Source organism: Neoarius graeffei, chromosome 28 (genome assembly GCF_027579695.1).
Source record: "Neoarius graeffei isolate fNeoGra1 chromosome 28, fNeoGra1.pri, whole genome shotgun sequence".
NCBI lineage: Eukaryota > Metazoa > Chordata > Actinopteri > Siluriformes > Ariidae > Neoarius > Neoarius graeffei.
In genome coordinates, this window is record NC_083596.1 from 17,693,885 (window position 1) to 17,838,063 (window position 144,179).

General features: G+C 42.0%; 3 protein-coding genes across 3 annotated transcripts; 2 read left to right on the forward strand and 1 right to left on the reverse strand.

Moving 5' to 3' along the window:
- The first annotated feature begins 2,170 nt into the window (after positions 1 to 2,170).
- On the forward strand, positions 2,171 to 80,645 carry gusb (glucuronidase, beta). The gene is made up of 12 exons (XM_060913456.1): positions 2,171 to 2,443; positions 26,093 to 26,278; positions 29,260 to 29,441; positions 29,550 to 29,692; positions 31,033 to 31,220; positions 48,056 to 48,199; positions 50,751 to 50,929; positions 51,016 to 51,162; positions 60,661 to 60,745; positions 66,301 to 66,477; positions 76,744 to 76,879; positions 79,177 to 80,645. Exons 1-12 carry the CDS (start codon positions 2,246 to 2,248, stop codon positions 79,323 to 79,325), a joined length of 1,914 nt encoding a protein of 637 aa, XP_060769439.1. The 5' UTR covers positions 2,171 to 2,245; the 3' UTR covers positions 79,326 to 80,645.
- Positions 19,405 to 25,266, forward strand: LOC132875577 (zinc finger protein 862-like). The gene is made up of 7 exons (XM_060912458.1): positions 19,405 to 21,968; positions 22,505 to 22,802; positions 22,930 to 23,050; positions 23,165 to 23,366; positions 23,489 to 23,658; positions 23,786 to 23,994; positions 24,118 to 25,266. The coding sequence occupies exons 1-7, from the start codon at positions 21,652 to 21,654 to the stop codon at positions 25,099 to 25,101; spliced, it is 2,301 nt and encodes a 766-aa protein (XP_060768441.1). The 5' UTR covers positions 19,405 to 21,651; the 3' UTR covers positions 25,102 to 25,266.
- A 16,020-nt stretch (positions 80,646 to 96,665) lies between the features above and the next one.
- On the reverse strand, positions 96,666 to 138,682 carry vkorc1l1 (vitamin K epoxide reductase complex, subunit 1-like 1). Its single transcript, XM_060912942.1, has 3 exons — positions 138,391 to 138,682; positions 106,184 to 106,293; positions 96,666 to 96,972 (listed from the first exon to the last, which is right to left on the reverse strand). The coding sequence occupies exons 1-3, from the start codon at positions 138,579 to 138,581 to the stop codon at positions 96,752 to 96,754; spliced, it is 522 nt and encodes a 173-aa protein (XP_060768925.1). The 5' UTR covers positions 138,582 to 138,682; the 3' UTR covers positions 96,666 to 96,751.
- Between the last annotated feature and the right edge of the window lie 5,497 nt (positions 138,683 to 144,179).

Below are 144,179 nucleotides of genomic sequence, written 5' to 3' on the forward strand. Positions count from 1 at the left end.
TTGGTGGCTCTAAATTGACCATGAATGTGAATGGTTGTTTGTTTCTGTGTGTCATCCCTAAATATATATATATATATATATATATATATATATATATATATATATATATATATATATATATATATATGAGAATAGCCTCGTTCCACCAATTCAGGATGATAACACCCCCCAACAGCTATCAAGGCAGCAATCCGCCATCAAAGCTGCAGTGCTCATGAGAGCTGGACTGGCCTCCGACTCCTGGGTGGAGCAGAGATGGTGGGAGGAATGGAGCCGCTCACGCACCACCTTGCACTCTTTCACTGATTTCCCCTCTGCAAAGCCCTGCAGTTACCATCTCACCTGCCCGCCTCCGCACTGGATGGGGCAGGACCCAGTCCTTCCTCAAGACGATTGGAGCTAGTGAGGACGATGCCTGCCAGTGCGGTCGCACGCAAACAATCCCCCACATCCTTCAGGAGTGCCCAGTTTTCAAGCCACCCCATGGACCTGACGATCTCATCAAACTGGATGTGGACACAGTCAGCTGGCTGGAGAATGCTGACATCTCAGTGTAATTCCCGAGGAAATTACACAAACGAACGAATGATCCCTGCGATGATCTGGCGACTTGTCCAGGGTGTACTACACCTCTCGCCCATAGTCAGCTGGGATTGGCTCTGCACAGGATAAGCAGCTACAGATAATGGATGGAGATATTACGTCGTAATTATGAGAAGCCTTCTCATTATAAAATATCATAATTATGACATAGAGGGCAAGTTCTTTCAGGGGGTCAAAGTCGCACACTGGCCACCTTGTATCAAGGAGGAGCAACAATCATTCTGTTATCACACCGGTCCACTGTGGAGGCACTCGTAACCCCTAAAATCACTCTACTCTGGACTGGCACTTGTTGGTGATACTCCCAATTGACATGTTTTATCTCTAAAGGAAGAGTTAGAAAGTTTTATAATAATGAAATATATATATATATATATATATATATATATATATATATATATATATATATATATAAAATTTACCAGCTGGGAGGTCCGTATCGTGAAATACTGTGACAGAGGTCTTGAAAATACTGACTGAGGCTCTGGTAAATAATATATTTAGTTTTTTCTTTACCATATTCTAACAGAAAATGAGAGCGCCTGAAAGGGAAACCATATTCAGAACAAACCTGCTACAAGCTCGGTTTCGACAGAACTTCACAAAGACATTGAGGTCGTAGGTCGTCTTTTTTGTTGTATTTTCTGCCCTTTGCTCCTCAATAAATTGCTGGATTTGCTCGGCGTTAGCAACAGTTACAGGTTTTCAGCTTTCTCCTGAAATGTTTTCTTTTATTTCATCTTCATCAGGGTAGTAAAATTCGCTTTCACTGTGAACACTGTCGTTATTGCTATCCATGCTGTAAAATTAATGCTATTATACTGAAAAATGCGAAAATAAATGTTGACAAAAAATTGCTACTATGTTTGTTGTTGCGGCACGGTGGTGTAGTGGTTAGCGCTGTCGCCTCACAGCAAGAAGGTCCTGGGTTCGAGCCCCGGGGCCGGCGAGGGCCTTTCTGTGTGGAGTTTGCATGTTCTCCCCGTGTCCGCGTGGGTTTCCTCCGGGTGCTCCGGTTTCCCCCACAGTCCAAAGACATGCAGGTTAGGTTAACTGGTGACTCTAAATTGACCGTAGGTGTGAATGTGAGTGTGAATGGTTGTCTGTGTCTATGTGTCAGCCCTGTGATGACCTGGTGACTTGTCCAGGGTGTACCCCGCCTTTCGCCCGTAGTCAGCTGGGATAGGCTCCAGCTTGCCTGCGACCCTGTAGAAGGATAAAGCGGCTAGAGATAATGAGATGAGATGGGAAGTTTGATAACATCTCATAACAATGAAGTGACAATGTCATAACATATCTAATAATAATGAGATACAACGTGATAATTATGAGACAGGTTCTTATTATTATGACATACTATGTGACTTCGGTGGGGGTTTGTTTGTTTTTCAAGTGGCGGAAACAGGCTTTCATAGTAATTATTTACAAATGTAATAAATAAACTTGACCAAATCGGCTCTGAAAATGGAAAGTTGGCCCTCCTCAAGATGGCGGCGCTTGTTGCCGTTAGACAGTCTCGAGCACAGAATCCGTCACGTGAAGCGCGAGTCACGTGAAGCGTAGCGGAAGTGAAGAGGAAAGCGCGGACGGAGCGCGGCGCCGCTCGGAGCTTCTGCAGCACTGCAGGCGCGCAGCTGGCGGAATGGCGCTGGGGAATATTGTGAGTCTTGTTGCCTTGTGGATGTTTTGTGAGTCGGTGGACGGCGGGACGCTTTTCCCTCAGGAGTCTGTGTCCCGGGAGGTGAAGGAGCTGAACGGGCTGTGGACCTTCAGAGCCGATTTCTCTCCAAACAGGAACCAGGGATTCGAGCAGTTCTGGTTTAAACGGCCGTTAGCAGAGGTACACAACACTGACACACACACACACACACACACACAACACTGACACACACACACACACACAACACTGACACACACACACACAACACTGACACACACAACATACACTCACACACACACAACATACACACAGACACAATACTGACACACAACATACACACAACACTGACACACACACAACATACACTCATACACACACAACATGCACACACAACACTGACACACACAACATACACTCACACACACACAACATACACACACACACACAACACTGACACACACAACATACACACACACAACACTGACACACACAACATACACACACACACAACACTGACACACACACACACACACACACACAACACTGACACACACACACACACACACACACACACACACAACACTGACACACACACACACACACACAACACTGACACACACACACACACACACAACACTGACACACACACACAACACTGACACACACACACACACAACACTGACACACACACACACACACACAACACTGACACACACACACACACAACACTGACACACACAACACTGACACGTGAGTTTACTCAACCAGAAGAGCCAGTGCAGAGGAGTGGGCGACTAGGCTATATGACAAAATATTATATCGCGATACTTCATGATATCACGATATGTGTTAGTGAAGTGCGGTAAAATTATAAATAATAATCAAGAAGCCTTTATTTATCACATACACTCAAGCACAAACTTAAGCACAGTGAAATGTTTCCTCTGTATTTAACCCATTAACCATTAACGGCCGTACAAATAAAGTTATATGGATTCTTAAAAAAAAAAATTCAATATTTATTTAGAGCTATAATCAATTCCCACGATGAAAAAAGAGCGCATAACATTTACACTTTGTGTTTTGTCAAACATTGGAGCTTTGTATTCATTCTGAAAAAGTAACTGGGATATATCATTGTTAATTATCATTCAGATTTTAGGTAAATTATTTTAATTTGCATTTTATAAGGATTTTAATTGCCAAATTGTCTAGAATGCTAAACCACAGCAATTCATCCAATCCCGTGGGGTTTTCTCGGGGTCCGGGCACCTTACAATTTTCCCCCCATGGTGGCACGAAGGAATCAGTCCCGAGATTAATTATTGTGGGTAATTATTATGGGTTTAACTCATAAAGCGCGCTCTTCCCGTGACAGCTCATTCACTTCACGAGGATAACCTTCCCGTAAACAAATTACGAGGATAACCAGAAAATCTTCCCGTAAACCAATTACGAGAATAACCAAACAAAAATCTTCCCGTAAACCAATTATGAGGATAACCAAACAAAATCTTATAAATAGATAACTGGGTTTTTCTGATACTACCAACCAGGCAGAAGTCCCGCCCAACTAATCAAAGAGACCCAGGGCTCGAAATTAACTTTTTCTCTTTGTGTCCCCCAGTGGTCCCGAATTCTGTGTTGTATTGTCCCGAATGGAAGCAATAGTGTCCCCATTTTTTTCCTCTCTGAAATAACCAGTGGTTAATATTATCATATGAAGTTACTATTATATTTGTAACTATGCGATTTTGAACCCTTTATATCATTTTTACAATAAGTCACAAGACACAAGCGACACATGTCCTATACATCATCTACTTCAAAATTACAGTTATTGCATTTTCAGTTTATTAAACTTTGGCGATCTCACTGTATGAATAGATACCCGTTTATTTAAAGGGGCCAACTAGCTCATTCAGAAAATGTTTCAACTCCCTACATCTGCAGTACACTTTAGCTGAAAATAAGACCCCTTTTATGTTCATTTCATCTACTTATACCTTGAATATCTGTTGGCACTTATAAGGCCAACTTATAATTTTCACCATTACCGTTATCCATTTTTATAAACTTTCCGTTATCCATTTTTATGAACTTTCCGTTATCCATTTTAATGAACTTTAGCGGCCGGGTGCAAATGTTAGCAACATCAGCATAGTGGCAGGTCCGAGCCTAGTTGTGCTGCTGACTGACTAAACTTTCTGAACTAGAAAGACACCAAGAAAACTCACTTATTCTGTTGAACGGTATCTTCCGTCAATATCATCCACATCATTCCTGTTGTATTTTATAACGTGTCTAACAGTGTTCATTAAGTTCATTCAGTTGCTAGCGTTGCCTGCAGACCAGGCGATGACACTTTGGATCCTGAAGGTCCCGGAGACGTTATGTCTGGGCTTTCAGTTTCTTCCCCGCGGTCGGTCCGCTTCAACCACTTCAGCATTTTTGTTCTGGCAAGAGTCGGCGCAGCGTGTGCGGTAGCAATTCCATTCCAAGTCCATATAATGCGGACACCGGCCGAAGATTCTAGAACAGAATGCGCTGCTCTGTAGCCTACGGATGCAGGTGCATCGAAAGTGTAGCTACTATGTATGTTTCGCTGTTAACGTTTTAAAATTAAAATTGACAAATTCGGTGAATGTCTACGTATGTTACGGCTTTGTAAATAATATTAATGTAGAACTTTTTTTCTAGATCTATTTTTTTCCATTGTCCCGGGATTGTCCCAGATATGATAACTTTGTGTCCCGATGACATTTTTTATGGTCCCCGGGACATCGGGACACCGTTAGTTTCGAGCGCTGAAGAGACCCCTTACCTGATTGGAAGTATCCCCGTACGGGCCACTAAATTGAAAGTGTTCCCCCAGCTGGAATGGTCAACTTCTCGAGACCAATGCCCTCGTGCCACCCACCTGCAGAATTCTGGGGTGAAAAAACACCGCGAAAAACAGACCAGAAAACCAGAGATTGGCTTCACCACTGTTTATTCACAGTTTTCTCGCCAAAGATGAAATTTTACAAACAACCTTTTATAACAAATTATAATCTCTCTAAACGGCCTATTGTGTCTGTCGAATATGTGTGTGTATGAAAAGGATGTGTGTAAAATGTGTGTGTGTGTGTGTGTGTGTGTGTGTGTTGTGTGTGTGTGGATATCTTGTGCTAAGTCAGCAAATCACATCTTAATTCCAATTCCTTAATTCCATTAATATGTATGTGTATAAGTGAAAATATATCCTGTATACATTTCAGATGTTCTAACAGATATCAACATTTACCTCATGTTCTGATAGAATGTTCCAAAACACGTCTCGAGCAATGTGTCTAGCTTAGACAGAAGGTCACACAGTAACTTACAAGTTACACAGAATTCAATGCCTTCTAGCTGGCATTCTAACTACAATATTAAGAATAAGTATTAAGAATTACTGCCTTCTTGGTCAAGAATAAATATTTACAATTATTTATCCTTACAAAGGAATAAAACCTTACAATATGTGTGTGAATGAAACCTTCAATCATAAGCAAAATAATATTCATATCAGCGATTCAGCAATTTCAGCATTTATGCATGTCAAAGCGTGCAAGATATTTTCACAACAATTTTAAACAAGACACCATGTTTATGTCTAGCAAAGAGGAAGGTCAGGTTAGTCTAAAATAATAAAGGATCTTAAAAGCTCTAAAATATTAAATCATAAAGTCTAACAATCCTAAATCACGTGCAGCTATAAAACTAACTTAAATCATGGCTTTAAATCTAACACCTACTTACTTGTGCAATACTATCTGGGTAATACTGGTAATAATACCTGTGCAATACTTACACATGCAATACCACCTTTGTAATACACTTATATTAACTATATATCTGCAAACCTGTTAATTTATGCAAATTTCTTAATTTTTTAATCTCTAAATTTGTAGTTTATTTCTTTATATATATATCTCAGCTGGATAGTACAGTGGTAATGCTCACTGACTACGATGCAGGAGATCGGGGTTCGAATCCCGGTCGGGGCAAAACATCATCCAGTAAGGGTTCTTAGGCAAAAACCCCTCATGATATATCAGCCTACCTCAGGAATGAGTGAAGACATAATTGATAGAGTCATACCGGCTCAGACGTCGCCCGGGTCAACAAGGTCTGCGTCAGTTGCTAGGGAACCTGATGAGAAATGGGCTACTGGAACAAGACATCGATGGACGAGGACAGAAAATACGGATTTGCTGGAATGCTACTATACAAGCAATCCCAAAGAGAGGGGATACATGCAGCGAATGTGGGACCATTGGATACTTCGAAACCCACAATCAAGGCTAACAAAGAAACAGCTATTAGCCCAGTGTTCCAACATCCGTAATCGAAATCTACTATCACAACTAGAGATTAATGAAATACAACAACGATGCTACGGCAAGGGGGAGCCAGGAAGACAGGTCAGCGGGGAGATGTCATCACCCCCACAACCAGAGATTGGGTACCAAGCCCCAACAGCTAACAGCCTCAACACAAGAGCTGCTGACCTGAGAAGGAAGATCATGACCCAACTGGAAACCTGGAGCCCCCGACGAATACCGAAGCTGAGTTGCCAAGTACCTTCAGAAGATCTACTAGTAGATGTGAATGCTGCTCTGAAGACAATCTCCACAAGAACCATCACTGAGACCAACAAGCTGATACACAGTACAGCAACAGTAATCATGGAGATGCTTGGACACAAGGTGGGCTCGGGACATAACAAACAGTATCCACCATGGAAGAGACAATTAGAGGCCAAGATAAAGGCAGCACGGAGAGAAGTTAGCCTGCTAGCTGAACTACAGAAAGGGAACATGGTGAATAAAGGGGCACCCAGGAAGTACAACTCACTCTCCATACCAGAGGCACTCGAAACTGCCAAACAGCGACTAACAGCTCTGGCCACCCGGTTGAAGAGATACACCAAGGAGGGAGAGGCCAGGAGAATAAACAAGCTGTTCTCCACTGAACCAGCCAAGGTGTACTCTCAGTGGCAGGGGAACAACAACCGGTCAGACCCACCAAGAGCTGAGGTGGAAAAATACTGGAAAGACATATGGGAAAGAAAGGCACTCCATGCTAACTGCACTCCATGAACGCCTAGCAGCACAGATGAACCAGCTGCTGAGGAATGGAACCCACCCAGAATGGCTAACCCAAGGCAGGACAGTCCTAATCATGAAGGACCCCCAGAAGGGACCCATCCCATCCAACTACCGGCCAATTACCTGTCTCTGCACAACATGGAAGGCCCTGTCAGGCATCATTGCGGCAAAAATGAGTAAGCATGTGGCACAATACATGAGCGAGGCACAGAAAGGAATTGGCAGTAACACCAGAGGAGCCAAGCACCAGCTACTGGTCGATAGAACAGTCGCCCGAGACTGTAAGAAGAGACAGACCAACCTGTGCACTGCCTGGATTGACTACAAGAAAGCCTACGACTCAATGCCACACACATGGATACTGGAATGTCTGGAACTGTATAAGATCAACAGGAACCTAAGGACCTTCATCCAGAACTCAATGGAAATGTGGAAGACAACCCTAGAGGCCAACTCAAAACCCATTGCCCAAGTCAACATCAAGTGCGGCATATACCAAGGAGATGCGCTATCACCACTGCTGTTCTGCATAGGCCTGAACCCCCTCAGTCAGATCATCACGAAGAGCGGCTACGGGTACCGATTCCGTAGTGGGGCAACAATCAGCCACCTGCTCTACATGGATGACATCAAGCTGTATGCCAGGAACGAGCGAGAAATAGACTCGCTGATCCACACCACCCGGATCTACAGCGATGACATAGGGATGTCATTCGGATTGGACAAGTGTGGCCGGATGGTCTCAAAGAGAGGCAAGATGATCCGGACTGAGGGGATTGACCTACCAGAGGGCAACATAGGTGATATCCAAGACAGCTACAAGTACCTTGGCATCCCACAGGCTAATGGAAACCATGAAGAGGCCACAAGGAAGTCAACCACAGCCAAATACCTCCAGAGAGTAAGGCAGGTCCTGAAAAGTCAGCTGAATGGTAAGAACAAGGTCCGAGCCATCAACATGTACGCACTACCAGTCATCAGATACCCCGCTGGTATCATAAACTGGCCAAAGGAGGAGATAGAAGCCACAGATATCAAGACTAGAAAGCTCCTCACCATGCATGGAGGGTTCCACCCCAAGTCCAGCACCCTGAGACTATACACTAAGCGGAAAGAGGGAGGCCGAGGGCTAGTGAGCGTCAAGACCACGGTCCAGGATGAAACATCGAAAATCCGAGAATACATCAGAAACATGGCCCCAAAGGATGAACTGCTAAGTGAATGTCTCAGGCAGCAGAACCCTGATGAGAGTGCAGAGGAGGAGGAGGAACAGACAACCTGGAGAGACAAACCCCTACATGGCATGTACCACCGCCAGATAGAGGAAGTGGCTGATATCAAGAAATCCTACCAGTGGCTGGATAATGCAGGACTGACAGACAGCACAGAGGCACTAATCATGGCAGCACAAGAACAGGCCATAAGCACAAGCGCCATAGAGGCCAGGATCTACCAGAGTAGATCAGACCCAAGATGCAGACTGTGCAAAGAAGCCCCTGAAACAGTCCAGCACATAGTAGTGGGGTGTAAGATGCTAGCTGGATCAGCGTACATGGAGAGGCACAACCAAGTGGCTGGGATAGTATACAGGAACATCTGCAACCAGTATGGAATAGAAGTACCCAAGTCCCAATGGGCCATACCACAGAAGGTGGCTGAGAACAACAGGGCCAAGGTTCTGTGGGACTTCAGCTTCCAGACTGACAAACAGATCCTGGCTAACCAACCGGACATAGTGGTGGTGGACAAAGAGCAGAAGAGGGTGGTGGTGATAGATGTGGCGATCCCAGCTGACGCCAACATCAAGAAGAAGGAACATGAGAAACTTGAGAAGTATCAAGGGTTGAAAGAGCAGCTGGAACGGATGTGGAAGGTCAAGGGTTGCGTGGTCCCCGTGGTAGTGGGGGCACTTGGGGCAGTAACCCCCAAACTGGGAGAGTGGCTCCAGCAAATCCCAGGAACAACATCTGAAGCCTCAGTCCAGAAGAGTGCAGTACTAGGAACATCGAAGATACTGCGCAGAACCCTCAAACTCCCAGGCCTCTGGTAGAGGACCCGAGCTTGAGGATGACATGGATACCACCCCCCCCGCCGGGGGTGAGAAGGAGATTTTTTTATATATATATATATATATATATACACACACACACACACACACACACACACACACAGTGGGGCAAAAAAGTATTTAGTCAGTGTACCAATTGTGCAAGTTCTCCCACTTAAAAAGATGAGAGAGTCCTGTAATTTTCATCATAGGTACACTTCAACAAGAATGAGAAAAGAAATCCAGAAAATCACATTGTCTGATTTTTAAAGAATTTATTTGCAAATTATGGTGGAAAATAAGTATGATAACAAAAGTTCATCTCAATACTTTGTTATATACCCTTTGTTGGCAATGACAGAGGTCAAACGTTTTCTGTAAGTCTTCACAAGGTTTTCACACACTGTTGCTGGTATTTTGGCCCATTCCTCCATGCAGATCTCCTCTAGAGCAGTGATGTTTTGGGGCTGTCGCTGGGCAACACGGACTTTCAACTCCCTCCAAAGATTTTCTATGGGGTTGAGATCTGGAGACTGGCTAGGCCACTCCAGGACCTTGAAATGCTTCTTACGAAACCACTCCTTCGTTGCCCGGGCGGTGTGTTTGGGATCATTGTCATGCTGAAAGACCCAGCCACGTTTCATCTTCAATGCCCTTGCTGATGGAAGGAGGTTTTCACTCAAAATCTCACGATACATGGCCCCATTCATTCTTTCCTTTACACGGATCAGTCGTCCTGGTCCCTTTGCAGAAAAACAGCCCCAAAGCATGATGTTTCCACCCCCATGCTTCACAGTAGGTATGGTGTTCTTTGGATGCAACTCAGCATTCTTTCTCCTCCAAACACGACAAGTTGAGTTTTTACCAAAAAGTTCTATTTTGGTTTCATCTGACCACATGACATTTTCCCAATCCTCTTCTGGATCATCCAGATGCTCTCTAGCAAACTTCAGACGGGCCTGGACATGTACTGGCTTAAGCAGGGGGACACGTCTGGCACTGCAGGATTTGAGTCCCTGGCGGCGTAGTGTGTTACTGATGTAGCCTTTGTTACTTTGGTCCCAGCTCTCTGCAGGTCATTCACTAGATCCCCCCGTGTGGTTCTGGGATTTTTGCTCACTGTTCTTGTGATGATTTTGACCCCACGGGGTGAGATCTTGCGTGGAGCCCCAGATCGAAGGAGATTATCAGTGGTCTTGTATGTCTTCCATTTTCTAATAATTGCTCCCACAGTTGATTTCTTCACACCAAGCTGCTTACCTATTGCAGATTCAGTCTTCCCAGCCTGGTGCAGGTCTACAATTTTGTTTCTGGTGTCCTTTGACAGCTCTTTGGTCTTGGCCATAGTGGAGTTTGGAGTGTGACTGTTTGAGGTTGTGGACAGGTGTCTTTTATACTGATAACGAGTTCAAACAGGTGCCATTAATACAGGTAACGAGTGGAGGACAGAGGAGCCTCTTAAAGAAGTAGTTCCAGGTCTGTGAGAGCCAGAAATCTTGCTTGTTTGTAGGTGACCAAATACTTATTTTACCGACGAATTTACCAATTAATTCATTAAAAATCCTACAATGTGATTTCCTGGATTCTTTCCCCCCATTCTGTCTCTCATAGTTGAAGTGTACCTATGATGAAAATTACAGGCCTCTCTCATCTTTTTAAGGTGGAGAACTTGCACAATTGGTGGCTGACTAAATACTTTTTTGCCCCACTGTGTGTGTGTGTGTGTGTGTGTGTATATATATATATATATATTTTTTTTTTTTTTTTTTTTTTTGTATACTTAATACTTTTGCACTATTCCTTCACTGCCTTATCTTTTTCTCTTTATATATTTTGCTGCTGTAACAATGTAAATTTCCCCTTGTGGGATAATAAAAGGCTATCTTATGGTAAAGGCCCCTGTCAGCCGTGAGATTCGAACCCAGAACCTTCTTGCTGTGAGGCGACAGTGCTAACCACTGCACCACCGAATAATATTAATATGAATAATAATAACTAGATTTGCATTTCCTCAAGGAAATACTAGTGCTTGCAAAGATGGATGGATGGATGGATGGATGGATGGACGGATAGTGATTATAGTGATAGATAGATAGATAGATAGATAGATAGATAGATAGATAGATAGATAGATAGATAGATAGATAGATAGAGGGAGAGGGGTTATACAGAGTTTAGACAGAAAGAAATTAAGAAAGAGGTGAGGATGCAGATATTAAGATAGACAGAAATAAAGTAGATCGATAAAGTGATAGATAGATACAGTGACTGAGAGAGAGAGTGAAAGAGAGCGGTTATACAGAGTTAAACCCAAGGGCGTTTCTAGCTATTGAAAACACCAGGTGCTGAATCAAGTTTTCTTGGGGCTTGTATTTTTTAAGGGAGATTGGCAAAGACAGGTTGGCGAGGTTATATCTAACTTTACAAGAAATATCATCACCCACACACATTCAAAGGTTATGACATCTTAATTACTGGTTTTTTTTTTGCACTGCTCTTTTTAAATTCGTCGTTCACTTCAGTTTCTGTCTCGTTATTATTAAGTTATTATCAACGTCCATAACGTCTCAGGAAACTGAGGCATGTGTCAAATATCTCATCTCATCTCATCTCATTATCTGTAGCCGCTTTATCCTGTTCTACAGGGTCGCAGGCAAGCTGGAGCCTATCCCAGCTGACTACGGGCGAAAGGCGGGGTACACCCTGGACAAGTCGCCAAGTCATCACAGGGCTGTGTCAAATATCACTAGTCAGGGATCCCAGACGTCCGCTATTTAGCGGAATTCCGCTATTTTTCTAGCCAAAGTGGTGGTGTTTTTTTTAATCTCTTGTATATCCGTAAAAAATATGTTTAAGTAAAATGACCAGCAGAATACGTTCTGATTTGGTTTGCTTGTTTAGCGATGTTTTTGTCAGCTTCATTTGTTCTTGTTGACATTCGGGAACACTCGGAAGTTAAATTGATGTAAATACCGCGAGACTGTACGCGATAGAACGAGAAAACAATATGGCTGCGCCCATTTGCTAGAAAATGTGTTTTAACTCCGTTCGTGCTTTTGTTTCTAATGCATTGAACTTAATTCAATATGCAGGGCTGTGAAATTTCCGCGGATTCTGTCGCGAAAAATATCATCTTCACAAAACGTCTATTATTGCAAAATGCATCATTGGGGAGGTCTAGTCGGTTTTAATCATAGCTTTTAATCGCCTTGCACGAGACCGGCGGCTCAGCCGGACTCGCGGAGTTTTATGCCAGCTGAGCGTGGAACACGTCTTGACGGCGACTCAGGAGCAGTGTTGCCGGATTGGGCGGTTTCAAGTGCATTTTGGTGGGTTTTGAACATATTTTGGGCTGCAAGCTCAGACATAGTTAAGATGCCATCAAAAAGGAAAGCTAAGGAGGTGTTTGAGAGAGATGCAAAGAGGGCTAGAAAAGAACACACAGACAGACTGAAGGAAAAGATGGAAAAGAACAAGTTTGCAAAACTGAAAGAGATGGTGTTAAAGAAAAGAAAATTAAAAGACTTTCATTAGATGCTGTTTGACAGACTATGAACATTTTGTAAATAGCTTTAATAGAGGAATGCAAATACTATAGAACTAATAACTAATAGCCTTACTGAAAGATGAATTGAAAGAAATAGCTGGGAGTGATGCAAAGAGGAATAGAAGGAGCCAGAAGTAAAAGAAAAGATGTAAATAATAGAAACATTAGGTTTTTTTTTAAACTTTTGCTCTGTAGACAAGAGACATTGTGACAGATTCTTGGAAAAAGCCAGGACATAATACAAGAATTAAGTGTAATTTGGAAGACAACAGGTATCTCTCACTTAAATATTGAGCATGATTTTTCACAGTCATTTTGAAAGGCCTATCAAAGTTTTCTTTTATTAACATTTCTTTAAATTGTTATTTACACATTTTTTTACTTTTATTTTGATTAAGAGATAAAATACATAGGCACTTATTAGATATTTCAAGGTATTTTACATGAATCTTTCATTTTAAAAGAGAAAACTGTTGATAGGTATTTTATATGGCAAAATGAAGACCAAGACTAGTCAAATATTTACTTGTTGAGATCAATTTTTTACTTGCAGGAAATGCTCAGAATGCACCATATAACACCTAAAATGGCTTGGTGTCCGGCTTTTGCTGGGGGGCTGTGCCCCCCCCCCCCCCCCCCCCCCCCAGACACCCCCCCCCCTTTTCCTCGGATTTCTTATTTACAATTTCACAGCCCTGAATATGTCATGGAAAAAAGATATCGTCCATAAAAGAGATATCGGAACAGTGTCCGGGTTAGAAGTATATTCTTCAAAGCTACATTTTCATCTAATTTTTATAAATAATTTTTTTTTGCCACTTATGTCATTGATTACAAAATATGGCATCAAATAGATACACATTATGGTTAAATTCTGTTGCTTTTCTATGTTAAATCTATGTAAAAAATGTGTTCTATAGCATCTTTACATGTTAAAATCTCAACAGCTTCAGGGGGCTTGCAGCGCCCTTGACCCCTGCTGATAGTTTCTTACATTCCTCTATTTTTTTCAATTACTGCTGGGATCCCTGACTAGTAAAATTAATCATCAGTTTAATAAAAATATATCATTTCTCACTCACATATCTCTCCTTTAGGACCACAAAGACAAAGTCTAAGCTATATTATCGTATTACAACATTCAAAATCCCAGGTGACATCCCAGCTCACAAGACTATGATCATAAATATGTCTTCCAAGTTTCTCTCAAAACACACACACACACACACACACACACACACACACACACGTATATATTTACACCATTTTCTCCAATGCATCCAGGCTCAGTGGACTACAGCAGCTCATTTGTGGTGTCTGGACAACACAAATTTATGTTGACATTAATATTGCATGGCTAAAAAAAAACAACAACTACTATTTTCTCCCTCTGTGACTAATATGCCAAAGGCTGGCTATGGTACAGTCGGCTGGCTGGTTCTGCGTCGGCTACACGTAGCATTAAAACATGAATAATTATATCAGGGAAACTATTGGTGTCCACATGAACACAAATTGTTGTTGACCTGTTAAATAAACTTATAATACACGGGGCCAAATTACTCAATTCTGATTGGTCAATCAAGGAGGGCTTTTTTCCTTAATACTGAAATGCTATTGGCTTGTTCGTTGCTTGGTTACAGTTACAAAAATTAGCAAATTTTGTCAACAAAATGGCTGACTCTGCTGACTCAGCAATGCCACGTTGACAAAGAAATGATAAACCAATTAAAAGCTGCAAGCGAAAATGAAAATACCAAAAAAAATAGAATTTTTGGCTTTCCATGTTTCAGAAATGGGCCTCGTGTCGTGTCGCTGTGTGATGATGAAAGACGCTTTAGAAACTGATTCCAACGTGCAAGATAGTCTTACGCCCTGATTGGTTCAGTTATAATACACAGGGCCAAATTACTCAATTCTGATTGGTCAATCAAGGAAGGCTTTTTTCCTTAACACGGGGCCGTATTTCTGAAATGCTATTGGCTAGTTTGTTGGAATTGGCAAAAAGCCAAACAAGTCCAAAAGCCTGACGAAACAAAAAGATATTCTGTGGAAATGCGGTCCTCGTGTCGTGTCAGAATTGAGTAATTTGGCCCTATGTATTATAAACAAGTAATCGTATGGTTCCTCGTAAAATTAAGGATCAATTTCACTCGTGATTTCGAAGTTTTTCAAAACTTCGAAATCACTCATGAAATGAATCCTTAATTTTACTCGGCCCCATACAATTACCTATACTTAGTCGGGGCAAATAGACCACTATTATAGATATTCATTAAACCACTTGAACTTTAGAGCTTGCCTGGCTCACTAATCATACAGACCCTACGCTGTAAATTCAACAGAACCAGGCTACACAAATCAAATCAAATCAAATTTATTTGTACAGCGCTTTTAACAATAAACATTGTCGCAAAGCAGCTTTACAGAATTTGAACGACTTAAAACATGAGCTAATTTTATCCCTAATCTATCCCCAATGAGCAAGCCTGTGGCGACGGTGGCAAGGAAAAACTCCCTCAGACGACATGAGGAAGAAACCTCGAGAGGAACCAGACTCAAAAGGGAACCCATCCTCATTTGGGCAACAACAGACAGCCTGACTATAATATTAACAGTTTTAACAGGTATAACCCTCAACTGTCCTCATGGGGCCGTCCTTCACAGGAGTGGGGCGATAAAACTCCGACCAGACACAGGGCACCAGGATGGATCAAGCAGGTCCGAGGGGCAGAAGAGGCCAGCATCTCAATCCCAGGACCAACATGTAACTCAGAGGGACAGATGGGGGGGGGGAAGAGAGAGAGCGAGAGAAAGAAAACACGTTGTTAGGTAGAGGGACAGATTGGGGTGGGGGGGAGGGAAAGAAAACACAGGTGGTTAGGTATGCCCAATGTCACCTAAATAAGTAGGAACAGTATACATATTGCACCGAGTACAAGCAGGGACTCCGGCAAAACTAACTATGACAGCGTAACTAAAAGGGGAGAGCCAGAAGGTAACACAGGCATGAGGGAGCCCCGGGACATAAAGCAGCCAGCCACTACACCGTCAACAAACTTGAGTGAGCAAGCGAGTGGGGACTGACAGCATCCATACATCCCAGTTTACCAAAACACTCTATGTCTGAGGACCAGAACAGGTTTTGTGCATCAGCATAAGTCGATGGGTTACACTGTTGATGAAGGCATTTAAGTTTTTTCCGCCCTCTGATTGGAACCAATTACTAATTGACCTGAAACTTAAGGAACTGGTCTCATTACACATATTTAATAGGGGCAGCATGGTGGTGTGGTGGTTAGCACGGTCGCCTCACAGCAAGAAGGTTCCGGGTTCGAACCCAGCGGCCGGCGAGGGCCTTTCTGTGTGGAGTTTGCATGTTCTCCCCGTGTCTGTGTGGGTTTCCTCCGGGTGCTCCGGTTTCCCCCACAGTCCAAAGACATGCAGTTAGGTTGACATGGGGCGGCCTTGGGCTGAGGTGGCCTTGGGCAAGGTACCCAACCCCTGACTGCTCCCCAGGCGCTCTGGTGTTGCTGCCCACTGCTCTGAGTGTGTGCGTGTGTTCACTGCTTCAGATGGGTTAAATGCAGAGGATGAATTTCACTGTGCTTGAAGTGTGCATGTGATGAATAAAATAATAAAGGTTTTTTTTTTTTAAAGGTTTTTTTTAAAGTGATTTTAAATGAGTTACAGACAGAATCATGCAGCTGTAGATGTTTTGCCTGACTTTTTGGTATACTGATTTTTACCTAACTTTTGTTGATTACTTTTAAACGACCTCTTCATTGCGTAACTTATTTTGTAAATTATTTAATGTTGTGTGTATGGATGTAGCCCTGTGATGACCTGGCGACTTGTCCAGGGTGTACCCCACCTCTCGCCCATAGTCAGCTGGGATAGGCTCCAGCTTGCCTGCAACCCTGTAGAACAGGATAAAGTGGCTAGCAGGGGCGATTTCTCAGAGACAACAAGGGAAGCCGAGCTTCCCCTAAAATTCTCTCCCCAAACTGCGGCGTCTACGACGTTGAATTCTCATTAAAACAATAACTTGCATAACATAATATATGCCCGAGATTGTATTTATGTTCATAACTATCCTGTAACTTATTTGAGTGATGTCTGACGAACTTGCAGTTCGCTACGAGAATCACCTTTGCTGCCAGGCTGTAACCTTTCTTATTTCAATGGGCTCTATGGACTGGCAGCAGTGTTGCCAGATTGGGCGGTTTTAAGTGCATTTTGGCGGGTTTTGAACATATTTTGGGATGGAAAACGTCAGCAGTATCTGGCAACACTGACTGGCAGCCGGGTATCCGTTGCAGTCTACGAGACGGCTCTGAACAGACAATTTCGGCTAGTTGTTATTGGTTAAAATCAACAAAATCGTCACTTCCAGGGAAGCCGGGCTTCTCTGGGACTAAACGAGACAGTGGGAGGGACAAGAAGCCGGGCTGATAAAGGATTATTGGAGATATTGTTTGAAAGACATGAGGAGGGCGGTACTTCGGCGAGGAACACGGAAGCATGATCAGTCAGTCCCTAGCGGATGTCGAGAAAGTGTAGTCGTGTGCCAAAGTGCTGTCCGAATTTCTTTTCATATAAACGTTTCTTCTCATTGATGTCTCTGTACATTACTCTGTAAATAAATGTAAATATTACTCGTTGTGCTCCGTTAACTTTCATCCATTCTATCAGTTTGATCATTCGTGAATTCACTCGTTTATTTCATTTGTAGTTCAATCTGGTTGTAGGCTAGCTTGAGCCTTATTGGGATCTGCAGTGCTAGCTGCTAACAGAAATTGGTAAAGTCTCTGGAAAGCACAACCAGCTAGTATGACAGGGTCACAGACCATTTTCTGGAAAAGGAGCGGAGGGCAGAATTTGTGTATAAATAGTGTTCATGTTCATGAATCTGAAGTGTGTGTATTGTTCAGTAATGTTAAGAGAATGGTGGGCTCTGTGTTATAGGTTATACCTGGGTATAATATTCAAGGTTGTGTGTGTTGCATAGCCTACCTGGTTATGAATTTCCAGACTGTGTTGCAGAAGATGTTCAAGGATGTGTTGCACAGCTGGGTGTTGTGTTAAAGACTCTGTGTTGCATATCAGGGTATGATGTTCAAGGTTCTTCATTGAATAGCCAGTGATTTTTGGATGTTTGATATTTTTGATTAAGGATATGAGGCACTAGCCTGGCAAGCCAGACTATAACATGAAATGTACAAGCAAAAATACTTTCTGCCACTAGGTAGGGTTCACTATGCTAATGGGGTACACCTTTCTATGCTTTGAGATCCAGCCTACAGGTTTTACGATGAATGCGTAAAATGGGCTTCCCCTGTTTTAAAAACCAGCAGCCGCCACTGGCGGCTAGAGATAATGGATGGATGGATGTGTATATTGGCTCTATGCTTTGTTAACTGTGCTGCTGCCTGTCTTGGCCAGGATGCTCTTGTAAAAGAGATTTTTCATCTCAGTTAGTCTTTCCTGGTTAAATAAAGGTTAAATAAATAAAAACACACCAACAGTCGATGACTTTTCATCTTGAAAAATCCAGGAATAGTGGATTGTTTTTGGTTGTTGTTTTTTTTTTTTTCCTGAAGTTGTTCTTCTGTTGGCGGTTACCAGCATTTTGAATGTGCACTGTGCAGCGCTCAGTTGCGTCTCCCATCACCGTTTCCCCCGTGTTCCCCCTCCGTCTTTGAACGCTTCAGGTCAAGTTCTGATCTGTTTCAGTCAGTCGTTTTCTATTAATTTCGTACTTTTTTTGAGGGCGAAAATACCCGGGGCTATAGCCCTGAGTGATAGAGCCTAACGACGCCACTGGTTTAAACAGAAAGAAATGAAGAAAGAGGTGGGGAAGCTGATGCAGTTATTAAGACAGACAGACAGAAATAAAGAAGTGGATGGATGGATGATGAGTAAGAGAGATGAAGAGGGAGAGAGCGCTGTAGAAACGGCAGCAGTGACAGTTGACTGCTGACGGTTATAGATTGTTAAAGCCACAAAGACTCCTCCATTCATTTCAGTGGGAAACTGTTACTAGTTTTTCTTTAATATTTTAAGTATAAAGTGTAGAAAAGTGAAGTAATGTAGCTTAAGTGTCACTTGCAAGACCCATGCAACAAAGTTCTACGTTAAGCGGTTCTTGAGAAATTATTCACAGAATATCATCTCATCTCATCTCATTATCTCTAGCCGCTTTATCCTGTTCTACAGGGTCGCAGGCAAGCTGGAGCCTATCCCAGCTGACTACGGGCGAAAGGCGGGGTACACCCTGGACAAGTCGCCAGGTCATCACAGGGCTGACACAGACAACCATTCACACTCACATTCACACCTACGGTCAATTTAGAGTCACCAGTTAACCTAACCTGCATGTCTTTGGACTGTGGGGGAAACCGGAGCACCCGGAGGAAACCCACGCGGACACGGGGAGAACATGCAAACTCCGCACAGAAAGGCCCTCGCCGGCCACGGGGCTCGAACCCAGGACCTTCTTGCTGCGAGGCGACAGCGCTAACCACTACACCACCGTGCCGCCCCCACAGAATATCAACGAGAAAAAAAAGAATAATAAGAAACCCAGGAAGAACAGTAGTGTTTTGCTTTGTAAGCATTGTAATAAATCTAGGGATGTAAGCTGAAGTCCAGTCTGAACGAAGAGCAATTTTTGGTCAAGGGCAAAAGTTGCGTTTGGAAATTTTTTGCATTTTATCAGCAGGAAAATAAAATCAGACTGTTAAAACTGAAATGTAGGTTCATCCTGCTTCAAGACGACAACAACCCAAACACAAGGTAATGTAAAGACACATGAGTTACATATCAATCCTGAGATCGAGATGCTGACCTCTTCTGCTCCTCGGACCTGCCTGATCCATCCTGATGCCCTACGTCTGGTCAGTCTCATCACATCGCTCCTGTAGAGGACGGCCCCATATGGACAGTTGAAAGTCATACTTGGAAGACGCTCTGGACTCTTACTGTACAGTAATGCTTTTATAGCTGAGGACTACGGTTGACTTGCTAACTTTAGGACTGCAGTTGTCATGAACAGTTTTGCACTCAAGTTTCTATCAATGAAGAGTTTATAACATCAACGAAACTGACTTCATGTTAAAACTGTTAATGTTATCACGTTGTCTGTTTTTAGACAACGAAGAGACAGGAGGCAAAGTTGGAGGTGGCAGAGTTGAGGATGTTAAGGTTGGACAGGATAAGGAACGAGCACATCAGAGGGACAGCACATGCTGAGAGCTTGGGAATTAAGCTAAGGGAGATGAGACTGAGATGGTACGGGCACATCCTGAGAAGAGATGTTGGAAGGAGAATGTTGAGGATGGAGCTGCCAGGCAAACGAAAACGAGGAAGGCCAAAGAGGAGATACATGGATGTGGTGAGAGAGGACATGAAAGTGGCAGGTGTGGTAGAGAAGGATGCGGAAGACCGGGAGCAACGGAGACAAAAGATCCGCTGTGGCGACCCCTAATCGGGAGCAGCCAAAAGAAGATGATGAAGATCACATTGTCTGTTATCACCCAAATGAGGATGGGTTCCCTTTTGAGTCTGGTTCCTCTCGAGGTTTCTTCCTCATGTCGTCTGAGGGAGTTTTTCCTTGCCACCGTTGCCACTCATGTTTAAAGTCATTTAAATTCTGTAAAGCTGCTTTGCGACATTATCGATTGTTAAAAGTGTCATAAACTTGAGTTAAAGAGAAAAAGTTTTGCCCTAAACTTCAGTCTCCAGTTAGATGAATGAGTAAGGATTGACAAATCTGGTAGAGTGAGAATAAAAATGTCAGGAAGATGTCGTCTTCTTTCAGCTGCTCCCGTTAGGGGTTCCCACAGCAGATCCACATATTTGATTTGAATTGTAGAAGGAAACCCACACAGACTTGAGGAGAACATGGAAACTCCACACAGAAAGGCCCCTGTCAGCCATGAGGTTCGAACCCGGAACCTTCTTGCTTTGAGGCAACAGTGTTAACCAGTGCACCACCGTGCCACCTGGCAGGAAAAATATGTGCTTAGTCTTGTTTTTGAGTCTTATTTTATTTTTCAGAGAGGGTATGAAACCTTTGCACTTAATTTCATCTCATCTCATTATCTCTAGCCGCTTTATCCTGTTCTACAGGGTCGCAGGCAAGCTGGAGCCTATCCCAGCTGACTACGGGCAAAAGGCAGGGTACACCCTGGACAAGTCGCCAGGTCATCACAGGGCTGACACATAGACACACAGGGTTTTTTCTAAATAAGGGAACAGGGGCGCTGCGCCCTCATACTCCCGGCTTGCGCCCTCTTACCGGAATGCCGATTTAACCTAAGTCACACTTGGGCTGTGCACTTACATGCTGCCATACAACATACAATATTTCTCAAAATGATCTTTTCTCCGTGAAAATATCCCAGTACCACCACTTGACAATGTGTCTGTTCCCCAAATGTGTTTTAATTACTCCAAAAATATTCCGATCCAAAAGTTTAACAGTGCAAAAACGATCCGAATCGGAGTTTCCCCGACCGAGTCGCCATGTTGTTTTCTGTTATCGCGAGATTTGATGTCTATGGGTAATATGTAAGGTCAGCTGACTTGTTTCTCGAGATTGAATGACCTTTCACCCACTAGCGCGGGCGCTTATGATTGCGAGTTATTTTGGTTTATGCTTGGGCATTTAAAGATGTCATCCCGCGGCACAAAACGGAAGAAAGCTAAAGAATGTCCGGGGCAGAAGAAGATGACTTCTTTTTTCGGTCACAAAGCAGATAAAGATGTTTCCAATAGCGAGGTCGCGACAATCGAGAGATCGGTCCATGCCGACAGGTCCGGGTCCACATTGAAGGACGCGTCAACCGAGCGCTTTGACGGCGGCGCAGAATCAGCGACGAATGAAGACCAGGTGTCTTGTTCGGATGAAAGCACCGAGTGTTCAATGGAGAAGCAAAATGAGAAAAGGGCCAAGTTCCTGGAAAAGTTCAAGTATGTATTTTTTAATACTTTTTTTTGCATGGTCTCAAACTTTAAAAGTTTATGTTAATTGAGTTAGATTCCAACTTTACAAAATATACTTTATTTATAACAGTTTTCTTTTAGAGAAAATAATTCTGGAATTATTTTTTTCATTCATTATGAACAACTAACTCTAAGTATAAGAAAACATCAGATTTCTCTAGTGAATGTTTATTTCTGTGCAACTTGAATGGATTTGAATTCTAAATATAAATTTCAATTTCAATCATAGTAGAGTAAGTCACAATTTGAATAATGAGGAATTAGTAGTTGTAGTTGTGTGTAATTTGAATTGAGTATTGTTTTTAGTTTGTGTCAAAGTGTTATTTAAATTTCCAATGTTGACAAAATAGACAAAGACCCCAGGTCTACAGTGAAGCTATGTCCATTTTTTGGTTTGTTTTCAACTTATACATTGTAACATAAACTGAGACTCCGAAGACCCGATATAATGGGGTCTACGATGAAGCTGATTTTTTTTTTCTTTTTACCAATATGAAACGAAGGCCCAAGAAAAAGAACTCAGGACATCTGGTTGGATACCAGGAGGCATGGGAGAAGGGATACCCCTGGCTTTATCCTGTCAACAATAAAACAGGGATGATGTGCCGCATTTGTAAGCGGCACAACCAGCGCCAACAAAATGGGGAATATATCTGGAGCAAGATTCCCTGCACCAGCTTGCGGGTTGACAAGGCGCGGAATCATGCAAAATCCAAACAACATCGAACGGCGCAGGCGACAGAAAACGCCCGCATTGCCGCAGAGATGAATGGAGGCATTGGCCAAGCCATGGCAAACACTGTAAGTAAAAAGTCTTCATGTCAGTGTTCAACAAATCTCAAAATATAATTTCTCTCCTTGCACATGTTTTCTTGGTTTAATTTGAGTTTATCTTGACATGGTTTCCCCTGCTAATCTTCCTGTCCAGGTTTCCTTGAATCAAGAAGCCGTGAAGGCGGCACTGAAGGTGGTCTATCACCTAGCAAAAAAGGAAATACCTCACCACACCAATTTCAAGGACTTGGTGAAGTTTGCGACCACCGAGTTAGGTAAGGAGTACCCTTACTTTGAGTAAATTAATTCTTCAAAAAAATTGTGCCTAAAAAACTTTGTTATAATTTCAACACTGCTAATTATGGCCTTTTTCATGACTTTCGTGACAGGTTGTGAGGTGTTCAACCGGCTGAATGTTGGTGGAAATGCCACATACACCAGCAGCAAAGTTGTAGATGAATTCTTGAGTGTCCTTGGCACTCAGTTGGAGGAGGACCAGCTGACCACCATCAGAGGCAGCCCATTCCTGGGACTGATGTGCGACGAAACGGTGGACATCTCGACAACCAATGAGCTGGTCCTATACTGCAGGTACATGTTGAATGTAAATTACTTATACATGTAATATGTGACAGTGTTACATACAGTAAAATGTCATGCAACATTCCATATTTGTTCTAGCTGATCACATGTAACAATATTATCTGTTGCAGGTGTATCAATGGTGATGGCAAGTTTCAAGCCAACTTTCTGAAGGTTGTGGCGTTAAAAGATGGAAAGGCCGACACTGTCAAAGCTGCCCTCAGTCACTACATGGAGGAAAATGATCTGTCCATCCAGAAGGTGGCTGGTTTTGGCTCAGATGGAGCAGCATGTATGATAGGTGAGTTTTAAATACATTTGTTATCTAAATGAAGTATATCTACAAAGACACAAAAATCAAAACCTAGCCCCTACTGGGTTACGTATCAGCTAATAAAAGCAAACAATTTATTTTATTCCCTCTACAGGAAATCGAAGTGGTGTTGCCACACAGCTTAAGGAGGACAATGCAAAGATAGTAAGTATCCACTGCATTGCACACAGACTGGCCCTTGCCGTCGGACAAGCTGGTAACAAGGTGAAATACATTGGCAACGTCTTCAAGCCGAACCTCATGAGCCTGTACCTCTACTACAACGGCAGTGCAGTTCGATCGGAAGGCCTGAAAGAGATACAGGTAAACCATATTCATTTTTACAAGAGCCATGTGTCCTGGAAACTGCAATAAAGTATTGTTTTACTGTTTCAAAGCAGTTGTAACTTGTCCATCATTACAACGTTTATTGAATTATTCTTACAGAACATCCTCCAGGACATGGAGTTGAAGTTGAACCAAGCAAAGGACGTGAGGTGGCTGTCCCATGATGCTGCGACAAAAGCCCTTTATAGATCACTGCGTAGCGTTCTGGTACATCTCCATCAGGAGACAGGTAAGGGGGTTGCTATGGCCAAAGCTCTCTGGAGCTGGCTACATGCGTACAAGACCATAGCAACCCTCTACCTGCTGTGTGATGTTCTTCCTCATCTGTCAGCCCTCAGCAAGTGTTTCCAGCAAAAAAAGCTTGACCTGACAGAAATCCACAAGGCAGTGGAGACAAAAAAGCAAGTGATGCAGCTGGCCAGGGATCAGCCACTTGAAGGTGGACGGCTGGCCGACCTGGATGTGGACCTGGGCCCAGGGGGACGGCTGGATGGTCTAGACATCCTAGTCTCTGACCGGCAGCGGGAGGAATTTGCACATGTTCGAAGTGCTTTCATCGACAATCTTGTAGAGAACCTGGAGGAGCGGTTCCCCCAAATGGAACTCCTGGCAGCATTTGGTGTGCTGGACCCTGGCTGCCTACCAGACTCCATGACTGGAGAGTACGGATGGGCGGAGATGGACAAGCTGTCCACCTTCTACTCAGATGGCCATTCCCCCATTGACAGGGAAGAACTTCGGGATGAATGGATTGCCTTCAGACAGCACCTGGGCAGTTACCGTCAGAAGTCACCAAAGGACATGTGCCAGGTGCTATCTGCCAACCCAACACTAGCCTGCCAATATCCAAACATAGCCTCCCTCTATGTCAGAATGGTGGTTATCCCTGTGCATACAGCTGACTGTGAGAGGGCCTTCTCCACTCTCAAAAGGGTAAAAACAAGGCTGAGGTCCACACTGACAAACACCAACCTTAACCATCTCCTCCGGATCAGGATTGAGGGGCCTGCCATCGACAGCTTTGACTTTGACAAGGCATTGATGCGTTGGGGCAGCCTAAGGAACAGGCGACTGTTGTTGTAACGGTCTTTGTTTTACTGGTAGCAGTGACAGTCTCTGTAATTGTTAATGTCATAGTGGTATAACCCTGGTTAGTGTGCGATTGCAAGTACTGTAACACATCATGCACAAGTATGCAAGTACAATCCAAGACTTAAGTAAATAAAAGTTTGGCCAATATTTTTAAATTTGTCATGTTTTCATTTACAGGATTGTGCACTTCTAACAGAACAGTTCCTCAATAGTTCAACTGTTGATGATAATGTCTTGTTTTCTTAAGTTTCAGGATGACCGCAAGTGCTAGAATTTCTCTCTAAGATAGCCTCAGAATGTCCCATTTAAGCTTCAATTTTTCAAAGGCTTCGCACTGCGGAAGGGGGGGACCCCCCCCCTCCGCGCACCCCCCCCCGGTTGCTTCGCTCCCTCGCATCCATGCGAATGTGTGCTCCCTCATACTACTTTTTTCTAGAAAAACCCCTGGACACAGACAACCATTCACACCTACGGTCAATTTAGAGTCACCAGTTAACCTAACCTGCATGTCTTTGGACTGTGGGGGAAACCGGAGCACCTGGAGGAAACCCACGCGGACACGGGGAGAACATGCAAACTCCACACAGAAAGGCCCTCGCCGGCCACGGGGCTCGAACCCGGACCTTCTTGCTGTGAGGCAACAGCTCTAACCACTACACCACTGGGCCGCCCTTTGCACTTAATCATAGTTATAAAATGGCAGTCTGATGGTGTAAGGAGTCGCATTGAACCATCACCACGAATGTACTGATTCGATACTGAGTTTTAGCACCAGTGTGCCTGGATCAATCCTGAAATTGACATGCCAGAACAGTTCTATGTTGCTTATATAAACCAATGAATGGTGTAAATTTAACGTAATGTTGAAAATATTGAAATATTTTGAAAATGTGTTAATTTCACGCAGCACAATGTTTAACTTGAGCACAGATTTTCACAAATCATTCTCACCATGTCTGTGTCTGTGCTTGTGTCATTCCAGTCCGGTCCTGTCATTGACATGCCCGTACCCTCCAGCTTCAACGATATAACTCAGGAGCCTACACTGAGAGATTTCATCGGCTGGGTGTGGTACGAGAAGAAGGCGTGGATCCCTCAGCGCTGGCTTCAGAGCAAGGACACAAGGATCGTGCTCCGAGTCGGAAGTGCTCACTACTATGCAGTCGTTGTAAGGGTTTTTTGAGCAGCTTTTTAAATCAATGTCTAGAAAATAAGCCTCTGTGACATGCCTGTTGTCACATTTGGCATTCATATAGCCATTTTTACTTGCAAGACGTGTAAATGTAGTCATTTCCAGAATTAATTGCACCCTCTGTTTAAAATAATAATAATAATAATAATAATAAGCATAGTTATTTGATTAAATTTTCTTCGATTTGGAAAGCATAGTGGTCAATGAACAGGGGATTTTACACGTGCGCAACCTCATACTTAATCCCCAGGGAAACACAAGATAGTATTTAGGGTTAAGTAAATTTTATTAGGGCTAAAAATTAGTTCGTATGTTTTAAAGTCTTGTTATGTTTCTGTAAAGCTGCTTTGCGACAGTGTCTATTATTCTATCCACATTTACTGGATATGAGCAATCATGTGCTCGGATTGGCTCTACTACTAGGCCCATGTTTACATTAGACCGTATCAGCGGATCATCAGATTAACGTTTTTAAAACGATTAGCGTGCACACAGCAACACCAATACACGATTTGCGTGCACACAGCAACACCAATACACGGATACGCTCGGCTCCGCAGGCATCCTGCGCTCCAAATCACTCCGCCCTGAACAGCGAGTGCCCTCTGGAGGGTGTGCACTCCAGCCCTGTGCAGCTCACAGAGCGCGCGAGTGAAGTGCACAACCAGTGATTCGGGACTGAGCCGCTGTGTGTGTGATCCCAGCGCATATCACTTACCACTTGCAAGTGGAAGGATGGCAAGCCTAAAGACAATCATAACTACACAATGGGCAGTATTTGCATCAGTATTTGCAGTATTTTCATACTTTTATACTCTTTAATGAAAGGTGATACAAGGCGGAAGTCCGCGCCGTTTTTCAGCAGTCGTGTCACATGACCAACGCCAGCGAATCAGGAAGGTGGATGTCACAGTGACGTTGTCCAATGACGACACCAGCTAGAGCTCAGCACAGCGTATCCGCGTATCTCAATGTTTACACAGCACCGGAGCTGACACGATCTGGATTGAATACGTGGACCCTGGTGGATTCCCGTTTCCTGGCGTTTCCCGTTTCCTGGCGTTTCCAGGCGGTTTAATGTAAACGGACAGTGCATCCGCGAAGAAAACGAGACAGATACGGTCTAATGTAAACTTGACCTAGGATATCAACTCTTAAGGCCTCTGCATGCTCTTGCGACAAGGCTTTCGCAGACAGCTTTTCGCAGACAGTTGTAATTTATCGTTGAGCAGGGAGTAATAGGCGTGCGCGATGTTATTCACCGCCACAACGCAAGGGGGCGCGAAGTCGCAAAATCGCTAGGAGTAGTTGGTGGGTGTGGTTAGTGGAGTGTTTATCCTCCGGTTACTTATAATGACTAGAACTGGAGTCGTATAGATGTACGTACTTCCTCACTTCCTCGATCAACCGCTCTTCGTGCTGCTCCATCTTCGCTTGTGTTTTTAAAAATGGCGGTCGTGAAAACAAACCAAACCGGGAAAGCTGGGAAGCGGAAGTGCGTGTACAGCGGATGTAGAGTGGACCAATCAGAGCCCTCTTGTCTGCGACGCTGTCTGCGAGGCTTCTGCGGTGGTCACAATTTTTGGGAGGTGCGCGCAGAGCGTCTGCGAAGGTGGGGGGGCTACGCAGACGCTATCTGCGACACCGTCTGCGAGGACTGCATTGTCAGCATAAATTGGCCTTTATACTGTTAACAGAGAAAAACAAAATGGCGGAGCGTGTTACTAAACCAACCGAGGATGAAATAAAAACTACTCGAAAACAAAACCCCAAAAAATACCAAAAAAAAGCAACAAAATATGGAATGAATATATTTGATGTTAAGAACGTATCTTTTTTTTTAAAAATTCAAGAATTATAGCATATTATAGCATTTTTCACAAATTGCTCCTGTCATTTCGCCGTTTTGTTTACATTCTAAGTGGAAATGATTTTGTCGGACGGTTTGTATAAAGTTTTTATTTATCGAAGTTGCAAAAAACAACAATAAAAATGCTCTGTTTCTCAAAATCCAGTGAACGTGGATAGAATAAAACAGTTATTCCACTCAATCTCATCATACATGGCTTATAGCCGACTCGGTGCTACACGCCTCGTCAGCTATCAGCTCATGTACGACTCGATTTCATGGAATAACTGTTAATTGCTAAAAACACAATGCAAGTAAACTGACTTGACTAGCCCATTGACGCCGGATGCTGCGTCGCTCAACATTGCCCCTAGCGCCGGTTGTTGCATAACGCAACATTGCCCCAAATGCTGGTTGCTGCATAACGCAGCATTGTTGATTTGTCATTATTTTCAAGACGCATGCCAGATTTGTTTTTTTTTTTATAAAAATGTGTTAGTGTTAATGCTGAATGAGCATGATCCAATAAAAGCAGATAATTTTATCTTTTAAATGCAACTTATTTCATGTCTTTATGTGCTTCAGAGGCTGAGATATTGAATTTTTCATAGCCGTTTTCAATTAATTATTTTTATTTCAGAAAACCCTCAGGCAGATGGGGACCTTTTCTAAAAACTGGCGTAGGCATTTGCAGGCGTTTCAGGCGTCAATGGGCTAGTCAAAGGAGTTCCTGGAGACTGGTTGGGAGAGATATTCTTTTGGGGTGCCAATACTTTTTCTTACATATCTTTTGTGAGAAAGTACCATAATTTAAAAAAAAAAAAAAAAAAATCAGTTGCTTGAGTGGAATATTCTTTGTGATGTTTATTTAATGCAATTGAATTATGGAATTGTAAATATTAGTTGTATAATCAAACAGCAGGTGTTTATTATAATGAAGCTGAAATGAATTTTCTGTGCCAAAAGTCGAAATCTTTCTGCAGCACATGCAAATCAGAAAACCAGTTCCTGTTTGTTTTTGGTGTACTAAAGAAACCTCTGATTCTAGAGGTTCCTCACATTTTAAATGCAATCAGTAACCGATGAGTAAACTCCTTTATGTTGCCAGTGGGTGAACGGGGTCCAGGTAACGGAACACGAGGGCGGCCATCTTCCCTTCGAAGCGAATATTGGTGACATGATCCAGATGGATGCAAGTATGCCATGTCGTATCACCATTGCTGTTAATAACACCCTGAACCTGCACACGCTTCCGCCAGGAACCATCCAGTACATGAACGATCCTACCAAGTAAGAGCTGGTTCAGATCCTTGAGCGCATGCAACGTCATTATTACTAGCGCACCAGATCTCTTGATTTCCCAGTGTGCTAAATATTTTCTCATTTTTCTCATGGCAGATATCCTGCAGGTTACTTCATTCAAAACACCAACTTTGATTTCTTTAACTATGCGGGAATCCATCGCTCTGTGATATTGTACACGACTCCGAAGGCGTACATCGATGACATCACTGTGACTACTTCCTTATCAGACAGGACTGGTTAGTGATGTTAGCAATTTCATCTTTTCTCTTGACTTTTTAAGGAAAGAATAATTATAACATTTTCATTTTTTTATATACTAGTGAGTGGCCTAGTGGTTAACGTGTGAGTTCTACTCACGGTCGGGTCGTACCAAAGGCCATCATACAAACGGTGCCGTCTGGCAAGGCACGCTGCAATAGAGATGTGAGTGGGGAGTCAAACTTTTGTGGTTACCAGAGAACTAGCCCCCCACTGTAACCCTAGCTATGTAATATAGGTGAGAGGCCGAGGGCTACGAAACGGAGATCGGCGCCGCCTTGGACATTGACATTTTTTTTATATTGCCCCAGCTCAGGTGTATCCTCCTGAGAACCAACCCATAGACTTGTGTCCTCTGTAGTTGACATTTGTTTTACGTGCACACCCTCTTACTCTTTCAAGCTATTCACTTGAATCCTGGTGTCTTGTAAAGAGTACACACTTGCAACACCGCCCTGAATTCGCGGGGATTGGTTGAATTCGCATTGAAGTTGCAAATCGCAACATCCTAGAGACTCTGGTTTTTTGCTTGGCCCAGACTCTGTCTCCTCACTCACTGTAGCTTTAGGTACTAAAAATCGATCCATTTTGTCTCTGGTAAAGGCTAGCTGAAGTTTGCTAAATGTCCACAATAGTAACTTATTCTGGTTTATTTTTCCTCACGTTGCGCCCCCCCGAAGAACTCTGGCGCCCCCCCCCCCCCCCCCCCGGGGGGGGGGGGGGGGGGGCACACTTTGAAAAGCCCTGAACTAATGTAAACAATTGGCTTCAACTCGCATAAATATGAATTGGAAATGTTTAGTTCACTTTAGCTTATGCAAACGCACAACTCTACTAAAAGATTGATAAACGAGGCTCAATGTCCCCAACATTGAAACCTGACAGCTTTAGAAACTCTAACAGGCCTTTACTTTTTAACAGTACTGTTTTGGGATTTTGCTGAGTTTACCTTCAACTGTCTGATTTTTTTTCAAAGTAATGAACTGTGTAGCCAGAAAAATCACCGCATTTTCTAAATGCGCTCCTGAAAATTACTCATTAACTAGGGGAATTAAATTTGATATTTTTGACATGTTAATCATTAAAGAAAAAGGCTTAAAAGTTCTAACTTGTTTTAGTGAAAATAAGTACTAAAATGCACTAGAATGCAGGGTTTTGCGTGTTATGTTATTAAAATATTTTCGGGGGACGTTGCGCCCCCCCCCATCTTAGTTTGACTTTCAAAAGTTCAGGGGTTTTTTTCTTTGCTCCACTTTCATCTCTAGATATGAAGTAAACTTAATATTGTTCACACAATGAGCAGATGTTTTTGTTGTAGGGTTTGTGAATTACAAGGTGATGCCAGAGGGCAGTGCCAAGCCCATTATAAAGGTCACTCTTATGGACAAAGATAGCCAATGTGTGGCCACTGCTGTTGGAACCCTTGGTGTTCTCAAAGTGCCTGAAGTCAACCTGTGGTGGCCTTATCTGATGCACCAGACCCCAGGATACCTGTACTCAATGGAGGTGAGGGGGGTGTTGATTACATATTTTTTTTTATTTTTTATTTTTTACATTTTTAGTCTGTAGATATCTGTGGAATCACACATGAGCTTATCTGCAATAAGACCAAACTAGACTTTCAGGACAATGCTGAATTAACTGGGGGGCCAAGCTGTGAACAAAGCTGTGTAGGGACCCATTGTGTGTCTGCGTTTTCGTATTATTCATCTTCTTCTGGCTAGAGTGTCTATGCTATGGCAACATATAGAACCATATGGTACAAAGATTTGACATTTGGCACACTATTTATTTGGGGATAGTCCCCTGATTCTTTTCACCAAGTTTCATGATGGCACCTCGAGTGCTTTAGTGTCACCAAAGAGTCAAAGTTGGAGGTGCATTTATGCATGTAACATGATTTTCAAAAATGTACCATTGGATTCCCTGGGCTCAAGTGGAGTTCAGTGCACCCCTTAATATCAATTTCTGCCGTTTAGGATTTTATCAAAAACGCTTAAGTTTTCACAGGTCACAGATTTGATCCAATCTTCACCAAATTGTCATTTGACAAAACTAAGAGGTGCTGCGATAAGCAGAAATGTGTTTTGGCTTATAACTGTTGCTGTTTACTTTAAAGCTAGACGGCCTTTCGAGTTCATAAAATCGGTCAAATTTAATTCTCACTGAAATTTGGTCATTGTGATATGTTTATTTCTGCAATATCTCAAAAAAAAAAAAACCTCAGGCCATTCTGTGGCTGGGAAGTTATTTAATTTGAGGGGATTCCTGAGCAAATAACGTGCATGAAATCGCTCGGTTCGCGCAGTCAAGCAGACAGAGGAAGTCCGTGTGCACATGCAGACACACTTACCTTCGTCTTCTTCTTTTGGGTTTTACGGCAGCTGGCATCCAGCATTACTGCCATCTACAGGTTTACCTTTGACCGTGCACTGACAGTTCCATCATTCTGTCGCTAAACAAGTAGCTGATCACACCGAGGTGCTCTCTGAGCGCCAATGTTTATTAGTTTGGTCCTGCGTTTCCTTTCCTACTTATGTAACATAACGTCTTTTCTTCTCGCTTTCCGTTACTGTAGTCGGTCTTTCACGTTTCATTCGCACACTCACATCCTCCATTTTCCTCTCCTGTTTCAAATTTGTATCCCACAATGCCTTGTGGCAGATTCTACCGTAACTGGATCCATTAACCACTTGCCCACAAAATAAGAAATTTTTCTTGTCCTTTTTTCAGTGAGGTAATATTTTCAAGATTGAAAATATGGTATTTGGTCTTCTAAAACAGCACGGCATTTAAAAATACACTGAGTATATCAATAAAAGATTTTTAAAGAATAAAGTTCTATTTCTTTGGCATATCTGACAGACATAACTCCCATTTTAAAAATCACTTTCATTATCCCTGTTGCTATCGTCAGTGAATTTCTGTCAGATGACCTGACGATAGACTCAGCCATTATGGATCTTTGGTAGTTATCGTGTGGAAGCAGGCTTTATCATTTTTAGGTGTCAACAAATAGAGTTGAAATAGATTAACAGCGAAAAAACTATTTCGTTCACGAGAGAAGCCCACAGTTATTTTTAAAAAATGCTATCGTCAGTCTGTCAGTCAAATGCACCTGACGATAGCAAAATTCAAGCCCTCACCACGCACATGTTGACTGACGCAAAGAGGAAATTCTACTGCGCGTGATTTTTGTGACAGCAGACATTTACTTCCGGGCAAGACTTGGAGTTCTGACAGCTAGATTTCATCAAATAAATCAAGGTAAGATTTTCAGTCAGCTATCCTGACGATAGAAATTTTTGACGATAGAAACATTGAGAATATATTTGTGCATTCATATTTACATTTTTCTGGAGGAAAACTATCGTAAGTTGAGATAAATCGGAGCCACTTGCGACCCTTTCAGCCGACAGGCCATTTCAATGTGTTATTTCCCCGTGAAAGTCACACAGTCGTGTCTATCGTCACTGTTCTGACAATTATTGTTGATATTTCAATTTTGAAAATAAATTTTATCTTTTTTATTTCAATTTTATTTTATTATTTGGTTCTAGTGATGAGGTATTTAATATTATTACTAAATTTGTCAGATTAATAATGTAAGAAACAGTTTTGTTGCTATTGTCATCTAGAGTGTCTGTCAGAATATGATGGTAGACGTTAGTTTGTCTGTCAGATTTTGATGATAGAAACTGATGTGTTTCTATTGTCATTTAGCATGTCTGTCATGTCAGGCTTTTATTAATTAGTTACCAGGACTACTGTCCTAAAATTTACTGTGAATATCCAAGACCCCAAATGCTACTAGAAAAACTTAATAGAATGATCAAAATAATCAATTCAGCAATTTAAGGAGGAGATGGGACTTAACTGGCCTCTGTTATGGTAGAATCTGCCTTGTGCGAACGGGGAAAGCCCACCATGTGATGCATGACGTAGTATCTTGAATTGGGGTCATGGTGAAGCAGGAAAAAATAGCGGAGAATTTAGGGCCACGTGGCTCTAAATTCATTAACTGTTCTATTTTAAAAAAAAAAAACTAATAAAATTGAAAGTCTGTGATTTTGAATTCAGTAGCTTTCAGTCCACTGAACAAAAATAATTGAGTGTCGGGAAAAATTCTTCTTATGACCTACACTTGAAAAATCTGAAAGGCAGTATAGCTTTAAGTAAGATAATTATTGTGTGTGTTCATACTCCTGCAAGTCCCAAGGCCAAAAACTGGCAAGTTGTCATGTCAGCCGCCATATTCAGGGATGAGAATTTTCCGCGGAATTCCGGGTTTTTTCCGCTGAAAATGTCATTTTTGTGAAACATGTAAATCCGTTGAGAAAATTTCGGGGGCGCGAGGCGAGGTTTGTGGTGGCACAAGCAGGCAGGACCACCCGCCAGCATCTTTCGGCAACGCTCATCGCAAAATTAGTTGCAGCTGTGATAACAGAAATCGTCATTGCTTTCTTCAATATTTATGCTGACAACTCACGACGATTTCCGGCAACGTTTTGGCGCTAGTTTCATCTCACTACAATTCACGGAGAAACAAGCTACACGTACACGGTTTTGATCATTTCTTAAGTTCTAGTTATTTTGGTTAGTTTTCAAAGTTACTTTGCCAATATGGCAAAAGTTTTGGACCGCAAAAGTGAGGATCGTGCCAGGGAAATCGATAAATCGAACGGGATAAAGAACTGTTTCCGATGGGCATGGCTCGATAGTAGTGTTACCGTGCAGATAGGGACACAAACTGTGACGACGTGCCTGACGGAACATATCCGAAAAGTGGACGTGCCGGGAAAGGTTCTGTGTAGGGGTGTGCAAAAATATCGATACGGCGATATATCACGATACTTTGTCTTCCGATTCAATATCGATACTCAAAATTTGAATTTCGATATTTTTTCAAATAATAAATCATGTTTCAGACGGGTTGTAAATCCAGTACGACTTCCGCACCTCCGCTCCGCGAGGTGTCGCTGTGCCGCTCCCTCACTGCAAGGCACTCTTCGTCTTCTCTTTTTCCCCGGCGGTTGCAGTGAGGAAAAAAAACAAGCAAGCATGGCTGTTAACGTAAACCTAGAGACGCCGCCGAACTTTAAGGCAGATGTTTGGAGGCACTTTGGATTCCAAAGGAAAGGAGAAAAAAACAGTGAGCTGGACAAAGAGTACGCACTTTGCAAAACCTGTTTCGCTCCAATTAGATATTCAGGTAACACAACAAACTTGCGAACTTACTTAGCACGACACCACCCCGACATATTAGCTCAGCCGGAGCCACCGAAACCCGACCCGAAGCAAACTACACTGGACAGCGCCAAAGTCCTCCCGTCTACTTCAGTGATGTGTGACTTACTGTAACTGTGAACTTAATTTTGTCATTTAAGGCCAAAGGCAAGAAGCTGCACTTATCTTGCATTTTCAATTTTAGTGTGTGTGAGACACTGCATTTTATTTTGAGTATTTACTCAAAGTTCGGAAGAAACATGATTCACTGAGGTTTCAGTTCAGTTTCAGTGTGTGGACACTGACCCACACTGCACTTTGTTTCATAATTGTGCTCAGGGAGACTAAGATGCCCACTGCACTTTTCAATGTGTTTCAGACAGTGTGTTGTTCCTGCAAAATAAGCACAAGTTAAATGTTCTCTGGTTCTCAAGTTTACAAAGAACAAATTGATATTAGTGTTAGCACTGAAATGCATGTGCAGTCTGCAGTGCAAGTTTTAAGTTTTCATAAAACTATTTGATTCTGCTTGTTAAGCAGCACTGATGTGTCCATGCTTACAGAAAAGTTGATAATACTAGCACAGAAATGGGAATTTTCTGTATGTTGTAGTGAAGCAACTCTTGGTTTTGCCAGCAGTGGAATAGAGACACATATATGTCTGGCAAGAGTGTGTAGTTATGTATGTGAAATGTAATTTTACAGTGGTCAATTAATTCTGATTTTCTTCAGTGACATAGATATCGTGATGTGGTTGAAATTTCTTGCAATATATCGATTATCGCAGAATCACTGTACCGTGATATTATTGTTATCGTGGGCAAAATATCGCCATAGTATCGTATCGTGAGGTATCTGGTGATACCCAGCCCTAGTTCTGTGTATTCTGTGCTCAGATATGATCAATTATGGAAACAGAGGAGCTAGAAACATCCAGGAGCACATCAAAACAAAAGAGCACAAAGGTACGTTTTACTTAAATTGTCAAAGATAGAGTCAGGAGGAATCTAATATATCGTTACGGTTACCGCCATTATCGCTCACGATATATATATAATGTCACGGAGTGAGCCGTGACGCTCGCGCACACACACACCTCTCACTCAAGCGCATAGGCAGCAATCTGCCGGCAACGTTCAAACATCTGGGCTGACCTGTCGCTGTGAGTTGCACTTCATTTCCATTACTGTTTTCTGTATGGGTATTACTGGTTTTCAAGCATTTCATACTCCACCGTTTGCCATAGTTTCTAACGAGAGCAGCATTTGTTACGAGTGCAGGGAAAGGCCTACCGGCATTCTAGTAACATTTGTTTGGCTCCACTCAGATGTAAAATGCATCACACATTTCTAAGCATTTTCATCTCCCATCTGTTAAGCATTGTCTATGGTCTAGGAAACACACGTACAAACCGGTTATTTCTAACGTCAAGTTTATTTAGTTCTAGCATTTTTATAACACAAAACAGTTTTTAGTAACTCATCATGCGAACTCCACATACTTCCTGTTTGTTGCGAGAAACCGAGGGACTGTACCATTGGCTTGTTATGGAGGGGTTTCACGGGTGTTTGGTAGAACGGACTATTTTAACGGGGGTGTTTTACTGGTGTTGGGGAAACATGTATTTTACTATGCACTGAAGGGTTTTTGGTTAAAAAAAAATATTTTTGGATGTTTGTATATTTTGTGTTTGTTTCTTTAAATTGTTATTTTGTATTTAGGATGTCATTATTTAGTTGACTGATTAATTTTGCAATTTGGGCTCAACTGTGGGAGGGGCTGCGGGTATGTAAGCTCTGCAGTAGCTCCAGAGCCTCAGTTGTGGTTGGAACATCTTGTTTGAAGGTACTGTGGTTTGGCTGACTAAGACTACGTTCAGACTGCACCCTGAAACGACCCATATCCGATTTTTTTTGCCCATGCGACCTGTATCCGATTTGTTATTGACAATCTGAACGACACAGATCCGATTTTTTCACATGCGACCCAGGCCGCTTGGATATGTGGTCCTAATTCCGATGCATATCCGTTATTTTCACATGCGACTGCAGTCTGACCGGACAGGTCGCATTCATGCGACCTACACGTCATCAACAAGAGACAAACGTCACTATTCTGCGTTGGCTAATCCCGCCTCTTTGGTGGAAAACAACAACATTTGTACAGTTTTCAGAATTTAAATAGACTTTTATAGAATTGATCAAGCTAATGGTGGATTTGGTAGGGACCTGGATGTTAAATCATCCTGTATTACAAGATTATAAGATTGTTCTGGAAATTTCCAGTAATTTGACACCTTCGGTCTCATTAGTCTGCTGCCCACATTAATCAGATTATTGTGCGAGTTCCGCCGCCGCCACAAAAACCACATCGCCAGGTCTCGCCTCATCTCCATGCTTTACTTGCAAACTTGAAGAGTGCGCTTTTTTTTTTTTAACGTATTACGTAGATGTGCTTATTACGTGTCAATTTGCGCATGCGGGACACTTTTGGGTCGTTTTCCGTTCATATTGGAGATCGCATACAAGTCTCATATAATTGGTAATGTGAACGGCCTAACAAAAAAATCGGATTTCACAACAAATCGGATATGGGTCGTTTCAGGTTGCAGTCTGAACGTAGTGTAAAAGTTTTGTTCAGGGTCTTTTTGATTTAGTCTTGCAAACTTGAAGCCTATTTATTTTTGTGTTTTCTTATTTTGTTTGTATAGTTTTCTTTTTGGCAATTTGAACCTTTGGTTGGCCCACTGTAAATATTTGCACTATTTTAAGAAAAGTTTTGAAAATAGAAAAAATAAAAAATATATTTTTGGAGGAAGAAGTTTTCCGGCTCTCTGTCTGCTCCACCGCTATCCATCCTTGCAAATATATATATAAAAAATCTCCTTCTCACCCCCGGCGGGGGGGTGGTATCCATGTCATCCTCAAGCTCGGGTCCTCTACCAGAGGCCTGGGAGTTTGAGGGTTCTGCGCAGTATCTTCGATGTTCCTAGGACTGCGCTCTTCTGGACTGAGGCTTCAGATGTTGTTCCTGGGATTTGCTGGAGCCACTCTCCCAGTTTGGGGGTTACTGCCCCAAGTGCCCCCACTACCACGGGGACCACGCAACCCTTGACCTTCCACATCCGTTCCAGCTGCTCTTTCAACCCTTGATACTTCTCAAGTTTCTCATGTTCCTTCTTCCTGATGTTGGCGTCAGCTGGGATCGCCACATCTATCACCACCACCCTCTTCTGCTCTTTGTCCACCACCACTATGTCCGGTTGGTTAGCCAGGATCTGTTTGTCAGTCTGGAAGCTGAAGTCCCACAGAATCTTGGCCCTGTTGTTCTCAGCCACCTTCTGTGGTATGGCCCATTGGGACTTGGGTATTTCTATTCCATACTGGTTGCAGATGTTCCTGTATACTATCCCAGCCACTTGGTTGTGCCTCTCCATGTACGCTGATCCAGCTAGCATCTTACACCCTGCTACTATGTGCTGGACTGTTTCAGGGGCTTCTTTACACAGTCTGCATCTTGGGTCTGATCTACTCTGGTAGATCCTGGCCTCTATGGCTCTTGTGCTTATGGCCTGTTCTTGTGCTGCCATGATTAGTGCCTCTGTGCTGTCTGTCAGTCCTGCATTATCCAGCCACTGGTAGGATTTCTTGATATCAGCCACTTCCTCTATCTGACGGTGGTACATGCCATGTAGGGGTTTGTCTCTCCAGGTTGTCTGTTCCTCCTCCTCCTCTGCACTCTCATCAGGGTTCTGCTGCCTGAGACATTCACTTAGCAGTTCATCCTTTGGGGCCATCTTTCTGATGTATTCTCGGATTTTCGATGTTTCATCCTGGACCGTGGTCTTGACGCTCACTAGCCCTCGGCCTCCCTCTTTCCGCTTAGTGTATAGTCTCAGGGTGCTGGACTTGGGGTGGAACCCTCCATGCATGGTGAGGAGCTTTCTAGTCTTGATATCTGTGGCTTCTATCTCCTCCTTTGGCCAGTTTATGATACCAGCGGGGTATCTGATGACTGGTAGTGCGTACATGTTGATGGCTCGGACCTTGTTTTTACCATTCAGCTGACTTTTCAGGACCTGCCTTACTCTCTGGAGGTATTTGGCTGTGGTTGACTTCCTTGTGGCCTCTTCATGGTTTCCATTAGCCTGTGGGATGCCAAGGTACTTGTAGCTGTCTTGGATATCACCTATGTTGCCCTCTGGTAGGTCAATCCCTTCAGTCCGGATCATCTTGCCTCTCTTTGAGACCATCCGGCCACACTTGTCCAATCCGAATGACATCCCTATGTCATCGCTGTAGATGCGGGTGGTGTGGATCAGCGAGTCTATTTCTCGCTCGTTCCTGGCATACAGCTTGATGTCATCCATGTAGAGCAGGTGGCTGATTGTTGCCCCACTACGGAATCGGTACCCGTAGCCGCTCTTCGTGATGATCTGACTGAGGGGGTTCAGGCCTATGCAGAACAGCAGTGGTGATAGCGCATCTCCTTGGTATATGCCACACTTGATGTTGACTTGGGCAATGGGTTTTGAGTTGGCCTCTAGGGTTGTCTTCCACATTTCCATTGAGTTCTGTATGAAGGTCCTTAGGTTCCTGTTGATCTTATACAGTTCCAGACATTCCAGTATCCATGTGTGTGGCATTGAGTCGTAGGCTTTCTTGTAGTCAATCCAGGCAGTGCACAGGTTGGTCTGTCTCTTCTTACAGTCTCGGGCGACTGTTCTATCGGCCAGTAGCTGGTGCTTGGCTCCTCTGGTGTTACTGCCAATTCCTTTCTGTGCCTCGCTCATGTATTGAGCCACATGCTTACTCATTTTTGCCGCAATGATGCCTGACAGGGCCTTCCATGTTGTGCAGAGACAGGTAATTGGCCGGTAGTTGGATGGGATGGGTCCCTTCTGGGGGTCCTTCATGATTAGGACTGTCCTGCCTTGGGTTAGCCATTCTGGGTGGGTTCCATCCCTCAGCAGCTGGTTCATCTGTGCTGCTAGGCGTTCATGGAGTGCAGTTAGCTTCTTCAGCCAGTACGTATGGATCATATCGGGGCCAGCTCTTCATCTTTGACACTCTTTCTTGGATGTCTGCCATTGAGATGGTTACTGGTTCTTGTTCTGGGAGGTTGCTGTGGTCAGCTCTTAGGTCCACTAACCATTGGGCATCGGTGTTGTGTGATGCCTTTCTTTCCCATATGTCTTTCCAGTATTTTTCCACCTCAGCTCTTGGTGGGTCTGACCGGTTGTTGTTCCCCTGCCATTGAGAGTACACCTTGGCTGGTTCAGTGGAGAACAGCTTGTTTATTCTCCTGGCCTCTCCTTCCTTGGTGTATCTCTTCAACCGGGTGGCCAGAGCTGTTAGTCGCTGTTTGGCAGTTTCGAGTGCCTCTGGTATGGAGAGTGAGTTGTACTTCCTGGGCGCCCCTTTATTCACCATGTTCCCTTTCTGTAGTTCAGCTAGCTGGCTAACTTCTCTCCTTGCTGCCTTTATCTTGGCCTCTAATCGTCTCTTCCATGGTGGATACTGTTTGTTATGTCCCGAGCCCACCTTGTGTCCAAGCATCTCCATGATTACTGTTGCTGTACTGTGTATCGGCTTGTTGGTCTCAGTGATGGTTCTTGTGGAGATTGTCTTCAGAGCAGCATTCACATCTACTAGTAGATCTTCTGAAGGTACTTGGCAACTCAGCTTCGGTATTCGTCGGGGGCTCCAGGTTTCCAGTTGGGTCACGATCTTCCTTCTCAGGTCAGCAGCTCTTGTGTTGAGGCTGTTAGCTGTTGGGGCTTGGTACCCAATCTCTGGTTGTGGGGATGATGACATCTCCCCGCTGACCTGTCTTCCTGGCTCCCCCTTGCCGTAGCATGTATTTCATTAATCTCTAGTTGTGATAGCAGATTTCGATTATGATTATGGATGTTGGAACACTGGGCTAATAGCTGTTTCTTTGTTAGCCTTGATTGTGGGTTTCGAAGTATCCAATGGTCCCACATTCGCTGCATGTATCCCCTCTCTCTGGGCTTGTATAGTAGCATTCCAGCAAATCCTCGTCCATCGATGTCTTGTTCCAGTAGCCCATTTCTCATCAGTTTGCCCTGGTTCCCTAGCAACTGACGCAGACCTTGTTGACCCGGGCGACGTCTGAGCCGGTATGACTCTATCAGTTATGTTTTCACTCATTCCTGAGGTAGGCTGATATATCATGAGGGGTTTTGCCTAAGGACCCTTACTGGATGATGTTTTGCCCCGACCGGGATCCGAACCCCGATTTCCTGCGTCGTAGTCAGTGAGCGTTACCACTGTACTATCCAGCTGATATATATATATATATTTAGTGGGAAAGGGGGATTGTGAATTGGGCAAATGCCCCCTAGACCAGCATTTCAGAGTTTTTTTTAAATGTCCCATTCTCATCCCTGTATATTGGATTATATCAAAAACCACTTAAAATGTGTCACAGATCACAAACTTTATCCAATCTTACCAAATTTACCACAGATGATTGTCGGATCAAGCCTCAGAAATGTTATTTGTTGGGATTTTTGAGTTCCGAAATAGTTCGCCCGTCACAGCCGATCGAAATTGGCAGGAAAGCCACCAAACAGGAAGTGAGGTCATATCTCAGCAACGTTTTGATGCATCAACACCAAGCTTGGTACATGGACTTGGGACCCCATTTTCAGGAACTCCAAAAACATTTCCTTCATTTGACCAGTAGTGGGTGCTACAAAAAAGCAACAAATCTGTTTGGGCTAATAACTATTGATGGGTTTGCCTTAAAAAAAATTAAATCTTGTCTATGCTGGTTTCTCAAGGCCGACACATGCCAGCTTTTCAAGTCAGTGTAATTGATCTGGCCACCATGCTGGATTTTATCGAACGGTTTAAAAAAAAAAATTCCGCTCCCCATCTCATTTCTCGGACGAATTAATGTAATCAAAATGAATGTTTTGCCCCGTTTTAGTTACTTATTTCAGTCACTGCCCTGTCACTTGGATAAAACATTCTTTAAATCTTTAAACAAAATGTTAACCTCTTTTATCTGGAAAAATTCCTTACCAAGAATAGCTTTTAAAACTTTAACAAAATCTAGAAAGATGGGGGGACTGGCATTACCAGATGTACTATTGGGCCGCCCAGACAAAGGGCCTGACTGGCTGGGTGCAAAGACGCAACAATGCACATTGGATAGACATAGAAGAAGAACTTTGTACTCCTATTTCTACAACTTTACTACCTTTCATTAACAATATAAATGCTCTACATCAAATAACAAAAACATATGTAGTTTATAACACTCTTCAGGCTTGGCAGGATATAAATAGGTTTTGTGGGAACTTTGGTAAGCTTTCCAGGCTTTCCCCTCTATCCTTAAACCCTGATCTGCCACCATCAATCGGTAGCTCCTTGTTTGCAAAGTGGAGAGAGAATGGGATACATCAGTTCCAACATCTGTTTGTCGGGGATACACTTAAATCCTTTGCAGAATTAATGTCAGAATATAAAATTCCAAAATAGGACTTTTATAAATACTTACAAATTCGCCATCTAATAGACGAAAAACGCTTGGCTATGGGACTGACAGATCTCGAGGAAATTTTGGTGAAAGCTACAACCCCGATTCCAAAAAAGTTGGGACAAAGTACAAATTGTAAATAAAAACGGAATGCAATAATTTACAAATCTCAAAAACTGATATTGTATTCACAATAGAACATAGACAACATATCAAATGTCGAAAGTGAGACATTTTGAAATTTCATGTCAAATATTGGCTCATTTGAAATTTCATGACAGCAACACATCTCAAAAAAGTTGGGACAGGGGCAATAAGATACTGGAAAAGTTAAAGGTACAAAAAAGGAACAGCTGGAGGACCAAATTGCAACTCATAAGGTCAATTGGCAATAGGCCATTAACATGACTGGGTATAAAAAGAGCATCTTGGAGTGGCAGCGGCTCTCAGAAGTAAAGATGGGAAGAGGATCACCAATCCCCCTAATTCTGCGCCGACAAATAGTGGAGCAATATCAGAAAGGAGTTCCACAGTGTAAAATTGCAAAGAGTTTGAACATATCGTCATCTACAGTGCATAATATCATCAAAAGATTCAGAGAATCTGGAAGAATCTCTGTGCGTAAGGGTCAAGGCCGGAAAACCATACTGGGTGCCCGTGATCTTCGGGCCCTTAGACGGCACTGCATCACATACAGGCATGCTTCTGTATTGGAAATCACAAAATGGGCTCAGGAATATTTCCAGAGAACATTATCTGTGAACACAATTCACCGTGCCATCCGCCGTTGCCAGCTAAAACTCTATAGTTCAAAGAAGAAGCCGTATCTAAACATGATCCAGAAGCGCAGACGTCTTCTCTGGGCCAAGGCTCATTTAAAATGGACTGTGGCAAAGTGGAAAACTGTTCTGTGGTCAGACGAATCAAAATTTGAAGTTCTTTATGGAAATCAGGGACACCGTGTCATTCGGACTAAAGAGGAGAAGGACGACCCAAGTTGTTATCAGCGCTCAGTTCAGAAGCCTGCATCTCTGATGGTATGGGGTTGCATTAGTGTGTGTGGCATGGGCAGCTTACACATCTGGAAAGACACCATCAATGCTGAAAGGTATATCCAGGTTCTAGAGCAACATATGCTCCCATCCAGACGACGTCTCTTTCAGGGAAGACCTTGCATTTTCCAACATGACAATGCCAAACCACATACTGCATCAATTCCAGCATCATGGCTGCATAGAAGAAGGGTCCGGGTACTGAACTGGCCAGCCTGCAGTCCAGATCTTTCACCCATAGAAAACATTTGGCGCATCATAAAACAGAAGATACAACAGAAAAAGACCTAAGACAGTTGAGCAACTAGAATCCTACATTAGACAAGAATGGGTTAACATTCCTATCCCTAAACTTGAGCAACTTGTCTCCTCAGTCCCCAGACGTTTACAGACTGTTGTAAAGAGAAAAGGGGATGTCTCACAGTGGTAAACATGGCCTTGTCCCAACTTTTTTGAGATGTGTTGTTGTCATGAAATTTAAAATCACCTAATTTTTATCTTTAAATGATACATTTTCTCAGTTTAAACATTTGATGTGTCATCTATGTTCTATTCTGAATAAAATATGGAATTTTGAAACTTCCACATCATTGCATTCCGTTTTTATTTACAATTTGTACTTTGTCCCAACTTTTTTGGAATCGGGGTTGTACAACATTAAAAGGAAAAATCTCTGTAATCTATAATGCTTTGTTGGACCACGTTAGCTCTTCCTCAACCCCTCTTAGGAACATGTGGCAGAAGGATTTGGGATGTGCCTTTGACGATGATCAGCAGGATACTATATGTCAGAATGTTTTTTCCTCACTGTCCTGTAATAAAATAATCGGACAAAATTATAAATTTATGCATAGGACGTATCTTACTCCACTCCGCCTAAGTAAAATGTTCCCTAACTCATCCACCAGATGCCATCATTGTAAAACATGTAAAGGGTCAATGCTTTTTGGGAGTGCAGGAAACTAAAATATTTCTGGAAGGCAGTACATGACCTAACTGTTAAGGTTGTGGAAACTCCGCTGGGCATTACACCAACACGGTACCTTTTCGGTACGGAATTGGACAAGACACTGGACACCACGCGCAAGAAGAGGATTACCATAATATCCTATATAGCAAAGAAATGCATCTTGCTCAACTGGAATCAACAGAGACCCCCATCATTTAATTTGTTTTAACAAACCTTAAATGAAACGTTAAGACTGGAACAACGTACATATGCCCTAAAGAATAAGGGGGATGCCTTTCGGAGGATTTGGGAACCGCTTATGGACCTCTGACACTACCATATTACATGTAATGGGTTTGACATGTTTACATAACATATACAGATGATGAACTGTGACCATGGACTGAGTCCATTTAATTTGCTGTATTTTGATGTTTGTTTGTTCTGTACTGTTTTCTTTCTCCTTTGCTCATTTTCTATGCATGTTTTAAAATGTTAAAAATAAATAAAAAGATAATTGAAAAAAAATTCCACAGGTGACAAATTTTGTTCAGTCTTCACCAATTTGGCATAGATGATCTTCAGACAACGCCTCACAAAATTTACCAGATGGATGTTTTATTTTCAAAAACCAATTGTCTGTTACAGCATAACGACCTTGCCAAACAGGAAGTGGGCTCATATCTCGGCCAATCTTTGGTCAGTTAACATGAAACTTAGTGTGAGTTGACAAAATGACATGAAGTGTCCAAGGCAACTATGCCCTGTGAGATTGCTTGGCCCCTCATTGCTGCTTGCGGCTATATTTTTCTGTGGGTTTGTCGTTAAGAAACTGGCTGTACCACATATTCTGAGCCAGGGCTTTGAACCAGAATTTTTTTCCTATTGGTTCGTTCCGAACAGAAACGGAATTTTAACGTTTCCGGTTTTGGGTTCCACCATTAAATAGACGTTCCCTAACCGGTTAGAACAAAAAAATTTCATTCCCGGAACGGTTAATTACGTTCCCTGTCAGCTGTTTAACAAATGGCTATAAAATTATGTCTCCGTCTCATCCAGCTTAAGCCAAATGTAGGCTAATTCTATTACAACCTTCATTAAATAAGACAAGAAATAATTCAAAACAATTATTATTTCAAATGTTGGCGATTTGGATTCTCAGTATGTCTTCCCATCTACACAAACAGAAAAAGTGCCAAAAATGAAAGATAATTCGTTTAGTGTGTTACCAAAGGCTAGTCAGGCCCTATGCATTGATAGGCTAACAGAGGTTAACGTCATTTAATATTCGCGAGCCTCTCATTAACGTGGACAAATATATTGATATCGTGTTTGAAGTTGACGTTTTTGAATAACGATAGACTGCAATATTTACCTCTTATTTAAGATGTGGAGACGTGATAGTAGTCCACCCTCCCGCTCTCTCCATTCAGTCAGCGAACGTCACACAGGAAGTGAACCCCAGCGGGTCATAGAAACTTGCGCAGGAGAAGAATGACTTTTTTATTTGTAGGCTACGGAAACTTTGAGGAACGAAATAAAAACCGGTATTAACCGGTTACCATTATTTTTAATAAGCGTTTCTGTTCCGGAGCATAAAAAATAATAAAGTTTCTGGTTTCGTTTCTGTTCCATGTGAAATAGAAAAAGTTCCCGGTTTTCGTTCCTTGAACCGGTTCAAAGCCCTGTTCTGAACCCATATTAGCATTTTAAAATATTTTATCTAGGTGCATTGTATGCATTTGGTAAAGATAAAGATGTAAAACTTTTTGAATTTTACTCTCTGATCGACAAATGCTGTTGTAAGTTATTGCAAAAGAATGAACTTGCGATTCCTACATATTAAGCTTATCACTCAAAGTTTCTCTAGACTGTTACAATCATGTTATTATGCGGGATAAAACCCACACCGGCATATGCCAATGGCTGGTGTTACTCATGCTTGTTGTATGAAATTAATAAATATGGAGAAATCCCAGAACAGCTATCGTGAGTAACTTTAGCTATCTAGCTAAAGAGCTTCTCAACTTGTCAACGATACAAATTCCACACCGAGGATAAATCAACGGACTATTATTCATTCACAGTCAAATAAATTACAAAGTAATAAATGTCTTCTCTGTTGAGCAAGAAAAAAAGTGAAAACTCCACCAGTTCTCGATCTCTTTCCCTCATACAGTATAATATGATATAGGGTGTTTATTCCAGGGCTTTGAACCGGTTCAAGGAACGAAAACGAAAACCGGGAACTTTTTCTATTTCACATGGAACAGAAACGAAACCAGAAACTTTATTATTTTTTATGTTCCGGAACAGAAACGCTTATTAAAAATAATGGTAACCGGTTAATACCGGTTTTTATTTCGTTCCTCAAAGTTTCCGTAGCCTACAAATAAAAAAGTCATTCTTCTCCTGCGCAAGTTTCTATGACCCGCTGGGGTTCACTTCCTGTGTGACGTTCGCTGACTGAATGGAGAGAGCGGGAGGGTGGACTACTATCACGTCTCCACATCTTAAATAAGAGGTAAATATTGCAGTCTATCGTTATTCAAAAACGTCAATTTCAAACACGATATCAATATATTTGTCCACGTTAATGAGAGGCTCGCGAACATTAAATGACGTTAACCTCTGTTAGCCTATCAATGCATAGGGCCTGACTAGCCTTTGGTAACACACTAAACGAATTATCTTTCATTTTTGGCAATTTTTCTGTTTGTGTAGATGGGAAGACATACTGAGAATCCAAATCGCCAACATTTGAAATAATTGTTTTGAATTATTTCTTGTCTTATTTAATGAAGGTTGTAATAGAATTAGCCTACATTTGGCTTAAGCTGGATGAGACAGAGACATAATTTTATAGCCATTTGTTAAACAGCTGACAGGGAACGTAATTAACCGTTCCGGGAACGAAATTTTTTTTGTTCTAACCGGTTCGGAACGTCTATTTAATGGTGGAACCCAAAACCGGAAACGTTAAAATTCCGTTTCTGTTCGGAACGAACCAATAGGAAGAAAATTCTGGTTCAAAGCCCTGGTTGTAAGTTATTGCAAAAGAATGAACTTGCGATTCCTACATATTAAGCTTATCACTCAAAGTTTCTCTAGACTGTTACAATCATGTTATTATGCAGGATAAAACCCACACCGGCGCATGCCAATGGCTGGTGTTACTCATGCTTGTTGTATGAAATGAATAAATATGGAGAAATCCCAGAACAGCTATCGTGAGTACTCTAGCTAAAGAGCTTCTCAACTTGTCAACAATACAAATTCCACACCGAGGATAAATCAACGGACTATTATTCATTCACAGTCAAATAAATTACAAAGTAATAAATGTCTTCTCTGTTGAGCAAGAAAAAAAGTGAAAACTCCACCAGTTCTCGATCTCTCTCCCTCATACAGTATAATATGATATAGGGTGTTTATTCTTGATGTTACTGAGTGGTGAGCGATGAGATCCTGAAAATTTGGGAAGTGTGCAGCAGATGGAGAAAGGTTTACGAAAGGCTGTCTTGGTGAACATGGTGATATTAATGTAGCAGACGCGGAGTCAGCATTTTTAGATGTTTGACATGGATTAACTGTGGTGCACGCAGGTTCAGCTGACAGCAGAGAGTGGTGATGTTGATTACTACACGCTGCCAGTGGGTATTCGCACCGTCACCGTCACCAGTACACAGTTCCTCATCAACAACAAGCCCTTCTACTTCCACGGAGTCAACAAACACGAGGACGCAGATGTGAGTACCACCAGAGGGCAGCAAAACTCCTGAAATACATTTTTGCTATAATCATTTGAACCAGTTCTCTGTTGCCCCTTTTCCACCAAAGCAGTTCCAGGGCTGGTTCGGGGCCAGTGCTTAGTTTGGAACCGGGTTTTCTGTTTCCACTGACAAAGAACTGGCTCTGGGGCCAGAAAAACCGGTTCCAGGCTAGCACCAACTCTCTGCTGGGCCAGAGGAAAGAACCGCTTACGTCGGGGGGGGTTGTTAAGACCAACAACAATAACAAGACCGCGAAAGATCGCCATTTTTAAGCGACGAGAAGCAGCAGCTGTACAAATGCGAAGTCATCCATTATTATTATTGTTGCCGCTGCTGCTTCTTCTGTGTTGTTTTTGCTTTGATATTCGCGCCAAGGTTTATGTAAACGTAGCGACGTAACTGACGTATACAGCGACGTAATGACGTGGCTCCGCTTAGCACTGCGAGCTATGGAAAAGCAAACTGGTTCTCAGCTGGCTCGCAAGTTGAATGAGTTGTGAACCAGCACTGGCTCCGAACCAGCCCTGGAACTGATTTGGTGGAAAAGGGGTATGTTTCCATTAAGGCAGTTCCAGGGCAGGTTCAGAGCCAGTGCCAAATATTAAACCAGTTCCTTGCATTTCGACAGCCAAAGAACTGGTTCTCAGCCAGGAAAACAGGTTCCAGAGTGGCACCAACTCTTTGCTGGTTGAAAACCAAGAACTGCTTACATTAGGGGCTAGGGGTGGGATTATCGTGACCAACAAGACCAGCTAAAACTTTGTGACGGTTGTTTTTTAAACAGCTAGTGTAGCGTCTGGTCTGTTTAATCCGAAGAAGAGAAAGACACTATGCAGTCTGCCACTGTTGTACTTGGTGCTAGCAGGGCTAGCAGAGCAGGCTAGTGGCACTAGTAGCAGGGCTAACAGCTGGAAAAGCAGGGACATATACCGGCAGTGACATAATGACATGGTTTTATAGTGGCCCATGGAAAAGCAAGCCAGTTCTTCGAAGGTTTGCAAGTTGACCCAGCTCCAAACCAGAACTAGCACCTGGTTCGCGTTGGTGGAAACGGAGTAACCATCATTTAATGTGTTTAAGTGATCAGTCAATTGGGTCTCGGATCATTTGAAATGGCATTTTATACCGATATGGGTGAGATGATTGCACCTCTTCCTCTGTGTGTATTATTTTTCAACCTTTTGAGGTTATACTGATTAGTTGTATCATTTTGGCGGTGGGTTTTTCAGGGTTAATTTGAACAGAATTACATTTTTTAAATGCTACATCAGTTAATATTGAATTGTCTTAAATTAGAAAAAAAAAACTGTGTGATATTAGGGTCCGGTCCCACAACACCAATAACTATAACTACAGCTATGACTATACTTCTGCCTGAATTTAGTTGCAGTCTGGAGCAGAAACACCACAACTATAATCCCGACTATAATATCGCTTGGTCCTGCCACTCAGGGAAATAAATGCATGCAAGTTAGGAATAGTCATGGAAGTTTTTTCCCCCAAGTAGCAGCACATTATTCCAGGTCGTACTGTACAGCTTGGACTTCAAAACAACCCATGCACACACTCCGGTGGTTGATAGGTCACTGATTACGGAAATATAATAAAAAAGGATACAAAATACGGAGTGGTTACGGATTTTAATACAGATGCATCATGGATGCTAATTTGCGGCTCGGTCCCGGACGTTTCAGTATATTACAGATTTCCTACAGATGATGCATCACGGATAAAAATTAAGAAGTCTAAAAGAATTAAATGTTTGGACTGCCAGAGTTCATAATGAAAATATCTTGCATGCATTTATATGTTTACTTTATTGATTTACTGTTGATATTTCACGGAAAAATCACATATCCGTGAATAAAAGATCCGTGCTTTGTATTATATTTTTAAATTTTCTGTGAATCCGTATTCCGTGACTTTGTGATGCAGCAAGGATGTACAAAGATGCCCGGGAAAAACAGCACGTGCTCAGGCAACGTCACATGTAAACAATTACCTGATTTAGTCAGATGTTTTATCGGATCAGGTCCAGGCCTGGAAAAATCGCTCCAGAAGCAATCTCACTGATACGGATAAACCCAGGTCTGGGCTATAGGTATCGTTATCAGTCTGGTATAAGCACCAACCACATAAACTACAGCGGACTGATTTGTTTATAGTTATCGTTATAGTTATTGGTATTGTGGGACCGGGCCTTAAGAGTTTTGGCGACCAGTATTGCAAAATGAATGCTTCAGCAATTTTTGAATCATATATGTGTAGCATGCGGTCTGCAGCGATTTTTCAAGCCCAGTATGCTTCCATGTTAATAGTCCCATGTCTTGAGTATCAAAGCTAAGATCAAATGTTACCGACTTGGACATGGACAGGACGACTCCTCGACTATGAGAATTATTGATCCTGATGTTGTTAAAGCGATGAGACACTATAGCCCTACTGCAGGCTTATCACTGTTACAGCTCCAAAAACTATTAGCTGCAGTCCTGATGCTATACTGCAAATGTTTCCTCTTGTACTGTAGATTCGAGGGAAGGGCTTTGACTGGCCTCTCATTGTGAAAGATTTCAACCTGATGAAGTGGATGGGCGCAAACTCGTTCCGCACTAGTCACTACCCGTACGCTGAAGAGATCCTGCAAATGGCCGACCGCCACGGTATCGTGGTTATCGACGAGTGCCCCGGAGTGGGCATCAAAGACATGTAAGATATAACAAGCTGTGTTAAGTATGGCACACCGACTGTGGTCCATAATGGCTTTATTAACTATTTATGCACTTCCTCTTCAGACGCAGCTTTGACAATACTTCACTAGCTCATCACCTCGTCGTCATGAAGGAGCTGGTGGGGCGGGATAAGAATCACCCCTCTGTGGTCATGTGGTCTGTAGCCAATGAGCCGGCCGCTGAGATGCCTCCAGCAGGCTTCTATTTCAAGTATGAATTCACAGTAATATGTCCACATTCATTATTGAATACAGGTGTAGTGTAATAACTCATTTTGTTTTATATACTTCTAATTAAGACCTATAGTATACACATACGGGTGTATATATTATGTTTTTTTGTTTTACATAAGCATTAACACTGGTGCATTTACACGACTGGAACAAAAAAAAAAATTAAGTACAAAAACCAAACATTTACATGCAATCAGATATGGAGCAGAATTCACAGGTAGCTCTATAAAGTGGCTGTGCAATTTTTATAATATGGAAAAGATCTCAAATAGGTGATAAATATTTTAAAAGTTCATAGTGCTTTTTAGAACAATTATTGCTAAATATTCCAGTTTCTTAATAATTCTTCACAGGACATTATTAGCCATTATTAGTTATAAAGGTTGTGTCGTTGTATATGTCATATTATTGTATCCGCATTCACTGGATATGAGCAATCACACACTCTGATTGGCGGCAGAGCGTGTCGCTGAACCAACCGAAGATGAAATAAAAACTCTACTCGAAGACAAAAGCCCAAAAAATACAAAAAAGCAACAGAATATGTAATGAAAGTATTTGACGGTAAGAACGTATGTTGGGTTTTTTTTTTCAAGAATTATTATTATTATTATAGCATTTTCCACAAATTTCTACTGTCATTTCGCCGGTTTGTTTACATTCTAAGCGGAAGTGATTTTGTCGGCCGTTTTGTATAAAGTTTTTATTTATCGAATTTGCAAAAAAATAAAAATGCTCCGTTTCTCAAAATCCAGTGAATGTGGAGAGAATAAAACAGTTATTCCACTCAATCTCGTCGTACATGGCTTATAGCCGACTCGGTGCTACGCGCCTCATCGGCTATCAGCTCATGTACGACTTGATTTCGTGGAACAACTGTTAAATATACATTTTTCTACAAATTATTAGACAGGCCTAGAAATTCATATATTTTTTCACCAGCCAGCCGGACTAGTTACCTTCCAAAGTAACTCGCCAAACAGAAAATCAGCTCGCCAAAATTTGTTGATGTATGAATTTTACTTCTGTCAAAAATAACGCAAAAGAGAGTAGTTACCATTGTTCATGACTAATGTGCATTTATTTCAAGACCCGAGTATTTTGATACTGTTGTTAAATACATAAATGAGAACAACACAGAGCACCATAATATAATATCAACAAATAATAATATATTGGAAAACTTGGTGTATGAGTATTGAAAAAAATATATATACTTACTATCATGACTATAGCACCCAAAATATGTCCAACATGCTTTCTGTATTTAACCATTTATGAGAGAGAAAGCATTAGGAGCTTCATATTGACTAGGAATCAACTTGAAAAAAATTTATTATTCCATAAAAATCGTATCGCAGCCAAGGCCTACCCTGCTCCCACGTTTGCTTATAAGTCCTTTGTCGTTTCTCCTTCTCGTACACTTTATCAGCGGCCTTTTTCTCCTCTTCAGACCGAGGTCACTTTGTCCCCGTCTCTGGCGGTTTCTGTACACCTTTCAGAAAATTCCACATCGCAACGTAGCTTTGGCAGATGTAGATGTAAACAACAAAAAAAACACACGTGTTTAAATGGCCGATAATGTGGCCACGTCTATTGAATTTGATAACGTGATTACTGCAATATTCAACGAGATGCATTATATGCATGCGCAGTAGTGAAAAAACCGACAGCCTGACTTGTACACGATATGATTCGGAATTCTTCTGTAGTTTCCGTCCTGCCGATAAACACATTGATGAACACAGACACGGCACGCGCTTAATATGTGGCGGCTTTAGTTGACGGTGTGTCTGAATCTTCGCTTCATATATATTTTTTATTTTCAACTAGCCAGCCGGGCTGGCTAGTGACAGGAATTACCCGCCAAATGACAAATTAAGTCACCTCGGGCGACCGGACCACCGCGAATTTTGAGCCGTGTTAGAGTTTATAAAAATTCCACAAGTAATCATTACTAGTGTACAAAGAACTATAAAGCATAGTAATAATGATATGTCCAGTTGCAGTCAGAAGTTTAAATGCACAGACATGAAGGTCATGGCAATATTGGGCTTTCAGTGATTTTTTTTTTTTTAACTGTTCTTTATCTGGGGCAGAATGATTATACAACATACATCTTAAATAGAAGAGGAAATTATTAATTATTAATCCGGTGGTCCTGAAAGATCCAAAATATTTTTAAACTTGCCAAGGCCTCTTAACTTCCTGTTAGTGATCATGATTGACTACAGCAGGTAGCTTCTCTGTGCCAACATAAAAAGGATTTGTTTGGCAGCGCTCATTGGACTGACCAACACACAGGGCCAAGAAGCTCAGTGCAGATCTGAGAAAGAGGAGATTCAAGATTGCAGATTCCAAGGTCATCAGTTCAAACAATTGTTCAGAAGTAGGGCTGGGTTCAAAAGATCGATTCACGATCTGATATCGATTCACGTTCAAAAAATACGAGATCGATTCAAAAATGTGTGGCTCGATCTCTTCCAGGTGGCTATAGGCACTATTTTCTCGACCGCGCAAGGACCGCTATAAAAAGCGGGTGCCGGCAAACGAAACCGAAACTTAAGAATGCGAGATGGCTGAAACTGCACAGCTAAAATTACCGCCTGGCCTGAAAGCTGATGTATGGCATTACTTTGGATTCAAACGTTACGAGGACAGAGACGAAGTCGACAGAACAAAAGCAGTGTGCAAACTGTGCCACATAGAGGTAAAATATAGTGGCAATACAACCAATCTCCGCAACCACTTATCCAGGCACCACGCCGACACAGTTTCAGCTAAACCTGCGGCGAATCAAACTGCACTGGAGAAGGCATTTGGTATTAAATTACATGCACAAACACACATGGGGCTGTTCCTGTCAATAGGGACAGTTTTTACTTTAAAGTGACAATCCAGCAATATCTAAGTAAATCGATATCGAATCGGATCGTGACCTTATGAATCGGAATCGAATCGATCCAGGAAATCTGGATCGATTCCCAGCCCTATTCAGAAGGACAAGTTATTGGGAGATGCAGGCACTTTGCCAAGCCACTTTGCTGGAAGACGACCCAAACTGTGTTCTTTGGGTGCACCTATGGCCTTGTCGACCTGGGAGTTTCCCGCTGGCTTTGGCTCTCAGGTGTCATCAGATCTCTCTCATGAGGTGGTGCCACGGTGCCCCCACTATATGGTGAATTTGCTCTGCTTCTGGTTTCTGTAATGTACCTTTTTGACAGGAGCAGGTTATCAGCCCTCAGCCCAACCCCCAAACCTAGAGGACCAGTGGGATCGCTCTTTGTCAGACCCCTACCCTTCGACCTTTCCGGCTTGGGTGGCCCTACCACGAGTACACAACTCCCGTCAGCATAGCTCACTGGAACCCACTCCATTGTGATAAGGTGGTGATCCCACAGAGTGGAAACTGTTACCCTCAACTGAGAGGAAATTGGTTCAGATGATCAGGAACAACCTAGGAACCATCAAGACACAAGCCTGCTATAAACTGGAAGCTGCTGGAACATCAGTGTTGCTGTCTACAGTCAAGCAAGTTTTACATTGCCATGGACTGAGAGATTGCCGTGTGTGAAAGACATGAAAATGTCTTTTAGAACATGTCTGAAAGACATGAGTGTTCTAAAATACACACTCAAGCTCAACTAAAATTTGCAGCTGATCACATGGACAAAGAAAAAAGCCTTCTGGAGGAAAGTTTTATATTACAAATATTGAGTTGTTTGGCCACAATGACCAGAAGTACAGAGGAACACTGTACCAACTGTTAAGCATGGTGGTGGTAGCATCATGTTCTGGGGCTGTTTTGCTGCCAGTGGAACAGGTGCAAGTGGATGGAATAATGAAGAAGGAGGACTACCACAGAATTCTTCAGCATGGCCTCAAACCATCAGAAAGTTGGACACAATTGGGTGTTCCAACAGGACAGTGAGCCCAAACACGCATCAAAGCTGGTTGTGGAATTTATGAAGCAAGCTAACATTTAAGCTTAAACCACAACCCTACTGAAAATATGTCCGGTCCGTGTCACACAAATGTAATTTAACCTTACCAAATCTGCCAAGAAGAGCGGTCAAATATTCAACCCTTGGTGATGGCAACCAAAAGCATCTGGTCAAGGTAAAACTTGCTAAAGGACATTTAAAGGAGAACTAACTGAAGTAATTTTTAAACTTGCTTTATTTCTTAATTAACGTGTTATTCAATTACATTTTCGGTTTTAGTAACCTTATATCGTGACTCGTATTGGCAACTAATTGCAATTAAATATTATACTTATCAGCCTATTTGGTTTTTAGCCATGTTGAATTTAGTTCGTTTGGTCCACGGCAGGCGTCGCTTATCCGCGCGATCTTCACGAGACTTGTGCGAGACTTCGAAACGTGAAGTGTCAGCCAGGTGTCAGCGCCGCCATTTTGAAAACTGTTTTCCAAACGAAATATTGCACAAAAACGAGTTTAAATGACGATTACTGCCTACTTTTTTTAAACTTTCCTGATTGCTATCAAAACAAGCAAAACTTCCAGCTTAATTACATCAGCATTCGAAAGAGGGCGCGCGTCTTTTGACAACCTCTGTGTCTGAAATTGCTCCCTACTCACTATCTAGGGCACTATATAGTGAGGACGCCATTTTGTAGTGCTGTCCGAAACCTTAGTGAGGATTATTTACACCCTATATAGTGCACTCAAAGTATCCCACAATGCATCACGAAAAGTAGTGTACAACGATGGTGACTAACCAAGCAATATATCCCATCATGCATTGCGGTCGCGCTGAAAGAAATCAAATTAAAAGTCTCAAATTGGATTTAATAAAAGGCAGCGGCATAGAAGAAAGGATTCAGCCTTGATTTAAAAGAACTGAAAGCTGCAGGTACTTTGCATTGATTAATGTGGGAAATGCGCTCAGTATAATATGGATTTATCACAAAAATACACGCATGTGTTTATTATTTTGAAAACCCACCAGCCGACTGATCTGGCCCGTTTTAATCATGCGACAGTAATGACGTAAATACCAGCGTGACGGAGTAATGTCCGAAAGCGTTTTTTTCATTTTACCAGTGAGCTCACTATATAGTCCTCTCATCTCATCTCATTATCTCTAGCCGCTTTATCCTGTTCTACAGGGTCGCAGGCAAGCTGGAGCCTATCCCAGCTGACTACGGGCGAAAGGCGGGGTACACCCTGGACAAGTCGCCAGGTCATCACAGGGCTGACACATAGACACAGACAACCATTCACACTCACATTCGCACCTACGGTCAATTTAGAGTCACCAGTTAACCTAACCTGCATGTCTTTGGACTGTGGGGGAAACCGGAGCACCCGGAGGAAACCCACGCGGACACGGGGAGAACATGCAAACTCCACACAGAAAGGCCCTCGCCGGCCACGGGGCTCGAACCTGGACCTTCTTGCTGAGGCGACAGCGCTAACCACTACACCACCATGCCGCCCCACTATATAGTCCTCTATATAGTAATTCTCTATATAGTGAGTAGGGAGTAGTGAACGAGTGAGCGATTTCGGACACAGGGTTGGTCACTTTGATTTCCCTGTATGTTTTACTTCCGTCCTACGATGTCTTGTACAGGTCTCAATGAATCTCGTTTACGGCCATTGCTTTGACATATGGACTGATATATTACATAGCGTAATTCAAACACTCATAACTTGCTACAGCAGTGACAAAATAGCAATCAAAAATGCATTCCGATATCTAATAAAATGAGATATATAGAATTTTGATAATAAAAAAATTTGCCTTCGGTTCTCCTTTAACCAAATATTAGGTGTGCGTCAGTAACAATACTGAAAACCTGAGTTTGGAGCAGCCTCCAAACATGGCCGCTCCGAACTATACTTCCCAAGCACCACGGCGCCCCTCGCCACCAGAATTCTAATCTCAACACTTGTCTCTAATTTACCAGCAATCACCTTCCCTGTATAAATTCAGCTCTCACATTTTGACTTTGCGAAGTATTGTTCTGTATTCCCATGCCTGACTTTACTGAGCCGTTTGACTATCTGCCTGACTTCCTGTTATTGAACTCTGTTTACGTTTATTTCTGACTTCGCTCTCTCGCCCGTTCTCTGATATTCTATTCGCCAATCGACTGACCCTTGCCTGTCCCTGACTACGTCTCCAGTTTCCTGATTTGGCTTTGTTTATGGTTTGCGACGCACCTGCTCTCCCCTGCGTTTGCATCCGTAAGTGCCTGCACCCTGGCAGTGTGATGTATGTATGACTTTGACCCTGTATTGATTTCAGAATCCAGAATAAATGAAAATTTGTGCACCAAATTCTTTTTTTTTTTTTATTAAAAATGTATGGTGTAGGGCGGCACGGTGGTGTAGTGGTTAGCGCTGTCGCCTCACAGCAAGAAGGTCCGGGTTCGAGCCCCGTCGCCGGCGAGGGCCTTTCTGTGCGGAGTTTGCATGTTCTCCCCGTGTCCACGTGGGTTTCCTCCGGGTGCTCCGGTTTCCCCCACAGTCCAAAGACATGCAGGTTAGGTTAACTGGTGACTCTAAATTGACCGTAGGTGTGAATGTGAGTGTGAATGGTTGTCTGTGTCTATGTGTCAGCCCTGTGATGACCTGGCGACTTGTCCAGGGTGTACCCCGCCTTTCGCCCGTAGTCAGCTGGGATAGGCTCCAGCTTGCCTGCGACCCTGTAGAAGGATAAAGCGGCTACAGATAATGAGATGAGATGAGATGAGATGTATGGTGTAGAATTCTTCTGCCACAGAGAAAGAACAGCACAAAAATCACTGAAAGCCCAACATCGCCATGACCTTCATGTCCGCGTATGTAAACTTCTAACCGCAACCGTACTGAGCTTTATAGAAAGTGTTAGCCATATTTGTTTATCATCTGCAGCTTCTCCGAGTCAGTTTTTCCAGTTTGTCATCTTTGTTGCCTTGAGGCTGTTGATTCACTGTGATTAATGTTTGAAATGAGCCGAATCAAAACTCTTTCCGAGGCCGAAGTATTCCCTATTTTTGTTGATATGAACCCTTACTCCTTATCATGGAAAACCTTGTCCTGGTTGAAGGGTTTTGGCTGGCGTTCATACACTTCCTGATTTAATTTCCACTGAATATCCGAAAGGCGTTTTTAATTCTTCTGTTGTGACGTGTACAAACTGCAGAGGGCAGTAGTGACTAAAACTAACTTACTGAGCTTATGAAAGAATATAGTGTCTGATTTTGTGAACAGCATTTCTGTAATATTTATTCTGGGGGTGTGTGTGTGTGCATAAATTCATCTTTACAATCACATGACTAAGGGACTTACACCTGCTTTTTGTAAAGCGTCTTGCTTTATGTGTGTGACTGCAAGGTATGTGTAGGCCTGGTTCAGGTTGAGTGACTACAGGAATGCATCCAGGTCAGAGATGCACACCCAACACCTCTTGTTCACACAAATAGGAGCTCAGATACCAGTGTAGTCATCCTACCTTTGAGTGTGACTTTAAACTGCTTTATAGCCAATTTAACAGCATGTTGATGTTTCCTTTCTTTCTCTTCCGAGACCGAATGAAATCGGAGAAGTTCTGCTGCATTCATTTGCACTAATATATTATTATTATACAACCCCGATTCCAAAAAAGTTGGGACAAAGTACAAATTGTAAATAAAAACGGAATGCAATAATTTACAAATCTCAAAAACTGATATTGTATTCACAATAGAACATAGACAACATATCAAATGTCAAAAGTGAGACATTTTGAAATTTCATGCCAAATATTGGCTCATTTGAAATTTCATGACAGCAGCACATCTCAAAAAAGTTGGGACAGGGGCAATAAGAGGCTGGAAAAGTTAAAGGTACAAAAAAGGAACAGCTGGAGGACCAAATTGCAACTCATTAGGTCAATTGGCAATAGGTCATGAACATGACTGGGTATAAAAAGAGCATCTTGGAGTGGCAGCGGCTCTCAGAAGTAAAGATGGGAAGAGGATCACCAATCCCCCTAATTCTGCGCCGACAAATAGTGGAGCAATATCAGAAAGGAGTTCGACAGTGTAAAATTGCAAAGAGTTTGAACAGATCATCATCTACAGTGCATAATATCATCAAAAGATTCAGAGAATCTGGAAGAATCTCTGTGCGTAAGGGTCAAGGCCGGAAAACCATACTGGGTGCCCGTGATCTTCGGGCCCTTAGACGGCACTGCATCACATACAGGCATGCTTCTGTATTGGAAATCACAAAATGGGCTCAGGAATATTTCCAGAGAACATTATCTGTGAACACAATTCACCGTGCCATCCGCCGTTGCCAGCTAAAACTCTATAGTTCAAAGAAGAAGCCGTATCTAAACATGATCCAGAAGCGCAGACGTCTTCTCTGGGCCAAGGCTCATTTAAAATGGACTGTGGCAAAGTGGAAAACTGTTCTGTGGTCAGACGAATCAAAATTTGAAGTTCTTTATGGAAATCAGGGACGCCGTGTCATTCGGACTAAAGAGGAGAAGGACGACCCAAGTTGTCATCAGCGCTCAGTTCAGAAGCCTGCATCTCTGATGGTATGGGGTTGCATTAGTGCGTGTGGCATGGGCAGCTTACACATCTGGAAAGACACCATCAATGCTGAAAGGTATATCCAGGTTCCAGAGCAACATATGCTCCCATCCAGACGACGTCTCTTTCAGGGAAGACCTTGCATTTTCCAACATGACCATGCCAAACCACATACTGCATCAATTCCAGCATCATGGCTGCGTAGAAGAAGGGTCCGGGTACTGAACTGGCCAGCCTGCAGTCCAGATCTTTCACCCATAGAAAACATTTGGCGCATCATAAAATGGAAGATACAACAAAAAAGACCTAAGACAGTTGAGCAACTAGAATCCTATATTAGACAAGAATGGGTTAACATTCCTATCCCTAAACTTGAGCAACTTGTCTCCTCAGTCCCCAGACGTTTACAGACTGTTGTAAAGAGAAAAGGGGATGTCTCACAGTGGGAAACATGGCCTTGTCCCAACTTTTTTGAGATGTGTTGTTGTCATGAAATTTAAAATCACCTAATTTTTCTCTTTAAATGATACATTTTCTCAGTTTAAACATTTGATATGTCATCTATGTTCTATTCTGAATAAAATATGGAATTTTGAAACTTCCACATCATTGCATTCCGTTTTTATTTACAATTTGTACTTTGTCCCAACTTTTTTGGAATCGGGGTTGTACTACTACTAATAATATTGGCTGGATTTCTTTTGTGGTATATCAGATATATTCCATTCAGCTAGCATGATACTGAACGATTTGAAGACGAGTTCACTGTCATGCTAGCTGAATGGAATATATCTGATATACCATGAAAAAAATCCAGCCAATATTATTTAAATCTAAAACTTCAGATTCAGTATGATGAGCTTATAAAACCAACTTTTAACCTGGCGTAATCTAAGTGTCTTGGGGTGATCTTGAGTTATTCTTTTCTCTCTCTCTCTCTAGACAATTGATAACGTACACCAAATCTTTGGATCCAACGCGACCGGTGACCTTCATCACGGACAGTAACTATGCCAGAGACCAAGGAGTGAGTCTATTTCATCACTCATAATTTCACATCAATTTAAACTTCTACCTTTTCATCCACAGTCATTTATAGGAATATATTCAGGATCTTAGCATTATAAGGTTCTGTCTGGGATTAGAATGAATGGGAGATAGAAACCGACTATAGTCATGCAAACCATGGATGTGCAGTTAGGTTTTTTTTTTAAAGATTTTTTTGGGGCTTTTTTTCACCTTTATTATTGGATAGGACAGTGTAGAGACAGGAAATGAGCGGGAGAGAGAGACGGGGAGGGATCGGGAAATGACCTCAGGCTGGAATCGAACCTGGGTCCCCGGATTTATGGTATGGCGCCTTATCTGCGTAAAACTTATATACTCACCATCTACTTTATTAGGAACACCATCCTAATACTGCGTACTTACTGCATATTTACTCTCAGAACAGCCTCAGTTCTTTACAACATGGATTCCACAAGATGGTGGTGAGATTCTGTCCCTAGCAGACTTGTAGTACTTGAGTCCGACTCGTGCCTTAATGTTAAGGACTCGTGACTCGACTTGGACTTGAGCACTGATGACTTGGACTCGGACTCGTGCATTAACTGCATTCGGACTCGTAAATTGGAGACGAGGACTTGGACTTTTTTTTCTTTATTTTTTGTAACATGCCATAATAATTTGGCATAAGATATTTATGTCTACATTAATTTTTGTACTAATTTCGTGCAAGAGTGTCACGCCTGCGCACCTTGGCGCATGCATCAGATAGACTCTCGGGCACGCTGTAAACGACTCGCACCTGCACAGGATTAAGGCGCAATCCATCCATTATCCGTAGCCACTTATCCTGTACAGGGTTGCGGGCAAACTGGCGCCTGTCCCAGCTGACTATGGGCGAGAGGCGGGGTACACCCTGGACAAGTCACCAGGTTATCGCACACGACCATTCACACTCACATTCACACCTACGGTCAATTTAGAGTCACCAGTTAACCTAACCTGCATGTCTTTGGACTGTGGGGGAAACCGGAGCACCTGGAGGAAACCCACGCGGAGATGGGGAGAACATGCAAACTCCGCACAGAAAGGCCCTCGCCAGCCACGGGACTCGAACCCGGACCTTCTTGCTGTGAGGCGACAGCGCTAACCACTACACCACCGTGCCGCCCTGAAGGCGCAATCAGCGCGCCTATATAAAACTGTGAAAACACGCTTACTTTGCGAAGTATTGAGTTGCGTTGCTGACAAATTACTGAGCCTTATTTCCTTGTTTGGTTTCCTGATTTCCTGTTTCTCATCTTTGATTCTGCCGAGTCTACGATAGCCTCGACCGTTTGCCCGTTTCACCGTTTTTACGATTTTGCCCTTGTTCATACGCCATGTTCAGGAACAAGCTAACGCTAATGGCGCTGAAAAAGCCACCATCAAATGGTGTGGTTGAAGTCTTGTTTTTGGACTCGACTCGGATCAATAGTGGATCAAAAGATGAGCAAATTGTGGTTATGAAAGGATGCGCATGGTCACCAGCAATGCCCAGATATTCTGTGGCATCCAAGTGATACTCGGTTGGTATTAAGGGGTCCAGTGTGTGCAGGAACATTCCACTCATTACACCACCACTGCCAGCCTGAACTGCTGACACAAGGCACGTTGGGTCCATGGTTTCATGTTTCTGACACCAACTTCTAACCCTAACATCTGCATGTCAGAGCAGAAATGGATTCGTCAGACCAGTCACTGTTTTCATCTTCAACTGTCTTATTTTCATCATCCTGTGCACACTGTAACCTCCAATTCCTGCTGACAAGCGATTGGTCTTTTGTTGTTGTAGGTTCAACATATGCGTTTCTGAGATGCTTTTCTGCTCAGCATGGCTGTAAAGAGTGCTTATTCAAGTTCCCATAGCCAGCCTGGCAGCTCAAACCAGTCAGACCATTGTCCTCTATCCTATTTTGTCAACAAGGCGTTTCTTCCCACAGAACTGCCGCTCACTGGATTTTTTTTTATTCCCCGCCACGAAGTGCGCAGGGGGATATAGGAATGGAGTCCATCCTTCCATCCGTCCATTTCAATCTGGACAAGTTTTCTCAGAAACTACATAAGCTACATCAATGAAACTTTGTGTGCTCATATTACTATTCATGATCTAAGTTGAGTTCGAAAATCATTTTTGAGAAATTATTATTTTCATAGTTATGGCCCTTGAATTTCATTATTGGACTTTGTACAAGTGGACTCAATCTGGACAAGTTTTCTCAGAAACTACATAAGCTACATCAATGAAACTTTGCGTGCTCATACTACTGAAAAAAGCTGGGTAGCGTTTTAGGAAGGTGTCCTAGCACTTACGACATCTTAAGTCAATATTAAAGCAATGGGCTTATAAGGGCATAAATGTTAAAAGGTCTTCATAAGATGCTCGTGGCGGGGAATAGTCATGACCATGTCTTGTTTTGTCCCACCCCCACCATTCTGTCTAAAATCTAGAGACCTGATGTGCATGAAAAATTCAGGAGAGCAGCAGCTTCTGAAATACTTGCTCAAAATCAGCCTCTCTGGCACACCAACAACTAAGTCGCAAAGTCCTTGAGATGACGTTATTTCCTCATTCTGACGATTGATGAATTATACCACTGTTACATGATCGGCTAATCGGATAATTACACGAATAAGCAGGTGTTCCTAGTAAAGTGGCCATCATGTGTGCTAAACATTATGGCTACAGAAAAAAACCCAGATGTATTATAATAATCTCATCTCATCTCATTATCTCTAGCCGCTTTATCCTGTTCTACAGGGTCGCAGGCAAGCTGGAGCCTATCCCAGCTGACTACGGGCGAAAGGCGGGGTACACCCTGGACAAGTCGCCAGGTCATCACAGGGCTATAATAATAATAATAATAAGTTAAATTATATTTTATATAGTGCCTTTCACAATCCCAAGGTCATCTGTGCTTTAATTCTGTTTGCTGATGATAAAAAAATGTGGCAGTCAGTTTCACTTCCTCATGTCAGAGTTTGAGTATGAAACTGCATCACATCTGTCAACACGCTCACAAGCAACATCAGGAATTCAGCCTGAAACTCTCGGACTCTCTGATAAGCACATTTCTACGGTTAGCGATTTTACAAGGAAATAAGGGACGCTGGCCTTGTTTGAGTTTGTATACATTGATATCTAATTACTTTTTTTTTTTATTCTGTGTATTTTCTAAAATTCGGAACTTATTAATGGCTCAGCTTTTTAAAATTGCTTTTCCTGAAGTGCTGATGGTCTTGCCTAGGTCTCCCAAACTTTATTTATATACAGTACTGTGCAAAAGTCTTAGGTGGACAAAGTACCCAACTTCATTACTTAAGTCAAAGTACAGATCCCACTGGTCAAATGTTACTCCGATACAAGTGAAAGTTGTCCAGTCAAATTTGTACTTAAGTTAAAGTACTGAATTACGGGGGCGTCGTGGCTCAGGTGGTTAAGGCGCCATACCATGAATGCGGGCGACCCGGGTTCGATTCCGGCCCGAGGTCATTTCCCGATCCCTTCCCGTCTCTCTCTCTCCCGCTCATTTCCTGTCTCTACACTGTCCTATCCAATAAAGGTGCAAAAAGCCCAAAAAAAATCTTAAAAAAAAAAAAAGTACTGAATTACTTGCTTTTAAAAATACTTAAGTGTTAAAAGTACATTTTCTGTCAACGCATCGTTGTATTATTGACACAACGCTTACAAAACCTAACGCCTCTGAAGCAACCAACTGGATTTACTGACTAACTTGTAGAACCTGTAGAATAAACACCTGGTAGAACGTTACAAAATTAAACACAACTGAAAAGAACTATTGTTATTTTCTTTTTTCTTTTCTTTTTTAAATTGTAACACTCCTCCCCACCCTGACAAAGCAGCATGGTAATGTTCTGGCAGTGTGTGCACACATGTATGTGTAATGTTAATCAGGAAGACAGTGGAATAGCTGTAAATGCAGCTTGCTCAGAAAATAAAACTGACAATCCAACCTGATTAAAACCCAGGTCCACACCTCGAGCTTAATAACTGCTCAACAACAACAATGCTTTAAGCAAGACAAAAAAAAAAGAAACAAAGACCATCATCTGACATCAAAACAAAAAATTTCCAGCAATTTGTTGTGACTGACTAGTACAATACTGTCCATCTCACAGGTCTCACGTGCGCGTATGTGCAAGTGTATGTATTCATGCACGTATGAATCTGCCTGTGGAATCATGGTGGTTTAACGTTAAGCTAGCTAGTCAGTAAAGCTCCACCTGACATGCTAGCAAAATCTTTTCAAACTCGAAATCGTATTGGATAGCTAACGCTACTAGAAAAGAAAGATTTCTACAGTTTGTTTATTTGGCAAGATTATGCAAAAACATTTCTGAAAACGTTTCAGATAAGTTAACGTTATTCATGTTTGCGATGATGGATAGATATATATTTACCTGCTTATCATATCTTCCATTTGTTTGATGCGTGACACAGTATGCTGTCGTGCAGAGTCCTACATCACGCAGCACCACCCTTGATTTCATCTCCTAATACATCCATGTATCTGGGTAATCCAGTATGGCTGCGCCCAGGGAAATGGCCCAATGGACTGATGTTACAACTTGTTTTTAAAGGAACAGTCCACCGTACTTCCATAATGAAATATGCTCTTATCTGAATTGAGACAAGCTGCTCCGTACCTCTCCGAGCTTTGCGCGACCTCCCAGTCAGTCAGACGCAGTCAGACGCGCTGTCACTCCTGTTAGCAATGTAGCTAGGCTCAGCATGGCCAATGGTATTTTTTGGGGCTGTAGTTAGATGCGACCAAACTCTTCCACGTTTTTCATGTTTACATAGGTTTATATGACCAGTGATATGAAACAAGTTCAGTTACACAAATTGAAACGTAGCGATTTTCTATGCTGTGGAAAGTCCGCACTATAATGACAGGCGTACTAACACCTTCTGCGCGCTTCGACAGCGCATTGATACGGAGCTCAGATATCAATGTGCTGTCGAAGCGCGCAGAAGGTGTTAGTACGCCTGTCATTATAGTGCGGACTTTCCACAGCATAGAAAATCGCTACGTTTCAATTTGTGTAACTGAACTTGTTTCATATCACTGGTCATATAAACCTATGTAAACAGGAAAAACGCGGAAGAGTTTGGTCGCATCTAACTACAGCCCCAAAAAATACCATTGGCCATGCTGAGCCTAGCTACATTGCTAACAGGAGTAACAGCGCGTCTGACTGACTGGGAGGTCGCGCAAAGCTCGGAGAGGTACGGAGCAGCTCGTCTCAATTCAGATAAGAGCATATTTCATTATGGAAGTACGGTGGACTGTTCCTTTAAGCTAAAGTTTGTTTAATTTTTTTGTCTAGAACATCTTGTATTAACGTATAATGACATTTCATCACCCCGTAATTTTAAAATTTCCTGGTTAATTCATTTTAGTATAATTGCGACTGGTAAAATCCACCCCTTACACTACACTACAAACAAACTGTGCAAGACTGAATAGTGACAGAGTTCAAGTATTTGTTTAAGCCTGTATTGTATTTCCTCAGGCTCCCTACGTAGATGTCATTTGTGTGAACAGCTACTTCTCCTGGTACCACGACCCTGGACATCTGGAGGTCATCTCCATCCAGCTGTACACGCAGTTTGATGACTGGTATGGAAAATACAAGAAACCGATCATACAGAGCGAATATGGGGCAGACGCTGTAGCAGGTCTACACAACGTAAGTAATGATCCTTTTGTGCACGATGAAAGCATGTATGTGTGGCAGCCTGGGAAAACCCTTCACACGGTGAAGCTTTGGTATTTACTACTACATGTAGTTCTGAATACTGTAGACGTTCCTGAAATAAAATGTTTGAAAATAAGTCATTTCGGAGTCTGGTTACTTCCAAAAACAAGACGGGTGGATTTAAAGATACCGTTCCAATGCTGGGCAGTTTGACAGCGGGGTCCGATTATAAACGGAATTGATTTAGGGTTATGTTTGTTTCTCAGTAGGGGTGTTCACACGGCAACTTCTACTCCGGTGTAGCACCAGGGCTGCCCCGGTAGAGTGTTCACACGGTACAAAGTTATACCGGTGTAGCCCCTGAAAGCTGCTTAAACCGGTGCAAATCTAACCCTGCTCGGGAGGTGGTTTAAGAAATTTACTCCGGAGTAAATGCTAGTTTGCGGGGCAGCACTGAAATAAAATGGGATGTCTGAACGCTACAGGGGTAGACTCGCTACGCGTGAGGAGAGTTGATTACATACGGGCATTGCATAATTTGCATCCTGGTATTTTGCGCTTCCAAAATGGCAAATATCAACAACAGAACATCTTCATCCACGTTGTTTTCCCGGCGCTTGGTGATGCCATGACAACCGTCCACATGGCCATGAACGACATGAAGTCGTCGATTTGTTGCCGAATGAATTGTAGAATGCGTTGTTTTCGTGCTGTCTTGTATTTGCGCAACCTTTCCTTTCTCTCTTTTACCCTTTTACGGTGTCTGATAGACCACAACTAGAGCCCTGCACTCCCGCAGGAGTCCCGCGGGACCCGCCGCAAAGCAGTGCGGCGTGGGACAAATTTTGAAAGCTCATTGCGGGCGGGAGGGGGAGTGCACAATGCGGGCGCGGTTGGAAAGGTGATAAGCTGCAGTCCCGCTAACTAAAAACGTATTTAAAATAAAATTTATAAATTATTAATTTATGTCTATCGTATATAATTTGTGCTGGATATTTTATTTGGCATTAGTAAAAACATTTTAAGATGCCTATGGTCTAATCTCGCGTACGTTTCCGATTCCTTTCCGCTCTTCCGTGTTTGAGATCTCCGATCATGGCAGAAGAGCAGAGCTCCTCTAGTGAAGCTCACAGTGCTTCAGAAGTAAGTGCTGCTTTAAAAAGAGGTACATTTACCGTTAAAAAGTCAAGAGTATTAGTCCTAAGTATTAAAAAGTATTAAAAAAAAAGTATTAAAAAGTATTAACTAGTATTAAAAAGGACTGTGTATCGCACAGATTGTTCAATTTAAAGCGAGAAATAGACAGTGTATAATCTGAGGAGCTGGTTGTGGTTGCGCAGCACTTCATATGAGAGGAGAATGAAATCGCGGTTGGAATCATAACGCCACAGACTCGGAAGCGGGAGTGCGAGTTCGCAAAGCAAGAGCTGTCAACCAAAGCGAGAGCTGTCAATCATGAGCGCATGCAGCGCTCAACTTGGAATGTGTCAGCAGAATGTCAGAGTCTAAACAATAAACTTATAATAAATGAAGGATCGGTCAGTGGAGAGCTCAGCTAAGCTCAGCATGTTTAATTGCCCAAGCCAATGACAAGAACTTTCGTGAGAAATAACGCGAACGCCTGCATCATGTGGGATTTGCGGGCGGGAGCGGGACAAAATATGGCAGGCGCGGGCGGGAGCGGGACTGAAAATCATAATTCTTTGTGGGAGCGGGCGGGAGCGGGACTGCACAATGCGGGAGCGGGCGGGAGCGGGACTGAAAATTCTGTCCCGCGCAGACCTCTAACCACAACGTAGAAAGTTTGTCTGGAGAAGTATAAACGATGGTTTTTCGATACATCAATCACAAACAAGGCGGGAAAAGGAAGTACATTTTCACGCATGCGCATATTTCATTTCCGCATTATTACTATCGTATAGCACGGTCGCAAAAACTGCCGTGTGAACGCAAGTGGGGCTGCACCGGTGCTAACACGCTTCGCTCTAGTAAGCAGGTTTGTGACGTGTGAACGCTCCACAAAATTTACACCGGTGTAAGATATATCGCAACAAAATACATCGGTGCAGCATCGATGCAAATATGTGCCGTGTGAACACCCCTAGTGATGAGTAGATAAAGAGCAAACTTTCAAGTGTGATACTGACTGTATGAGGAAATCACACTTCGGTAGCAAAGTTTTAGGCATGTTTATGTTGACTGACCTGTTATTAGTATTCCTATTCAAGATTCAATAGTTTATTGCCATGTCAACACAGTTGATAGGAATTTGTTTTGGCACATCCCCAACATCAAATACATATGAAAAAAAAAACAGAACACATACCTAAGGGCAGACAGCCATGGGTAAAACAGACAGACAGTGAACAGTAGTGGAGTACCCAGTAGTCATTGGACAGCAATAATGGCTAAAAATAAGTTGCATTTAAAGTTGCATGATAAAGTACATCTTAGAGTGTTCCAATGGGAAAGTGCATACCATGCATATAGAGTGCTACATATCATGGCAGTCAGAGAAGGTTCAGATGTCTGATGACTAGTGGATATGTGCTATCCCTAAACCGTGATGTTGAGGTTCTCAAACTTCTATATCTCCTTTCTGATGGGAGGAGATTAAAAAGATGGTGTGCTGGGTGGGAGGGGTCAACTATGATTTTTCTTGCCTTTCTAATTAACCGCGATGAAAAGAGGGAGGAAAGTGAGGGGAGGTTGGCACCTATGATTTTGGATGCTCTGCGTACAACCCTTTCCAGCCTTGTCTTGTTCCATGAGGTGGTGTTACCGAACCAGACAAGGATGGAGAATGTGAGAACACTTTCAATTGTAGCTCTGTAAAAATGAATCATATGAAAATGCCCGCTTTTGCGGGAAGATCATGAATAAAATCAGTTTCAGGCAGGGCTTTGAACCGGTTCAAGGAACGAAAACGAAAACCGGGAACTTTTTCTATTTCACATGGAACAGAAACGAAACCAGAAACTTTATTTTTTATGTTCCGGAACAGAAACGCTTATTAAAAATAATGGTAACCGGTTAATACCGGTTTTTATTTCGTTCCTCAAAGTTTCTGTAGCCTACAAATAAAAAAGCCATTCTTCTCCTGCGCAAGTTTCTACGACCCGCTGGGGTTCACTTCCTGTGTGACGTTCGCTGACTGAATGGAGAGAGCGGGAAGGTAGACTACTATCACGTCTCCATTACTGGGTGTCTGAGCAAAGAAGAGCCTGAACGATGCAACCTCCCTATTGGCTGTTTGTAAAAATGTATCAATTGTTGCCCTTCCCACGGGAATCATCGCGGGCTCGAGAGACGAGACCTGACAAGTTAGTTCGTTGGTAGCAGAACAAAATGTCTGGACACAAATCGGGTTTTCAGAAAAGGAAATAAAATAAACGGAGGGTTGAAAATACAAAAAAGGAGGCAGAAAATGCAAAACGAGTTTTAAGGTAGGACAAATGGTTACTTTTCTGAGGCAGCCCGCCGTGGCTGCCTGCAGGCTTATTTATTATAGCCCATTTAGTTAAAATAGTTGATATAAAATGTTTATAGTTATAGTTATGTGATGGTTGTCCTGATTTAGACTGGTGGTTTTTTTTGGGGGGGGGGTTGCACGATGTTGCACCCGGGTCCAGATTAGGGCAGAACCGGTCCTGGCTACGTTTCAGGTGTAGTTTGTTTTATGTATGTATGTATGTACTTGCATAGATGTGTACTTGGTCTTCCAATATGGCGCCTAACAAAATCTCGTGGCGCGGTGACGTCATGCGGTAGCCCTCTATAGGGCCTGACTAGCCTTTGGTAACACACTAAACGAATTCTCTTTCATTTTGGCACTTTTTCTGTTTGTGTAGATGGGAAGCCGTACTGAGAATCCAAATCGCCAACATTTGAAATAATAATTGTTTTGAATTATTTCTTGTCTTATTTAATGAAGGTTGTAATAGAATTAGCCTACATTTGGCTTAAGCTGGATGAGACAGAGACATAATTTTATAGCCATTTGTTAAACAGCTGACAGGGAACGTAATTAACCGTTCCGGGAACGAAATTTTTTTGTTCTAACCGGTTCGGGAACGTCTATTTAATGGTGGAACCCAAAACCGGAAACGTTAAAATTCCGTTTCTGTTCGGAACGAACCAATAGGAAAAAAATTCTGGTTCAAAGCCCTGGTTTCAGGTAATTCTGGTGAAATGTATGGTTTTTTTTTTTGTGGCTACTGCCTCATAGAGGCAAAGTGAGGCAGGAGCCACTGTGTCATCGTCTTGTAAGAATGAAAGGATAAGTGTAACAATAGCATACTGCATATGCGCATAAGCATTACAATCACCAGAACGGCAAATCGTGTTATCAAAGGTACACAAGAACAAGTGTCGAAGCCACTATGTCATCATGTTGTGGAGTGTAAGAATAGTGAAACTTTGTAACCAACCAGCACTTATCCTGATCAAGTTCGATTACCCGTTCTACTTCTTGATAAACTTCAGAACCAACCAGAAACAAAATAAGAGAAACCTCGTTATAACTTCGTAGTATCAGAAGATAATCGGCAGATAAAAAGAGAAACGAAATTCACCTCGTGGTTCGCCAAGGCTACCGATTCGATATCAAGCAAGTGGTGTTTATTTGAAGAAAATGTACCTTTTGATTATCACAGCTTTCGTTTGGTTCTTCTGAAAGGTCAAATGAAAGGTTTTGTAAGTTTTGGCAGATAAATTGAAAAGTCGATACCAGACTTCTGCTGTTCGCTTTAATTTTTTATTTTAGAGTCTTTACACTACACTTGTGAAATAAAATTTGCTCATTTGTACTAAATAATGCTCTAAGACAATTCATGAACAAGTGCTTTCTTACTATTTTGAAAATATAGTTCACAGCACTGTATTTTAAACAAAACGCAGTAAACAAAATACTACGAGCCCTGATGCTGCTCACAGCTTGGTGATACTTGCAAGAGATGAGGCGAATATAATTGATAACATGTACAGTGGTGCTTGAAAGTTTGTGAACCCTTTAGAATTTTCTATATTTCTGCATAAATATGACCTAAAACTTCATCAGATTTTCACACAAGTCCTAAAAGTAGATAAAGAGAACCCAGTTAAACACATGAGACAAAAATATTATACTTGGTCATTTATTTATTGAGGAAAATGATCCAATGTTGCATATCTGTGAGTGGCAAAAGTAAGTGAACCTTTGCTTTCAGTATCTGGTGTGACCCCCTTGTGCAGCAATAACTGCAACTAAACGTTTGCGGTAACTGTTGATCAGTCCTGCACACCAGCTTGGAGGAATTTTAGCCCATTCCTCCGTACAAAACAGCTTCAACTCGGGGATGTTGGTGGGTTTCCTCACATGAACTGCTCGCTTCAGGTCCTTCCACAACATTTCGATTGGATTAAGGTCAGGACTTTGACTTGGCCATTCCAAAACATTAACTTTATTCTTCTTTAACCATTCTTTGGTAGAACGACTTGTGTGCTTAGGGTTGTTGTCTTGCTGCATGACCCACCTTCTCTTGAGATTCAGTTCATGGACAGATGTCCTGACGTTTTCCTTTCGAATTCGCTGGTATAATTCAGAATTCATTGTTCCATCAATGATGGCAAGCCGTCCTGGCCCAGATGCAGCAAAACAAGTCCAAACCATGATACTACCACCACCATGTTTCACAGATGGGATAAGGTTCTTATGCTGGAATGTAGTGTTTTTCTTTCTCCAAACATAACGCTTCTCATTTAAACTAAAAAGTTCTATTTTGGTCTCATCCATCCACAAAACATTTTTCTAATAGCCTTCTGGCTTGTCCACGTGATCTTTGCTGCTTGTCTGCAGTTTGATAATGTTCTTTTTGGAGAGCAGTGGTTTTCTCCTTACAACCCTGCCATGCGCACCATTGTTGTTCAGTGTTCTCCTGATCGTGGACTCATGAACATTAGCCAATGTGAGAGAGGCCTTCAGTTGCTTAGAAGTTACCCTGGGGTCCTTTGTGACCTCGCCGACTATTACACACCTTGCTCTTGGAGTGATCTTTGTTGGTCGACCACTCCTGGGGAGGGTAACAATGGTCTTGAATTTCCTCCATTTGTACACAATCTGTCTGCCTGTGGATTGGTGGAGTCCAAACTCTTTAGAGATGGTTTTGTAACCTTTTCCAGCCTGATGAGCATCAACAACGCTTTTTCTGAGGTCCTCAGAAATCTCCTTTGTTCGTGCCATGATACACTTCCACAAACTTGTGTTGTGAAGATCAGACTTTGATAGATCCCTGTTCTTTAAATAAAACAGGGTGCCCACTCACACCTGATTGTCATCCCATTGATTGAAAAAACCTGAGTCTAATTTCACCTTCAAATTAACTGCTAATCCTAGAGGTTCACATACTTTTGCCACTCACAGATATGTAATATTGGATAATTTTCCTCAATAAATAAATTAGCAAGTATAATATTTTTGTCTCATTTGTTTAACTGGGTTCTCTTTATCTACTTTTAGGACTTGTGTGAAAATCTGATGATGTTTTAGGTCATATTTATGCAGAAATATACAACCCTGATTCCAAAAAAGTTGGGACAAAGTACAAATTGTAAATAAAAATGGAATGTAATGATGTGGAAGTTTCAAAATTCCATATTTTATTCAGAATAGAACATAGATGACATATCAAATGTTTAAACTGAGAAAATGTATCATTTAAAGAGAAAAATTAGGTGATTTTAAAATTTCATGACAACAACACATCTCAAAAAAGTTGGGACAAGGCCATGTTTACCACTGTGAGACATCCCCTTTTCTCTTTACAACAGTCTGTAAACGTCTGGGGACTGAGGAGACAAGTTGCTCAAGTTTAGGGATAGGAATGTTAACCCATTCTTGTCTAATATAGGATTCTAGTTGCTCAACTGTCTTAGGTCTTTTTTGTTGTATCTTCCGTTTTATGATGCGCCAAATGTTTTCTATGGGTGAAAGATCTGGACTGCAGGCTGGCCAGTTCAGTACCCGGACCCTTCTTCTACGCAGCCATGATGCTGTAATTGATGCAGTATGTGGTTTGGCATTGTCATGTTGGAAAATGCAAGGTCTTCCCTGAAAGAGACGTCGTCTGGATGGGAGCATATGTTGCTCTAGAACCTGGATATACCTTTCAGCATTGATGGTGTCTTTCCAGATGTGTAAGCTGCCCGTGCCACACGCACTAATGCAACCCCATACCATCAGAGATGCAGGCTTCTGAACTGAGCGCTGATAACAACTCGGGTCGTCCTTCTCCTCTTTAGTCCGAATGACACGGCGTCCCTGATTTCCATAAAGAACTTCACATTTTGATTCGTCTGACCACAGAACAGTTTTCCACTTTGCCACAGTCCATTTTAAATGAGCCTTGGCCCAGAGAAGACGTCTGCGCTTCTGGATCATGTTTAGATAACAGCTTCTTCTTTGAACTACAGAGTTTTAGCTGGCAACGGCGGATGGCACGGTGAACTGTGTTCACAGATAATGTTCTCTGGAAATATTCCTGAGCCCATTTTGTGATTTCCAATACAGAAGCATGCCTGTATGTGATGCAGTGCCGTCTAAGGGCCCGAAGATCACGGGCACCCAGTATGGTTTTCCGGCCTTGACCCTTACGCACAGAGATTCTTCCAGATTCTCTGAATCTTTTGATGATATTATGCACTGTAGATGATGATCTGTTCAAACTCTTTGCAATTTTACACTGTCAAACTCCTTTCTGATATTGCTCCACTATTTGTCGGCGCAGAATTAGGGGGATTGGTGATCCTCTTCCCATCTTTACTTCTGAGAGCCGCTGCCACTCCAAGATGCTCTTTTTATACCCAGTCATGTTAATGACCTATTGCCAATTGACCTAATGAGTTGCAATTTGGTCCTCCAGCTGTTCCTTTTTTTGTACCTTTAACTTTTCCAGCCTCTTATTGCCCCTGTCCCAACTTTTTTGAGATGTGTTGCTGTCATGAAATTTCAAATGAGCCAATATTTGGCATGAAATTTCAAAATGTCTCACTTTTGACATTTGATATGTTGTCTATGTTCTATTGTGAATACAATATCAGTTTTTGAGATTTGTAAATTATTGCATTCCGTTTTATTTACAATTTGTACTTTGTCCCAACTTTTTTGGAATTGGGGTTGTACAATAACAATACACTGCTTTCCCATTTTCTATCTGTGGTGGGGTTTTGTGTGTGTGTGTGTTTTCACAGCACACTGCAAACAATTGAAAAATGAATTTGAGGAGCAAATTACTTAATACTAGTGAAATTATCTTGCTGCATGGACAAATATTTTTACTTGATAAGACATCTTAGAACAAGTTGGTTGCAATCTCGAACTAGATTTAAAGATCTCAGAATTGGTGTCTTGTATTCTTCTAATAGGAAATGCGAGGTCGTTTCAACTATTTTCAAGATATTTTCACTTGCTAAGACATCATTTTTTGCAGTGCATTAGAGCTGTGTTACTTCTGCATAAGGTGAAGTCACACGCACACATTCCTGCTATTGTACAATTACAGTAAGGAAAACTAAGATTATGCAGCCTGATAATCAGAGGGATCTTTTATTTCCCCCCATCGTTTCAAATCGCCATCAATTTGTATCGTGATTTATCGTCAGACGATATATCATTACATGCCTAGTGACGGTGTGTATTATTAAAATGCAACTAAAAATGTAATTACATTTTTAATGTGTATATCTGTGTGTTTGTAGTCAAACAAGACTTATGATTCTGTGGGACATTTTGTATTAAAATTGTTCTTGTAGATCTGTACTAACCTTAACGTCTGTTTTAATATCTGTGTGTGAAATTAGGACCATGTTATGATACTATTATTATAATAAACATAAAGTGAAAACTTTAGGTTTATTACCATTACCACTCAAATTACCATTCCACATACTCTACAGCTCAAGACCTGTATTGCACCATTTTAAAGGAGAACTGAAGTCATTTTTAAACTTGCTTTATTTCTTAATTAACGTGTTAATTACATTTTCAGTTTTAGTAACCTTATATTGTGACTTGTATTGGCAACTAATTGCAATTAAATATTATACTTATCGGCCTGTTCGGTTTTTAGCCATGTTGAATTTAGTTTGTTTGGTCCACGGCAGGCGTCGCTTATCCGCGCGATCTTCACGAGACTTGTGCGAGACTTTGAAACGTGAAGTGTCAGCCGGGTGCCATTGCCGCCATTTTGAAAACTGTTTTCCAAACGAAATATTGTACAAAAACGAGTTTAAATGACGATTACTGCCTACTTTTTTCAAACTTTCCTGATTGCTATCAAAACAAACAAAACTTCCGGCTTGATTACATCAGCATTCGAAAGAGGGCGCGCGTCTTTTGACAACCCCGGTGTCCGAAATCGCTCCCTACTCACTATCTAGGGCACTATATAGTGAGGACGCCATTTTGTAGTGCTGTCCCAAACCTTAGTGAGGATTATTTACACCCTATATAGTGCGCTCAAAGTATCCCGTAATGCATCACGAAAAGTAGTGTACCTGTACAACTGATGGTGACTAACCAAAGCAATATATCCCATCAAGCATTGCGGTCGCGCTGAAAGAAATCAAATTAAAAGTCTCAAATTTGATTTAATAAAAGGCAGCGGCAAAGAAGAAAGTATTCAGCCTTGATTTAAAAGAACTGAAAGCTGCAGGTACTTTATATTGATTAATGTGGGAAATGCGCTCAGTATAATATGGATTTATCACAAAAATACATGCATGTATTTATTATTTTGAAAACCTACCAGCCGACTGATCTGGCACGTTTTAATTGTGCGACAGTAATGACATAAATACCAGCGCAACGGAGTAGTGTCCGAAAGCGTTTTTTCATTTTACCAATGAGCTCACTGTATAGTCCTCTACATAGTAATTCTCTATATAGGGAGTAGTGAACGAGTGAGCAATTTCGGACACGGGGAACGTTGGCAGATGTCGGTCGCTTTGATTTCCGCTGTACGTTTTACTTCCGTCCTACGATGTCTCGCACAGGTCTCAATGAATCTCGTTTACAGCCATTGCTTTGACATATGGACTGATATATTACAGAGCATATTTCAAACACTCGTAACTTGCTACAGCAGTGACAAAATAGCGATCGAAAATGCATTCCGATATTTAATAAAATGAGATATAGAATTTTGATAATAAAAAAATTGCCTTCAGTTCTCCTTTAAATAGCAGTTTATACACTTCTACCTTTTTTTTTCCACCATCCAGGATCCCCCGTTAATGTTTACTGAGGAGTACCAGAAAACAGTCCTGCAGAGCTACCACAAAGTGTTTGATCAGAAGAGGAAGGAGTTTGTTGTGGGAGAGCTCATCTGGAACTTTGCTGACTTCTTGACAGCTCAGGGTAAAAACATATGCATCCATGTTCCCCATTCGTTAGCAAGAACTGATTAGTGATTATTACTCTGTGCTGCTCAAAAGCTTTAAAGTGCATATTCTGGACCAATTTCGTGTTGTTGTTTTTTTTTTAATATGAAAGTATATCCCTTTACACACTCATCCAGAAGGGTAATTTTGCACAAGGCCATCTGTCTACAGCAGAAAAAAATAAAATAACAAAACGTGTCTGGAAAAATCCCAAGGGAGTCTGGAGCCAGATTCGTGACGTTACCTGCGGAAGCGCCAGCAGGCTGCGCGAGCTTGCACGGTTTCAGTGCACAGCCTGTGTAGACCAAGCGCTCCCATTTCTCCCTCATTGTCCGGTCTTTTGGGAAACGATGAGTACTAATCCCATCAAGATTGGTGTTGCTACACCCTCCTACGATACATCTGTTAACCATTTTAATAATTACGTGATAACGTTGAAGAAATTTGCAGAAAACCACCAGGTCGTTTTCTCATAAACAAACCAGCGCTGACGTAGGATTCAGAGGGAGGCGTCCCGCACGCGACGTCACGAAAATCACTGTTTCCCGGGAAATCCAAATGCCGAGTTTTTTCAGAGGCGGACCAATTCGCCTCAAATGGCTTGATTTCAACTGAATTTTTCTGGTATTGCGCAAGGTACGAAAATTGCAGAGAATGCAGAATGTTACAGATATTTGACCAAAGTTTAATATAAAATAGGAGAATTACACTGATCTTGCTCCTGATTTACCCGTGATATGCACATTAACTCAATTTGGTTAAAACTACTCGGGGACGCTCTGTTTGCTACAGTACACAGACTGTTTCTTATTATTCTATCCACATTCACTGGATATGAGCAATCGCGTGCCCTGATTGGCTACTCTACTACTAGAATATCAGCTCATATACCGTGAGTAGAGAAAAGCAAAATGGCAGCGCGTTTTGCTGAAAGAACCGAGAACGAAATAAAAACTACTTGAAAATAAAACCCAAAAAGGCAACAAAGTATGGAATGATAGTATTTGATGGTAAGAATGTGTCTTTTGTTTTTTTCTCAAGAATTATTATTATTGCATTTTTCACAAATTGCTCCAGTCATTTCGCCGGTTTGTTTCATCTTTAAGCATTAAAATTTGCACGGAAAACATTTCAAATTGGTTTAACTTGGAAATGCAAGTTCATCTGCTGCCTTGAAAATGCAAGTCAACTCAATTTGACGATTATCTTTGTTTCAACTCCGAAAAAGTCTCAGTTAGTCAAGACAACTAATTAATTCAAGTCTAACCTTTGAAAACTTGCACAGATTAGTTCAAATTAAAAACACTTTTCAGAGCTCATTGAGTTAAAGAGAAAAAGTAAGTGGACATAACTAAACAAGGCTGAAATGTTTGACAGTGTGTTCATTTTTTTTTTTTTTAGAGCGGTTCAAAAGCTCAAAGAAGATTGAAAATTACAGAACTGAAATGTCCAAGGAAAAATTAAATAAACGTCTAAAGCCGTTCTACTTAGACTTAGACAAAACTTTATTTATCCCCGAAGGGCAATTAGAAGGGCGAAGAGCGGTACATTAAAAGAGCAAGAAAATAAAATCACAAAAAGAATAAAATCACAAAAATGGGTGGGGGAAAAAAGCGTATTATGTACAATATACAATGGCAGGCCTGTTGCCAGTAACAAAGTAAAAGAAAAAAAAAATAAATTAAAAAAGGCAGCAGATAAAATATGACAAATAAATAAAATGACGCGTGGATAAAATTAAAATGACAATATGACTATACCTCGACACGACAGCAAGACGGCACTTTCTACAAAAAAACAACACTAAAGTCAATCTGTGCCACCATCGATAGGTTTTTAAGAAGTCCGCCTAAGCGGAAATGATTTTGTCGGATGTTTTGTATAAAGTTTTTATTTATCGAATTTGCAAAAAATAAAAATGCTCCGTTTCTCAAAATCCAGTGAATGTGGAGAGAATAAAACAGTTATTCCACTCAATCTTGTCGTACACGGCTTATAGCCGACTCGGTGCTACGCGCCTCATTGGCTATCAGCTCATGTACGATGAGATTGAGTGGGATAACTTTTTTTTTTTAATAAATTTTTTTTTCCCTCATTTGGAGCACTTGGCAGACACCAATAGTGAAATTGTGTTACAACCGTAGCGTTGACAAATTACTGTGTTATAACTGGAATAAACAGGAATCAGTACAACAGCATGTCCCTGTGGTGGTGGGGTTTTTTTGTTTTGTTTTTTTAAATTCCTTAGATAATCCCCTTTCTCTCTCTCTCCAGGCATCACTCGTGTCGTGGGCAACAAGAAGGGCATGTTCACTCGACAGCGGCAACCCAAAGCAGGAGCTTTCCTTCTGAAAGAGCGCTACTGGAGGATCGCCAATGAGACAGGTGTCCTGGCCATGTGGGCCAGATACCCCTGCCTGTGAAACCTCCACCCAGGCTGCCATGTTACATCTGTGTGTGTGTGTGTGTGTTAATGTGAGAGAGAGAAAGACAGACTACAAATATGAGCTGTGAAAACGACTCGAAATATTTTACGACTGCGAATGTTTCTCTGGCTGTGTAATTCAGGGAGGATTGAAATTTTTCTTGTCATTTTTAAGACTTCTAAACAGCAACTTGATCTTATTGAGCACAAATCAGCACGAATGTCCAAATGCTGGAGGTGTGTGAGATTCAGAACACGACTACCACACAAATAGACTACGTTCAGACTGCACCCTGAAACGACCCATATCCGATTTTTTTGCCCATATGCGACCTGTATCCGATTTATTGACAATCTGAACGACACAGATCCGATTTTTTTCACATGCGACCCAGGCCGCTTGGATATGTGGTCCTAATTCCGATGCATATCCGTTATTTTCACATGCGACTGCAGTCTGACCGGACAGGTCGCATTCATGCGACCTACACGTCATCAACAAGAGACAAACATCACTATTCTGCATTGGCTAATCCCGCCTCTTTGGTGGAAAACAACAACATTTGTACAGTTTTCAGAATTTAAATAGACTTTTATAGAATTGATCAAGCTAATGGTGGATTTGGTAGGGACCTGGACGTTAAATCATCCTGTATTACAAGATTATAAGATTGTTCTGGAAATTTCCAGTAATTTGACACTTTCGGTCTCATTAGTCTGCTGCCCACATTAATCAGATTATTGTGCGAGTTCCTCCGCCGCCGCCACAAAAACCACATCGCCAGGTCTCGCCTCATCTCCATGCTTTACTTGCGAACTTGAAGAGTGCGCTTTTTTTTTGTTTACATATTACGTAGATGTGCTTATTACGTGTCAGTTTGCGCATGTGGGACACTTTTGGGTCGTTTTCCGTTCATATTGGAGATCGCATACAAGTCTCATATAATTGGTAATGTGAACGGCCTAACAAAAAAATCGGATTTCACAACAAATCGGATATGGGTCGTTTCAGGTTGCAGTCTGAACGTAGTGATAGGTGCACGTTACCCAAGCGGGATTGTGCAGAAGTACTGTTGATGCACTCACGGTTTTCTTCCCCCTGCCTCTTCCGGGTCCAAAATCCAAGTTTAGCTTCCGAATCATGCCATAAACTTGCATCACCAGAGCGTAAACAAGAGCATGACGAGTTTTCTCACACTGATCTGAGACCAGTTTTCAGGAGCACGGTTATGTCTTTGATTATAATAAGTAGTGCAAGTCTTTTTTTTTTTTTTTTTTCCGTCCTGAGAGCATCTCCTCGTTCAGCTCTCTAAACACACACACACCACTGCAAACATAAAGGTTTTTCTTGTTAGATTCGATACTGTGAGGGAATCTGAGGACAAATTTGTTTGGTTTTTTATCAGCTGTGCAGTGAATCAGAAATTATACACCAGTATTTCCATATTTCTGTTACAGTATTTGAAAAAGACGCGCTGAAGCGGACACGTGCTGCCTTATACTCTTCCAACTTGCACACATTCCTGGCTAATAAGCGAACACACCCTGTGATACCGTTTATTAGTATGCTGGTTTACTTGATAAGCTCACACTCTTGGCTTGTTGTTGATAGAGCGTGAAGAGGTGTTGAATTTGTTTCAGAACGTCTTGAATGGTGGACCATGATTTACCGGTAGACCTGCTTTTATGGGACCATTTAATGAAATGATTGCATTAGTATATAATTATTAAATGGAAATAATAAAGTTCGCTACAAAAAATGGGCAAGACCTTTTAAGGCTCACCAACCATCTGATGTTTTTGCTGTCTGGTTCTACCTGCAGGTTTAATGGATTCTTTCCTCTTCGCCATTCTGTGTATCAATTACATAATTGTTGCTTTTTTTTTCAAATCCAATGATATTTACCTTTCTTACATTCAGTTCTAATCAATCAATCTTAGGTCTATTTGTCTTTGATATGCACAATGAGTCAAAGACGTGTAACAAATACATTCAAACTAATAAAAGATCCAAATTAAAAAAACAAACAAAGCTAGACGGCCTTTCGATTTCATAAAATCGGTGAAATTTTGTTCCCTCTGAAATTTGGTCATTGTGATATATGTTTATTTCTGTAATATCAGGCCAATCTGTGGCTGGGAAGTTATTTAATTTGAGGGGGATTAGAGCAAATAATGTGCATGAAATTGCTCGCTTCGCGCAGTCAGCAGACAGAGGAAGTCCGTGTGCGCATGCGCAGGTTTACCTTCTTCTTCTTTTGGGTTTTACAGCAGCTGGCATCCCCAGTGTTGCATTACTGCCATCTACAGGAACAGCTGATCACATCGAGGTGCTCGCTGAGCGCCAATATTTATTAGTTTGGTCCTGCGTTTCCTTTTCTTCTCGCTTTCCGTTACTGTAGTCGGTCTTTCACATTTCATTCACACACTCACGTCCTCCATTTTTCTCTCTCATTTCAAATTTGTATCCCACAATGCCTTGCGCGAACAGGGAAAGCCCACTACGTCATGCATAACGTAGTATCTTGTATTGCATCATGGTGAAGCCGGAAAAAATAGCAGAGAATTTAGGGCCACGTCGTGACTATTAAAAAAAAATAGTAAAATTGGAAGTCTGATTTGAATTCGGTAGCTTTCGGGCCACTAAACAAAAATAATTGGGTGTCGGGGAGAATTCTTTTTATGACAGTCTACCTTTAAAGGAACAGTCCACCGTACTTCCATAATGAAATATGCTCTTATCTGAATTGAGACGAGCTGCTCCGTACCTCTCCGAGCTTTGCGCGACCTCCCAGTCAGTCAGACGCGCTGTCACTCCTGTTAGCAATGTAGCTAGGCTCAGTATGGCCAATGGTATTTTTTGGGGCTGTAGTTAGATGCGACCAAACTCTTCCACGTTTTTCCTGTTTACATAGGTTTATATGACCAGTGATATGAAACAAGTTCAGTTACACAAATTGAAACGTAGCGATTTTCTATGCTATGGAAAGTCCGCACTATAATGACAGGCGTACTAACACCTTCTGCGCACTTCGACAGCGCGTTGATACGGAGCTCAGATATCGAAGCGCACAGAAGGTGTTAGTACACCTGTCATTATAGTGCGGACTTTCCATAGCATAGAAAATCGCTACGTTTCAATTTGTGTAACTGAACTTGTTTCATATCACTGGTCATATAAACCTATGTAAACAGGAAAAACGCGGAAGAGTTTGGTCGCATCTAACTACAGCCCCAAAAAATACCATTGGCTATACTGAGCCTAGCTACATTGCTAACAGGCGTGACAGCGCGTCTGACTGACTGGGAGGTCGCGCAAAGCTCGGAGAGGTACGGAGCAGCTCGTCTCAATTCAGATAAGAGCATATTTCATTATGGAAGTACGGTGGACTGTTCCTTTAAAGTACTATAATAGGTAAATATATTATATCAAGAAGATCTTTTATACAAGACATAATATTAAAATTAAAAATCAAAAAATGTAAATGTTAAATCGAGAATATAACGAAATGCAGTTTAACTCTCTTGATCACAAATATTACATTTGCACACTAGTATGATTCGTTTTCTTTATGGCGCTTTTAAACTTGATTAAACAAGATATCTCAGTCCGAATGGTTTCATCCATAATTTATATTTTGCCTTTTACAAGTTGGCTTTAATTTACCTTTGGAAATATCTAAAGTATGTTTTTGAAATTTGTGATACCTACATTTTTTAGAACTTTGTAGAGGTTTTTTCTTTTCAATAAAAGTCAATTTCCTAGATGTGATTTTAATGGACATTTTCTTTTTTTTTTTCCGGTATTGTGTATTTGCAAGAATAAGTGTCTGCCTACTTTTTAGTTCACTATAGTAATGATAGAAATATGTTTGGCATGCTTGAAACTGGTACAAGCTTCTCCGATCACTACTTGTTTTGGTTAAATCCTTGAGTTTTATCTTCGCTCGCACATTCTGCTCTCTGCTTAATGAAGGTTATGTTGACCAGAAATGCCTTTCTTCTTTTATAAGTTTATAATCCTGATGGATGATGTAATTGTACATAATGTCTCTCTTCTTTCATAAAATACTGTAGTCTAAACCAGTGATGTAATGCTTCATCAACCATTTACACTACTCTGTCATACATAGATAACTTAGTTTCACAACTCTGGATTATGGTCACAATAATTGGAAAAAAACTACTCATCTTGTTATAGAAAGGGGTTTATTATGATCACTTAGGGACTGGAAGCTGGAATTTCTGCTGCTGTGCATGTGAGGGATCAATTGTTGATCCCTGAAACGTGGACTGAAAATCCGACTCTTTAGTGTCTTTGGATATTTGCAGTCAAGCCATAACAAACCTTGAATTGTTGGCACTTTCATAGATATGATCAGAAGTGACTGAAGTTATCACAAATTCAACTGCCTGTCAATAATTACGCCTTTGCCGAATTAATTAACCGGGGCATTACAGTGGTGCTTGAAAGTTTGTGAACCCTTTAGAATTTTCTATATTTCTGTATAAATATGACCTAAAACATTATCAGATTTTCACACAAGTAGATAAAGAGAACCCAGTTAAACAAATGAGACAAAAATATTATACTTGGTCACTTATTTATTGAGGAAAATAATCCAATGTTACATATCTGTGACTGGCAAAAGTACAGGAACCTTTGCTTTCATTATCTGGCTTGACCCCCTTGTGCAGCAATAACTGCAACTAAACGTTTGCAGTAACTGTTGATCAGTCCTGCACACCGGCTTGGAGGAATTTTAGCCCGTTCCTCCGTACAGAACAGCTTCAACTCTGGGATGTTGGTGGGTTTCCTCACATGAACTGCTCGCTTCAGGTCCTTCCACAACATTTCAATTGGATTAAGGTCAGGACTTTGACTTGGCCATTCCAAAACATTAACTTTATTCTTCTTTAACTATTCTTTGGTAGAACGACTTGTGTGCTGAGGGTCGTTGTCTTGCTGCATGACCCACCTTCTCTTGAGATTCAGTTCATGGACAGATGTCCTGACGTTTTCCTTTAGAATTCACTGGTATAATTTAGAATTCATTGTTCCATCAATGATGGCAAGCTGTCCTGGCCCAGATGCAGCAAAACAGGCCCAAACCATGATACTATCACCACCATGTTTCACAGATGGGATAAGGTTCTTATGCTGGAATGCAGTGTTTTCCTTTCTCCAAACATAACGCTTCTGATTTAAACCAAAAAGTTCTATTTTGATCTCATCCGTCCACAAAACATTTTTCCAATAGCCTTCTGGCTTGTCCACGTTATCTTTAGCAAACTGCAGACAAGCAGCAATGTTCGTTTTGGAGAGCAGTGGCTTTCTCCTTGCAACCCTGCCATGCACACCATTGTTGTTCAGTGTTCTCCTGATGGTGGACTCATGAACATTAACATTAGCCAATGTGAGAGAGGCCTTCAGTTGCTTAGAAGTTACCCTGGGGTCCTTTGTGACTTCGCCGACTATTACACGCCTTGCTCTTGGAGTGATCTTTGTTGGTCGACCACTCCTGGGGAGGGTAACAATGGTCTTGAATTCCCTCCCTTTGTAAACAATCTGTCTGACTGTGGATTGGTAGAGTCCAAACTCTTTAGAGATGGTTTTGTAACCTTTTCCAGCCTGATGAGCATCAACAGCACTTTTTCTGAGGTCCTCAGAAATCTCCTTTGTTTTTGCCATGATACACTTCCACAAACATGTGTTGTGAAGATCAGACTTTGATAGATCCCTGTTCTTTAAATAAAACAGGGTGCCCACTCACACCTGATTGTCATCCCATTGATTGAAAACACCTGACTCTAATTTCACCTTCAAATTAACTGCTAATCCTAGAGGTTCACATACTTTTGCCACTCACATATGTAATATTGGATCATTTTCCTCAATAAATAAATGACCAAGTATAATATTTGTGTCTCATTTGTTTAACTGGGTTCTCGTTATCTACTTTTAGGACTTGTGTGAAAACCTGATGTTGTTTTAGGTCATATTTATGCAGAAATATAGAAAATTCTAAAGGGTTCACAAACTTTCAAGCACCACTCTATGTTTCTTGCCCTGCTTGACATCATGCGTTTTGCTTATTCAAATTATTAAAAGTTCATTTGATATCACATTTTACTGTTTTCATGTGTATTTGGCTAATAAAGCTACAAAGTCTTTAACTGCAAAAAGATCAATTTCAATGAGAAAAATGAGAATCATGTCTCCTTAGTAAACCAACAGTTGCGATATGTAAACAAATGAAAAACTTCCACTAAAGTATCCTGGAACGAATGGCAATTATAACATACAGGATACCTCAAACATGGCGGTTTCAAGATGACGAGGTGGGGAAATAGAATCGCTCGTTTTTGATCGGACTCTCAGCAACTTTCATTTTAAAAAAAATCCATCAAACATCTTTAAATGTTATCAGTAAGTATTCATAATAAAGATCAAGTGTTCTTGGATCTCGTGCTAAAGAACTTAGAGTTGTGCTAAAAGACTTTTGTGCTAAATAACCGTAAAACGTCCGTCAGTGACTGTTTCCTCCTGGATCGATCCCTGAGGCAGAATCTTCTAGGCGGCAGAGCTATATTCCTGGATCACACTTTGTCAGTTCAGCCTCCTTCAGATCAAAACCTAACAATCAATATTATATTATCGTATCACAACTATATGTGCAGTTGAGTGCAAATGTTTGCATCCCCCATGAATTCCAGGTGAAAAAAAATTATCTCCAATAACAAACTCCAAGAAATATAAAAACTAAATGTGTGCACGCACGCATCTTACCAGATAACCTAAAATATAGAACGAGCTAAACGAATGGCGGATGTAAGCATGGGCGCCGCCAGGGGGGGAAAGGTTAGAGCAATTCTAGGGGCCCAGCACTGCCATGGGGCCCTTTAAGGGGCTTATAATATGCTTTTAATGATTTTAATAAGACTTTTGAAATAACAACAATGCAATATTCCATCTGGTAAAATGAGCTAATTGAACAAGGTTGTCTATTTCTTGAGTTCTTCAACATATCGTCATTTAACCCTCCCCCTTTTGCGAAATGGTACGGTCCAGTTCTGGTAGAAGCACGATGCGTTAAATCTGTGTGCTGATCAGTGCAACGCTACTTGCTGCTGTGTCGCGGTGCAGCAGCCAGCCAGCCAGCAGTGGAGTGCGTACAGTCTATGATCGCTAAATACGAAGAGTAGCTGTCAAAAACGTAAAGAAAGGCAGCTGAAAGCTGAGAGGGACCGGAGAGGCAGGCAACTGGTCACTCAGTTTTTCCCAAAGAAAGGTAGCTATCGCTCACGTGTGTTCAAAATATTAGCGAATGGTAAATGAACAGTATGAACGTGGTTGGATTAGCCTATCAAGAGAACACTTTTATAGTTTGTACAGTGACATTTTTCCATTTTAATAACTGAACTGACTTGTGTGATAAACAAGATGAAATATTACGTTATGCTGGTGCTAATAACTAGTGCTAATAACCAGTTTCATAACTAATGGGGTGCCCTAAATATGCCCAGATTCAACCTCAGGGGGACCTCCGCCCTACCAAACCACTGAACCCCCCTTTGGAGAAGGAGGTAAGCAGCAATACAACCCATAAATGCTTTAGGATTGAAGTTTTTAAATTTTAAATTTAAATTTAAGTTTTAGAATTAGTCACTGACCAGTTTTCATCTAGTCCCTGGTGGGTTAATACATAAAATGTAATAAAGTCACAAACTCAAGGTCCATGGGCTATCAAAAGTCAAATAATGACAATAGTGCAATTGTGACGAGGGTGGGCAAAGTTGGGGGGCCCAAAATTTCTGGCGGCACCCCTGGATGCAAGTTATTTATATTAATACAATGCTAAGAAAGGGAAGCTTTGATTAAAATGGTATCATTTTAGTTGTCTAAATGAGAAAATGCTTTTTCATTATTTTGTCCTGGGGGTTTGCACTCAACTGTAAAGAGCGCTCGAACCAGTCGTAATTTTTGACCATGTACTGGGATGTGGTTTAATAAATCACAGTATGTTGGAGGGTGGTTGTTGTGGGGGGGGAGTTATTTAAATAATCCAGGCTTATTTTTAACCACGTCAATTAATATTTTAATACACAAACTGCTACCGGAATATATCATCTTGCATCAGTACATGAATGTCCTCTAATGCCCCTTTTCCACCAAATCAGTTCCAAGGCTGGTTCGGGGCCAGTGCTTAGTTTGGAACCGGGTTTTCTGTTTCCACTGACAAAGAACTGGTTCCAGGCTAGCACCAGCTCTTTGCTGGGCCAGAGGAAAGAACCGCTTACGTCAGCGGGGGGGCGGAGTTGTTAAGACCAACAACAATAGCAAGACGGCGAAAGGTTGCCATTTTTAAATAAGCGACGAGATATCATGGATGCAGTAAAGCAGCAGTCATCCATTATTGTTGTTGTTGTTGCTTCAATGTTCACGCCAAGGTTTATGCAAACGCAGCGACGTAACTGACGTATACAGTGACGTAATGACGTGGCTCCCCTTAGCACCCCAAGTTGTAAAAGCAAACTGGTTCTCAGCTGGTTTGCAAGTTAAATGAGTTGTGAACCAGCCCTGGAACTGATTTGGTGGAAAAGAAGTATTAGTAGGGGCAGCACGGTGGTGTAGTGGTTAGCACTGTCGCCTCACAGCAAGAAGGTCCGGGTTCGAGCCCCGTGGCCGGCCGGCGAGGGCCTTTCTGTGTGGAGTTTGCATGTTCTCCCCGTGTCCGCGTGGGTTTCCTCCGGGTGCTCTGGTTTCCCCCACAGTCCAAAGACATGCAGGTTAGGTTAACTGGTGACTCTAAATTGACCGTAGGTGTGAATGTGAGTGTGAATGGTTGTCTGTGTCTATGTGTCGGCCCTGTGATGACCTGGCGACTTGTCCAGGGTGTACCCCGCCTTTCGCCCGTAGTCAGCTGGGATAGGCTCCAGCTTGGCTGCAACCCTGTAGAACAGGATAAAGCGGCTACAGATAATGAGATGAGATGAGGGGTATTAGTAATCTTATCAAAGCGGAACGTTTAGGCAGGAGCTGGATCCAGATCATCGAATTACAAATACTGCAACTGATCAAAAGAGAGAGAGAGTCCAGAGAGAAGTAATAGCTGAGGGAATGTTTTAATGGTAGACCAGTTCCACAAAAACACTGTTTGTACTGTCAATGTTCGGTCTGGGCTTCCAACTCGTTCACACATTTTAATCCAATTTTTTTTTTTTCCTGTACGGTCATACTTGATTGCTTGTAACATGTAATAAAATAATTTTCCTTTTTGTTTTAAAACATACTTTGGTGAAAACTTCCTCCACAAAATTTTCCACAAATTTTATATACATATCAAACCGCTTGAAGTTGGTTTAGTTTGTACCTGCCAGATCCTAACATGCAGAACCTTCTCCTCGATCAACGGTGAGACGCTTCATAAACATGGTTTTCAAACATTTCTATTCCTAACCAAAATCCAAAACACACATGTACATCCAAAGATGACAATCAGCTAAAAAATAAAAAATGTATCAAAGCAGCCATTTTGTTTGGAAAAGAAGTGGGTGGGTGTGCTGTATGTGGTTTTAAGTGGCACGGTGAATCCTGGATGAGACCCTAATACTGATGTTAAGGGAACACCATAGTCAGTCAGTCTTAACTGAGCGTCAGGAAGGCTTGCTAAATTCTGTTGCCTCTCTTTGCATAAGCCATGGCTGCACGGTTGGTCTAATCTACTGAAGGACAAACAGAAGGCACTTTTATTGAAGTATTAAACTGGATGCAACTCTCTCAATGTTGTAGTGGTCCACTGGAACAGTTTTATATCGTGAGATCGCATCAAACGACGTGCACTAATGATCTCTTCAGACTTTCTACATTGTTGATTTGCATTACAACGACTGAACTTGACACCTCTGGAAAGGGTGTTTAACTCAAGAAAAACGACAAAACTGCCATAACCACGGGACGTACACTTGGACGTCACACAGACGAATTTGATTACACTCGGCAGATCTCTAAACGATGTTTTTGCAGTGTTAACGTTTTGGTGTACACATATGGTGATCTTTTTAAGCGATAGTACTGACCACGTACTGTACAGCAAAGAGCTATTTTGCGATAGGCACAAATACAAGAAAGTCATCCTGGTTCACAAAAGTCCTGACTGTAGACATCTGACTGAAGTAAATTCAAGCTTTGATCTCCATTAAAAGTACTGGTTGGTTTTTTTTTGTCTGTTGACAACCAGAAAACCTTCAGGAATAAGGACACAGTTCAAGGACTCACAGTGACATGATAACAGTTGCGAAAGAAAACTGGCAGAAGAATATAAGCAAACAACGTGATCCGAAAGGTAATATTCGTAATATTTAGTAACGTTCATCAAATTCGGCTTCTTCAATAAATTGTCTGCTCCGAGGGAAAACTCCGGTCTTTGGCAACTCAGACTGGATGGAGTAACCAACATCCAATCAATCAGGACAAGGAGACATCTCGACTTGCCTGACAATTGGAAAGCTCAGCCCGAAGCACTGGTTGTATTCGTTTGGGTTTCAAAACTGCCAAAAGTTTCTGACTAGACATTTCACTTTTTCCTGTCTTTGAAAGTCATGAAGCTTTATCAGGTTTGCGCAAATACAGTACAAATATGACATGGCTGAAGAGCAAATAAGCGTCATCAAGCATTCGTTTCAACAGTAGGTTACTAACGAGACCACACATACAGACAATACACCACACCATGCTATGCACCCAAACATAACATTCTTTTCACTGATAGAGAGGGACACAAATCAGATTCACAATTCAGAAATGAAGGTCAAGCAAAACAGAACAGCTTGATTGTGTTGACTGTCTCTTTGGATAGTACAAAGAACAAGGGGCAACACTAAGAGGTAGAGGCTGTAAATGAAAGCTAGTAAGTTCTACTTTCACATGTTGAGGAGGGCCGTTTGCATCATAAATAGAACTTCAGAACTGGGCTCGTTTCCTTGCAGAGTACCAATAGCAAAATCATCATCATCTTGTGACTCTGACCATGTGTGTGTAGCCTATAAAAGGTCACTGGGACATCATGTTTGTTTATCCTCTCTTCACCATTGCCATGGACGTGTAAAGGTGAACTAAAAGACCATCATGCCACCATGCCACTCTAGGAGCGGCATGGTGGTGGAGTGGTTAGCACTGTCGCCTCGTAGCAAGAAGGTTTTGGGTTCAAGCCCAGTGGCCGATGAGGGCCTTTCTGTGTGGATTTTGTATGTTGTCTGCGTGGGTTTCCTCTACTGTTCAAAGACATGCAGGTTAGGTGAACTGGCTACTCTAAATTGTCCATAGGGAGGAGAAAACCTCAATAATCTAGCAGAAGGCAACGAGAAACCACTACGGTAATTCCTCCCTAGAAATTCTGAGAGCTGAAGCTGTCAGAGCAGACATGCCATCAGGCAGAACACTAAAGAAAAACAGCACTCTAATTCTGTGTCTTTGTTAAATCTTCATTGTCAAAGAAGAGTGCATTAAGACAAACCTTGGGTGACTATAACTCCAGGGCTTGACTGTGTCCTTAGAACAGACACATGGCCTATTGTTTGTGACAGTATGGGCGATACCCCCAGTACCCAATTGCATAACTGTACAAATTCATAAATGATGTGAACTTTTTTGACCGCTTGTATTTCAGGGCAGCATGGAGAGCTGTTTGCTCTGCCAGGCCCCAATGGACTTGGATGATGGACAAAATCCATCCATCCATTATCCATAACCGCTTATCCTGTGCAGGGTCACAGGCAAGCTGGAGCCTATCCTAGCTGGCTATGGGCGAGAGGCTGGGTACACCCTGGACAAGTCGCCAGATCATCGCAGGGCTGACACAGAGACAACCAACCATTCACACTCTCATTCACACCTACGGTCAATTTAGAGCCACCAGTTAGCCTACCCTGCATGTCTTTGGACTGTGGGGGAAACCAGAGCACCCGGAGGAAACCCACAAAGACACAGAGAGAACATGCAAACTCCACAAAGAAAGGCCCTCGTCGGCCATTGGGCTCGAATCCAGAACCTTCTTGCTGTGAAGCGACAGTGCTAACCACTACACCACCGTACCACCCATATGGACAAAATCAATGTTCAAAATTCTTTGGGACCAGAGCACCTTTGACAAGAACTTGCAGAACCTTGGCCTTATGACATCATTATGCACCACAATGTGAATATTGTGGACTAGTCCTTATTTTTTTTTCTCTTGTGCTGCATGGTAGTATAAGAGCAGGGGCAAAACAGACAGCAGATGCTACTGCACAATCCCCTTGAATGGGAATAGTAAGTGGTACTACTATGTTGAACCGTGAGCTGGCCTAGTGGTTAGCATGTCCAGCTCTCAATCGGGAGATCACAAGTTCTACTCGTGGTCAGGTCATACCAAAGAACATCATAAAAATGGTACCTACTGTCATCTGGCAAGGCATACTGCAATACAGATGCGAGTGAGGAGTCAAACTCTCATGGTTACCTGAGGATCGACCCCCACTGTAACCCTAGTTGTATAGGCGAGAGGCAGAGGGCTACAGAAACGGAGATCAGTGCTGCCCAATGTGCCTTAAGGGCCTGGTTAGTACTGGGACGGGAGACTGCCTGGGAAGACCAGGGCATGGCGCAGGAAGGACTTATGACTACCATGTTGAAATGAAGATGATTCAAAAGACATAAGAAAAATACAAGAGCTGTTGGCAGCAAAACAACAGAAGAACAGTGCAGAACTGTGAGAAACTCAGTAAAGCTGTCTCACATAGAGACAGACCCTGATGACACCCTAAAGGCTGATTCTCATCTTCTAATATAGAAGAACGAGTCTACCTTGGCAGAGAGGCCGGAATTCCCACCATCAGCGCATTCTGATGATCGGAGTGTAACGCAGGGCTGTGGCTCAGCAGCAAATGCACTTCAGGATCATTTCAGACTGACTTATTGAAACTAAATTTGAATTTTCCACTTGACGGCTGATGGAACACGAACTCATTTTGTGGTACAGGCGCTCGAGCAAGAGATGTACCTATTCTACAATGTACCCATTTTCTTTGGGAGCTTTTCTGCACATTCATGACTGCATTCAATCTGTGACCTGATAAAAGAACGATATTCTCAATGCCTCCGGTAGAAACACCAGTGGCCTCAATAGAGGTACAGGCTGATTGAAGCTCGGCACATAAATGCAAGACAGATGCCAAGTAAAAGATGATGTATATTGCTCCTGGTCTTATTGAGATAATGTCCACAAGGTCAGGTGCAATGAGTACTGATACCTTAGAGGCAGAATTCTAAGCAACAGGATATAACCTGGCATGATGAAACTGTAGAAATCTCCAACTCAGACCAATCAGGACTAATGCTTGATCGTAAGCAATACAGAATTTGTTCAACTTCGAGACTTGCTCAAAATGACCAAGCTTTTCACAAATTAAACACATTTAGTCAACATCTAGCCTGTGAAATTGTGTTTCAGCAACTCGAACAGAGGATGAGCGGAATTACATATAGCAAAGAATATCCACTAAAATGGCTTTGTGCCAGATCAGGGTGTGACCAGATTTCCAGGGCACGATTCATCAAAACCATTGAGGCATCATGAAGTACTCTTCACTTTTGGTTAGGTTTAGCAAGCAGGACATTCACAACTGACCTTGGGTATACTTCAGCGGACATGTCCAAGCAACACCCAAATTTAGTGTCTGTATGGGCTTGTGCGTATTGACTGTTCATCTGTGAAGCCAAGGGTGCAAGGCAGGTATTACAATAAAGCACGTGCTCAGCTTGTGTGCTGAGACCCATCTGCAACAGCAGAAAATCAAGTATACTTTGGAGACATCCATGCACATGTACGTATCCATGTAGTGAGAAGACATGTCCGCAAAAGTACACTTCAGCCCTCAGACTTCACCCTTGCAACACCAAGGTCTATGCATACTCCCTTATTTGGATGATTAGCTGCTGTGTGAGCAGCCCAAAAGCAAGTGATGGGCCAGACAATGCTTCCGATCTCAGACATGGAAGCTCTATGACTAAAATTCAATCACAAGTCACTTGCTTTTAATAGAGTGGTCAGTAGCATGAAGCATAACATGCACATTATTTGAGTCTTTTTGATGGAAGACCGAGCTACCTCAATTACGGATGCAGCCACAAAATTGCGAGTGGCCACACGTCACATACGCAGACTGTGGTTAATGTGGCAACCTTAACTGACAACACCCAGGGTGGTATTTTTCAACCACCACCAAGAGGGTACAAAATCAGAAGTGATGCTTGGATGGGCAAATAGATGGTGTACCTGTAGGGCTAACGCCATCAGAAGCAATGCAGCAAGGGGCAAATTTACAAGGACCTAAGGAAAAGGAAGAAGTTGATCCGTTTTGGCATACAGAGGCTATTCAATTTCCAATGTGCTTCATAAACAGAGCAGAGACAAATGTTTGGGCCAAGATGCATTGGCGCAACGACTGGCCAAAGACGTATGCTTTTCAACCACTACCATTCTTGTAGTCATCACTGCAACACATCCAATTACGCAACCAGTCTGGACACTGGGATTAACCCCAGTATACTGGCATCCTTGCAAAGGGTCAGACATTATGAGTGAACATACACTCCACCTGTGTATGCAGTAAGGTGGGAAGCTTGTTGCTATGGTTTGAAACACTGAACATGAAACCTGTCATCAATGTTTTTGTAGTCAGCTACAACCAACTCTTTCTGGGTCTATCCCAAAGATATATGTGGCACCATTATCTGAACACAGTTCTGGTCTACCACTTAGACTGCGTAAATTAGTCAACTGGACGTACACAGCATGTCTCCAACCTCCATGCAAAATGTTGCTTCAGCAATCGATCAGTTTCTGCAACTTACTCTTTGAACCAAAAGATGATGCATATAGAAAAGGGTCTCGCTCTTAAACAGCATTTTTGGGGCCATCACTATGGCCAGATGAGTTGGTGAATGCCATGAGCCATCAGCCAACACACCGTGTAACAAGCCCCTTCCCCAGTAAGGACTGTCGAAGTATGAAATTGTTACAGCCAGCTTTTGAGGCGAGACAATGACACTGATTAGCTGTTTCTGTGCTTTGAGGTACACCATATACAGGATCAGAATTTCAAGATATTTAGTGTCAATATCAGAATGTTCGCTATTGATAAAAGTATGGCATCAGTGCTGGCAGGGTGCAATCAAGAGGTGTTACAAAACCTCAGAACATAAATAGGTACCACTAGTTGCAAATTAAACATAAGGAAGTAGAACACAAGGTTGGGCAGCACGGTGGCACAGTGGTTAGCATTATCGCCTCACAGCAAGAAGCTTCACGCCTCATGGCCGACAGGAGCCTTTCTGTGTGGAGTTTGCATGTTCTCCCCATGTCTGTGTAGATTTCCTTTGGGTGCTCCAGTTTCCCCTACAGTTCAAAGAATTACAGATTAGGTAAAATACCTAGTCACTGGGGTTGCACAAGCCAGCGCTTAGCTAGTGCCGGTCCCAAGCCTGGATAGATCGGGGAGGGTTGCGTCAGGAAGGGCATCCGGTGTAAAAACCTACACCAAATCAAATATGCCGAACAGATCTGCTGTGGCGGCCCCGGATGAACAGGAGCAGCCGAAAGAATGCCACCACCACAAGGTTACAAAACTAACCATATTTCTGTGACAGAATGAAAGCTCACCATGCCATTTTGGTCATTAGGGTTGACAAGAATGGCTAGTGGACGGGTTGTGGCAAGGTGCAGACCCTTTATAGGCTCCACGCATGGGGTCATGGCCTTGAGTTCACAACTTTGCTATTGATACTCAGCAAATGCACTCGTTCCGAAGGAGACCGCTCCGACAGTCATAGAATCCCAATTAGGTGCGTAACTTACTTTCTATTTTCACATACCAGTGTAGATCCTCAACAGATTTAACAGCATTACTCCAAATACTGTTCTGTAGTAGTACATAATAAGCAGCTACAGTAAACGTGGCAACTGAAAACTAAATATAAAAGCATTATACAAGGGCTGTGAATGTGTATGAATGTTAATGACCGGCAGTAAAATCAATGTAGAGCGTTGAATGTTTTGTACGTGGGCGGGAAAGGCTGAAAATCACAATAATGCACAAGAAACAAGGGACACAATGAAATACTTTTAAGTACAACACATTTCGAGTCAAGGACAAAAAAAGAATTTTAGGCACATTATTCTCTAGTGAATGTTACTGTGTGTACAGGAATGCTGACATACAAGAGTATTTACAATAGAGTACAGAAAAGGGAACTTGTCTGAAGAACCGTCTCAGCAGGGCGGGGAGAAGTACGTACTGCTCTACAGACTCGTTCACAAGTTAGCCTTTTCACAACTGTGAACTCCAAGTTCCCCCAAACAAACTCTAGGCCTGACCTACAACTAAGAAGGCTTACTTCTTACTCTTTCTCAGGTGCAATTTAAACAAATTATGACAAATGTAACGGATCCCTACGATGAGTAAAAACTGGAATGTGAGAGCTTAGTGTAGATCAACAACACAAGTGTAAGATGAAATCAGCTCAAGTCAAACAGCTTGGTTATTTTACTTGACAGAAGTAAGGATGTTGCTGTAGTTGGTTTTTAGAACAAACTGTCCAAGTAACTAACACAATATCTACCTAGAGAACTGCAGGGAAAAAAACAAAAATTGCAGATGACACCAATTTTGATCTACATACCAACATCTCACGACTCTCCCACAGTTAATAAAAATTAGTGGTCTTACTCAAAATGAAGTTAAAAAAAAAAAAAATACTGTAAACATAAAAATTACAATTTATTTGTTGAACGATTTCTATCCTTTTTATGTCTTTGAATGGAAATACCTCTGAACCGTACATAAACCTCATGATCATGCACTTTTATTCAATTAAAAGCCCATAATTCAGTTGATGTACAGCGCCATAAAAACAAGACTTCTCCACTGGATTAAAGTAAGCACCATTTGACAGGGCTATGCCTTCTCTACGTTTCGCCTGCTTGCTTTGTTCTTCACAGGATTTCCTCTGTCCGTACTCGTAGCTGGTTCTCTGCAAGTGCTTTTGCGAGCCACCTTTGACTCTGCTTATCTTGGCCCCATCCCTCATGAGCAAGAAACAAAAAACACCCCAAAAAAAAAAAAAACTGGACAAAAAAAAAAAAAAAAAAACCCAAACACTTTGTTTTAAATCCTTCATTTGTAAATGCAAATGAACTTGTGATCTGCGGCCCTAGGATTTTAATTTTCTTCAGACTGGGTATTTTCATTTTTTACATGTACGCAGAATAGACACTGGTTTGGAAGCAAGGTCTCCCGGTGGCAAGTCAAATGTTCGGAGGTCACATTTCTTTTCTTTTATTATTATTTTTTTAATCCTTGTATTATCTTTTTTTTTTTTTCCTTTTAGTCCCGCTTTAGCTGTTGCTTCCAGGCCTCGTTCAAGTAGACCAGCCTCTTGTAGTTGAGCACGAGTAGAATGAAGTTCAGTGCATATGTGGTAATGCAGATGATGCAGAAGTCTTTCAGGACAAAGTAGAGGATGTAGGCCAGGTACACTGAGCCTATCACTGAGACGATGGACGTGGTCATTAGAATCAGGGCGGCCATCGCACTCACAGTCAAGCCTAAGGGACGGACACACACACACGGGCCGGTTAATGACAACAAAAAACAAGCAATGTAACATTATAAAGGTCAACTCTTCAATTCAGTCATTTCTCTTTCCAATGGCAGGAATTTTTTTTTTCAAGCCATATGCTTGTGCTTCAGGTTTTAAACATGAGGACCTAAAAAGGTAAAACTCATGATCACTTGCTGGAATTAAATTTATTACTTCAGTAGGATGGCTTTCAATTTCAGCCTCTTTCAACAGAATCAGAAAGGAGCCTATTAAATAATTCTTCACTGGCGCGTTTAACACGAATTCTCCAAGGGAAATTGCTAGTCTATTTGTATTTTACTTAATGTATTTTAAACAGGCACGTAATGACTCAACAAATTCACGATTCAATTTAATTCATGATATTGGGTTCACAATTTGATATTCCCACAATATTTTTGAAAATAGAGTAAATGAAGAAAACGTTATTACCAAAAAAAGGTGTTCCGAGAGCACAATATCCCCTGCTGGCAACTCGGCCATAACTCTGGTAAAGCGTGACCGAATTGAATGAAATTGCAACATGCGCATTACCGACAAAGAATCCTGTCAAATTTTGTGAAATTCCTCCAAAAATTGTGACAGGAGTTGATTTCAGAAGGCGAGTACCCTTCCCGGGACGGACGGACGGACATCACCACGATATAATCCCCCTTCGGGTCTTTCGGCCAGTGGGGGATAAAAATTGTGAGGGAAGTTGATTTCAGAAAGTAAGCACACCTTGATGAAATTGCCAAAGTACAAGTTTGTTAATAACCAAGGGCATAACTCTGGGAAAATTTGCCCAAATTAAACGAAATTTCAACATGCATACAACGATCATATAACAAAGCCTTTTGCCAAGTTTGGTGAAATTCCTCCACAAATTGTTAGAGGAGTTGATTGCAGAAGAACGTACGCCCTCGTGAAATTGTCAAAGTACAAGTTATTTAATCAAGGGTCAAAACTCTGAGAAAATTTTCACAAACGAAATTAAATCGCAATATGCGTATTACCGTCATATAACAAGGCCTTTTGCCAAGCTTCGAGAAATTCGTCCGAAAATTGTGAGAGGAGTTGATGTCAGAAGGCGAGCGCACCTTCATGAAATTGTCAAAGTACAAGGTTGTTAATCAAGGGCTGTAACTCTGGTAAAATGTGACCCAATTTAACGAAATTACAATATGCGTACTGCCGACATATAACAAGGCCTTTTGCCAAATTTGATGAAATTCCTCCACAAACTGTGAGAGGAGTTGATTTCAGAAGGAAAACACACACATGAAATTGTCAAAGTATAATTTTGTTAAATCAAGGGCTGTAACTCTAGTAAAATGTGACAATTTAACAAAATTGCAATATGCATATTACTAACATAGAACAAAGAATCCTGCCAAGTTTCGTGAAATTCCTCCAAAAATTGTGAGAAGTTGATTTCAGAAGGTGAGTATCCTTCCCGGGATGGACGGACAGACGTTGCCACAACATAATCCCCCTTCGGGCCTATCAGCCAGCGGGGGATTTTTTTAAAAAAGGCAATATTTATTTTCCTATTCTTATCAACTTTTATTTTTGTTAAATTAAAAAATTTAAAAAAAATCATTCTTAATAACCAGTAATAATTACTGACTGACATGTGTCAAGGTTGGAATAAAATACAACAACCAAATAAATTAAATATTCCTTTTATTAAAAGTGAAAAAGTTGATGACAAATTGGCCTTTTCTTAAACTTTTAGGAACATTTCTACTACCTCTGCTTCTCTTTTTTTAATTTTTTTTTAATAAAGCTTGTCAGTCTGTAAAAAGATAGCCAATCTACATGTACATTCAATCGCACAACAGCTCTTTTTCACTTTAGGTCCGTTTTGGGAGTTTTCATGGTATTAGAGCTGTGTTACTTCCACCTGCTGTGAAGTGAAGCATATTCCCGCTATTGTACATTATTGCACCCTCTGCTGCCTAAACAATATGATTACAGCTAGGAAAATTTAAGCTTTTGCAACCTGATAATAATCACAATTCATTTTTTTCCCATCTGCTCAAATCCAAAAGATATTTCAAGACATGCACTGCACTTGTAAGGATTATCATTCCTGCACTAGCACAATATTATTACTTTATACATCATGGTAGTTCATCACGCCTGAATATAAGGAAATCCAGGAATGAAATCTTAACGAAATTAAAATGTCTGCAGAGAAAAATCACCATACTGATAGAGGAAAGATGCGACCTTTCCCCCGGTTGGCACTACCATGACCCAGGTATACACAATCCCTTTGCATTCTCTTTTCAGGTCAATCTATTCATAGATCCAACATTGCAATAAGGACAAGAGGATAGATAGAGCACACAGCTGAGGAGAGACGAAGAAGAAACCTGCAGTGACACAGTGTTGGAGCAAAAAGCATATTAAATCACAACTGCAGTGTAAACGGGATGCCTGGCTTTTATTTGAAGTGTAATAATCAAATTTAAATAATTTTTAGACAAAAATACAGTTCCTGTTGGACAGACATTATTAAAAACATGGACGGAATTCTTTGTTTGCAATAGACGTCACATCCGGCAGTGATCCACCTCTTGATGTATTCAGGTTTCCAGCTGACGGGCGGGCATCGTATTTGTTTACAGTCGCTTTGCAGTAGTTTCTTGTGTTTTGCCTCTAAATATGCCAGATCGTTGCTCTGTATTTGGATGTTCAAACCGAACAAATTGAGAAAAAGACAAAAGGTATTACAGGATACGACAAGAAGTCATGCACAAGGGTGAAAGAATGAAAAATCTCAAAAAGACACCGTGAAAAATGGCTCGCAAACCTTTCACTGTGTTCGAAAGGAATCGAGAGTCCACATGCTCGTGTTTGCAGCGATCGTTTTGTCAAAGGCACATGCATCAATTTTATGCATATAAAATCAAAACTTCTAATGTTAAATGAGTTTTCTTACGTTCTGGATGTCATAAAACAAACTAGTCTGTTTTGGTCGGCCTCGATCGAAACTCGATCGTTTACGTTTTTTTTTCAGGTTGTCCAGTCCAATGGTGTCAAGCTCGTAAGTCTGTAGGGGTGTAACGATTCATCCACTGCATCGATGAATCGATTTATTTTCCTACGATCCAACTACAACGATCTGTGCTCGGCAAGTTGGCCTTCCGGACGACATACATCGATCTAATATCGTTTTAAAAGGTAATCAAATCGATTGTATCGATACTAGGAAATAACGCATTGGATTTAATCACGTCAGACTTTATATTGTGTTTTTTTAAGCACTTTTAATGATAAAGGCGTTAAACGTTGCCCGATTCAGTCTGCCTGTCTGTGACGTCATCGTCACGCGCCAGCAGCAGCACAAATCAAACATAGCATGATGGCGGATAGCAGAGGAGAAGCCGGCGAGCGGGAAATTTTTCTATGTTAAAAAAACAACAGGTAAACCTACTGTTATTAATTCAACCTAAAAAAATTGGTTGCACTTTATTTTAAAATTGTATTTATTATTTCTGTGTTTAAAAAAAAAAAAAACCAACAGGTAAACCTACTGTTATTAATTCAACCTAAAAAAAATTGGTTGCACTTCATTTTAAAATTGTATTTATTATTTCTATGTTTAAAAAAAAAACAACACACAACAGGTAAACCTACTGTTATTAATTCAACCTAAAAAAAATTGGTTGCACTTTATTTTAAAATTGTATTTATTATTTCTATGTTTAAAAAAAAAAAAAAAAAAAAAAAAAAACAGGTAAACCTACTGTTATTAATTCAACCTAAAAAAAAATTGGTTGCACTTTATTTTAAAATTGTATTTATTTCTATGTTAAAAAAAAAAAGGTAAACCTACTGTTATTAATTCAACCTAAAAAAAATTGGTTGCACTTTATTTTAAAATTGTATTTATTATTTCTATGTTAAAAAAACAAAAAAACAGGTGAACCTACTGTTATTAATTCAACCTAAAAAAATTGGTTGCACTTTATTTTAAAATTGTATTTATTATTTCTATGTTAAAAAAACAACAGGTAAACCTACTGTTATTAATTCAACCGAAAAAAAATTGGTTGCACTTTATTTTAAAATTGTATTTATTATTTCTATGTTAAAAAAAACAACAACAGGTAAACCTACTGTTATTAATTCAACCGAAAAAAAATTGGTTGCACTTTATTTTAAAATTGTATTTATTATTTCTATGTTAAAAAAAAAAAAAAAAAAAACAGGTAAACCTACTGTTATTAATTCAACTGAAAAAAAATTGGTTGCACTTTATTTTAAAATTGTATTTATTATTTCTATGTTAAAAAAAAAAACAACAGGTAAACCTACTGTTATTAATTCAACCTAAAAAAATTGGTTGCACTTTATTTTAAAATGGTATTTATTATTTCTATGTTAAAAAAAACAACAACAGGTAAACCTACTGTTATTAATTCAACCTAAAAAAATTGGTTGCACTTTATTTTAAAATTGTATTTATTATTTCTATGTTAAAAAAAAAAACAACAGGTAAACCTACTGTTATTAATTCAACCTAAAAAAATTGGTTGCACTTTATTTTAAAATTGTATTTATTATTTCTATGTTAAAAAAAAAAACAACAGGTAAACCTACTGTTATTAATTCAACCGAAAAAAAATTGGTTGCACTTTATTTTAAAATTGTATTTATTATTTCTATGTTAAAAAAAAAACAACAGGTAAACCTACTGTTATTAATTCAACCGAAAAAAATTGGTTGCACTTTATTTTAAAATTGTATTTATTTCTATGTTAAAAAAAAAAAACAGGTAAACCTACTGTTATTAATTCAACCTAAAAAAATTGGTTGCACCTTATTTTTGATAAACATATATATTTGATAATATTGTAAATATTTTTGTGTTGGAAAAACAAAAGCAGAAGTTTTAGAAGTATTTTTTTTTCCAACCTAAAGTGTTGGTTGCACTTAATTCAAATAAAACGTCAATGCATTTGCCACTAATTGTTTACTTGTTTGTTTATATCCATAATGATACCTGATTCCCTTACAAGAAACAACAGGAATCTAGAAAACTTCACCTGCACTGTCCAGTATCCAAGTATTTATTTCAGTCACACTGGTTTAATTTTTGGCTAAAAAGTTACTGAATCGATTTCAAGTCACTGAATCGTTTTGGATCGTATCGTTCTAAATGAACCAAAATTGTCCTTGAATCGTATCGGCAACCACGAATCGTGAGTCGAATCAAATCGTTGTTAAAACAAATCGTTACACTCCTATAAGTCCGTGCTACGTTTGAAATAAAATGCAAGTTACCATTGCAAAAATACCTACAGCAGCTCCGATTTGAATCATATACTACATTTCGGCTTACGTTACTTACCCTCGCAAAAACGACGATTATTGTCCTTTAGAAGTCTTATTCCAACGACATTCTTATCTAGTGTTTATTTATACTGTTTATATTGTTTGAGTGTTTAGTCCATGTCTAGTTCCTATCTAGAGTGTTTATACTGTTTATATTGTTTGTTTTTTTCAATTATTCTATTTTTATTTACTGCATTGCCTGTTTGTATCGTGGGTCAGAGAGGACTGATATTTCATCTGTGCTGTATGTCGAGCATGTATAGCATATTTGACAATAAAGTTGACTTGACATGAACCCAGCCACAAACGAAAACCTTATAGGCTTCAAGACTTTTGAAAGCTTTCATTTGATTCTTCGTGTAAAACGATGTTTGGACTACCAGATAATTGGAAATGTCCGGAAACTGTAAAGTACGTTTGGAAAGTTGTTGAAATCGCTTGAAAAGTCCGTCTCTTAAGCTGTAGGGGTCCAATCCATCGCATAAATATACAGTATATATTTTTTCTTAATATCTCGATTTTGCTTTTACTTCTAGTCTGTTAACAGTCAGATGTAGAATGTTTTCCGCAAGATGACGACGGGATGCGTACTTCGCTTGGACGCCATCTTTGATTGTTGCCCATCACTTGGAAACCGGAAGTGAACCAGGAGGCAAAAAAAAAAAAAAAAAAAGTCACGTGATTGCAAACAAAGAATAGGATTAGGAGGAAATAAGCCGTGTTCATAAGAATACATTTTAAAGGAAAAAAAATGGATTAGAAATGGAAATTTTCACCCTTTTCTTCCACAATGTGATTTATTTCATATTGGGCAGGAATAATGACTTTGGCGTTGGAGACGCACGACTGGTTCTTATTGTTGGCGTTTTTTTCTTTTCCCAAATCACGAGTACACGCTTAAAAAGGAAAAAAAAAATTGAAAATGTAGATTTATTCAGTCAGTTAGTCTTTATAATGCATTTGTAATAAAATAAAACAAATCAGACTCCTGAAATCCGTAAGAAGCAGCATGATCATGTGCTGTATTAGACACACATGAGCTCTGGATAACTCATGGTTCTATCAGCTGGCCACGGAAACCTCCATGTGGGAGAGTCTGAGTCAGCAAATGCCACCGCTCTCGAGGGAAAAAGGAGAAAGAAACAGAGCAAAAATAGAGATGTGATGGAAAAAAAGTGAGTCATTTAATTCGACTAGAAGCCCAGGAGCGGGCCGAGTCTGATTACCGATTTCCCCCAACCCAACTGACATACCATATAGAGATTTCTAGACTTCGGAATGAGGTTCTATCTGAGAACTGTATGATTTAGCCATGAAAGTTTCAACCCTTGATTTTCTTTCTGTATTTTTAAGCAATACTTTGGTGCAAACCTTTCACCTATTTACAGCAACTATAGCTGTTTAGCCAAATATGTCAAAAGAACATTATAACTCCAACCTCTTGGATGTTTTGACGATAAGAAATGTTAAACAGGACCCAAAAGATGCGAAACTGGATGCCACCCCACCCATCCAGCGCCTCCCTGCCACACATACAATCTGTGGTTTGCTTCGCTGTACCGTGCCGTGCCAGGATATTAAAAGGCGCATATGAAGTTTCCTTTCATCCAATGGCTGCACCTTCAAGACGTCCAATAAAACAAGAACTCTTTGTCATTAGGGTTCTCCTTTTACACAACAAGGACACGAGGCTTTTGAAGTAAACTAGGGCAAAGTAAAGCTCGCATCCTGATTAAAGGCGGAGTGTAGCAGCTTTAGAGATCACAAATCACTACGAGTTTACGATTGGTCTTATTTGTATGTGGGATTAGAAAGAGATGATTTTTTTTTTTCTCTAAATTTTGGTTCATTCGGAACAGAAACAAAATTCTTACGAACCTGCTCCAGTGTTCCATGACCCTCTCTTTAGTTAGGACAAAATAAAGGAAAGGTTAATATTGTTCTTTACAAATAAAAGCCTACACTGCTTATAGGAGGCCAAGTGCCTGAATAAAATCAAGCGCTGCATTTTAACCAGAAATGTGTATTTATTTTTTCTATTTTGCTGTGCCATTTGTTGCTTGCAGAACTGGATTTTCCCTTTCGCCATCACTCCATTGTTAAAAACTCGACGAAGGCTGCTATTTAACGTAATCTCTTCCTGTAGCCAGGCGTTTAGGAAGCGACAAGGTCTAGACAGGAATTTAGGCCTATCGGGAAAACATTTCGGTTTCTTGAAAACACACTAGCACGGATAAGAACGACTTATTAACTGAGTGCGAGGTCTTTACGGGAAATTATTACACATACAGGACACTTCTTCAATGGAATACAAACAACTACTCTATTCCCTTCTAGCGGGTTTCGTTCATTTGGTTTGATAGCATGCAATATTGTTAGCATATCGCTTATCCTACATGTATTACGTCACGTCACTCTACCCAATGGAGAATGAGCGTCGAATATGGTTTACGATACTGCGCGTTGTCAAGACAACACAACGTCACACAAATATCCAGTGAGAAACTTTTCTGCTACGTATGCACACAACCATTTCTGTGTTTGCTGGGAAAGAGAAAAAGACGCATTGAACACCCAAAAGGCTACCAAAACTTCATTATTCTTCACGCAGATTTACAAGAGAAAAGCATACCAATGGACATCGAAAAACTGGAAAAGACGCACGTCGGGGACATAAAGCTTGTAAACAAACATAGCCGCTAACAAGCACCGAGTCGCGGGTAAGCTAGCGTCCACCTTCTCCAACACTACTGATGAACGCGACACCGGCTGGAAGGTGACTGCACTGCCGTGCTAACAGCACCAAGTCGCAGGTAAGCTAGCGTCGGCTTTTAAGTATGCTGATAAGAAGAGTGTGCGTATGTATAATAATAATAATAATAATAATAATAATAATAGCATGATATTGAACTCCTCTTCGACTCGTTCAATATCATGTAGCTGAATGGAATATCTCTGATATACCATGAAAAAAAGCCAGCCAATATTATTTAAATAATCGGCCCGAGGTATTGACAGTACGGATATTTTCCCGTAAAGACCGAGCAAACGAGGTTAATAACGAGTTTATTATATGGCTTTTTTTTTATTTCTATGATTAAAACGGATGGTCATTATAACAAGGCGTGACGCTGCTTTCAGTCACGTGATATTTGTAACGCAGTTGAGTCACACATGCAGAATAAACGGCTAGCAGTTCCAAAACTGAATTTATTTCTCCACTCGAGTAATAAATGACAAATGTTCTGAGAAAGATAAAAATATAATCTATATCGGTTTATTTTTCAATGAACAGGTTTTTTGCTTTTTGAGAAAAGGCGCCTTGGAAAGTTAGTCCGTAATTGCCCATGGGCATTACGGGAAAATTCTGCCTGCCAAGGAACCAATCAATCAGAGCACACGATTTTACCGAAAGTAGCTTATACTAAACATCATTAACACCACACTTTTTTTTTTTTAATATAGCTTTTCACTCTGTTTCTAGTTCATGTTTACATTCAACAAACAATTCTGTTCGTTTTCAGCTTCCGAATCCCTGACTCTACCATACTTTTGCTCATCTTAAACCATGAATCAAGCATTTAGTGAGCCCTCATCCGCACCAGACCCTCGGTAGAGTGAGTACTCTTGATTAGTTAAATCCCTCAAGACTGACATAATTAAAACGGTGTCATTTTGTGCTGGCAGGAGGCCAGATTTCTTGGTTTTATTTTAACGACCGTGGCGAGAGGAATCTGTTTCTGGATCGCTGTAAAGGGCAACTTGTGCACATCTAAAAAGTTAACTATTTGGCAACGTGAGTCATTGGCTGGTTTTCAGAAAAAGGCATAGCATCGTCATATACTTACCTAATAACAGCTGAAAGACATAAAACAATAGTCCGTAGACACTGTTTGACTGATTTATTGCACTGTTGTTACCAAAGATGGATCCCAACAAGCCGAATCCTCGACCCCATCTACAGAGAGGAACACACAGACAGGGTGGTGCATGAGGATTATAAGAAAAGAAAAAACCCACACCACTATCATTATGTCTAAAGGTTAAGATCAGTGCCTTCTCTATTTGGAACACAAAGAACAGTAAAGAAATCTTTGGCCTGAATAAAAAGTCACAAGATGATGAGCAAAACAGGGAAATTTAATCTTGAAAGTAGAACAGAACTTCCCCTTGAGCAATCAAACCATCACCTTTAGCCCTAATCAGAGCAATCGTGCAAGATGAAATTCGAAATAAAGGGAAACTCTGAGCACAAGAAACCTTCAACTGCATCACATTCAACACTCAAGGATTATAACCTTGTCCTGTATACCTGCTTCAGAGGGCGATAATCTACCCTGATGGATGCACGTGATGGAGCTGGTAAACATGCCCCTGCTCCCCTCCCTGATATGCCACCGCATCATGCCACCACATTGATAAAGATGGACTTTACGCCCTGATATTGCTCTTGCCCCAAATCTATATATTACGGCAATGACGTTATTATGGCAGTCAGATTACGATAGGACTTATCAGCCTCCTGTATACCTGAGGACGAGTTGCCGAGGCACGACGCGAGTTTGCATCAATAATTACATTCGCCAGCCGACCTCCAATATAATTACACAGCGTGTTTAGAAATCTAATAAACTAGGCCAAAAGTGAGAGCTGACCCAAGTCAACCCCAAACAAAATCATGTGCATTAATACAGACAAATGAATATGCACGAGTACTTATGAGGAAAAGTGAGTTTTGGCCTGTAGTGATCTGAATACAAAACACTTCCGGTTCCTCTCTCCAACACCATAAGGCTGAGAAGTCACTACTTCAACAAGTGGACAAATCAGACGTTAGGGATAAGGCCAAAAAAAAAAAAAAAAAAAAAAGTGTTTCCCCGGTAACATGAAATACTAAAATAAGGTCGGTAGGTATGAAAAAGTTTTTTTTTTCTTAATCTTTTTTTATTTTGTTCGAAAAAATTAACACAAGTAAACATCTTACAAAATAGTATTTTGGCACAGAATCCTTTATACCACACATCATAAAATAAAAGTGTTTTAAATCTTTAAACGAATAAAAAAAAAATATATTGCGAGAGTTCAAGTTATGATCTACGGAAGCGTATTGCTGCCACACAAAAAAAATTGGCTTAGAATCAAGTAATTACATGAAAAGATATTGTTAACAAGGTTATCACGTTTTTACAATATATTTATCATGTAATAATATAACATCACGTAATTTCATGATACGAAATTATCACGTTATTTCATGATATTTTCATGTAATAACGTGAAAACACCTTATCAAGAAATAACGTGAAAATAACGTCCTAGGCTAGGCTACTTCCATTAAAAGCAGACGGCCTAGCCTAGCCTACTGTAGAACTTGGGTCGAGCAAAAACACCGAGCAAAAACATGGCTGAATCCTGAATGACTCCTATTTGTATAAATAGGGGACTACATAGGTGGCAAAACGTAGTGTTTTTCCCTGCCATGGAAGTGCACTTGTATACTGAAAAGGAAGCAATTTGCATTACAGCCTTGAATGAGGATTCAAAATGGCGGCTCGGCTCAGTTTTCCCTTCCTCCTTCAGTATACAAGTGCGCTTCCATGTTTATGCAGGAGGGCTGATAGAAGTGGCGAAACATTTTACTTTTTATCGTTTCTTTCACAACTTGAATGCGTTGAAACAAAAAATGACGACAAACTAACGCCACTTACACTAAAATATCGAGGGAAATTTGTAATAAAAACTTTACGGTCGGCAAGTTCGATGCGGAAATTCTCGATCGGTCAGGTTACCGAAAACACACTTTTTTTTTTGGCCTAAGCAGAAGTCATATCTGGGCCATTTGATTTTTTTTTTTAATTAATCGTGTCCCAATGGATAAGTAGGGTTAACAACAAGAAAAAAAAAGATTCTCTCTTGGTATGCAACGTACTTCATGTTCATATGACCTACTCGGCCTAAATCCCACTGCCTGCTGCACCACGCACATCGTCACTGAAAGGCTCGATTTGACCTCCTGGAAAAGGTCACATAGCTTTGATGATCTGAACAAGATTATTTATTCCATTAGTAAAAAAAATTCCTGTCGATGCTTCAACCGTGTCCTTCCACCACGATATTAGGCATTTAGCAGACGCTCTTACTCAGAGCGATGTACAACTATTTTTTTTTTTTACCTAATCCGCATGTCTCTGAAGTGAGAGGAAACCCACGCAGACTTGAGGAGAACATGCAAACTCCACACAGAAAGGCCCGCCATCAGCCGTGAGGTTTGAACCCAGAACCGTCTTGCTGTGAGGTGACGGTGCTAACCACTGCACCACCATGGTGTCAAGATATTAAATTTTAAAAGCACAAAAAGTAAAAATTGTTCTGCAAACGTGATTAAGGCTTCGTATCTTTCTCTGGTTGGTGGATGGGACAAACAAATAAATAAAATTAAATTAAAACGTTTATCATGGCGACACCAGAGCCATCTGGGACTGGTAGTCTCATCTCATCTCATTATCTCTAGCCACTTTATCCTGTTCCAAAGGGTCGCAGGCAAGCTGGAGCCTATCCCAGCTGACTACGGGCGAAAGGCGGGGTACACCCTGGACAAGTCGCCAGGTCATCACAGGGCTGACACAGACACAGACAACCATTCACACTCACATTCACACCTACGGTCAATTTAGAGTCACCAGTTAACCTAACCTGCATGTCTTTGGACTGTGGGGGAAACCGGAGCACCCGGAGGAAACCCACACGGGGAGAACATGCAAACTCCGCACAGAAAGGCCCTCGCTGGCCACGGGGCTCGAACCAGGACCTTCTTGCTGTGAGGCGACAGCGCTAACCACTACACCACCGTACTGCCCGACTGGTAGTCTAAGACAGCAAATTTGGTTGTGCCCTGTGGGTGGGTGGGACGGATGGTGTGGTGTGGCCCTCTCCTCTCGCCACCCTGTCAATCAGTGTCACTAAAGAAACATGGACATCTCTGAGCTCATGTGTGTGGAAGAGGGCAAACAGCACAGTATGTGTTACACCATCCTGCATCATAGCATGAGCAGCAATTTGAAAAGATGCGGTTGCCTGGTTTCATGCATCTCAGAGCCTTCACTCTTTCCAGCAAGTAACAGTCATATAATCAGGGAGAGTTGGCTGGTGGGTGGGAATTGACAGGTGACCAATTTTGGGGAGACAAGATCAACTGTGAGCTACTGCTCACTTACGTGTAACCCCCCCCCCGTATCACAATGCAAGCGATCGAAGGAATAGGACACTTATTACGAATGTTGACGTCAACAAATAATTAACCCTGAAACGAGTAAGTAAAGAGCAATGTTCTCCCCAGGGATTTCAAATAGCATCCTGGTAAACTGCCATTTTGCTTCTTGAAATAGCGTCAAAATCCACCCTATTTGTTTCGTAAATACATTCAGGAAGTTGATGTGCGACAGACCTGAAAACGGTCCACACGGTATAGAACTCCAAGCTGAAACTTGGTACCAAATATCAAGCAGTTGTGATTTGTAGTTGCTAAGAACTGTTACAAAAATTTTGTAAATCCATGCTGTGTTTCTCGTAAATACATTCAGTCGGTAAACAGGAAGTTGATATGCGACAGACCTGAAAACGGTACACACGGTATAGAACCCCAAGCTGAAGCTCTGTACCAAATATCAAGCAGTTGCTAAGAAAAGTGTTATGAAAATTTTGTAAATCCAAGCTGTGTTTCTCATAAATACATTCAGTCGGTAAACAGGAAGTCGATGTGTGACAGACCTGAAAATGGTAGACATGGTATAGAACCCCAACCTGAAGCTCGCTACCAAATATCAAGCAGTTGTGATTTGTAGTTGCTAAGAAAAGCGTTACAAAAATGTTGAAAATCCATGCGTGTTTCGTAAATACATTCAGTCGGTAAACAGGAAGTCGATGTGCGACAGACCTGAAAACGATATACATGGTATAGAACCCCAAGCTGAAGTTTGGTACCAAGTGGCTATGATTTGTGGTTGCTGAGAAAAAGGGTGTTTCAGACGGACGGACAGAGATAAACCAGTATTACACTACACCCCCTCCTTCGGAGCAGGGGTATATTTTATTTATTTTTTTTTAAATTAAAAGGGGGGGACGGACCCAGTGACAGCTTAAATAAACTGCTTCTCCTGGGCACTTGGGGAGCTGAATTGTCCATATCTGAATTAAATCATAACACTAAACAATAATAATGAACTTATTAATAATAATGGGATTTGGGTGCGTGGCCCCCTAATTCAAACCATCTACATTTTCGCAGGTTAAAATCCCACCGGCCCTTGTCCTTTCCTGAAATACCAAACGTAAACCTTGATGGCAGCACACATGACAAGACTGACCTCCTACTGGTTGCTGTTAGAAAGAGAGCAAAGCAACGTTAGCCTGGGCCCGCCCATCCTAACCGTGACGCAACACGAGGGCCTGTTGCGAGCTTAGTCTGGCCAGGCAAGCTATCTCCAGCTCTTCCAAGCTCCGGAAAAATCGGGAGCCAATCAACTTTGAGCATCTCCAACGGCCCTGGGTAGAGGCGTGTTCAAGGCAGTGACGTAGTAGAACTGCGACCGGAAGCCATAGATTGTTTACAGAATCATGCTGTATTGAAAGCATTCAACGGGAAGTTCTCACTGAAAACGGAGCAAAGAGCAGCCCTGGAGGTATTTATTGAAAGGAAGGACGTTTTCGCCTTGCTCCCGACCGGCTTCGGTAAGAGTTTAATCTACCAGTTAGCCCCGCTAGTAGCCAAATCAATGGGGCTCAGCGAGAATCCTATCGTCGCGTCACATACGTCAGAGGAAAGAGTGATGTGATTGGTTTAAGCTTCGTCACAGCCTTTTCTGGCTTCGACCAGTAGCAAACTGAGGCATTTCAGGGAGGCGGGTCAACCACGCGCTCTGGGAAACGGTTGGGCTGAATATCTTGGCCAGACCAATAGCTCGGACAGCTTTGAAGTCGCGTTAGCCAGGCTAAAGCAACGTTGCCCATTACATCCCAAAACCATAAGTGCTGACGCAAGTCCGCCTCGGCTATCTGCATTCCTGCTATTCGTCTCGGTTTTATCTGTGCGCTTTTAAAAAGGATTAAACATGACTTTGTATACTGTAATACGAATAAAGGCTTTCGATTTAATCTAATAAAGAGATTAAAATAAAGAAAGGATGACGGGAACTGGCCAGAACCTTGATACAAGACAAAATAATCAAAGTGCCTTGGTGCAGGATTAATACAATAAACACAACTTTAAAAGAACATTTTAACTTTGGAATCGTAAAACTGACCAGGAAACCCCAGTTAAACAGCACGCACATGAAAAACAGACCATGACGTTAACATTTCCAGACTTATCCTTTACACAATTATCCTAATTGTTTGTTTAAATCAATCCAAAGCACAGGAACAAACCTGATGATAAACCAACTCTGCAGCTTTTAACCCAAACATCTGCTCTGCAAAGGAAAGCTGACTTTTGTGATGATCCAGTAACAGCCACTGGAAAGGAAACCACAAACTGGCAACGACGAGGTCTCGTCTCTCACACACACGCACAGCAGCCTACATAGCGTCTTCGATTCAGACCTGCGCACACAGTTCAGCGAGAACGCATGACGACTCTTATTTATTCTATCGGAAAGTAAAAAGTACACTAATAAACAAATCCATCAATCGCGTTCTACACCGAACTTCTTTTTGAGCAACATATTATATACGGCGTGTAATTGTATTGTTTGGATTTATGTATGAAATCAGCAACAGAACAGGTTTTAAGAAACCCTTAGCTAGGAACGTTTAACGCCACTCAGTACTAAGAGCTCTTAGTAGGGGTGTATTCAGACCAGGATAGTTCGATAGTTCACTTGCTTTGGTCCGAACCAAATTTTTTTTTATTTTTTCATTTTGGTGCGGTTCGCTTTCACACTGTACATTTTAGTAAGCGGACCAAAATCTGTCAACAAAGCCACGCGCCCTGAGGTCGTTCGGCTGTTGGTCAGAGACGACACGCGCACAAAGCGTTAAGTTCAAAAGTAGTCATGGAGGCTTTCCGTGCTGTTATTCTTTTTAATGTCATCAAAGCTATATGTTTTTTCCAGTTTTTACTGTTTTCACAATTGTGCGATTACTATGCTGTTGTACAAGTAATTTATCAACGACGACGACAAAGGGCAAGGCGGCTACGGAGGGTAGCGCTGATGAGCGCACATCATGTTGTGACAGTTCTGGCTCTTCACGCAATAGATTAATTTCTTTTTTGCGTCGCTAGTACCGCCACTTTTTGAAAGAATGTCCCTGATTTTAATGTAGGTTTGACGGAGTTTCTTCACTTTTAGCCAACATTGTTCTGGGGAGCGCGTGAACCCCTTCTCCTTCATTTTCTCACTGAATACAGCAAATACGTCGGCATTTTTGTGTGTTCTCTCCAAAAGCTCAGATATGTGGACATCTGCCCATATATCCACAAGGGTACGCGTTTCTTCCTCGGCCCACATTTGCCCCCTACTCATTTTTTGTACTCTGTAGTCTAGCCTACCACTGGTCTGAATGACTGAACGACTGTTGTAAGGTTCCCTTGACAACCGAAACAGTGCTTGCGCTTTGCGGTGGAGTGTCAAGACTCTGTTTCCCATAATGCTCGACAAACGACGGAAGCTCCCGAGGTACAAAAAAGCAAAACTGTCGGATTAGGTCCAGTCTGCTTTCACACCTCCAAAAGATCCGCACCAGGGTTCCTTTAGTCCGGACCGAGTCTGACCTTGCAGCTCGGTCTCGGTCCGCTTGTTTGGTCCGGACCAGAGTTCGGTGGTTTGTATTCAGACCAACCCAAAAGGTCCGGACCAAGGGAAATTTGGTCCGGACCAAACAACGTAGGTGTGAATACGCCCTAAGATTCGCGTCACTTCTACAGCAATTTTCTAAAGTCAAAGGAACCTCGCAAATATAAATCACAAGCTGATACAAGCAAGCCGAGACAAACAATCCACAGATCACTTCAAAAGTCACGACAGTTCAGGGTGAAGAGTTGCATTTTATTTAGATAACTACTGATACAGTTAAGTGAGTACACGATAAGTGAATCATGTTCTTTTTAAAGGCTGCGTTTATAGCAATATGGACAAACGTACTACGCAATCACAATGCAGTATAACAGTTAAACATCTGCCTGCATTCATTTCAACCAACGTTATAAACCTACAAATCCGAGATAAAGTGCATCTATACCAGAATACATGCAAAAAGAGTCGGTTTGCATAATGTAGGCGCCTGCAATATCACTAAAACAAACAGAGCGATAAGAAAGAACAAATAAAATACCATTCAGCCTCGGTGATTATCAGTACGAAGCAATGTGACAAGTCTAGGTGTGGTTGATACGGCCTTCAAATATTGGGCAATTTTGTAATAGTAATATTTTAGAACAATAATGCAGTAGTTTCACTTGGGGGGGGGGGGGGGAATACAGGCGCTAATATGCACGCAACAATTCACGATTTTATTTTCCCACAATATTTTTTGGGGGGAGAAAAAAAAAAGCAGCATTTATTTTCCTATTCTTTATCAGCTTACGTAAATATTCCTTTTGTTAAATTAAAAAAAAAAACTTTTGTTTTCTTTATAACCAACAGAAATTATTTGCACACATGTGTAAAGGTTGGCATACAACATACCCAGAGCAGCCTGGGGAGCAATTAGGACTTCGGTGCCTTGCTCAAAGGCACTTCAGCCATTCCTGCTGGTCCAGGGAATCAAACCGGCAACCTTTTGGCCCTAGAGCCACTTTTCTAACTATTGCTGGGTTGTCAGTCACGTGAATTTTCTTAGCAGTTTCACCAGAAATGAAATAGCTGGCGGTCTAAACGGCTGCCGTAGTGCAAACAGCTAGCGATAAGTTATCAGAGTACACTCGTAATCTAGAAGCCGCTGCTCGCTTTAGATATATTCAGGAGATTGCTATGTGCAATGGAATCGACCCCTACAGTCTGGGAAAGAAGGATCTGTGATACGATCTCGAACACTACCCTTCGGTCGAGTTCCCAGACATCTCGAACTATCTGGTGTTGCAGACGTCCTTCTACGCCACAAAACAGATGAAAGCGTGGAAGAGTATGGAGGCTTACGACTTTTTTGTACGTGGCTGGGTAAAGGACCTCGCCATCAAGTCGCTGCCGAATGAATCCTGTGTCGTTTTTGCCCGAAGCTTTTCGTTCGCGTCTTTACAACGAAGCACTGCAAGTGTAAACAAACAGGTGGCTCGATTCTCACTTGTGTTCACTCTTACTGTATCTCGCACCTAAATCATTCACAAAGATCATCAGAAACCCCTTTAAAGACCCGGATCTTAGTTAAACAAGACGGAGAAGTGATCACGGCGCATTGTGACTGTACGGCTTGGGAAGAATTTTATCGCGACCTTCATGCATATGGACTTTGAGGAGTGAGAAGTAAACAAAGAAACAGCTGGGGACTTTAGCGCTTCGTGACTAAAAGAAGTACCGTAAAATAACGACAAATAGCAAGAAAAGTACTTGGGAAACACTAAGGACGTAGCTGAGAGGGAAATACCGGTACAAACCTTTCACCAAGTGATCTTCGACTCGGCTCGCTTCGCTTCGATTTCAGTGAGCGGTTCAAAAGCCGCCTTTCTCGACGTCTTTTTGTGAAATCCCGTGTTCGTTCATCTTTTTTTTTTTTTTTATTAGTTCACGGTAGGGCTGTAACGATACATCCAACTCACGATTCGATTCGTATCGCCATTTTTGACCCACGATTCGATACACCCACGATTTTTTTTTAAATGTATTTTTAAAGTAGTAAATTTGACTTATTAACATTTACTTACTTACATTAACTATTTAATAAATAATTCAGACCACTGCAGAGAATGAGTAATATGTATGCAAAAATGAACAAATGTATATCCAAAGATTGTTTTATTTCTCAAAATAATACTGTTGAGCCGGAAGCTCTGGTTTTTTCGGTTCTGAAAAAGTCATTTTTCCAAATCGTGTAAATCCGTTAAGATTTTTTTTTTTTTTTTTTGGGGGGGGGGCCTCTCTCACTGTCTCACTCTCATAGGGCCAATGATTTTCTGTGATCGCGGAAAACAGATGGAAATTACGGAATTTTTATGGTGAAACATTGCTCGCGTGTCAAAATGTAACTGCCGCAGAAGGCTTCCGCCCAAGCAGACATGCCTTCAGTGTTGCCAGATATTGCTAACGTTTTCCACCCCAAAATATGTTCAAAACCAGCCAAAAAGCACCTAAACCCGCCCAATCTGGCAACACTGCATGCCTTTCCGGTCAAGTGATTGTGATTGGCTTGTGGCACACCTAGCCAGCCAATGAGCTGCTTGTTTACAGATTCGCTCCCCGCGTCGCAACCAGAATGGCGACCGCTTAAAAGAAATGAATGCTCTGCCAGTGGCGAGTGTGGACGTTGCGTGACTCGCAGAAGATTGTCGCAGGTCAGCGAAAAAACGACTTACTACTAGATATAAAAAATAAAAGTAATTTAAGTAAGTTTAAAATGTAATTTAAATAAAAAGTAAAGTATTCATAAATTGAAGTTTGGAAGCACCTCTGTTTTTGGGCTGAGGTGACGTTTGAAAGGGTGTACCGCAATTCTGCCTTCTTGTATCGCGACACGGATTGTGGCTCTGCGTATCGCGATTTCGATACGCATATTGTTACAGCCCTAGTTCACGGGGAACCCAGAAGAAACTCATCAGTTTCACGATTCAAACACCACAAGCGTAAGGCACTTTTCATGCGAGCAATACACCTTCTCCGTACAAACGCTTTATCAACCGAGGCCATGTACACACGTAGCCGGGTATTTTTAAAACCAAACATTTCCCCCCCCTCCGTTTATAAAAATGTTTTATCCACACCACCTCGTCTTCGAAAAAAATCCCTTCCACACATAACCGAACATCTGCGTTTTCAATCACATTCATAAGCATTCCAAACCTGTAGATGGCATTATTTCCCCAAATCCTACCCCCTAATCACATCAGAATAGCCCTCTGTTGGCGTCACTTCCGCCTAAACATAAAACATGGCGCCAAGCTCGTTCGTCTGGACAGACTCGGAGACAGAATTGCTTCTAAACACAATTTTGGAGTATAAACTTCAAAAGACGCAAGAAGGGGGCGTCGTGGCTCAGGTGGTTAAGGCGCCATACCATGAATGCGGGCGACCCGGGTTCGATTCCGGCCCGAGGTCATTTCCCGATCCCTTCCCCTCTCTCTCTCCCGCTCATTTCCTGTCTCTACACTGTCCTATCCAATAAAGGTGCAAAAAGCCCAAAAAAATATCTTTAAAAAAAAAAAAAAAGACGCAAGAAAACGTTGATTGGGAATCTTGTCAAAGCAAATATGTGGACATATTGACCCTGTTTTTGGAGCAGTAGTTGGGCTTCTAAAATTAAACATGTAAATAGCACCTGCACAATAATTAACGCTTTCAAGGCACTACTCCGATCCATTACTCTTTGTCCATGCTTAATCTGGCTTCTGCAGTAAACAAAGGTCGCACGTTTGACGTCAGGGCAGATTTGTTGTCATTTTTTTGGCGCAGATTGTGACGTTCTAAAACGTAAAACTCCGGTTATCTTGGTCTACACGAAAAGGCATACACGGAGTTTTCAAAAATCTTCACTTTGCCCGGAGTTTTTTTTAAATATTCGTTTTTGATATGTTTTCATGTGGATGACAGGCCAAAACGTAGAAAAATATCTTCGATTTAGCACAGGGGTTCTCAACCTTTTGCAACCTGGGCCCCACCAAAGCTGGTTCATTGCAGTTGGGGGCCCCTCTTCTCGCCCCGCCCCCATCCCCCCCCCAAACACACTCACCCGCAGTGACGCCACCCGACCTACAGCACCTTATATCGACCGACCGACCAACCGACAGATAGATAGATAGCCCTGGGCTAGATTATTATTATTATTATTATTATTATTATCATTATTATTATTAGTAGTAGTAGTAGTAGCAGTAGCAGCAGTAGTAGCATTATCCATTCCATAGAAATACATAGGCCTATTATCATTATTAGGCTATTGTTATAATTGGCAGTAGCACCACTTTTCTAATCTGCTTTCGGGCATTATTATAATTATTATAATTATTATTATTATGGCCTATTATCATTACTAAGCTGTTGGCAGTAGTACAAGACTTATGTTCTTTCAGGCATTATTATTATTATTATTATTATTATTGCTGTTGTTGGTTGTTGATATTATTATTATTATTATTATTATTATTATTATGCTATTATTATTATTAATAGGCATCATTATTATTATCATTATTATTATTATTATTAGTGTTTTTATTAGGTATTTTATTAGGCTTATCATTAGCTGGCTATTGATATCATTGGGAATTGGGACGAGGCGTGAATTTAGGTTTTACTTTTTACTGTGCCTTTGTGATCTGCATTTGCGTTAATGCGAGACCTGAGCCTGCTTTGCCTTACAAAGATCCTCGATTCTTGGCGAAATGTTTGACAAGCACAGTCTCAAGTCATCCTCAATTTGCGCACGATTGCGATATTTCGTTTTGAGCGCAGTCATTTTTGAAAATCCTGCCTCACACAAGTAGGTCGATGCGAATGGGATGAGCAGTTTCAAGGCTACGTCACACAGTTGCGGGTACTCCTGCATCAGTGCTGCCCAGAATGTCGAAAGAGGGCATGAGGTGAAGACTGCCTTAAGTCTACGGTCACTCTTCAGCTCAATAAGCTGTTCCTGCATGTCAACTGGAAGTTCGTCAGCAGTACACACAAATGGATCTCGAACCCACGCAAAAGAGCGATAATCCTCTGTGAAGTATGCCGCAAACTGTTTTCTCATTACCGACAGGTGCTCTGACGCTGCTTGAAAGACAGATGAGAAATCGTGGGAAGTGCCTGCATTACTGATAAAGTCTGCAAGGCTTGGGAACATATCACAGTTCCCCCGACTGATGCGGCCACACACACAAGATTTTATGATAGATTGATGATAGATTTTATAATAGTATTGATTTGTATGTAATAGTCCAATGTCCTGCATTTTGACATGGGTAAATGTGTTGCATCTGCTTAGCTACTATAGCCTGTTAGCCCCAGATTTTTTTTTTCCTCCATACATGAAGCCTACTCGCGACCCCCCTGGAGTACCTCCGCGCCCCACCAGGGGGGCGCGCCCCCCCGGTTGAGAACCACTGATTTAGCAGATACCCGGCTACATGTGGACGGGGTCTGAGCTTTGGTAGACCACCAGCTAAAGTTTTGAATAACTAATGAGGCAGATGTGACGTCACGTGAAACCCAGCAGTAAGGCCATGGCTTCCCCTATTAACCTATTAACCATCATCCTGTTCGACTCCCCAGTAATCTTTGAGGAGTATTTCCACTTCCCGGGCACTACAATCACTCAGGACCTTAAGTGGGAGATGAATACCTGCTCTCTCACCAAGAAAGCAGAGGATGTACTTCCTGCAGCAGTTAAAAACGTTCGATCTGCCAAAGACAATGATGGTGCACTTCTACACCACCATCACCGGGTCCATCATCACCCCCTCCATCACTGTCCGGTACGCTGCTGCTACTGGCGGAGAAAAGGGCAGACTGCAGCGCATCATTCGCTCTGCTGAGAGGATGACTGGCTGCAACCTTCCATCTCTTCAGGACCCGTACGAGTCCAAGACCCTGAGGAGAGCAGAAAGGATTGTGGCCGACCCCCTCACCCTGGACGCAAACTTTTTGAACCACTCCCGTCTGGTAGGAGGTTACGGTCCATTAGAACCAAAACCTCACAGCATAAGGTTAGCTTTTTCCCCACTACAGCTGGCCTCATCACTAAGGTCAGAGACCCCACACTTTCAACCTGTGACATTAATGCACTTCGTCTCTGAACTGCGATTTTGCACATTTCATGGTCTTCATTCTGTGAACTTTTATTGCACATTCCAGCTCACGCTGTACAGCTTGGCTATTTATTTAACCCATTGCACATGTTCACATACCCCTTAAAAGGGAACTGAAGTCATTTTTAAACTTGCTTTATTTCTTAATTAACCTGTTATTCAATTACGTTTTCGGTTTTAGTAACCTTATATCGTGACTCCTATTGGCAACTAATTGCAATTAAATATTATACTTACTGGCCTGTTCGGTTTTTAGCCGTGTTAAATTTAGTTCGTTTGGTCCACGGCAGGCGTCGCTTATCCGCGCGATCTTCACGAGACTTGTGCGAGACTTCGAAACGTGAAGCGTCAGCCAGGTGTCAGTGCCGCCATTTTGAAAACTGTTTTCCAAACGAAATGTTGCACAAAAACGAGTTTAAATGACGATTACTGCCTACTTTTTTCAAACTTTCCTGATTGCTATTAAAACAAACAAAACTTCCGGCTTGATTACGTCAGCATTCGAAAGAGGGCGCGCGCATCTTTTGACAAGCCGTGTCCGAAATCGCTCCCTACTCACTATCTAGGGCACTATATAGTGAGGACACCATTTTGTAGTGCTGTCCGAAACCTTAGTGTACAACGATGGTGACTAACCAAAGCAATATATCCCATCATGCATTGCGGTCGCACTGAAAGAAATCAAATTAAAAGTCTCAAATTTGATTTAATAAAAGGCAGCGGCAAAGAAGAAAGGATTCAGCCTTGATTTAAAAGAACTGAAAGCTGCAGGTACTTTGTATTGATTAATGTGGGAAATGCGCTCAGTATAATATGGATTCATCACAAAAACACATGCATGTGTTTATTATTTTGAAAACCCACCAGCCGACTGATCTGGCACGTTTTAATCGTGCGACAGTAATGACGTAAATACCAGCGTGACGGAGTAGTGTCCGAAAGCTTTTTTTTTTTCATTTTACCAATGAGCTCACTATATAGTCCTCTACATAGTAATTCTCTATATAGGGAGTACGGAGTAGTGAACAAGAGAGCGATTTCAGACACGGAACGTCGGCAGATGTCGGTCGCTTTGATTTCCGCTGTACGTTTTACTTCCGTCCTACGACGTCTCGCACAGGTCTCAACGAATCTCGTTTACAGCCATTGCTTTGACATATGGACTGATATATTACAGAGCATATTTCAAACACTCGTAACTTGCTACAGCAGTGACAAAATAGCGATCGAAAATGCATTCCGATATTTAATAAAATGAGAAGTAGAATTTTGATAAAAAATTTGCATTCAGTTCTCCTTTAAACATGTCCACTTTTCAACTTGTACACTTCAGATTCTTCTATTTCTTATTCTACGTATATAGCTACTTTTTACTTTTGCTAAATTCTTCTAGCTTAACTGTTCAAGCACCAGTCACCAAAGCAAATTCTTTGTACGCGAGGGCAATAAACTGGATTCTGATTACCTATTAACTAAAATATTCCCTTTATTAAAAATCAATCACTAAATCGGCCCTCTGTTAATAACCGTATGAACATTTGTACTGCCCTTTATTTGCTTCTCTTTTCGTTAGCTTTCTGCAGGCTGTAAAAAGAGAGAGAGCTCTAATTTCTTGTTAAACCTATTTGTAGTTGTTACATTAACGCCATTCAGCAGACGCTCTTCTCTAGAGTGACGTACAACATACCCAGTGCAGCCTGGGGAGCAGTTGGGGGTTAGGTGCCTTGCTCAGGGGCACTTCAGTCATTCCTGCTGGTCCAGGGAATCGACCCGGCAACCTTTTGGTCCCAAAGCTGCTTCTCTAACCATTAGGCTTCCCCTAGTCAATCACACAATAGCTCTTCCTATGTTAAAGCTTTTGTATATGCTTGCGTGGCATTAGCACTGTGTTACTTCCGCATATCGTGAAGTCAGGTACTGTGTATTCCCAATATTGCCCTCTGCTATCTCAACAATACAATTACAGCAAGGAAAAACTAATTACACACCCTGATAAGAACTGTGACTTTTTTTTATTTCATCGATTCAAATCATCAAATTTGTATTCGAGATATATATTAGTTGCATTCCTAGCATTCAAACTTCAGTAATTTATCATCAGGGTCAGCGATGACGATACACTCTCTGCATTTCTTTCTTGTTAAACGCATCATGCGAATGAGTGACTCGCGCTTATGTGTTTAACAGCAACTCGACACTAGTCATGCGTTATCTGGATAACATTTTTCAATAACTTCCCAAAAGCAGCTTGGTGTAACCATCTGATTAAAACACAGGCTGAGCCGGTTAACTTGGTGACTCGCTTGCAGTTATTTTAAGAAACTGATTAATAAATAACGGAGATTATTTTCATTGCAATCCTGCTGTGGAATACTGCTCAAGCAGCCCATCTACTGTATCGCATTAGCGGCGCTAATTCATTCACCGCACGGCACAAAAGCTAATCTGTTAATTAACATTACAGAGCCATGATCACCCGGGGCACTGGGATACTGCGGAAATCTGATACCGATCGATGTTTATTTAATAATCTTACAAATAAAAAGGATTTAATTGATGCACTTCACTGGAGATAACCGTTTAAAATTTACCACATACAACGATTACATTCAAAAACTCCTCCAATAAATCAATAAAATGCAAATTAAACAAAGACAAAAAAAGGACCTGTAATCCAGTCTAATTTTAAAAAAAGAAAGGAAAATAATGAAGGCAGATCGTATTTGGATCCAATTCAGGATTTGCTGCTGATATTAGTCCAAAGCGTAACAAATTTCGGCTCAGGCCCATCACTAGCCCTTTTATCATTCGACAAGTGCCCTTGCACGCACGCACACACGGATGGATTTTTCATGGGGCGGGATGGTTTGGAACAGGCCATCTAAAATTGGGATAACATTTACCCGGGACGGGTATTTGAGGCAGGTCGTCTAGCTTAAGCTTGATTAGCGTTGTTACGCACGCCAGTGTTTCCCACAGAAATTTTGGAGACTATGGGGGCAAGCCATGGGGGGTGGGGGTGGGGGGGGTGTTTAAAATTGAGTGATATGTTAAATATTAAGTTATTACTGAAAAACTATTGATTAAAAAACACAGACACTGAGAAATGGTCCTATAAACAACTTTACCAATATAAAAGATTACCAGGACTACAAAAATGCAGAAAAATAGGCTTTACTTATCCAAATGCTCCTGTTGGTTCAAAAGTTAAAGTGCAGAGAACCTCACAGCACAACATGAAGTTACCTTAAAATATAATATAAATGCCTCAGCTTTCATGTAAGAAAAAAAAACTATTAATACTAGTACTGTGTGCAGGCAGTCTCTCCTGAAGACTAAATTAAACAATAATTATAAACTAATAAAATAAATGGCTCAGGCTTCATAGAAGAAAAAAAACAATTTGAACAGAATCTCACAGTATGATGCTGAAGCTGCCTAAACAATGGAAAATAAAATACCATTTTGGCAAAAACGTTGGCATCCATTAATTTCTTGTATTAAGTAAAAAAAAATATGTTGCCAGATACTGCTGACGTTTTACAGCCCAAAATATGTTCAAAACCCGCCAAAATGCACTTAAAACCGCCCAAATTGTGCGGGAAACCGCCCAATCTGGCAACACTGGTGGCAGTAATGGCTGCACTCATGTCGAGGATGTAAACACAATCTGGCAACACAGGCAGCAGTAATGGCTGCACTCGTGTCGAGGATGTAAACACAGTTGACGCGGCAACGGACATACATGACATAGTGGATGTAATTTACGTTCACAACTTTTTTTGCTGTCAAATATTTAATATTAAATTTTGTAACTCGACTGACAATAGCCGGCGGCATAACAAGCCATAGCCGGCGATTTGCCGCTGGTGACCGGCTACTTTTGAGACCGCTGCGTGTATGAACTCCATCTGACTGAGGATATCCAGATCCAGAGGATTACAGTCATTTACACTTATTCACGTCATCAACTTGTGAATAAGTGAGACAGAATCGAAAGCATCCAGCTGATTCGGTGAAACGTCTCTCTCTCTTTCTCGCCATCCTTACAATCAGACAGACCTTTAACCCAGATAGCATTAACTGTAATACTCAGCAAAGAGTGTCTCACATACCAGAGCATAATGACGACGTACATAAGATATCCTGAGTGATTTGATCTCCGATACCCCTTTTCCACCAAATCAGTTCCAGGGCTGGTTCGGGGCCAGTGCTGGTGCTGGTTCACAACTCGTTCAACTTGCGAGCCAGCTGAGAACCAGTTTGCTTTTCCATAGCTCGCGGTGCTAAGTGGAGCCACGTCATTACATCGCTGTATACGTCAGTTACGGCGCTACGTTTACATAAACCTTGGCGCAAATATCAAAGCAAAAACACGGAAGAAGCAGCAGCAGCAACAACAACAATAATAATAATAATAATGGATGACTTCGCGTTTGTACAGCTGCGGCTTCTCGGCGCTTAAAAATGGCGATCTTTCGCGGTCTTGTTATTGTTGTTGGTCTTAACAACTCCGCCCCCCCGCTGACGTAAGCGGCTCTTTCCTCTGGCCCAGCAGAGAGTTGGTGCTAGCCTGGAACCGGTTTTTCTGGCCCCAGAGCCAGTTCTTTGTCAGTGGAAACAGAAAACCCGGTTCCAAACTAAGCACTGGCCCCGAACCAGCCCTGGAACTGCTTTGGTGGAAAAGGGGCACGAGTGAATTTGAAATGCATGAAACTGGACATAGAGGGTTACAATCTGTCCCGTTTCAACTGGACTGCATTCGTGACCCTCAGAGATCTAAGCAAGCATCTTTTCCAATTTCCTCAAAAGAATACAAGCTGGAAGGAAAAACTAAACAGCCCTCGAGAGCCGAGCCGAGCGTGGCCTGCTGTAATAAAGCCTGGTTTACTAGTACAACACTGATGGCATCTTTCGCTTTTCAATGCGAGACTGATATCAGACAGGAGATCTGATCTGAGCTCAGCATCCTCACAGTAATCAAGTGACGCAAAACGTCACAGGTCTTGGCAGGACCCTCTAACGTTCATGATCATGATTCGTATCCAATTCACAGCATAAAACACATCTGATTTATTTCCAAACAGCAGCTCTTGATTTGCTATATTTGAAATCATGGGATTATATTAGAGTGCTTATTCGAATATGGGTCGGTCTCAGAAACTGGGTGCTGTGGGGGTACCCCACTAAATATACTCTCAGTCAATAAACTATATGGTTTTGAATGGTGATGTTGGTTTTAATTTGAAATAAAATGATGAAAGAAATAATACAGATAAAACTAAATCTTTGATGTGAATACTCTATTCAGAATTTGGCAAAAATTCTGCAAATTTGTGGAAAAATGGTGGCTTGATCTGGGACATGATAAACGGTTGACTACATCGCATTCCCTTAAAAAGGTTGTAGTCCACTGAAAAGTCTACAGTTATCACTAATTGTATTTTAAGTTGTAACTTTATACACCTAAGGATTGGTGCGCTCACAGAATAATCATAACCGTAATAAAACATCATGTGAAATATTTGATCACCGTTGTAACTCCATTTTCCGCAGACTCAAACCCAATATGATCGCATGTTTTGATCTAAACGGAAAGCCTCAGGGTCAAGGCCACGACCTCACCAAAAGTAGGAACTTAAAATCACTACGCCATATAAAAATTTAGTTATAAATCTGCGATTTTGTTTTTTTAAAACGAAAGCTGAAAGTTAGGTATAGAATATGTTTCTTACAGAATATGTTACGATGGTAGCTGGTCTTGTATGAATTTCTGAGCTATAAAACGAGTTGTGATCTATTTTTTACCGTAGCGTGTTATTTGTTATTTAAAGGTGAGTTTTGACGGTTTTATTTTGTTTTAGTCTGGCAGTATAAGGCAACAGAATGTTTCTTTTTCATCTTACTTTCATATTTCGTAGTGTTTGCGTATTTTTGGCCAATATTTTGCAATCATGGTCAATTTAGATCGAACTTTTGATAGAATCTACGGCCAGTCATTTTGCCCCGCCCCCGCCTCGCGCTCCATCCGGTGCTGTAGTGATGTCCCGTTGCTCGTGCGCCGCAGCAGAGACCCGCGCGACCTTCAGCCGGTACAGTCGCTGTTCTTTTACCACCGCCGTTATTCTCATCTTCCCGGTGTGTTCTTGATTTTTCCATTGTGTCCTATTTCGCCATATCAAATACCCAAACTGTATCATATTATTCATATTTAAGTGAATAATCAATTCAGTCATCATAACTTGGCATTTTTAACCCAAGCAATCAAAAAGAGGAAATTTATTAATCAAATAAATTAATTCTTCATGATGGAGTTATTTTATATGGAAATCAATTTTACAAAAGCATTTGAATTGTAATCAAAAACATTTCCACAGTGGAGGCCAGATAAAGCAAGATACTATCTTTATTCTTATTAAACATGACAAAAGAAACATTGAGTGTTCGGTAAATGCAAAAAAAAAGTAAAATTAGAAAATTTATTTTTTGACCATAATGTCCCAAATGAGAGACCAGTTTCTGAGACGGGCCCATATAACTTTTTTATAGTAATAACTAATTCATAGGGACTTACGGGGGCAGACGCGCCACATAATCGCAGATTAACAGATTTTTAAACTGTCATTTAACAGAGGAAATCTCATCGCACATGGTTTATAGCCAACTCGGTGCTATGTGCCCTGTCGGCTATCAGCTCATGTACGATTGGATTTTGTGGAATAACTCTTATTCTATCCACATTCACTGGATTTTGAGAAACCGAGCATTTTTATTTTTTTGCAAAGTCGGTAAATAAAAGCTTTATACAAAACGTCCGACAAAATCATTTCCGCTTAGACAGACTTCTTAAAAACCTATCGATGGCTGCACGAATTGACTTTAGTTTTGTTTTTTTGTAGAAAGTCCAGTCGTGACGAGGTATAGAATAGCTTTAGACATTTATTTAATTCTTCCCTGAACATTTCAGTTCTGTAATTTTCAAACTTCTTTGAGCAGTCTTAAAAAAAAAAAAAACACATTTTAAATGTTTAAAGATGAAGAAGGAAAGCAAACCGGTGATTACAGTAGCAATTTGTGAGAAATGTGATAATTGTTGAAAATATGCATAATGTTCTTACCATCAAATACTTTCATACCATATTTCGTTGCTTTTTTTTTTGTATTTTTTGGGGTTTTGTTTTCGAGTAGAGTTTTTATTTCGTCCTCGGTTGGTTCAGCGACACGCTCCGCCATTTTGTTTTTCTCTTCTCACTGTATATGAGCTGATATCCTAGTAGCAGCCAATCACAGCATACAACTGCTCATATCCAGTGAATGTGGATATAATAAATGGTGAGATGTCAAGATGTTTATTTAATAGTCTCAAGTATCGGGGGACGCAAGACGACGGCGTAGAGTGAGCATCAGTATTGAGGTATTTCACCCACGTGACCAAGTCACGTGACGCAGCCATTTTGGACGGCACGCTTAAGTCCTTCAGTGCAAGGCGGTATGAGATGGTGGAGACCTTTGCACATTTTAACAAGAAAGTAAGCTGTGATTCGTGTTAAATTGGATCTGTCTTTTATCACAAACACTGTACCCAGCCTTGGTATGGAGCCCTATTTATTTATTTCTGTGTCACATTTCTTTCTAGCCTCTGTTATTGCATTTTATGTCTGATGTCTGCTACATGCAACCCTAGACAAATTAACACTGCCTTGTTTCACTGCTCAGATGGGTTAACAAACACTGACCCGTTTACTTTTTGCTATATATTTTATCAAAATTGCGTTAACTGATAAACTAACCTGAAATGAAATGATCACTGCAAAGTCTGGAGTACTCTGTTGGCTCCCAATCCTGTCTCTTCACAGCTGTAATCCATTTGGCCCTCTTGTCTGGGTCAAAACTGGTAGTGATGTGTCGGTCGCGAACGATCCGGTTCAAAGAGCCGGCTCTTTGAAGTGAACGACGGGAGCCGGCTCTTCGGTGGGAGCCGAGTTGGGGAGTCGAATTAGTTTTTTGTCCTTAGGTGCCTCAGGTGGGGTTTACATTAGACCGTATCAGCGGATCATCAGATTAACGTTTTTAAAACGATTAACATGCACACAGCAACGCCAATACACGATTCGCGTGCACACAGCAACGCCAATACACGGATACACTCGGCTCAGCAGGCATCCTGCGCTCCAAATCACTCCGCCCTGAACAGCGAGTGCCCTCTGGAGGGTGCGCACTCCGGCCCTGCGCAGCTCACAGAGCGCGCGAGTGAAGTGCACGAGCAGTGATTCGGGACTGAGCCGCTGTGTGTGTGCTCTCGGTGCATATCGGGTATGCGCGTCACTTACCACTTGCAAGTGGAAGGATGGCAAGCCTAAAGACAATCATAACTACACAATGGGCAGTATTTGCATCAGTATTTGCAGTATTTTTATACTTTTATACTCTTTAATGAAAGGTGATACAAGGCGGAAGTCCGCGCCGTTTTTCAGCAGTCGCGTCACATGACCAACGCCAGCGAATCAGGAAGGTGGATGTCACAGTGACGTTGTCCAATGACGACGCCAGCTAGAGCTCAGCACAGCGTATCCGCGTATTCTCAATGTTTACACAGCACCGGACCAGACACGATCTGGATTGAATACGTGGACCCTGGCGGATTCCCGTTTCCCGGCGGTTTAATGTAAACAGACAGTGCATCCGCGAAGAAAACGAGACAGATACAGTCTAATGTAAACTTGGCCTCAGAGAGAGAGACTTTCACAAAAAAAGTTGCTGTCCGATTGCGTCTTTGTGTTGTCTATTACCATTCAAAGGAAAAAAAGTAGCATGGTGTACGCCTACTTTTTTTGGTTGATGTCATTCACAGCTGCGAAAATACAAAAATTGGTGTAATGCTTAAAGCTGTGGAGCGCAGGGGAGAGGAGTCTGTGAGGCACCTGAGGAGGGGAAAATCAGCTGTGTATTTTATATTGGTAATATAACAGTTTTGCATTATGTTTGTGAGAAAATAATTTATTAATTGGTAAGCAAGTTTTATTTCTATAGCTAGAACATTGTTACACTGCTATACTTTACAAAGCTTTACAATGGCTACAAAAACTAAAAAATAAAATGGAAAAAACATCCTATTCATCTCTCATCTCATTATCTCTAGCCGCTTTATCCTGTTCTACAGGGTCGCAGGCAAGCTGGAGCCTATCCCAGCTGACTACGGGCGAAAGGCGGGGTACACCCTGGACAAGTCGCCAGGTCATCACAGGGCTGACACATAGACACAGACAACCATTCACATTCACACCTACGGTCAATTTAGAGTCACCAGTTAACCTAACCTGCATGTCTTTGGACTGTGGGGGAAACCGGAGCACCCGGAGGAAACCCACGCGGACACGGAGAGAACATGCAAACTCCGCACAGAAAGGCCCTCGCCGGCCATGGGGCTCGAACCCGGACCTTCTTGCTGTGAGGCGACAGCGCTAACCACTACACCACCGTGCCGCCGGAAAACATCCTATTGATAAAATATAAATAATAATGTAATTAATTAACTAGTTAATTGCAGCAATTAAATAAAAAATAAAATCTCAGGAGCCGTTTGGGAGCCGAAAGAGCCGGCTCCTTATAGTAAGAAGAGCCAAAAGAGCCGGCTCCCGAAAAAGAGCCGAAATTCCCATCACTAGAAACCGGTAAAAGGAGCGTCCTGCACGCTGTCCCTGTCTGTTGTGGCAGCCCACAGCACAACAAGCAAACACCATGGTTATTTATAGAGTGCTTACTGACAAATTAATCTATTCTAGGTGTCTGTAACACATTTTTTTTCAAGCTGGTTCTCCCTCTGTCTGCAGCGTTAGTATGTAGCTTGACGTTCAAAATGGCGGACACCGGGGTGTCACGTGACCCTGTGACGTCAGGTGAAATACCTCAATAGGACAGCTCTGGTGGCATTTATCAGGTTATGTCTGTGCGATAAAAATACGAAATTTTGAACAGGAAGCATCATATCATGAGCCTGGACAGTTATTTTCTGCAAATCTCAGACAGTATGAAGAAAGTAATAAAAAAAAAAAAAAACGGCAAAGACCAGCTCTACCTCGAGCCCTGATGGAGGAGGTGAGTTAACCGATGCTAGCTCAAGAGCTATGGAGCCATGTCTTATTCAAGCTTTGGATAAGATAACAGACCACCTCACTAAAGTCATTGGCACCAAAGTTGCCACGGTCTTAGAGGCCATTAAAGAGCAGACCTCGCAGTTGCAAGCAATTGCCATGCATGTTGCTGAAACTGAAGAGCGAATTGCTGATGTTGAAACTACTGCTACATCCTCAGAGGCTAGGACAACGGCTCTTGAAAAACAAGTGCTCGACATGCTGGAGCATAATCGATGACCTTGACAACCAAGGCGGCAGATGCAACGTGCGTATGGTTGGATTACCTGAGGACACCGAGGGGTCAGATCCGGTAAAATTCTTAGAGAAATGGGTCCCCGAATACCTCCAGATGACGACAAAAGATGGCCGACTGAAGCTTGACCGGGCTCACAGATCCTTAGCATTGAAACCCGGTCCAAATCAAAAGTCCAAGACCACGGATACTGAAGTTCCACAACTTTTGAGACAAACAGTGGGTGATGGATGCCGCGCGTCGACTCGGGTCTCGCGGACGCGACCGGGACGACTCCGCATCCAGAGAGTCCAAAGTCTCATTCTTCAACGACTACTCGGCTGAAGTGGTTCGGAGACGTAATAGTCTCAAGTATCAGTGCTTTGTAAGACAAGGACGTCTTCTGGATTCTTGATAACAGGACAAACTGCTTTTTGTCTTCTTTCAAGAAAGAAAAAAAAGGTGATATAGTACGACTCTATCACTGCTATATCAGAAGTGATAACAGGAACAAATGCTCGATTCGTGTACTTCCCTTAATACACTTCCCTGTATATACTTGGTGCGTAAATTTCAACAGAGTAGCTTTATCTCAAATCAAACACAGGACGCTGTGCACTTTTCAGAAATAATGATTACAACATTTGATCACGATTACTTCCATATTTCATTCAACGTGGAAATATATGTGTTATGTTGCCATCAGGTTTGACAACATGCCCTCCTCCAACTAGCTGAAATCACGTTGGAGGTCCCTCCATTTCTGGTGCGTAGCCACCAGTCAGGGTGAGAAGTGTGCACCGTCGTAGGTCACACAACACTTTCACTGTTTTTGAGTCCACCATCTGGGTCCTCCATTGCCCCTTTTCCACCAAAGCAGTTCCAGGGCTGGTTCGGGGCCAGTGCTTAGTTTGGAACCGGGTTTTCTGTTTCCACTGACAAAGAACTGGCTCTGGGGCCAGAAAAACCGGTTCCAAGCTAGCACCAACTCTCTGCTGGGCCAGAGGAAAGAACCGCTTATGTCAGCGGGGGTGCAGAGTTGTTAAGACCAACAACAATAACAAGACCGCGAAAGATCGCCATTTTTAAGCGACGAGAAGCAGCAGCTGTACAAACGCGAAGTCATCCATTATTATTATTGTTGCTGCTGCTTCTTCCGTGTTGTTTTTGCTTCGATATTCGCGCCAAGGTTTATGCAAACGCAGCGACGTAACTGACGTATACAGCGACATAACTGACGTGGCTTCCCTTAGCACCGTGAGCTATGGAAAAGCAAACTGGTTCAACTTGCGAGCCAGCTGAGAACAAGTTGTGAACCAGCGCTGGCCCCGAACCAGCCCTGGAACGGATTTGGTGGAAAAGGGGCAATAGTGCACTGCAGGTTGTCATATTTGTCAGTGCAAATGCACGCAAAATAGCAAGTTTTTTGTTTTAATCTAGGGACAATTCACAGTACTGTGCAAAAGTCTTCGGCCCCCTATTTTATTTTTCATACAAACTTCATTATAGATTTCTATTTTATGACTTCTACATTATCGAGTCAGTACAAAGCCATTTTCGAGTCCAAATGTTCGTTTTCCGGCGCAAAATTAAATGTTACAGAAAAAAAAGTTTGTATCTGAGCAGCATATTACATAAGAGACAACTTTTCAGATTTAAAAAAAAAAAAAAATTATGAAAACTACTGGGTTTTGGTGCAAAATTAAGAAGCGAGTATGACAAAGTGTCATAAACAAATAATACTGACTTGGCAAATTGCTGAGGTATAACACACTTCAGGACGTGTCGTCATTGAAAAATAGTCCAATTTGAGGTGGTACCAGTAAGACTTCATGCTTGGCCACATCACAATAATTGATTATTTTCCTCTAACAGCATGCCACATTCCATGTCCCAATAGCTAGCCGCTGTGTTCGGGGATCAGGTCGTCGAGGCCCCTGCCTTCGACTGCCGCCCAATCCACACTGCACCAGCCCCCTACTACTACCACCTCTGTGGGTGGTGAACCCACAGGAGGTCGGACCCACGTCACCGCTTCGGGCTGAGCCCGGCCGGGCCCCGTGGGCAAAGGCCCGGCCGCCAGACACTCGCATACGAGCCCCAACCCCGGGCCTGGCTCCAGGGTGGGGCCCCGGCTGCACCATACCAGGCGACGTCACGGTCCTTGTTTTATAAATTTCCATAAGGGGTTTGGTGAACTGCTCTTGGTCTGGCCTGTCACCTAGGACCTGTTTGCCTTGGGAGACCCAAACAGGGGCATAATGCCCCGACAACATAGCTCCTAGGATCATTCAAGCACACAAACCCCTCCACCACAATAAGGTGGCAGTTCTAGGAGGGGACCTATGGTCATGAGCTTTGGGTAATGACCGAAAGAACAAGATCACGGATACAAGCGGCCGAAATGAGTTTCCTTCACAGGGTGGCTGGGCGCTCCCTTGGAGATAGGGTGAGAAGCACAATCACTCAGGAGGAGCTCGGAGTAGAGCCGCTGCTCCTCCACATCGAGAGGAATCAGCTGAGGTGGCTCAGGCATCTCTTTCGGATGCCTCCTGGACGTCTCCCTGGGGAGGTGTTCCAGGCATGTCCCCCTGGAAGGAGGCCCCAAGGAAGACCCAGGACACGCTGGAGGGACTATGTCTCTTGGCTGGCCTGGGACGCCTCGGTGTTCTTCCCAAGGAGCTGGCCGAGGTGTCTGGGGAGAGGGAAGTTTGGGCTTCCATGCTCAGACTGCTGCTTCCGCGACCCGGCTCCGGATAAGCGGAAGATGATGAGATGAGATGAGCATGCCACATTGTTTTAGTCTCTACGTAAAGCACTGACTCGGTTATTGTCAGGATGTTATGAAGGAATAGAAGCAAAACCAAAAAGCATTAACGATGATCTTACACCTCAGCTCCAATGGGAATTGGACCCGTTGGATTAATATGTTGTGGCCGGTTGTGATGAAATGATGCGGTGATATTACGACGGAACCACGGATGTCTATATACTCGTACCGCATGCAAATTCTCTCTTATCTTAGAAACACATGTTACAAATAGTCTTCGCTTGAACAAAAATGTTCAGAAGCAGAACGTGAACTCTGTTCAGACAGATATCATGCAGCTCAACTGACTGGTGCCATGTCTCTAAAACTAATGTCTCAGCTTGGACTTTACACAACAGTATGGACTTACTGTCTCCTGAACTGTACCTCATATCTCACGGAAGTCCACACTCCACAGCATCTGGTTAAATACATACTTGCAAACGCTACCATTCACGCCGTAGTCTACCGATTTTGACACGTGAAAACCACCTACTGATTTTAATTCTAAAAAAAACATATCACATTACAAAATAAATCAAACACCGTTGGATTTGCTCTCCCGACCTCGCTTCAGCTGTTTTCAACACGCAGCATCAAATAGCCATGCTAAGCGAAGCCGAGAGCCAGTATAATGGCGCGATAATGATGTTGAATCTAACTTGTATCGCTCTGTCATGCCATTCGATTGGTTCTTGTTATGGTTCTAGCCAATCAGCAATGAGGTCACGTGTTGCAACAAATCATGCTGGTATTTCTATTAAAAAAAATTTTTTTAAATAGCGCTCTGGTGATCATGAACAAGGAAAAAACATTTGCCATGACAAGTTCAAGGCGACTTGGTTATCAAATCATCTAGCATCAAGGCAAGGTACGAAGCAGCATTTTGTGAATTACGTCGCCCCGATTTCTCGATCTGTTTTCTCCAAATATGGCACTCAGAATGCAGGAGAACGCAATAATTTACACCTTAACAAAAGCGCAACTGAGTCACGCAATCTGATCTACCGCTTTTCATTCTCTGGGGGTTGGTGGCATGTATGTAAATAGATTGCATTCAGTCACAACTTTTGCTTGCGAGTTTACTTCCAGTGAACGAAGTGGTGGTCAAACTGATTTGGTTGTCGTTATGTAAAGAGCTAGTGAAACCGTCTGACTATTTACACAGTTCAGAGGCCAACGCACAGTCAAGATACCTTCAGAAAGTTGCTCTGTGCGATGGGATAGATCCTTACACGCTAACAAAGAAGGACTTTTCCTTCGAGTTGGAAAACAATCTATCCGTTGAGTTCCCCGACATCTCAAACTACCTGGTGCTGCAGACATCGTTCTACACGGACAAACAGATGAAAACCTGGAAGAGGATGGAGGCGTACAACTTTTTATATGTAGCTCGGTTAAAGATCTGGGGATCGAGACAAGACAAGATAAATCCTGTATCATTTTTGGGCTTTTTATACACGTCTTCGCGACGGTTGCTAGGACGCTACAAGTTTTAGTATCGTGCGTAAACAAACCACAGCCGCTTGATTCCCAATCCTCCCTGCTCTTCTCTTCCAGATAAATAATTCACAAAGATCCACAGAAACCCCTTTAAAGACCTGGGTATTGATGAAACACGATGGAGAAGTTATCACGGCTCACTGGAACTGCATGGCTGAGGAAGCAGTATCGCGCTGTTAACTCATGAGCTCTGCTTTTGTGTTTACGTGGATCGTCTTGAGTATCTTATTTAGTGTTCAGTGTAGGAGCCGATGTGTACCGCGAGTTGGCCTAGTGGTTAGCGTGTCCGCCTCTCGATCGGGAGATTGCGAGTTCTACTCATGGTCGGGTCATACCAAAGACCATCATAAAAATGGTGCCTACTGCCATCTGGCAAGGCACGCTGCAATACAGATGCGAGTGGGGAGTCAAACTCTTGCGGTTACCAGAGGACTAGCCCCCCACTGTAACCCTAGCTAGACGAGAGGCCGAGGGCTACGGAAACGGAGATCGGCGCCGCCCTATGCGCCACGTGGCGTGGGAAGGACTTTGATTTTTGTAGAAACCCAATCTACATCACCGTTCTTGTAAAGATCGCTAGAACATCCCAATAAATAAAGTGAAAACATACGCATTAATTTACAATATCAAACAGTAAACAAAAACACATCTGAGGACTTAAGCGTCTCCTGAACTTCAAAACATCACGAAATAACAGAAAATGGTGAGAAGTGACTTCCGAATGCAAACGAAAAAAAATCTAAATCCGAGGAATTTACAAACGAAGCGACCACTGCAAACTCGAGCATTCTTTGATTCCGCTCCCTTCTATCACGGCTAAAGGTTCAAGAGTTACACCTCTCGTCGTCTTTTGGTAAAATCCTTTGCTCTTTCACCCTTTTTTATGCCTTCACAAGGAACCCAGAAGAAACTTATGAGTTTCATGGTTTGTTTGCGCAAAACAAAGCAAGCGTCAGGCATTTTAACGACTAGCAAGGCGCCCCAGCGATAGTAACACTTTGTGAACAGTGAGCTTAGCTGACCACCACTTCATGTCTTGGAATCAGGACATGTTTGGGAATCAGACACATTCTCAGCATTTAAGTCTACGCCGTCCTCTAAATCGTTCCGATAGAGGATGGCCCCATTTGGACAGTTGAAAGTCACACTTGGAAGACGCTCTGGACACTTACAGTAATGCTTTTATGGCTGAGGACTACAGTTGACTTGCTAACTTTAGGACTGCAGTTGTCATGAACAGTTTTGCACTCAAGTTTCCATCAATGAAGAGTTTATAACATCAGCGAAACTGACTTCATGTTAAAACTGTTAATGTGCATATCACGGGTAAATTCAGGGGCAAGATCAATATAATTCTCCTATTTTATATTAAACTTTGGTCAAGTAACATTCTGCATTCTCTGCAATATTTTTACCTTGCACAATACCAGAAAAATTCAGTTGAAATCGAGCCATTTGAGGCGAATTGGTCCGCCTCTGAAAAAACTTGGCATTTGGATTTCCCGGCAAACACTGATTTTCGTCACGTCATCTGCAGGACGCCTCCCTCTGAATCCTACGTCAGCGCTGGTTTGTTTATGAGAAAACGACCTGGTGGTTTTCTGCAAATTTCTTCAACATTATCGCGTAATTATTAAAATGGTTAACAGATGCATCATAGGAGGGTGTAGCAACACCAATCTTGATGGGATTAGTACTCATCATTTTCCAAAAGACCGGACAATGAGAGAGAAATGGGAGTGCTTGGTCTACACAGGCTGTGCACTGAAACCGTGCAAAGCTTGCGCAGCCTGCTGGCGCTTCTGCAGATAACGTCATGAAATTACCCTTCTGGATGAGTGTGTAAAGGGACATACTTTCATATAAAAAAAAAAAAAAAAACGAAATTGGTCCAGAATATGCATTTTAGTGTTATAGTCATGTTGTCGCCCAAATGAGGATGGGTTCCCTTTTGAGTCTGGTTCCTCTCGAGGTTTCTTCCTCATGTCGTCTGAGGGAGTTTTTCCTTGCCAGTGTCGCCACAGGCTTGCTCATTGGGGATAGATTAGGGATAAAATTAGCTCGTGTTTTAAGTCGTTCAAATTCTGTAAGGCTGCTTTGTGACAATGTCTATTGTTAAAAGCACTATAGAAAAACTCGACTTGACGTGTCTTGGAGATCTACTGAGGCGGATGCGACGGCAGATGCGATACAGTCAGGTAGGGATATGTTTTTACCTTGAACGTGAACAGATTTCATGTGTGAGAGGGGCTTACGCAGTCAGTTTCGGATAATCGACCCAGGTGTCAATGAAGATGGAATCAGTGCTCGGGTTTTCAAGAAGCTGTGTTTAGATATGAAGTCAACCTTGATTGTATACTGAGGTAAACTAGTGCACAAAACAGCTTGTTTACAGGAAGCCAGTATTGGCCCTTTTCCACTACCCTTTTCAGCTCACTTCAGCCCGACACAGCTCGCGTTTCGACTACCTCAGAACAGCACGACTCAGCTCGCTTCAGCCCTGCTTAGCACCCAAAACTCGCACGGTTTTGGAGTGGGGCTGAAGCGAGCCAAACCGAGCCGAATGGGGCTAGGGGCGTGAGGAGACACTCCCCCGTGCACTGATTGGTGAGGAGGAGTGTCCTCACATGCCCCGCGAGCACGCTGGGATCTGTAAACACCGTAAACCCGGAAGAAGAAGAATTACAAATTACGAGAATTTCTGAAGCCTTATGCGCCTCGCCTCATCTATACGCTCTTGCCAGTATCTGTTGGCGTTGTCGGTGACAACAAGCCACAGCACCAAGACCAGCAACACTAACGACTCCATGTCCTCCATGTTTATTGTTCACTATCCGGGTCGTGAGACTACCGCTTAAAAGGTCACTGATGTCACTGTTTGCGCCACCTAACGACATCACGTGACGTCCACCCACTTTCGCTAACTCCGCCCAATGTATCCACCCACTTCCAGCCAGCACGGTTCAGCGCGGTTGTAGTCGAAATGCAACTCCAACAGCCCCACTCAGCTCGACTCAGCACGGCTCAGCTGCGTTTGTAGTGGAAAAGCGGCATAAGTCAACTTTTATCTCTTTAAATCCCCAGGTTGAAAAGCTGAAAGGGGCAGTAGAAACATGTCCGTCATACTGAAGGATGCCTACTTACTAATATGAGGTATATGACTAACCACGGGCGGCACGATGGTGTAGTGGTTAGCGCTGTCGCCTCACAGCAAGAAGGTCCGGGTTCGAGCCCCGTGGCCGGCGAGGGCCTTTCCGTGCGGAGTTTGCATGTTCTCCCCGCGTCCGCGTGGGTTTCCTCCGGGTGCTCCGGTTTCCCCCACAGTCCAAAGACATGCAGGTTAGGTTAACTGGTGACTCTAAATTGACCGTAGGTGTGAACGTGAGTGTGAATGGTTGTCTGTGTCTATGTGTCAGCCCTGTGATGACCTGGCGACTTGTCCAGGGTGTACCCCGCCTTTCGCCCGGAGTCAGCTGGGATAGGCTCCAGCTTGCCCGCGACCCTGTAGAACAGGATAAAGCGGCTAGAGATGATATGAGATGAGATGAGATGAGATGACTAACCACTTCTTTAAAAAAAAACACCCCTCCTCAGTTCCACGTCACTAAATCACTCACAAATGAACACATCTGTGTTAAGGGTGACTGATCACAATTCAAGGCGTCTATGCTAATGATTAAGCCATCTATCTATCTATCTATCCTTTTAAATGACAAGAATGTCAACATCAACAAATACAGGGGGGGGAAAAAGATAATTAAAAAATAACCAGTGTGTGGAAACGCCTCAGAAATTCAACCCGAGTCAATCTGACAGCTAGCTGACGTTAGCAACACCTAGCATCTTCAAGCAAAGCTCATTAATGAATGGAAAATAAGACCCAGGATCGAAAATAAAACTATAAACAGTTTAATAAACACTAGTGTACATGTTTAGAACCGGGTTTTCTTGGTTCTGTGTTTGTTTAGGCGGCTAAACAACAAGGATAGGCAGCTAGTCAGAATTACACACAGGCAAGGAAAAAAAAATTTTGCTGGGTTGTGTCGTGTTGATACCAGTCACTTCACACTATAATGAAGTAAAAACACATTTTATACATTTACTTTTGTATCCCGAACACTTCCAGAGACTAATATTACTGTAATAGCTCCCAATGCTAGCTGACTACATGTAGCTGTAGGCTTTAGCAGCTACTCTTTAGCCGTTAGCTCAGTCCGTCCATTCAAGTTTACTCACTACCTTGTGGTTTGTTTGTTTGTTTGTTTGTTTGTTTTTACGCGTTGCAAATGCTAGCAACCCGAATAATAAAATATAAGCATGATTAGCTCAAGCCCAGACAGATCAGATCAGATCATGAAGCCAGTCCAGGTTAGTCTCGGACTCGGCAAACACTAAACTAGCACTGCTATTCTGATTAGCCGATTAGCCTAGCCTGGTTCACTTACCTTGAGCCGAACACTTTGGAACAGCTTACAGAGTTGCTCAGGTCGCACAGAGCCTGGTAGTTCGCATCCCGAGATTTCTCCCTTTCCACGTGAACCGCGTACACGGACAACAGTATTCCTAACAGGCAAACAAGGAATCTGGCTATTCTTTCCCATCGAGGGGTGGATACTCTTAAGACGGGCGCCGCCATGTTTTTTCCCGGCCTTGCTCGCACACACAACCTTCTCCGACCATTGGACCCGCGGGAGCGGAGACGTGGAAGAGCGTCGGCGCGCGCCACAGCAGCAGGGGCGTGTCCACCCGCGTCAGCGCTTTGCGGACGGCAGGGGGCGCGCGCGCGCACAGGTTCAAAAAGACGCTTGGGTGCAAAAGCAGGGGCGGAGCTAGGCTAGGGAGGGGGGGGCCCTGGGGTGCCGCATAAGAATATTAGAAAAGCTCCCACTGTAATTTTTCTTCTTCTGCTTCTTTTGGCTGCTCCCTATTAGGGGTCGCCACAGCAGATCTTTCGTCTCCATCTTTCGGCTCCCTGTCTTCCGCATCCTTCTCTACCACTTTCATGTCCTCCCTCAGCACATCCATGTATCTCCTCTTTGGCCATCCTCAGTCTCATCTCATCTCATCTCATTATCCTTCTACAGGGTCGCAGGCAAGCTGGAGCCTATCCCAGCTGACTACGGGCGAAAGGCGGGGTACACCCTGGACAAGTCGCCAGGTCATCACAGGGCTGACACATAGACACAGACAACCATTCACACTCACGGTCAATTTAGAGTCACCAGTTAACCTAACCTGCATGTCTTTGGGGGAAACCGGAGCACCCGGAGGAAACCCACGCGGACACGGAGAGAACATGCAAACTCCACACAGAAAGGCCCTCGCCGGCCCCGGGGCTCGAACCCAGGACCTTCTTGCTGTGAGGCGACAGCGCTAACCACTACACCACCGTGCCGCCCAGTCTCATCTCTCTTAGCTTAATTCCCAAGCTCTGCACATGTGCTGTCCCGCTGATGTGCTCGTTCCTTATCCTGTCCAACCTCGCCTCCTGTCTCTTCGTTCAGGGTACGGTCTCCAATCCATACATCACAGCTGGTCTCACTACTGTCTTATACATCTTTCCGATCACAAATCTACGGGCAAACATAGACACCGACAACCATTCACACCTACGGTCAATTTAGAGTCGCCAGTTAACCTAACCTGCATGTCTTTGGACTGTGGGGGAAACCGGAGCACCCGGAGGAAACCCACGCGGACAACATGCAAACTCCGTACAGAAAGGCCCTCGCCGGCCACAGGGCTCGAACCCGGACCTTCTTGCTGTGAGGCGACAGCGCTAACTACTACACCACCGTGCCACCCCTAATCACAAATGACTCCTGAAATCCTTCTCCAACTGCTCCATCCTGCCTGCACTCTCTTTCTCACCTCACTATCGCAGCCCCCATTTTCCTGCACAGTTGACCCCAGGGACTTGAATTCACCAACTTTCTTTACGTCTGCTCCTTGCATCTTCACTACACTCTCATCCCCATTCTCATTGATGCACATGTATTCTGTTTTGCTACTGCTCACTTTCATTCCTCTTCATTTCCAACGCATACCTCCATCTCTCCAAACCGTAATTTTTCTAACTTTTTTTTTAAACTAGATTGTCACCTCAGCCTCATTAGGGTTTCGATAACCTTGTATGGACTTCCTGTGGTTTGGGTGCGAAAACCCAGTTTGTCAGAGTGTGTGCAGTAGAGGTGGATGTAAATGCAGATATGTTAAATAATACACAGTGCAATATGAGCATAAAGTGTGTGAAACGCACACAGCAGGCAAAGTCATAATCGAGGAAACAGGTAGGAGGTCAATCGAGGTGCGGACAGAGGCAAAACTGTACAAGATTAAGGGACGAGAAACAGGAGTCGAAAAACCAGGAGGTCAACAAGGACAGGAAACAAGGCACACTAGACGCGGCGTAATACTTCACACCATCCTTGCATGGGCACAGTCCTTAAATAGCCCAAACATAGTTCATTGATTAACGACAGGTGTTCTTCATTAATGCTGCGCGTGCCGGAGCTCGTTAGGTGCGTGCGCAGGAGGCTCACCTTCAGGTGCACGAGCCAAGGCGCGCAGAACTGATACAGTTCTGCGCAAGTGCAATACAATCGCACTATAAAGCATGGTGTAGCTACCAGCGTAACTGCAGTCTTTTTAGTTGTGAATTACGAGTATTTCCTCTTGTGTTAATAATTCGCCGTGTCAAAACAAGTGAAACTTTCCTCCTTCTTTCGACGTGAAGAGAGGTAAGCAATTTATTATACAACCCCGATTCCAAAAAAGTTGGGACAAAGTACAAATTGTAAATAAAAACGGAATGCAATAATTTTTAAATCTCAAAAACTGATATTGTATTCACAATAGAACATAGACAACATATCAAATGTCGAAAGTGAGACATTTTGAAATTTCATGCCAAATATTGGCTCATTTGAAATTTCATGACAGCAACACATCTCAAAAAAGTTGGGACAGGGGCAATAAGAGGTTGGAAAAGTTAAAGGTACAAAAAAGGAACAGCTGGAGGACCAAATTGCAACTCATTAGGTCAATTGGCAATAGGTCATTAACATGACTGGGTATAAAAAGAGCATCTTGGAGTGGCAGCGGCTCTCAGAAGTAAAGATGGGAAGAGGATCACCAATCCCCTAATTCTGCACCAACAAATAGTGGAGCAATATCAGAAAGGAGTTAGAGAGTGTAAAATTGCAAAGAGTTTGAACATATCATCATCTACAGTGCATAATATCATCAAAAGATTCAGAGAATCTGGAAGAATCTCTGTGCGTAAGGGTCAAGGCCGGAAAACCATACTGGGTGCCCGTGATCTTCGGGCCCTTAGACGGCACTGCATCACATACAGGCATGCTTCTGTATTGGAAATCACAAAATGAGCTCAGGAATATTTCCAGAGAACATTATCTGTGAACACAATTCACCATGCCATCCGCCGTTGCCAGCTAAAACTCTATAGTTCAAAGAAGAAGCCGTATCTAAACATGATCCAGAAGGGCAGACGTCTTCTCTGGGCCAAGGCTCATTTAAAATGGACTGTGGCAAAGTGGAAAACTGTTCTGTGGTCAGACGAATCAAAATTTGAAGTTCTTTATGGAAATCAGGGACGCCGTGTCATTCGGACTAAAGAGGAGAAGGACGACCCAAGTTGTTATCAGCACTCAGTTCAGAAGCCTGCATCTCTGATGGTATGGGGTTGCATTAGTGCATGTGGCACGGGCAGCTTACACATCTGGAAAGACACCATCAATGCTGAAAGGTATATCCAGGTTCTAGAGCAACATATGCTCCCATCCAGACGACGTCTCTTTCAGGGAAGACCTTGCATTTTCCAACATGACAATGCCAAACCACATACTGCATCAATTACAGCATCATGGCTGCGTAGAAGAAGGGTCCGGGTACTGAACTGGCCAGCCTGCAGTCCAGATTTTTCACCCATAGAAAACATTTGGCGCATCATAAAACGGAAGATACAACAAAAAGACCTAAGACAGTTGAGCAACTAGAATCCTACATTAGACAAGAATGGGTTAACATTCCTATCCCTAAACTTGAGCAACTTGTCTCCTCAGTCCCCAGACATTTACAGACTGTTGTAAAGAGAAAAGGGGATGTCTCACAGTGGTAAACATGGCCTTGTCCCAACTTTTTTGAGATGTGTTGTTGTCATGAAATTTAAAATCACCTAATTTTTCTCTTTAAATGATACATTTTCTCAGTTTAAACATTTGATATGTCATCTATGTTCTATTCTGAATAAAATATGGAATTTTGAAACTTCCACATCATTGCATTCCATTTTTATTTACAATTTGTACTTTGTCCCAACTTTTTTGGAATCGGGGTTGTATGTGTTTTCCCCATCAAAGTTGCATTTTGTGGTTTTGAAGCTAAGTTTTAGTGCCGTTTCTAGAACACAACATCAAGAAAATGTGGAAGAAACAGAAATAATGGAAGAGCCGGTTTCTAAGCTACCTAAAACTAGAAATGGTAATTATTTCTTGTTACATAATGTACTCAGGCTGCCAGTCAGTGTGTGACACCCCCCCCCTTGAAAAATCCTAACTACACCCCTGAAAAGTGTGACAAAAAAAACAAAAAGGCTTATAGGTTGGAGAAAAAGTGAAATAGTGTAACTCAATTTTGGAGTTTACGATTTATAAACAAACAAGCAAACAAACAGCCAGCAGTGTAGTGGTTAACACTGTCGCCTCACAGCGAGAAGGTTCCAGGTTTGAATCCCACCGCTAACCGGGGCCTTTCTCTACTGAGTTTGCATGTTCTTCCCATGTCTGCATGAGTGTGCTCCGGTTTACCCCACGGTTCAAAGACATGCAAATTAGGTAACTTTTAGGTTTACCTATTAGGTAACCAGGATAAACTGAAAGCTGAAAGTGAATGATTGAGATAAATGTCCTGCAACAAAACAACAATACAAATGTACATTTCCATTCTGAACTACTGAATTTTTTTTTCAATTCTCTGTCCTGTAACTATCCACCTGTGTGGATATTTTTGCATATTGGATGCCTGTGCAGACTTCAGTTTATGGGATTTGTCACTTGATGCCTTGGTGAGCACACGAGCATACTGCTTGTGCAGCATCTCATCTCATTATCTCTAGCCGCCTTATCCTGTTCTACAGGGTCGCAGGCAAGCTGGAGCCTATCCCAGCTGACTACGGGCAAAAGGCGGGGTACACCCTGGACAAGTCGCCAGGTCATCACAGGGCTGACACATAGACACAGACAACCATTCACACCTACGGTCAATTTAGAGTCACCAGTTAACCTAACCTGCATGTCTTTGGACTGTGGGGGAAACCGGAGCACCCGGAGGAAACCCACGCGGACACGGGGAGAACATGCAAACTCCGCACAGAAAGGCCCTCGCCGGCCACGGGGCTCGAACCCAGACCTTCTTGCTGTGAGGCGACAGCTCTAACCACTACACCACCGAGCCGCCCCCTTGTGCAGCATGTAAATAAATAAATATTTCTCTGTTCTGATCTGATTTGAAGATCTGATCTGATCTGAAGAATGACCAAATATTGGTCAAGCAATCTGACAGTTGTTATCTACATCATAAACAGTGAGGAAGACTCTGTGAAGAGCGGATATTAAAACTGAGCGGGTCCAGAAACTGTCTGGGGAATATGCAAAATGATTGGATGTAGGTATAAAGACGTTGCTGTAAGCTAAAGGTGGGCATATAGGGCATTAATAATATTTATAATTACATTCAGAAAGGGGCGGCACGGTGGTGTAGTGGTTAGTGCTGTCGCCTCACAGCAAGAAGGTCCTGGGTTCGAGCCCCGGGGCCGGCGAGGGCCTTTCTGTGCGGAGTTTGCATGTTCTCCCCGTGTCCACGTGGGTTTCCTCCGGGTGCTCCGGTTTCCCCCACAGTCCAAAGACATGCAGGTTAGGTTAACTGGTGACTCTAAATTGACCGTAGGTGTGAATGGTTGTCTGTGTCTATGTGTCAGCCCTGTGATGACCTGGCGACTTGTCCAGGGTGTACCCCGCCTTTCGCCCGTAGTCAGCTGGGATAGGCTCCAGCTTGCCTGCGACCCTGTAGAAGGATAAAGCGGCTAGAGATAATGAGATGAGATGAGATGAGACATTCAGAAAGGGAGATTTAAAAATAAAAGTATCTGGGGTATGCACATTTTTGTACTCAACCATATCAATATATCCATAGATTTATTAAGGTTATAGATAAT

What these genes read in the sequence shown, in the direction of transcription:
- LOC132875577 (XM_060912458.1), top strand. Translation starts at nt 21,652, where the DNA reads ATGCTTGGGCATTTAAAGATGTCATCCCGCGGCACAAAACGGAAGAAA. An exon ending in GAGCTGGTCCTATACTGCAG is followed by an intron (nt 23,367 to 23,488) that starts GTACATGTTGAA and finishes TATCTGTTGCAG; the next exon opens with GTGTATCAATGGTGATGGCA. An exon ending in AAGGCCTGAAAGAGATACAG is followed by an intron (nt 23,995 to 24,117) that starts GTAAACCATATT and finishes TTATTCTTACAG; the next exon opens with AACATCCTCCAGGACATGGA.
- vkorc1l1 (XM_060912942.1), bottom strand. Translation starts at nt 138,581, where the DNA reads ATGGCGGCGCCCGTCTTAAGAGTATCCACCCCTCGATGGGAAAGAATA. An exon ending in TCCAAAGTGTTCGGCTCAAG is followed by an intron (nt 106,294 to 138,390) that starts GTAAGTGAACCA and finishes TCCTCTCTGTAG; the next exon opens with ATGGGGTCGAGGATTCGGCT. An exon ending in TGTCTTTCAGCTGTTATTAG is followed by an intron (nt 96,973 to 106,183) that starts GTAAGTATATGA and finishes TCCGTCCCTTAG; the next exon opens with GCTTGACTGTGAGTGCGATG.
- gusb (XM_060913456.1), top strand. Translation starts at nt 2,246, where the DNA reads ATGGCGCTGGGGAATATTGTGAGTCTTGTTGCCTTGTGGATGTTTTGT. An exon ending in CTCACTACTATGCAGTCGTT is followed by an intron (nt 26,279 to 29,259) that starts GTAAGGGTTTTT and finishes TTATGTTGCCAG; the next exon opens with TGGGTGAACGGGGTCCAGGT. An exon ending in CTGTAGCAGGTCTACACAAC is followed by an intron (nt 66,478 to 76,743) that starts GTAAGTAATGAT and finishes TCCACCATCCAG; the next exon opens with GATCCCCCGTTAATGTTTAC.